The sequence below is a fragment of the Clarias gariepinus genome, chromosome 14, assembly GCF_024256425.1.
Source record: "Clarias gariepinus isolate MV-2021 ecotype Netherlands chromosome 14, CGAR_prim_01v2, whole genome shotgun sequence".
NCBI lineage: Eukaryota > Metazoa > Chordata > Actinopteri > Siluriformes > Clariidae > Clarias > Clarias gariepinus.
This window is the reverse complement of record NC_071113.1, coordinates 15,823,782-15,949,678: the sequence shown is the minus strand read 5'-3', so window position 1 is coordinate 15,949,678 and position 125,897 is coordinate 15,823,782. Positions and strand designations below refer to the sequence as shown.

Sequence of the window (125,897 nt, the reverse complement as noted above, 5' to 3'; positions counted from 1 at the left end):
TTTACAGGCCTGGAAGCTATCCCAGGGGACAAGGTGGGGTACACACTGGACACAATTCATCGCAGAGTACAAGCACACATACTCACACATTTATTCACATACTATGGGCAATTTGGCCAATTAGCATAATCTGCATGACTTTGAACTATAAAAAGAAACCGGAGTACCCCCACCAAGCACAAGAAGAAACCCACCAAGCACAGGAAGGGACATTTAACCTCCACACAAACAGACCTAGAGATCTTTGCTCAATGGTCCAATGTCCACTTTTCTGGTAAAAGTAATTTTTTGTATTTCATTTAGAAATCAAAGTCCCCGAGCCTGGAGGAAGAGCAGAGAGGAACAGAATCCAAGTTGCTTAAATTCTAGTGTGAAGTTTCCACAGTCTGTGATTATTCGGGTGCCATGTCAATCACTAAATGTACTGGCCTCCGTTTTAAGAATATAAACTCAGTGCTGAGCAAATGATAAATTAAGTATGCCTGGCTCTGTTACTCACTAAAATAATTTTTATTTATGATTATATATTTGATTATGAATTTTGTTCTTTTTTCATTTGCATTAGTTTAAAAATAATACTTTTTATACTCTCAAAACCTGTTCACATTTCATACATACATTTATGTGTTTTATGTGTGATCTTTGCAATAAAGTCCATGTTATTTCAATTCAATATGAAATAAAAGAACTCAGTTTACACTTTGTTATAAAATGAGCAAAAAAAAGCATAAGGTATATAAAGAGCTGAAACTATTGAAATTGCTCAGTGTGCGTTCATGCTTCGAGAGTTTTATGTAGGCCGCCTCATTAGACCTTTGTGTTAATAAGCTGGGACAGAGAGTTACCCAGTGATGCAAGGTGAGTAACACTGCCTTTGTAATCCTGGATTTAAGATCCATTCAACCTCATTTCAACTAAATCAGAGTAAGCCTAAATTCATCCATGGAGATAAACAGTGTCTCACAAAGTGCTATTTTAAAAACATAACATTAAGAAATTTTTTTATAGCCCAAAGAGGTGAAGTTTGAATTCTTTCTGTCTTTGTAACAATAAAAAATCTAAAGTAAATTGACAGCACAGCCAGTACAAGCACAAGCCAAAAAGACACATGGGGCTGAATAGAATGTACAGTACACATCACTGGCTATCATGCCCTTGAAGCCTCGCTATTGTCATTAATGACTAAATATTTAGTTTTTTTTGGGATAGAGTCTTTCCCAGGAAACACTGGGAAAGAGATGGAAAAACCCACGCACACACACACACACACACACACACATACATACACATTCACATAGTCATTAAAATCTAGGGATGATTTACCTACAGGTAGACACAAAAGCATGGACATGCATGAAATAGTCAGACAGTAACCCAAGCTCAAACCAATGACTATACAGATGTGAGGTGGCATCTTCAATATCTTCTATAAGCTAGTCTAGAATTCAATAACTTCCATAATTGGCTAGTTATTTTTAGTTGAATACCAAAAAAAACTAGCAAGATACAGTATGCTCTTGTTATTTGCTGCTAACTCAGATAAAGATGCCAAGGTACTCTTCAGAAGGACAGACTGTCTTATCACACCTGCATAATGTAGATACATGACAGAATCATCAGTCATATATTATGGGTTAACATTACCAAAAAGTAGTAAGCTATGTCTTATATTTTTCTCAGAACAGAGCTAAGGAATTCTTAAAAAAAAAAAAAAAAAAGTTGTCATGACTGCTGATCAAACGAAGCTGAGATCTAAGATGGAATTTATTTTATTACGTTTTTGTCCATTGAGCATTGGCTGAGAATGGTTTCTTCAGTGATGCAACATGTGGCAACTGTCTTTCTCAACAATGCCAGTCATTTAAGGTTTTATTCAAAAGGAACCAGGAAACATGCTAAGCACTGCTATCTGGAAGTAGAAAACATGCAAAATAAGTGACATTCCCGTAAAAAGATTAGGCTTAAGATTAGAATGTTTTTTGATAAACTCAACAAATTCACATAAATATACTACACTTAAGTACAGCAGAGGGCAGCACTGGCACAGCATCCAAAAATCTTTGATGACCTCAAATTAATTCTGAAAGTGTTAAATCAGCATTGAGAATTTTACTCTTTACATACATTTTATAGCGTCATATAGATGTTTTTTTATTTTTATGGATCAGTCAGTATTGTAAGGACATTGCTGTGTTTGTGCAAGCAGGGTTTAGCTCTGCATGCTTTGAGAATAGACAATATTCATGTTCTCTTTTAGGTCTATGAGACGAAATGGCTTATTATATGTTGTGAGTAGGTAGATAGGGATGTTAAACATTTGTTAAAGTGTTCATAAACTTTATGAAATATGTAATGCTCCCTTTAAGTTTCTGGGCAGCTTGAAGTCACTTCTTCAATCAGTGCTGGATTTAAAATTCCGAAATCAAAAGTGCCAAGATTTTCTAGGAATTCCATATGTTTATTAATGTTACATGAATTTGCGATCTGAAATGCACTGGAAGGTGAAAATTAATAAACAATACCTCCTGATATTAAAACTATTGTTTGCTTTTTTTTTTTTAATAAAGGGGTAGAAAGCAAAAAAAGAAAACATGAAATAAGGCACTGTTCTGGGCTTATCATCTCATCAGATTATACTTGAGTTTTGTTTGTTGTTTTTATATTGTCTATGAATAATCCCTATTTTTCGAATGATTCCTTAAATAGCTTGTGTTTATGTCAGAAAATCTTGTTTAGGCTTTGACTTAATTAATTCAGCCAAATGCTGTGGGATCAGGACAGCCTTATTCTATCATGTCTATAGTTTAGATAAGAAAGGATTATTTAATTTCATTCGAAGAGGTAACTTTAAAATCCTTTTATCAAACATATTACAACAGTGTAGTGAATTCCTCTGCAGTTATCACATTATTATTTGAGGATCCGGTTATATTATTAAACATTAACATGAATGAACTGAAAAATTTATGATAATGCATAATGGCATAACCATCCCATGGAAATTCATGTTAGCATTTAAATTTAGTTTTCAGATAGACTAATATAAAAAAATATATATATAAGATGTGAGCATCTGAGAGGCAGGTCAACATTTCAGCAAGTTCCTAGAAGTGCCACTGCATCTGCAATTCGGTAATGTGTTTGTTGTATTTGAAAGTCAGTATGAACAGCAGATCAAAGGGATAAAAGGCAACAAACAGCAATACGATCAAAGCCCAAACCTCAAAGTGTTCTTCCCCACTAAATTAGTCTGGGTAAAGAAGATAGTGCAGTAATAGCATGGTTCGTTTCAGCATGCTCAATCATTTATAGTAACTGCCAATAATACTTTAGGATATTTGACTTATATGCCACCTCTTGTGATCAGAAAATATTCAGAAGCTCAGATTAGGGATCTAAACTAATACACAAGTTCTCAGTTTTAATTTTTGTATAATATGTTTTTCATTGGTTAAAAAAGTGGAAATTGTAGAACTCTAAATGTTTAATTGATTATTAAAGCCATTTCTGGGCCATTTCCATGTTCTGTCTAAAAGGGATTTTGTAAGCATATTATTATTATTATTATTGTTATTAGTATTATAATTATTATTATTATTAGTGGTGCGTGAAAAGCATTACTGTTATTATCTCACAAGCTAATTATCCTTTTTTTCTTCCCCCGTACAAAAGTTTGGCACAACTAGTCACGTACCGTTTGTCATAGACCTATGAATGAGGTGTAAAATCGTGTGGCTTATTCGAAAATAGTGTGCTGCGACTTTTCTAAGGTCAAATAGTCCCACAGAATTTGACGATTTGTAGCACAGAGCAAGAATTTCATAGAAATCTTAAATTTACCATATTTGTAAAGGCTTGCAAGTTGTGTCAGAACATACCCCAAAACAGCAAATAAGTTGTACCCCTGGGGTGCAAGAGGTGCCCAATATTTGCCCTATTGACATACAATAGGGAAATTATCCCATAGACTGAACATTGAAACCAACTTTGAAGAATTCTAACGCAGAGCAATAATTTTGTAGAAAGATAAAATTTACCACATTTGAAGAGGCTTGCAAGCTGCGTCAGAACATACCCTGCAAAAGCCCCGGGGCACAAGAGGTGTCCAAATTTGTCCCATTGATATATAATGTGGACTTTGGCACATAACTAGTACTGTATCGTTCGTTGTACACCGATGAAAGAGGTGTCAAATCATGCAACTTATTCAAGATTGGGGTGCTTGAACATCCCCTAGACGTAAAATTGAGACCAACTTTGATGGATTCTAACGTAGAGCAAGAATTTCATAGAAATTAGGCTTGTCAGGTTATATCTTACAAGAGAATATAAGTTGTACCTTAGGGGCACAAGAGATGCCCAAATTTGCCCCACTGACATATAATAGTACAGTAATTTCCATAGGAACTTTAAAACTGAACCTAACTGTGGATCCCATTATCTTAGAGACATGGGGGGGGTTCATTTAACTCAGGCAACAAGAGATGCCTAGCATCATGATAACTATATTAGCATATAGCTAGCAACATCCTTAGCATGTTGTAAGCTTAACTCACTCACTCATCTTCTATACCGCTTTATCCTGTATTCAGGGTCCCGGGGACCCGGAGCCTATCCCAGGAGGCTTAGGGCACGAGGCGGGGTACACCCTGTACAGGGTGCCAATTCTTTCAGAAGAACCTGGACAAAACTGCACAGAACTGAACCAGAGACCCTGGAGTCTCTGGAATTTGGGAGTAAGCCACCAACTCTACCCACTACACCCCACTACTGCTGATACTCAGTTGAAAATGCGATTCTGAAATATATAATTCATAATTCACATCACATATGACTGTTTCCTAAAAAAAAAGGCCTTTAAATGCCACTAGCATGTGAGTTTGTTCTGACATTATCTAACTAATACACTAGGTCCGTGCTGATGCATACTGGTGGTTTATGATTAAGCTCATTTGCATAATCTTCTTCAGAAGCATAAGGGAGTTTTTGGAATCCACATGAAAGATAGGAAATTAGCTCTCAGCATGTCTCAACAGTTCAGGTAAAGAGAACTGATCCAATTTCTCACATAAAATAAACAATTAAAAGCGAACTTTATACTTGTCTGGCCCAATATCCATATCCGCAACAGCCTCAGGAACACTGCCTCTTTATTCACATTGAGTATAAGACTTTTTTTTTAAATGTTAAAATATAAGACTTTTTATTTATTTATTTTCATTTAATTTTAATATTTATTTAATCTCAATTGAATCTCCAGAGGCACTAAAGCACACCATGTTTCTGCTCAGCACAAGAGCTTATCCTCCTCCTATATATATATATATATATATATATATATATATATATATGTACTTCACTTATGGTGCAGGTTAACTTTAGGCAGATATGTAAGTACTGCAAAAGCTTCAATAAATTCTGTCCAGCGGTCAGCAGACCTGACTCTTTAAGAACTCTGCTAGACCTCTAAAGGTGTGCTGTGGTATCTGGCACCATGCCATTAGTTGCAAATATTTTAAGTCCCTTAAGTTATGAATTGGGCCTCTATGGGTCATATTTGTTTTTCCAGTACATCCCACAGATACACAATTGAGACCATTAGAATTTGAAGGCCAAGTCATCAATAAATGTATTGTATGTATTTTGTATTTTTAATGTATTTTTATTGTATTTCTCAAATATATTCTCATCTCTTCCCAGGGCTACTGACAAACGTGCATATGGCAATCCACATGATGTAAAAACAAGTGATTGATCAGACCAGGCCACTTTCTTGCATGCTCTGGAAGTGTGAGGCAACAGTCCTAACTATTATGCCACCATGATGCCTTCAAGCTTGCTCAATCAGGACAAATCAACCAAGCTGTAAATCTATTAATTATTAAATATTTCTAACTTGTATCTGGACTTTTTATACTTCTGCATGCTGCTTTGCAGCAATGTCCATTGTTAAAATGCTGTACAAATTAAATGATCTAATTGATACTCACCTTTCTAAGCAGATCCACTAGGATCACTTAACAAAATATTTCTAGACAGATTTTATAGAGCAATTTGTGACTTACTACAGGTAAATGTCAACTCAATGACAACTCAAGTGAGAACACATACATTTCACTCATTATCTTTCATTTACAGTTTCATAGGACAACACATCTGCAACAACACTATGCAAGACTGGCAAGTAAACAACACAAAGGAATATGCAACAGTAGACATTAACACAATATGCACACAATATGTAGAACAAGGTACATCCTCTATATGCATGGCTTAGGTATGCCTAAGCAGATATGCATTAAGCTGTAGGTCATTTCGCTAGGGAAGGGATGCTCTATAGAGGACACACTCTACTCTCTGAAAGAGGAAGTTGCATGGAGCCTCCACTTTCATTCAGATTCTTTTCTTCATCATTCTCCTCAACAGTCTTCTCCAGGTTGCACATGGTCATGGGTACACGGGCAGCAATGGATGACATCTCCCTATTGTGACTTTCTGTTTGTGTGGTGGGCCCTTTGTCTGAGGCTGCATTCAAATTGGAAGAGTCCATGCTGATTCCATTGCCTTTACACATCTGAATCAGGCACTTCCTGAACTAAGAAAAGAGTAAAGGCATGAGGAATAAATTAACGTTGAGTACTCACATTAGCGAGTCTTGTTTGGTAGGACACAACCTGAAAAATACCTAAATATGAACGCAACAACGAAAAGGTCACTAGGCAGGCCATGGCCAGTGGAAGGACAAGAGAACTCTTTTGTTAATTAAAGAAGAAAAGGTCATGGATGAAAAGGTTTCTGTTTCACTACTTTTCCGCATAACCCCGGGGTTCCTGGTGAATCAGGTATAAATGATAAATCATGGCCTGTTACAGTGGTATCTCCTTTTTCAGTTATTCCTGATGATAGTATGTCTGTCTCCTTAGCCACCCAGCTTATCATAATTATCTACAAACTAAAGAAGGAAATTATTTCTAGTTATTTTTCTTTCACGCATAAAACATCCATCAAGTCATAAAGGGTGTCATAAAAGCCTCAATACACAGGGGAAATTAAAACATTTTAGCAACTTGCAATTTCTTTGTAAACACATATCATCGCCTCTGCCACTCAAGATGAAATAAACTCATATTGATGCATCTGCTGTCATGCATGTAGTTGCACTTATGTATGTTTGGAAGTATGTTTGTAAAACATTTTGCTATGGTTACAATGGTTATAGATACATGTTAGTCCAACGAGCTGTTTAGCAAATATAAACAGTCCATATAATGTAATTGTGTCCAATATTCAGGAAAAAAGGGTAGGGAATGCAGTATGACTAAACTACAGATGCCTCTAAATGTCTTTTTTGTTTGTTTGTTTGTTTGTTTGTTTGTTTGTTTGTTTGTTTGTTTGTTTTTTACACTCTAGACATTTGAGCTCGAGGTCAAAAGAGGTTTAAATAGGGGACAATACAGCAGACATTCAGCTTTATTGATCTGATATTTACTGCTAGATGTGTCCAGAAATGTATTTATAGAAAATACTGCCACTTTGTCATTTTTTTAAATTGAAAGTTGTCCATGAAACAAGACAGTATAGACAGCCAGTTAAAGTTTGAACCAAGTGTCAGAATGGTGAAGAAAGGTGATTTAAGTGACTTTGAAAATGGCCTCGTTGTTCGACAGAATGGCCTGAAAATGGCCTCGACAGACTGGTCTGAAACTTCTGAAACTGCTGATCTACCTGGATTTTAATGCTTGAGTATTTACAGAGGATGGTCTAAAAAAGCGAAAATATCCAGTGAACAGCAATCCTCTGGGCAAAAAAAGCATTGTTGATGCCAGAGGTCAGACGACGATGGCCAGACAGGTTTCAGCTGATAGAAAGACAACACTAACTCAAACAATATCTCATTACAAATGAGTAAGCTAAAAACATGAAACTGAGGATACCATTTATAAGAGCTCACTAAGATTGGACAATAGAAGACAGGAAAAATGTTGCCTGGTCTGATGAGTCTTAATTTTTGCTGTGACATTCGGATGGTAGGGTCAAAATTTGGTGTAAAAAACCTGCATCCATCCTGCCTTGTATCCATGATTCAGGATGGTGGGGGTGGAGTAATGTTGTGGGGAATATTTTCTTGGCACACTTTGTTCCCCTTAGTACCAATTGAACATTGTTTAAATGCCAGAGCCTACTTGAGTATTTTTGTTGACCACAGTATAAAGTGCCATGTCTCCTAACCTAAATCATCCTTATCCTTACACAGGATTACTAGGTTACTAACTAAGTACCATCAAACCCTGTTGATTTCATTTATTATTTATTCTTTATGGGAGAAATTATCCCAAATATTGAATAAACCAATTAGTCATTGTCTTTAGTCATAATTTAAAGATCTTAGTCTTAGCTGTACGGACATCTACAGGAATTTTATTCCACCACCTCGGTGCCAGAACAGAAAACAGTCTGGATGTATGTCTTCCTTGGTGTCCGAAAAAACGGTGGGACCACCATGTGGGAATGTGGTGATTAGACCTGAGACGTACAGTAAGTGGGTATTGAGCTGTTTTTTCAACTTTATAGGCAAACATCGGTGTTTTAAAGTTGATAAGGTTGAAAACAACGTAGCTGCATTCTGGATCAACTGCAGAGGACGAACGGTGGACAAAGGCAGACCTGCCAGTTCGGTTTTACTAAGAGTTTCAGATACCTAGACATCTCATCTACCAGACATCTCATCCTGATTCATTTCAGCCAGATGCTGAGATCTGGGTGAAAACCTGGGTGTCTGAAGGAGGAAAGAAAAGAATGACTTTCCCACAACTACTCTACCTTGGTCTTACCAACTATACATCACCAATTTAAAAACTATGAATATAACCCTGCCACTGAGTTTAGCCCCTAATAATTCTTGGCAGACTCAAGTTATGAGTCAGGTATGAGTCAGCCACAGTTACAGTTAAATGGTAAGGGGTAAAATGTCTGTCCTTTACTAAACAATTCTGGTATTTTGACATTTTTCGGTATTTTGACACATGGCTGTGATGTGGTCGCAGGCAAGAGGGCAGAATGCCAAAGATATTACCACCATGAAAGAAGGTCAGTAAAAAAGGAAAAAGGACAGTCCTGTAAATCTCATAAGTTTCTCTTTATATTTCCACTTATTCTGCTTTAGAATAAACTTTCAGGATTCAGGGTTCAATACCAAATAGCATAAATGGAAATTTAGTGACCTAATGTAAAAAAGAAAATCACTTTTTCCACACACAAAGTAGTACAATTGATCAGAGAGAGGGGTTTGGGATTCAGCCTTGCGCTAAAAGCTAGTTAGCTTTGTAGATCGCATTAGCCATGAATGTAACAACACCGATGGTTCAAGGCAACTTGGTACGACTCAGACATCAAGTTTTGACAGAAGTGTTTTCTTGCTGATAGTGCTTCCATGACTGGTTTTAAAGGTCAGACAGCTGCTCTCCGCTCTTTCCAGTACTACAGACTGTACCGGCCTACTTTCAGCTATTTAGGCGAGAGACAATTAGTGTAATAGACTATTGTTAGAACTTGTAACATGACGTGATACATGGTGTTAAATGTCAAAGTGATGTTATGCTCTATTATCACCACTTATGTAATGCCTCTTGTCCAATCTGTAATTAACTGTTGTATAATATTACATACATAAATTTTTCACATACATACATACAGTACATACTGCACATACACACACACACACAACAACCGATTACATTAAAACCTGGATCCTACACAAATAACTAGAGTTAAATACATTCATATCACACAAAATATGTCAGAGTATAATTTAAAAGGTAATTAAGGAAGAACAAAATGTAAAATTACATTTTACTGACAGATGACTTAAGGGGTCTTATACAGTACAGGATGCATCGGAGCTATTTTCCGGAAATATAACATCACCTTTCATTTTTATGCAGATGACTGTCAGGTTTACCTCCCATTAAAGCACAGTTCTTCTGGACTGCCTTGTTGATGTTAAAAGATAGTTGGCTTTTAATTTCTTGAATGTCAATGAGGAAAAAAAACGAAGTTATGTTGTTTAGACCAAATGGCTCCCGCAAATCTGCTCACTTTGACCTCTCCTCTTTGGCCCCATCTGGGAAAGCCTTGATTACAAATTTGGGTATTAAAATGAATCCTACTCTAAAAATGGATAGTCAAGTAAATCCTGGTAAATCCTGTTTTTTTTTTTCAATTTGAGGCGAGTAGCAAAGATTAAGCCTATATTGTCAAGGCGGGACCTGGAATCGGTTGTCCATGCTTTAAAACCTCTCGTCTTGACTATTGTAATGCTATGTTCTTTGGAATCAGCCACACCACTATGGCTCGCTTACAGTTGGTGCAAAATGCCACAGCTCGTTTTTTAACTGGTATAGGTAGACGAGAGCATATTACCCCGATCTTGGCTTCCCTTCACTGGCTTCCAGTGTACTTTCCGATCCGTTTTAAAATTCTTTTATTTGTATTTAAGTGTTTAAATGGTCTTGCTCCAGCCTATCTGGTGGAATTGTTGCACCCATATGTTCCATTAGGCTCTCTCAGGTCTACTGAGAGGTCTACTGCTCCTTCAAATTTCAAAAACCCGTTGCAAACTTCGAGGTGATCGTGCCTTTTCAGTAGCTGCTCCTCAACTATGAAATGAGTTACCCTTCCTCATTCGACAAGCTCCATCAGTGGCTGTTTTTAAATCACGGTTAAAAAATGTTTTTTACTCTCTGGCCTTCAACCCAGTGTGAAGCATTTTATTGAGATGTTTTGTGTTTTATATCTTGTTTTTCTTTTGATTATCATTTTTTTATTATGACTATTATTAGTAGCAGTATGTTATTGTGTCGCTATGTTCTTAGTTGTTTCTTTTTCTTGTTACCATCATTTTAATTTTTATTTTTTATTTTTAATTTATCAATTTAACGTTTTATTATAAAACACCCTGCTATTTATGGCCTGATTGTTGACTTTTGTACAGCACTTTGGTCAGCTTTGTTATTGTTTTAAAGTGCTTTAGAAATAAAGTGGTATGGTATGGTATGGTATCAGGCCTGCCTCACAAAGATCAACTACAAGTTTTTAAAATATATTGTTTTAATGTCTTGTTAAACTGCAAAAAAAGCCTTCAAATTATTTAAAAACATTACATCAGTTATCAATTTTGGGATTCATTTAGAGTGGTGCTTGAGAGTCTACAAGGACCATACTTATTGTAAAGTACATACAGTGGAACCTCGGATTGCGAGTCATCCGGTTTGCAAGCGTTTTTCATGACGAGTAAAAAATTTTAATACATTTTTAATAAAGAGCAAGTCTTGATTTACGAGTACCGAGTATCATGTAGATACTCATATCATGTAGTTTATATGTGTGTACAGCATTATATGTGTGTGTCTGTGTGTGTCTGTGTAATTCGTCCCGCACGGTGGTCTTCCCCCCTCCTAAATAAGAGATGAGGAAGGGTTACTGTGTAAGACGAGAGGAGGGAGGGGGGAGTGTGTCATTCCTCGTCTCCTCTTACTTTAGAATCACACACGCACACACATACACAGCGCATGCGTGCACAAACACACACACACATACACAGCGCGTGCGCACACAAACACAAATACTAAGAAAAACGTCTCGGGTTACTTTGCTGTAACCCTGTTCCCTGAAAAGGCGGGAACGAGATGCTGCGTGAAAACGCTATGGGAACAACTTGTCATGTTGCCGGTTGTGAAGCATGTGTGTACCAAACACGCCAAATTTTTGGCTTTTATAACCTCGGTCAGGTGACGTCATCTGATAGGACGCACCTGCAGGTTATAAATAGGAGTGAACCGGAAACATTCCTCAGATTAATTTGTCTGAACGGACGTCCGGTCACATAGGCAGTGCGGCATTGGGACGCAGCATCTCGTTCCCGCCTTTTCAGGGAACAGGGTTACAGCAAAGTAACCCGAGACGTTCCCTTTTAAAGGCTACACTCGATGCTGCGTGAAAACGCTATGGGAACGAAAGTACCAACGCCGCCGCACTGCAAGTGTCTGGACTCCAAGGTTGTGTAGCGTGTGCGCACAAGGCCGAGAAGGTCTCAGAACTATGTCTGGGTAGCTGACTCGAGGACCCGTGGGCCCAGAGTAGCATGAACATCCAAACTATAAATGTAATAAATGTGTGCGGAGAGGACAACCCTCCGTGTCACACACTTGCTGCAGGGAAATACCTCTTGCTAGTGCAATGGATGAGGCGATCCCCCTGGTTGAATGAGCCCTGATTCCTAGAGGCGAAGTGAGCCCACGCGCCTCATAGGAGAGGGCAATAGCCCAGTGTAGTGGGGGCCACCCCCCGTTGCAGCCCCAGACCATGTAAAAGCTGCTCTGACTTACACCACTAGCTAATGCGGTGGGCGTAAATCTGAAGAGCACGTACTGGACAAAGTAAGTGAAGTCTTTCCTGCTCCGAAGCTGTAAAGGCGGAGGACAAAAGGCTTCAAAACTATAGGATGCATATTGGAAAATGTGTGCGGAGAGGACCAACCCTCCGCGTCACAGACTTGCTGCAAGGGAATACCTCTTGCTAGTGCAATTGATGAGGCGATTCCCCTGGTTGAATGAACCCTGATTCCTAGAGGCGAAGTGAACCCACGCGCCTCATAGGAGAGGGCAATAGCATCTCTCACGCAGCTTGGTGCTTTAAAACATGTAAAAGCTGCTCTGACTTACGCCACTAGCTAATGCGCAGGACGTAAATCTGAAGAGCACGTACTGGACACAGTAAGTGAAGTCTCTTCTGCTCCGAAGCTGTAAAGGCGGAGGACAGAAGGCTTCAAAACCATAGGATGCATGTTGGCAGATGTGTGCGGAGAGGACCAACCCTCCGCATCACATACTTGCTGCAAAGGAATACCTCTTGCTAGTGCAATAGATGAGGCGATTCCCCTGGTTGAATGAGCCCTGATTCCTAGAGGCAAAGTGAGCCCACGCGCCTCATAGGAGAGGGCAATAGCATCTCTCACACAGCTTGTGGCCCCGAAACGTGTAAAAGCTGCTCTGACTTACGCCACTGGCTGATGCGGTGGACGTAAATCTGAAGAGCACGTACTGGACACAGTGAGTGAAGTCTCTCCTGCTCCGAAGCTGTAAAGGCGGAGGACAGAAGGCTTCAAAAACAATAGGGATCTCCAATCCTCTTAGAAAGGTAACATCATTTAGAAAAAACATCTTAAGGGTCAGAAACCTGAGGCGCTGACTCTAGTGGTTCAACAAGGGGCACAAGCCAGAGGACAAATTTTTCCTGCAGAAACTCCAGCACTGAAACAATTCGGCAGTGGACTGGGTCTACCTGCTTCGTCATGCACCAACTTTCAAATACATTCTATTTGAGGGGAGGCAGCCCTAGCACTTAGAATAGTCTTAATTACGCTGGCTGGAAGACCAGCTTGACTTAGTTGGTCCTGATCATGAACCGCAAAGGCGTCCAGACGCAGGGGCTGGAAGTCAGAGAGTAGTAAAGGGGACATTTGCTGATCTTGCGAGGCAAAGAGGTCCACCTCTGCTACATGAAATTTTCCCAGAATGTAAATCGCTCTGAGGGAGAGGAACCTGGTGCGCTAGCTATTTAGCGGCGCGAGCACAGTCCGCCCTGGCGATTAATATATGAGACTGCCATAGTGTTGTCCACCCGCACTAGGACATGGTAGTCTCAACTGCTGGAGGAAGTGCTTTAGGGCCTGAAATAGAGCCATGATTTTGAGGCAATTGATGTGCCGCGCAAAAAGATGGCCTCTCCAGCTCCCTTGGGCTGGACGGTCATCTAAGACCGCACCCCAGCCCATGAGGGAAACGTCTGTCGTTAGCATCTGCGACGACAAGACGAACTTAGAGTGGGACCCAGAGTCAGAAACCGGGGTCTGAACCACATAGAAAGGGTACGAAGCACCTGGCGCGTAGCCCTTATTGGGGATTGGCCCTAGAGTAAAATCCCCTGGATTAGCGGTAAAGCCCGCAAAATCTAAAAAATTGGACGCAGCCCCCCGTTCCTCTTGCGCACTATCCGGTTTCATGGAAGTGGAGACCACGCCATTGAAACGCGGAGGGTGATGTGAGAACTGAATCCTGTAGTTTCTCTGTACAGTGCTTAGTACCCAAGGAGATATACTTGGCAGTAGCTTCCACGCTGCCAGTTTCTCTGAAAGGGGCAAAGCTCAGCGGTTTGGTTAAACGGGGGGGATGTTAGATGTTCGGCATCCTGAAACACGGCAGGAAAAACCCGAAGAACTAACACTTTATTGGAGACTGGAGTTGCCCGAAACACCAGTGGTGGCGGAGCAAGAACACCAACCTCCTGGGGGTGCCAGGGAGGACACTTCATTCTTTAAAAGGAATTCTGCGTGCCTCTCCCCATTGGGGGGCCACCCCCCACGGTCCTGGGCACATGAACCTCAGGGTTTCTTTGTGAAGACAATATGCCAGTCTGACCTCTTTTGAGGCGGATTGCGTGACGCACCCCAATCTTGTCGAGGGGGTGCCCAGCTCAAAAACACTCTCCTTGTGTGTTTCACGCCTCGCAACAGTCAGACCCGGTCAAGACTGGGTGGCCGACAGTCCCGACTCTTGAGCAAGGCGGGGAAGGAATTTCCCGAAGGCTTGTTATATAACTTCGCCTCATGAACCTAGTGGCGACCGAGTTAACGACATCACCAAGTAGGCCGGGAGGCGAGATGGGGCATCGAGGAGAAATACACGATCCTTCTCCTTGATGCCCCTGAGATTCAACCACAAGTGCCTCTCCGCGGAGACCATAGCAGCCATAAAACGGCCGATAGCACGAGCCGTCTGCTTTGTTGCACGAAGAGACAAGTCTGTGGCCCGGCGTAAGCCCAATACTCCTTACCTTGCAGAGCCCCGCCAGTACTCAAGTCTCCCAGCAGGTCAGCCTGGTAGGCGTGCAAAACCGCCATGGTGTGCAATGCGCCAACCTGACCTGCTGCCTGAAAAGCTTTTCCCTCCAGGGAAGATAAAAAGTCTACACAGCTTGAAAGGAAGTAATAGCTTTTCAGGAAGGATGATGTCCCAGAAGAGAGATAGCCTGGAAGCGTCTCCTCTATCTGGGTGTCATCATATAACTCCGCGTTTCCACCTCAATTATATTTAAATAAATAAATAAGTTGATGGCAGGAAAACACGGGATGAATACAGCTTACTCCATGAAAGGGTTAACTCGTATGGAGATTGCTAAGAAAAGGGGAGAGAGCGTCGTTGAGGCTCCGCCCCCGGCCACCCGACAGAACCTGCCGTCTATGTTTTTTGTTTTTTTTTATTATTATTTTTAAGTGCTTAGAGGCTATTACCATCTCCGCGGAAGCAAGAGAGGATGTTTATCCTTGCCCATTCACACGAAACGCGGCGCGCACTTGCGAGCGGACAGAGGGATTTCCCGATCCGATGAGAACGCGAAAGAAAGGAGTTTTAAATCCGTCTCTCACTGCTCTGCCGGATGCACGAGTTTAAGCCCCAGGAATGCGCGGCAGCTCGGAATGCGAGGCGCACGCGTAGCACTTAATCGAAGCAGTAAAGTGTAGAGATCGCCCTCTGATATGGATTATACACACGGAGGGACATCTCGTTTAAACTCTGCCATTATCGGTGAGTTAAACACTTATTTTTGCTGGTTAGACACACGCTCACAACTAGGTGAAGACAAAAATCTGAGGAATGTTTCCGGTTCACTCCTATTTATAACCTGCAGGTGCGTCCTATCAGATGACGTCACCTGACCGAGGTTATAAAAGCCAAAAATTTGGCGTGTTTGGTACACACATGCTTCACAACCGGCAACATGACAAGATGTTCCCATAGCGTTTTCACGCAGCATCGAGTGTAGCCTTTGAAAGGGAACACTTTCTTTATATTTTATATTAATTATTTTTATGTATTTATTTTTTGGGTTGTGGAATGAATAAAATGAGTTTTCATTATTTCTAATAGTGACATTGATTTACAAGTGTTTTGCTATACAAGCATGCTTCCGGAACAAGTTATGCTCGCAATCCATGGTTCCACTGTAATTACCTTCTTTGTCACCTGCTTTATCCTTCCCCTCCTTTAATGCTAGACTTTTTAATCACAAATATAATTTGCACATAAGCACAGAGAGAGGGCAAACAAAAGTATATGACACCAAAATCAACAGTGAAGACATACCTGCTTGTTCATAAATACATAAATGACCGGATTGTATACAGCTGCAGTCTTAGCGAAGAAGGCTGGTGCTGCGGCAACGCGAGGGTCAATATAGATGGTTGGATAGGCTGTGACGATGATGGAGAACGCTGCATAAGGTGTCCAGCCCACCATATAGGCAATTATCATTACAATGACCATCCTTGCCACAGCCCGGTCTGGTTTCCGTGTATTACCCAGTTTCCCATGAGCATTGGATACCTGGAAGAGCACATTCCATAATTATTTTTACAGGCATGTATTCTTGTAGTGTGTTAAAACTTAAAAAAGGGTTTAGTATCATTGAAAAAACAAAATGACCCACTTTTCTGAGTTTCTGCATGAGTTTGCCATAGGAGACAATAATTACTCCAAGTGGAAGAATAAAGCAGGTGACAAAGAAGATGATTATGTAAGTATGGTCCTTGTAGTCTCTTGAGTACCTTAATAAAGAAAGAAAAAACCCAGATCTGATTTTCGCACCAAAAATTTTGAATGTCAACAGAGGAAAGGCTTAACATTTAAGCCATATCAATCTGAGAGTTCTAACTCAGAGGTAGGTACAGGTCTCATTTTTCCTTTTTTATCACAATTGTATTACTTCTGTTCTGTAAAAAAAACAATGATAAATGTCTGAAGAGAATATCCGGTGAACATTATTTCTTAACAATTCCACTTATGCAGATAAACAAGCCATAACCACATTGACTACTAAAGAACACCTTCCGATATTTTTGGGTAATTTAACCTGTCTAAGAATAGACAACACCTAGACTTTCTAGGTCTAAGAAAGTAACATTTTTCAGTCTGATACTGTATGTGTAAAAATTTCTTTATTGCTCTTAATAGAAGCCAAATGCTGGAGGCTTGTGATACGCAAAATACTTGTGTATTTTAAAGCTTTATGCAGAGTTTTTGTTAGTCTTTATCAGTTGATGTTATTCAACTGACAAAAACTCATAAAGCTTTAAGATACACAAGTCTTTAATGTGATTATGAAGAATTACAGTGACTTTCACTGAAAAGGTAAGAAAAATTAACTTTAGCTAACTTATGTTGAAGAATGTTATTTTGATTTGTCACTTCGTAGGTTTAAGCATGTAATATTTGTCAGTCTGATATGTGTAAAAAATACTTAATACAAATTTCATTAATACTCTTAGTAGAAGGGGGGGAAGAGTCACCAGTTGGGTTCACAAGTAGTGCCAATCTTGCTGACGGTGTAACTGTTCCAGCCAAGCACTGGAGGAATAGTACAGATAAAGGAGAAAGTCCAGACAAACAGAAGACCCAGTGCTGCATGTTTGACTCCCAAACGAACATTTTTCATTGGGCGACAGATCACAAAGAAACGCTCGAAAGCCAGAATTGCCAAAGACCAGAGAGCCACAATACCTAGGGGCAAAAAGTTTGTCACATGTTACAATGTATGCGGTACTGTTTATTACACTATACTGTATATATTCATACATACATACATACATACATGCATACATACATACACTGTAAGTCTTGAACTGAAAACAAAAAGTTGAACCTTTTTAGACCAAAATTCCAATGTTGGAAACCTTGTCATTTCTCCCCACTGTTTCTGCTTATTAGCCCCTGATAACTGAGGCTCTTATGCTATGCGTTTCTTTAACAGGAATAAGTTCAGCAAAAGAGTGATACCAAATGGTCCCCATATGATAATCTTAAAAGGATATACACACAATGTGGCTGTGATTAAATATGATGTCCTCATATGAGGTTAGTGAGAATTCATGAGACTACAGAAAGCATTATCAATCATACCATAACTTTTTTATTATTATAAAAACTAAATGCAATCAACTACCTCATCCTCATTTGTTTGAATAAAAAGACCAATCTTACTTTATGTAAGTTTGTTCAGGGGCTCCTCAAGGCTTTACTGGGTGGGCCTTGATAAAGTTCCGAGTTATACTTGGAAAATTTTAACTGCCACACTCTGTTGTAGGATTCGACACTTACTTTTCCTTGTCACTATGGTGCATTTTATAGTACTTTTAGTTTGGGAATTGAGTCTTTAATTTGGAAAATGCATGTATAATAGATTTAATTGACTAAATAGAGGTGTAAAAGATCTTCTGTCATTTTAAAAATGTACCTTTAGGTATAGAAGGCATACTATACACTACACACTGAAAGTTCAAAATGAGCACTAAGTTCCTTGAGAGTACTATAGCAAAAATTACAGTTTAGTACCACTTTCACATTGAGTTTCCCCAAAGCAACAAGTGGGGGGAAAAGTGTTAGTAAAAAAAAATTATATAATTCTGCTTTGACTAAATGTACTATTTTAACTCAATAGTAAGGTTCACCCTTAATTCACTCTTCACATCACAGATCTTTTCTCTTACAAAAAGCTCCTCCAAGTAATAAATAACTATGTCCTTTAAGCACATTGTATACACACACACACACACACAGACGTTACTTCAGCACCGTGAGAGCGCTGGAATTCAGACTCACCGAAAAACGTGACGGCGAATCCCTCGAGCACGCACGCCCACCTGCCCAGGAAGAAGTAACCCCGCGCGTTGGTCAGGAAACTCAGTGTACCTCCGACCAGCGACAAGCAGAAGTCAGCCACAGACAAGTTGACAATAATGTAATTCAGGGGCTGTCTCAGCTGTTTAAACTTGTAGGTTACGAACATGACTGTGGAGTTTTCAGCCAGCGAAAGGGAAGTCACTACAAACATCAAGCAGGCAAGAAACGTGTAGTTCCAGGACGCGACCGACTTGAGCGGACCGGCGAAGGGATCCTGATGCTGCGCCGCTTCTGGAGCTTCAGTGTAGGACACGCCGTTAACGGAAGACGGGTACGTGTCCATACCGGAGACAGAGTTGGACATCTCTGTAAAGTAGACGGAGAGACTTCAATGGGGGGGAAAAAGACAAACACGAATCTGAGAAATTAAACTCTGTTGGAAGTTTACATGTGATTAAGTTTTGAGGGTGGCTTAATTAACTAATTCACTTAAAGGAAACTCTTTAAAGAAAAGCAGCCTAACAAACTTTGAAAGTCTTCAGAGTACTACAATAAAGGCAAGAGGGGGCAGAGCTCACAGCATCATCTTCTGCTCACGCTCTCCTGCTCCTCTTTATATACTGTAGGAACTCTGAGTGTCCATGTCCACACTAAGATGTGTGATAAGGGGTCGAACTTTCAGCACCGTATAAAACTTCTTTAGCTGCGTTATGCTGTACTCACTTTATGTTGCTTTTGGGATTTTTTTTTTTTTTTTTTGCATTTGGTATGGGTGATGTAGTGAATGAAGGTGTGATTTGGTAGATATAAATTTGAAAGTTTAAAACACACTTTAACACATTTGCATACTTTTTGTATTTTAAACTTATAGACTGGAATTTTAACTTGTGGACTGGAATTTTAAACTTTTAAACACATGTTCTTGTTAATTACTTGTGTTTATTAGGCAGAATGACAAGTGTTATATATGGGTGCACCTTGTATACAGTAGATTTTGAAACATTGTCTGTTTTCTTTAGGTTCCGCTTCACTTTCCTCATATCAATAGTTGGCCAAAACACAGTCTTACATTTACATTAAATGGATTAAATGAGATGCTGGAGGATCGGAGGGAATGTGTTTCTTTTTATCTAATAAAAATATAAATTTTTATGTATATTGACAAAAACAAAGCATGGGTCAGGAGATAAGAGGCATTACGGATTATAAAAAAAATAGTGTTATATGATCCTATGTGAAAACTCAGACACTTTTTAGCACCAATACCATGTTTTGGTAGTGGAAGGACTGAGCCCTCAAAACAAAGTTTGTAGCACATAATTGTCTAAAATGTCTTTTTTTATGCTGTAGCATTAAACCATATTGATTCCTGAAAATAAGAGGCCCAAAATTGTTCCAAGGATAAGAGACTGTCCCTGTACACAAAGTGAGGATAATAAGGACAGAGTTTGCCCAAGGTTGGTGTGGAAGATCAGAGCCATGATTCTATTCCCGTTGAACATTGGAAAGCAGACTGTGCACCTTCTTGTTATGCATCAACGCCCAACCACTGTAACATTGAATTAATGTTTCACCCAGAGTTACACCATCAAAAAAGGTTAATGAGGTAACCTTTAAGGTAAGTTAAGCTTGTATGTTTGGAACATGAGCAGACCTTTTCTTTTTTTTTATCTTTTGGCTTTTCAATCACTTTGATAGAGGTTAATCTTGGTGTAAATCAATTCACATTCAGAATTCTTCTTCAAAGATTCTTAATTTTTACATCCCCTACAATCTTTCAGAAATCGAAAGCTAAAATTCTAACCTCTTATATAGCTTAGAACCCAGATGTTTTCAGGATTTCAAAAACAAAATAATTGGTCATCCTGTTCTAATACTTTGAGGAAAATACTGAATTTCAATCTATTTGGCTATTTATTAGTCTCCAAGTCTATCTGGGATATTTTTTCCAAATGTCTTATGTTTGTGCTACTTTCAGACATTCACTATGTATCTGTTTGTGGATTCAGCAAATGAGTCCATTATGCTTGTTAGCACCTTCTTAATAAAAAAATTATGGTAAAAATGAACCAAAACATTTGTACAATGTTTGCAGTTTTTTTTAAACGATCAGTAGCTGTAGTATTAAAAAAGGGCTGTGTCCTGCTGAACATGTAAATGTTCATTTACACCAGGCATTTACTGTCCAGACCTTTCCCAGCATCCTTTGGGCCACAGGTGGCATATTATCTGACTCAAAAGAATTTATTAATTTGGGTGAAGGAATTTATTAAACTTTTAACAACAGTCATAAATTGATAAAATAAGCATGAATGCAAAATCATAAAATAAAACAGGACAGATAGAACTAAGCCCAATTCAAGAAGTGCATAAATAAGCAATACACTTGGATTTCAAACACAAAAAGGCATAGCAAAGCACATCAAGAGAATTAACAGCATAGCTTTAATATACTGTTAAGTGGCACTGAGTCTGCTGTAGAGGAAATGTGCGTGTTTTAGGATCTAATCATTAATATTTTAAATGTATTTTGTTCACAAATTATTTTTAATAATTAGGAATGTTAATTCATATCAACATAACTATGACCACAAGCAAGGTACAATATATTGTTTGTCCTTAGAATATACAAAATATTGGTCAGTTTTTATCAGTATTTCATGTTCTTGTTTTGTTTTGTTTTTTTGCTTGCTTGCTGTCAAAAAATTGTTGTGGCCCTGTCTACCTTTTAAATTGACATGTCTATTTTACTAAATTAAAATAATAAGTTTCTATTTCATTGATTTAACCTAAAAAAAAAAATTTACATTACCATTTTGTTTCAACTTACATGTTTTATTTGAGAAGAACTTTTGCCCTTTATTTTTTTATGTCACAAAAGTGAGTACACCCTCACATTTCAGCAACCACTTTATTATATGTTCTCAAGGGACATTACCATAGAAATTAAAACTGGATATACTTTAGGTTAGTCAATGTGCAGCTTGTATAGCAGTACAGATTTACTGTCCTCTAAAAATAACTCAACATGCAGAATTTATTGTCTAAATAACTGTCAACAAAAATGAGTAAACCCCAAGTGCACATGGCAAAACTGTCAATATTTTGTGTGAGCAACAGTGTTATCTAGCACGGCCTTAATCCTCCTGGGTATGGAAATCACCAGACCTGCACATGTTTTTGCTGGGATCCTCTTCCCTACACCGAAATGATATCACAGAGCTGCTGGATGTTAGACACATGGCGCTTTGCCACCTTCCGCTTGAGGATGCCCTGCAAGTGCTCAGTAGGGTTCAGGTCTAGAGACATACTTGGCCACTGACAAACACATGAACATCATGAATAGAACTTTGCTTGGTTAAACAATGTACAGCTGTTATCACTTTCGGTGTACAATTTTTTTTCCTGCCAGCTAATTTGACAATAATGGCTGTTTGTTGAGTTATTTTCAGTGGACAGTAAAAATACTGTTATACAAGCTGCACATTGACTACTCCAAAACATATCCAAGTTTCATTTCTATAGTATCGTCTTTTGAGAAGATATAATAAAATGTTTGTTGAAATTAGATGGTCACTTTTGTGAGTGGATATACTTTTTTCTGATTAGGCATCAATTTCCTACATTGAATTAAAAATGCAGACTAATGACAGGTATAAGACAAGACCTAACTGGCATACTGGGAAATGAAGTCTGGAACAAAATGCCAACATAAGAGTCTTGCAGCACACAAAAGTCAAAAACAGGAAAAAAAAATATAAGAAGACCCCTGATAATAGAATAGAAATAGAATACTAAGGCTAAGTCTGTGTATCTACCAATCAGCCATAACATTAAAACCACTGGCAGGCAACATCAACAAAATTACCTCTTTAGATTTAAATCTGTTAAGAGGTGGGCTATATTAATATAAGAAAAATAGACAAGGACAAGTGATGAGTAGATAACTGGGGCAAAGCATCTTCAAAGCATTAGGGTCTTCTTACTAGGTCTCCAGACATAGAGTCATGAGCGCTCAGGCTAATTGATGACCATGGAATGTAAAGGGCAAGCTGTCATTGCTAATAATTTGAATGCTGGCATTGAAAGTTATTTGTCAGATTATACAGTATATCACAGATTGCTGTGTATGGGACTTTATAGCCACAAACCGATCAGAGTCCTGTTGCTGGCAAGAACTGCCGACACAATGTAAAGCAGGTGGTTTAGATGTTATGTTGATCAGTATATACAGTGATTATCAGGCAGCCCTTTTAACCACAGCATCTGACTGTACAATTTATAATGACTCCAGGTTTGAAAATTACAAATCTACAAAGGAGAGAAATGTCATTCATCCTTCCATTAATCAAATGATTGAAATTTTTAAGCATTTGAAGAAACCATGATGAGCTCAGATGTTTTGCTAGAAGCTCCTTGATCATATGACTAAGGCAGATCACGCTGGGTATTGGGCAGTCATCCTCACAAGAACAGCATCTGCCCTTTCCCATCTGCCCACTTATGCTTCCAGCCTTTATTCTTCAACACAGTCTCACTCCTAAAGGCCACAGCAGTGTTTGCTTACTCATGCTAAACAACTCATAGCCCAGTGACAGTGCTTTGAGCTCCACCATGTCTCACAGATATGCCATGGATTATTTGGGAACGTTCTGACAGACTGATTTTAAGACACATGAATAATAATAAATAATGGAAGCCATGAACAATTTCAGTAGAAGAAGTGACAGAATTGATTATGAATCAAATTTCAGTGCAGAGCAATTGAAGCATGAAATTAATGCTTTCACTAGTATTATTCATAATATATTGATATATGTTTACACACATCGCCCTGGATTTAGGAGGAAATGCTTTATGTTTTGGTTTTGGATTGTGCTTCACATTTATAACAGGTTTGCCACATGATCTAGGTATCAGTTCAAAATGCTTTCATTATCATTGACTATTAAATCCATGGAGAATACTTTGTGTTGACGTCAAATCATGTCTCTAAGTCCTAGATTTATTAAGACATACTTAAACCAATACAAATAAATCAATGTCTGTTTGAAGGAGTCAGGTAGTATATTTTCTAGTTTCCCTACTTATAAAAAGTGAGACAAAATTGGGTTTTTCCCACGGTATCAAACATAATCCAGGAGTACATGTAGGTCTACATAAGGAGTTGTAAAACAAGAATAAAACAGCACAGTACAACAATATAAAAGACATGGCCTAATAGATGACATTTGAGTCATTTGATAATTTCTGGTATATCACAGATCCATTGATGATAAGTATTTCACTCACTCACTCATCTATACTGCTTTATCCTGTATACAGAGTTGCAGGGTGCATGGGTATTGGTGGGTCAGTGATAGGTTTCTTGCCTGCCATGCGGAAGGCCCAGGTTTGATCCCCAGATAATGCTCAAACCCTGTCCTGGTCCCAAGCATGGACAAAATGGGATAGTTGCGTCAGAATAAACATTTGCCATGAAATCTGTGCCAAGTTGTTGTGCCGATCAGGGTTGCAGTGTGTCTGGAGCCTGTCCCCGGAGATTTATGGTATGAGACGGGGTACACCAAATACCCTTGAGTATATGAATTAAAGACAGGGTGCCAATATATTGCAGGGCACACACATACACACACACTACGATCAATCAACACCTAATCCGCATGTCTTTGAACTGTGGGAGGAAACCCACCAAGCACGGAGAAAATATCCAAAGCAATGCACGCACACACACACACACACATATATATATATATATATATATATATATATCTTTTGTTGCTGTTCTTTCGGCTGCTCCCGGCAAGGGTTCGCCACAGCGGAATACCCAGTCCGCACTACAACTTGGCACAGGTTTTACACCAGATGCCCTTCCTGACGCAACCCTCCCATATTATGCGGGCTTGGGACCGGCACTGCGTCCAGTGTCTGGGGTTTGGGTACTGGCTGGGAATCGAACCCGGGCCTTCCGCATGGCAGACGAGACACCTACCACTGTCTAATATATATATATATATATATAGGGAAAAGTAAGGTATAATCACTTACTCATCGTTTACACTGCTTTATCCTGGCAGGGGGGTCTTTAACCCATCCCAGGAGACTTAGGGCATGAGGCGGTACAAGGTACAATATCACAAAAATTATGTTCATCCTGTGCTTCAAGCCAAGTAAGGTATATGTGGTCAGCATGAAATTATTTTATTCTTCTTTGTAAAATATATTTTAAACACACTGTGGTAGGTGTTTTCTTAAAAATTTTTTATAAAAATGAGAATTCATCAACCAAGCAATTCCAACTTTTGAAGTTATGAGTCAAGACTAAGAAATTTTCAACTATGTTGCCGAGTATAATCAGTCAATTATACATCATTGCTATTATCAGTCTATATATTTCACAGCACATATTATTCATATGGGTGTACTTTCATTTTCTGCCTCATCAAAACGTTTTTTAAATAGATTTTTTTTTTAATTGAATAAAAAAGGAGATACAATGCTCGCTGGGAGGCTGATCATGTAAGGTTGGGATATATTTGGAAAAGCTAAAAGAAACAAAGCACGAAATGTGACCAAAATGTATACCACAGAACAAAATTACATAATTTGATGCTGATCACTTAGCATTGGGAAAATAATATTTTGATAAATTTTTGTTAGTAACATGGTTGACAAACTGAGTAGTCAAATCATCCTTTACCTTCAAAATTTGTTTTAATGTTTATTCTTTGCAAGTTGCAAGTATGTGACACTAAAGGAATTAACTAATTTGAAACATTGTTTATTTTATTGAGAAAATATTTTACATTTTTGTACTTTTTTACTTACTGTATATGATATGTACCCCAAATGATAAAATATATGTTTAAAAAAAACTACATTGCTGTGTTTTATTGTACAGGAAAAACACATTGGTCTATTGTTTAAATTACAGACATTTACAATTTTCATTTGTGCTCAACCCTAAAAAGTAGAGGTGTCAATGTTACTAACTTCTGTAGACACATACATAAAAAAAGGCAGTATAATGGCAATCTGATGTTTAGGCAATTTGCCTTTTGACTGATACTATTTTACCTTATTCAAGGCTGCACCTACAGTTAATATATGCAGAACTGTATGAATGAATTACATCAATCTTATAGTCTTATATCTGGCTACAGATAACCTTGAATTCTTCTAGTGCCAAATGTTGTTTTTATGTTTCTAGGGTCTTAAAAACTACAGTTTACAAAAAATATATTATATTATATTATATTATATTATATTATATTATATTATATTGTATTATTTGTATATAATAAATGTGATACATTATATTATTTTATTTTTTTAAATACGCAGGAGTCTAATTAGATTTTTCGTATATCTTATATTTTCTCCTATTGCAACTGGGTTGTGGTGCCCTGTAGTCTGTTTCTTATAAACAAACTGCCCATGAAATGAACATGACCATCACATCATGTACACCCTAATAAATCAGCTGTGTAAGACACTGGTGAGATACTGCCACCAAGTGGCCTAATGCTTCTCTGTACAACTGTTCAGATTTTTTTCCTGTCCTGCTATGGTTGCTATATTGTAGATTGGTCTTTTAACTAGTGACATACAATACTGACTGGAGACCATTAATACTGTCATATGGAAAGAATTACATATAACCAGACAGGGAATGGTGACAAATACTTTTAATCACTTTAATTCAGCAGTGACAATATAATTTGTGCACACCTACATTTTTGATAAAGAGCAAACAAACATTGATATGGAGGGCAAGTATACAGTAATCAATAGCCCAGTTACTTATGTATTTGTATATGTTTCCACAAACAGTGTTTGTAAATTGATGTATAAATGTACATTTAAAACATTCAGATGTGTTCATCGGTCAAATCCCAAAAAGTGTTGACATAATTTACACAGATTCTAGTACAGGTGGCATACATTTAATACAAATGAAATACACTTACTTTATTGTTGTACCAAAGAATGGCAACTGAACATACAATACAATTAATTAGACTAATTAATCAATTATGTAGATAAAATTGCAGAATTATTTTACATGGTACAGCACTTTAATCAATTACATTTACACGACTATTGAAATATTTATTTTCATTTGAACAATGCTAATCAACTGTCAAGCCTTAGTGATGGCAAGCAACTCATAATGCATTTGCTAATTTTACTACTGCATAAACCATCCATGTCCAAACCCTGATTTTATGCAGTGTTAGTCAAGCATGCATACTCTCTTCCCCTTTTTCAAATTAAGAACAGTTTCTCATACATACAGTATTCTTTTCATGCAAAGTCATCCAGAGTGTCATTTCTGATGAAATGTTTAGATTTTAAAATACTTGTTTATGTATTTAAGACTGATTTGTTTTTTTTACTGTTATTAAGACTATGTTGCCAAACTTTATCTGTACATATGCCTATGGTGTACACTTTGGGTGTTGAAAACAGGTTTCATGCTGCCAAACTTTAGCTATACATAGGTCCACTATGTGTTAAATGCTTGTGTCAAGTACACTGTAATATTTATATTCTGATTAAAAAAAAAATTCTTTAGTTAACCTATAGTGTATATGCCGACAGACCAATGTACTATAGAGGAGCGACAGGAGCAATATTTTATTTACGGTATTCATTCTAAGGTAGATATTTGAAAACAACTAGCTGTGGGTAATGATGGTCGAATACCTGCTTACCTAAGAGAGCTCAAGAGCTTGCAATTAATGTTTAATCTTATTTAAATACCTGCTGTGAGTTATCGGGGAAACAAATGACTATAATTTAAAGTTGGAATAAAATTAATATGAGGAGAAAAGTGTTATAATAAATGAATAATAAAGGCCATTTCTTCTATCGTGTCATGTCATCAGCAAACCTAGAACTGATCAGGTCTTCAATGCTTTCATCATCTGAAAGAGCGAGGCAGCATGGTCAAAAACAAATTGACACAACACAGAGAAAGAAGAAACAAAACATTTAGAAATAGTGTAACCTCTTATGCGTAGATATGAGAAAAGTTCTGTAAGTGCATGGAGATATGACTCATCTGTTATAGATCCTTAAAAAAAAAGAAGACAACACAGAGATATAATGGCAAATATTTTAAAATACACTTTTAAAAGAAAAATGTCTAATGGAAAGCTTCTAGGTTTCTTATTGCCTGTTTGGGGTCTGTGTAGAACCCTACAACTGAGTGGTTGTAGTGAAGGAAGGAAGGAAGGAAGGAAGGAAGGAAGAAGGATTGTAGAAAGATTGTGTCCTGAAAATTCTTACATGAAAATCCCCTTTCTAAGAATTTCTAAACATCTGTATAATTATTGGATCTGTAATCAAGCAAAATAGATTTCTAAAATGTGAATAATAAAGCATATTTCAACTTAAATTATTAAGGACAGTTTCTCACTATATAAAGGCTGATGTGTTGGCAGGATGGCGTCCTCTGTGCTGTCCCGCTTGCCCACACTGGTTCCATGCCGTACATTAAGAGTTCTGTGTGCATCTATATGCAGTGATTTAGACAATTCAAGTAAACCGAACTTTGCATTGATGCAGCACACACAATAGACACACTTTTTTTGGTTTTGTGCCCCCCTCTCCCCTTATATCCTATTACACATAGCCATTATGGTTACTGCACTGCTGCACTATGGTAGCATTTATTACATGCTGGGAAAGATAATAACCTAATGATACCTTGTTACTACTTTAACCAGTAGTTAAACCCACTGCACTGTACAAGCTGCATGTTTACTTACAAGGTCCAAGTAGATATCCAGCACTATTCAGTGTCCATCCTCTTTTCTCTAGACCCTGAAAATGAATATACATGTAAGTACAAAGATATTTAAACTTTCTGAGTTCTGAGTTTTTTTTTCTATTTGTTTCTTTGTTTTTATACTAAAGTTTCTTAATTAAAATGGTAAAATGTACCCTAAGGGTCATCCCATGGGTTCTTGACAATTGAGGGGACAGTACACACAATGAGGCACAAAACAGCATGTAGCTTATCTTCATCTACAGAAAGAAATACAGATGTAAATAAAACAAGTTTTATTCAAAATATAAAATAAAATTCAATGGTGTAATTTAAAATATGTTTTTAGCAATAGGCTAGAATTCCCATAATAAATTGATAAGATGTTTTCTCTACTCTATTTGGTTTGTTTTATCAGAATAAATACTGATATAATAACTGAATAATTACAGTTTAAGTGTTTACATTGTATGGTTTACAACATAAAATTTTATATGTATTTAGCTTAGGCTATATTAACGTGCACATCATTATTAATAATCATTAAGCAAATAAATCAAAAGTCAAAGGCAAAAGCAGTTTTATGCAGGCAGATTGCATAAAATTGGACAAAATATACAAATATCTGAAAAATATGTATTATTTGTAATAATTTCTTTTGTAAATAATTACACATTACAAATCATGCTTACCTCTACAAGCTCTACTTCCAGTCAATAAAATGTCACAATTAAAATCCTTAAAGCAAGCCAAGTGAGAGTGAATCTCACCTTTTATTATCTTTTAGATTATGTGTGTAATTTATATCAAGGCAGTAGGTCTTGGTAGTACATGAGTAAATGTCTGGTGTAGTAAATGTCTGTCTTTTATATACCCTGTGACTTGTACCACATTACCATAATGAAACTCTATTAGTATGGATTTCATTTATCTTAATTGCCGGTGTTATTACGGAGAATGGGACGTCAGGGTAGAGGGGGAGTGATGTGACAAAATTAATCTCACACAGAGAAAGGGAGCGGGAAATATAGTGGAAGAGTGAGAGAGAGCATGATAACTCAGGCAGAGGAACACAGTTTTCACTGTGAGAGAACTCTCACATTTATAATGTTGCAAATCTATAAAAAAAAGTATTAATAATAATAATAATAATAATAATAATAATTAATTGAAGATATAATTTAATTGTAAAGTTCATCATGTATTCTGCGATAATAAAAAAGGATGGATATGATATTAAAAAAGATGATTTGGATAGGTTGATGACTAGATAAAAAAACTGTTTGTTAACTACAAAAAAAATCACATCTTGTTCTGAAGTACAGCAACAACTTAATAAAGCAAGGGTTTATTATATTTTATAAACATGAGTGCTCATTGTAACAGTTAGAGACCACAGAGTCTGTTTCCTCCCACTGCCACCTGACACACTCATGCTGTCCTCATGCAGCACAACTGAACTCCATTTAATTCCATGATGTTGTCCTCTCTCTAATGGCTGTACCTCATCCCAGGTATAATTGCTGCACCTACTGCCCCCTATAATCCATTAGCAAAGGAGCCCTAGAACACTCTGCCTAATTACAGGTCAGTAATTATATGACACAGAGCTTCACCAATACTGTACAAGGGGTTTCAACACACTGTTCATACGACATTTTTCCATCATCTTTCTTCTCATGGGAGCTTAAATGTTAACCTTTTGTAAGCTCACATTGCATCATTTGTACATTCTCTGTGTATACGTGATTCACCTTGTGGATAATTAGCTTTCCACCTCCTTACAACATTGTCATCATGTGCCAGGAACAAACTGAAATCAAGAGCAGCTAAATGAAGAAAAAAAAAAATTTGGTATGTCACTTTTTAAATGTCAAGAGTGTTACATTTGCTACAGTATGCATGATATGGTGCTGTCCTGACCTGTTGTGTTCATGTGTAAAATGCTTGCATGAGTAGAAATTTAAAACATTAGAATTGAAACAATTCAAATAAATGATAAATGATGAGAGAAAATGTGCGTAGTGTAAAACAAGTGATATTTTCCCACGGTATCAAAAGCTGATGTTTGATCAAGCCTGATATTGATGTTTACTGACAAACAATAATTTTCCACATGATGTACCCCTGATGTTTGTTGACATGTGATACTGATGTTTGATGGTAGCTGGGTTTTTTCATTGCATACAATCTGATATTTGACATCATTCTCATGTTCCTGCAGTCCTGGGGTGGTTACCTGAGATAATGATAAATATGTAAAGCTTCAGATCATTAAGAGGAGTTCTGAAAGTTAGAGAACAAAGGCATAAATAAAAACTTGCACACTTCTTGTGAGTAATTGTAAAATAATAGAGGCAGTTTATGTTTAATATTAAAAACATTTACTAATAATAATTATAATGTGAGAGGTTCATTTATGTATTTACAGGTTTCTGCTAACTTCAAATCTACCCATTTTAGGACATGAATAAAAAAACCTTTGCTTTCTGCTTCCATTTAAATAAAAAATTTTAAAATTTAATTAAAATCATGTTCATTTTTTACTTAAATTGGATTTCGAAAAAACATTCTTTTTATACCTAGAAGTTTTTTAATAGTGTGGTTTTGTTGAACTTCTGTTTTTACTTTATGCTCCCTGCTTAGGTTTTTTTTAATTTTTTTTTATTTCAAAGGTATAACTGTCTGGTTCATTTTCATGGTGGATTTAGAGAGAAGACTTTAAATAAACCAGAATGCTTCAGAAAGAAAACCACTTGTGTCTGCCTGTAAAATATTATGTGAAAATTATTTATAATAGTACTTATAATAGCGTAATAGCTGTGTCACTTTTAAAGAAAAATGTCAGATGGTTATCAATATTTGCTTACACTGGATAGTTTACTACCGCTGCTTTGGTACATAAAGCCATCAAATTAGTCCTCAAGGCAAAAGCATTATCACTGAGGATAAATTAATGCATGGGCTTGTCATTATTGGTCATGGGTTCTGGTGGAAGACAGTTGATTGTATCATCCTCTATGCACTCCTTCAGCTCACTCAAAATAAAACTCTTTAATTCTTTTTACTCACTATTGAAACATTATACTGTTGCTAACACTTCGTTATTGCATTGTGTCAAAATTTGCTGTCAAGTCAATTACATGTCCTTATGAATGCATTTTAATAGTTAATGACTCGCTGTGGGGTCACTACCTTTAACCAAATTCGGCTAGGTGGAATTGGGGTATTCATGTTTGCAGGTCGGAAATGTTGTAAATCTTTTACCAATCTGTTGTCAGTGCAATATTCTTTGCTGCTATCTGCTGGGACAACAGCATCAGGGCCACTGAAACCAGAAAAATAAACAATTTAATTAAGAAGGCTAGCTCACTCCTAGCCAATTTGAAGTTGGTTGTCAAGAGAAAGATGATGCAGAAACTTATAAACATCACAGAGATCACCCCACATTCTCCACCATAGCAAAGATCATTACAGGAAGTATTTCCTGAGAAACTCAGAGTTTAACCCTGAACACTGTTTTATTTTACACTGACCTTTGAAACCCAGAGTTTTAAGTTTCAGAACAGGGGATTATAAATATTTCAGTCAACTGTGAGTAAAGTTAATCATGAGCAAATCGCCCGCACAAAGAGATAAAAAAAAAAAGCCTGCATCAATGGAATACAGATAACAAAAGTAACCATGGCAACATGAGTAATAGCCCCATACTGCTCCCTAGTGACATAAGTAATACTGATGTTAATAAATGCAATGCAGAATATGTGTGTGTATAAAAAAAACAACAACACTATTTGATACAAATGCCATCACTCACTCATGCTTTATCCTGTATACAGGGTTGCAGGGGCTCAAGGCCTATATCCCAGAGACTTAGGGCATGAGGCATGGAACACCTTGGATGGGGTGCCAATCGATCACAGGGAACACACATACACACACTCATTTACACACTACCAGCAAATTGGGAACACCAGTTCTACTAATCTGCATGTCTTTGGAATTTGGAATGAAATCATAGTACCTGGAAAAAACCCACCAAGCATGGGGAGAACATGCAAACTCCATGCACACAGACCCAAAATATGAATTAACCCTGCAGGAGCTAGACGACAGTACTAACCACTAAGCCACCTCCAGAGTAATAAAAATATATTAACATTAAATAAAATATAATATATTATGAAAATACATTATATTGGATTATATATATTATATTACTATATATAGTAATAATAGTCTCGTGGCCCTGTACAAGGTAAGCAGTATATAGGATGAATTAATAAACAAGCAAATAAATATTATTATATTATATTATATTATATTATATTGTGGCGTGGGTGGGGCGGCGGCTGACGACCAGCATGCCTTTCGGGCATGTCGGTGTGTGTTCACCATGTTGGGGAAAGGTGTTCTGGTTAGTGGCTTAGGCCCTGTTGTGTGTGAGGCGGTTGTGACGTGTGAAATGTGCTCCAGTTCAAGCTAGTGCTGAATTGGATGTAGGCTCCTGAGTGAAGGTGCTGCTCATACCTTATATGCTGTGTGCTTAATAAAGTACTCCCAGCCATTGCATTGGGCAGCAAATAAGCTCACTCGTCTCTCCAGCGTTCTTCCCGGCGTAAAAACGCTACAATATTATATTATATTATATTATATACTCGAGGCCTTGTTCACACGGGCGTTAAGTTTTTGGATAAACAAACGTGCTCTGAACGTCCTAGACGTTTATGTTGCATTTTGTGGTGGCGCTTGATTGACTTCTACCCCGGCGTTGGTTTGTCTCTGTCTAACGTCAGCCTGCAGTCCAAACTGTAGTTTGTGTGGTGTTAACCTGTGGGGGCAGTGTGTCCAGAACTGGACATGAAAGCCCACCTCTACCGGGTTCACTCTCTGACTGCACAACGTCGGATTAAAGGAAGTCTCTTTTTTTGTGGTTTATGAAGAAATGAAAAATTCCCCGTAAGTTTTTCAACAATTATTTTTTTTATTTTGCCCTTTTGCCTTTCCCTATGTATAGCATGTAGGATCATGGGGTATATCCGGTCCTCCGAGGCGTGAAATGAACGCGCAGAAAACGAACTAGAAGCGGTTTCCTTGAGTTCGTTGGGTTTTGAACGCCAAGAAAAAGCTGCATGCAACGTTTTTTTAATGCCGTATAAACGCGCGGCCGGACAAACGCACGGCCGGACAAACGCACGTCACCAAAGCCCGTGTGAACACTCTCATTGACTCCTATGTGTAGAAAACACTCTGCGCTTGATCCGCGCTCACCGGACGCTACAAACGCCAAAAAAAAAAAAAAAAAAAAACGCTCGATTTTAACGCCCGTGTGAACAAGGCCTTAAACATACCTGGCAGAAACAAAATATAAAGATGCAATATGCAAACAAAAATGTTTAGTCTATTAAACAGCATTCTGTGGCTCCAATCAACATGTGATAAGTTGTTAGAGTAATATTTTAAGGAAAAACGGCCACTGATGGTATTTAATATTGTTTATTAGGAAGCATCTAAATGCCTTTATACATGCAATCCTCCAAACTCATGGACATTGGATAAGTTCATAGTTGACCTCTATTGTTGTTAATAAACCAGCACCACTCTCAAAGGCTGAGGAGATCAGTCAAAATAGTGGGCATCCTGTTACTGAAGGCATCTCTGGATGTAGTTCATCTGACCCAACCACACCCTAGAGTCTACTCATCATGTGAGTTGTTCAAAATAACCGTGGCAGTGTAAGTTCAGTGAGTACAAGAGCACAAGTTGGCACACTGATTTTTTCCCTTGAACCACTACAATTCTTTGTAATTAACTTTTGTAATTAATCTAATTTTTGTGACTCGCATGTTTAAGATGGGAAAAACTATGATGTGGCCTAAACCCTGTTTATTCAAGTACATTTTAAAGACAGCTATGAGGTTGTAAGTACTTTTAATACTCCTCAATAGTGTTATATGCAATTGAGGGCTGAGAATATTAATATTTTTTTTATTCATTCATTTTTTCATCTTCTATACTGCTTATCCTGTACAGGGTCACAGGGTGACTATCAATCACAGGGCACACACACACTACAGGCAATTTGGGAAAGGCAATTAGCCTAATCTCAAATTCAAATCAAATTCAAATTTTATTTGTCACGTACACAGTCATACACAGTACGATATGCGGTGAAATGCTTTTTTCGACTACCAGTGACCTTAAAATAAAAGCTTAAACATAAGAAATAAATATGAATAAGTAATGTAAAAATATGCATAAAGTGACTTTTTAAAGTGTCTTATTATTAAAGTGATTTGTGCAGTGGTCCATAATGAAAAGATAAGTATATAGTGCAAAAAGTGTGCATGAATGTGTCCATAGTGGCCATGAATGCCCAGTCAGTGTTGGATGTAAAAGAGATGATATTAGTCCTGTATTGTGTTGTGGTTGAGAAACCTTTTGGCCTGCGGGAAGAAGCTACTCCTCAATCTCTCTGTATTGGTCTTTAGTACAGCAGGGGGCTCAGAACACAGCCCTGGGCGGCTCCAGTGCTGAGAGTTAGGGAGGCTGAGACATGACCGCCCATCCTTACTGCCTGTGGTCTGCCAGTTAGGAAGTTGGAGATCCACTGGCACATAGATGAGCTGAGTCCCAGGTGCTCCAGCTTGGTGGTGAGTGTGGAGGGAATTATGGTATTAAATGCAGAGCTGTAGTCGATGAAGAGCATTTTAACATAATTCCCTTTCCTAGTGTCCAGGTGAGTGAGTGATGTGTGGAGGAGGTGAGAGATGGCATCATCAGTAGAACGGTTTGGGCGGTATGCAAACTGTAGTGGGTCTCCGGTAGTGAAGAAATGATGAAGTCTCTGACCAGGCGTTCAAAGCACTTCATCACTACTGAGGTGAGGGCTACAGGGCGATAGTCATTAAGAGAAGCAGGTTGAGGTTTCTTTGGGACAGGAACAATGATGGACTCTTTGAAGCATGTGGGGATCACCGACTGAGATAAAGAGAGGTTGAATATCTCAGTGAACACAGGTGCTAGCTGGTCTGCGCAGGCTCTGAGGATACGGCCTGAGATGCCGTCTGGTCCTGCTGCTTTCCTGGTGTTCCTGGTGTTCACTCTGCATCTGCATGTCTTTGGACTGTGAAAGGAAACCGGAGTACCCAGTGAAAACCCATTAAGCACGGGCAGAACATGCAGACTCAACTCACTTAGACACAACCCACTCATGCCTCAGATTTTTCAGGTAAATTTGTTGTGCATAAAAACTGTAGCACTCAAACAGAAAATTATTAGGGAAGTATAACACACCCATGCAGGGTCTGCTTGCCCTCCTTTTTCTTTTAAAAAGAAAATACCAGGTAGCTTTACAGAGTATGTTGCCATAACAAATAATTTTGTTATTTTATATAATAAATTACAAAATGTTGCCATAATTTATTATTATTGTTATAATAAATAATTACTGAACAGGCTTTTAAAAACTTAAAACCTGAAGGTTCCTTAAATTCAGGCTCAACTAAACTTGACTCACTTTTTTTAAAAATAATTACCCAAACAGAATCTTATCACCTTAAAATGCCTGGAAAAATGCTGTTTATAACATACATTCGTGGTACATTTTTTTACCAGCAAAATACTGTAGTTGACGAAAGCATTAGAGGACCAGAAATCAGGAGAATCAGGTAACGCAGAGAGATAGATTATCTTATGACACAAATTCCTAAAGTCTAAAAATTTGTTGGAAAAGCTAGCTATACTCATGTGTACATGCAGAGGGTGCACTGACACATACACAAAATTGAAACAAGAAAAATAGTGGAAGAAAAAACATAATATGAGCATAAGTAAAGAAAGACACTTACAAACCTCACGCCAACATAAATTATACTTGATGATTACATCCTACCCTCTATTACTTATCGTAGAATTACCGTACATGAAAACAAGTAGAGTAATAAGGTCCATACAATGCTTCTTCTCAGGATCAGAGGATATCCTTTAAGAGATTTCCTTTTTATGGGAAAATAGACTTTATTCTTTTTATAATTACTTATAATGTATGTTGTGTGTGACAAAACTGATTTTGTATCCGAATCCGTATTTAGTGTCAATCCTAATAATAAATAATAGTAATGTCCTAATAGTCCTTATAAAACATTACAGACAAACATGCGTAGCGGTATTGAATATATTTTCTATGAGGAACCACTGTGAAAGCATACAGTAGTACACATAAACAACAACCTTCCAGCTTTCAATTCCTTCTTTGAAAATGGCAGAGGGTTATGTTTTATTGATGAAACAGTGTGTTCACACACCAGTCACAGCACAGATGCTTTGCATGCAGCACAGGACTCCAAAGTCACTCTGCAGTACAGCACTGTATGCAAAGTATCTTCTACATGGTCTCTTACAAGGTTGTCATCTTTCACCTCGTGTTATACTTTTGACTGGGAAAATAAATTTACATGAGGTAAGTTGTAGATATTTATCAACCACTTCAAACATTGTATGTAGTGATATCAATCAATGTCCCAAATCTGTATCAGTGTACGGATATGATACCACTAATAATATTATTGACTACTTTACTGAATCATTAAGATTATTTACAGAGTTTGGTTGGCACTGAGAGAGAGATCGAGAGAGTGAGAGAGAGAGAGTGAGTGAGTGAGAGAGGGGATTTAATGATATGTTAATATTTCAGTGAGGTTTTTTGTATAATACAGTGGGTTTGTAAGTTCGTTATATTGAAAATGTTGTTTATGCATCTGTGCAAGTGCATAAATAGTTTAAGCTTTGACTGTGGAAGATGATAGCCTCTGTTTCTTTCACCTAGTCAGAGTAATATGAGATAGCTCCAGGTCAGGTAATGCATTTTCTTTTGTTTGGCCCTTTTAGACCGAGCATGGGCGTGGCCTGCTTTACACTGCTCTAGCATGTAACTTATCAGCTATACACAGGAATATGTAAATTAATGATGAAATTCACCAGACCATATCATCAGCATGACCCTGAAACTGACATCTTGTTCCTTTAAGCCATTCGGTTTTAAAACAGGAATCATGTTCAGAAAACATTGACTAAATTAATTTGGGAGTTTATAGATATTAAATGAACAGCAGAACTTTTGTATCATTACTGACAAGTGACAATATTTCATTGCAGATATGGCATCTGAGTGCTGCCTCAGTGTCACCAAGTACTTCCTGTTTCTCTTCAACCTAATCTTTTTTGTAAGTTGTTCTATAATGAAACAGTTATGTAGCTGAAACAGACATCGTGTCTGACATGACAAAAACTTGAACTATGTTTTGCATGCTTATTGTTTGTATTTATTATCATTTTTGGTGATAAATAATTAAAAAAATGTAAAAGCCTTTCATCAAAAAAGTTTTGAGACTGAATATTATTTGCTAATTCAAATAATAATGGGTTTAAGATGTGTATTTATTCTTTATTGTTTGAAGGTAACTAACTGATTATAAGTTTTAATGCTATCACATGTAATTTTTCTTCTAGTTCTTGGGGTTGTCCCTTTTGGGGTTGGGAGTTTGGATAATATGTTCAGATACAAGTTCTATACGTAAGTATTAAAATTCTTACTTTCAACATCATAAGTAGTAATGGGATCATTAGCTGGTTAAAAACATTTCCCTTTCCCCCTATTTATGGTTTTGGATAAGAAAGCTTCAATCAAATACACATTATATATGGTTAATTATTCTGTTTAGCAATTATTATAATTAGCACTGATTGCCATTATTGAACTACATGATTGAACTACCTGTTGCTATAGTAAGATAAATTTTTAGCATAACCATACATCACATGTCATAATGTAATCTGCATTTTCACAGTACCAGATATTCCCTACCTACCTCTGTCTCTCTTCTCCTATCTGCTGATCATCAGTGGCTCAGTCACCATGCTTTTGGGCTTCTTTGGGAGCTTTGGTGCTCTGAAGGAGGTTAAATGCATGCTGGCAATTGTGAGTTTATTAATAATAATTGCTCATTTAAAAACGTCCAACTTGCTTGATGTTTAAACACAAATTACATATTAAGTATGCTTCCTAGAAAGTTAATATAGATGTAAATTTAAACCGGTACAATGTGTTAATCTGCTTTGTTCTGTTTAAATTAAGTACTAAATTAGCCTGTGTTTTTCTGCAGTATTTTATTCTGCTCACGGTGCTTCTTGCAGCTCACATAATTGGCACAGTTCTGCTTTTCACACAAAGAAGTACGGTAAGTCAAGCATGGAGAGAGCATACACCCAGTGACATCCTGTCACTTTTTTTTTTCTTTAGCCTGTTTAAGGAAATTGGGGTTAGGGTGAGTGCCTTTTGCAGTATCTAAAATGCCTTTTGCTGTGTTTGGTTGTTGTTGTTGTTGTTTTTTTTACCCCAGAATAATTCATTTCAAATAATATAAATGCAAGTTGTTCATGTTCAATAACCTACAGTTAACCAATTTTTTTCTGTCTCTCACTAGTTTGAGAATTCCCTGGACAATCGTGTTCAAAATATTATTGAATCATTTAATGTTTCAAGTCTACCACAATTTCTACAGCCTCTACAATTCCTTCAAAGTAAGGTACGGCCACAACAAAGTATCCAACAATGAGCAGTAAAATTGCATATCATTGCTGTCACAACTGTTAATCTCATTACTCTCAAGCAGTTTGATATATTAAAGTCCCTAATCTATATGCACAGTAAAAAAACCTGATGTCTTGTTTGTTAAGGCCCAGTGCTGTGGCTGGGGTGGACAAAAAGATTGGGAAACGTTCTTGTGCTCCGACCATGGGAAAAGCTGTTTTTATAAGAATGACACTGCAAAGGCCACTGTTAATGCCACTGGTAATGCCACTACTGAAAGCTCAAAAACATGCCGCTGTAACACACCCAATTGTGTGAAACATGAGAAGGTACAACATAATCTTACAAGGTGCATTTCTTTTTGTTGTTACATTGTTGTCACATTGATTTTATTTTCACTTTCTTAGGATTGCAAAGGAATTGTTAAAGAATGGCTTAATGACCATCTTAAGATCATTCTTGCTGTTGTACTTGCTGTAGCTGTTGTTGAGGTAAAAATTTCTTTTTGTTTTCTTATAGACCTTTTCTCTACCCAGATTCTTAACATGTTATTGAACATGTTATTGAGGTTACTACAGTATTACAGTTACATAAAACTGTTACTGCAAATCCGCATGGACAGTGCATGCTTCTTATTTTTCAATGATATGGAGGATTGCCAATTTTTTCATGCACTTTGTGTTGTAGTGTCTTCAATGGGTGTGTCTTGTCACATTCTGTTGTCTTAATTGCACCTATCGATGCTGCCGCCCAAGAAACTCATATGGCAGCCATGGTCAACTGTCCAGGTCTCAAAGTGGATGTAGTGTTGTCGAATGGAGTTGTGTTATTCAAACTAATGCAGTATCACAGTGGGTAATGCTTAATGGAGGCATAACATGCCAAAATATTAGAGCGTCTGAAGTTTTTATAATCAGTGCAGCTTCCCCCTATAAACAGTACTCTAAAATTAATATTTACAAATCAAACTCTTCATAGCGATTCCTATGTGTTGGTAAATAGCATGTTAATAATGATATTCTTGCACTGATAAGTCCCTGTGATACTACAATTTATTAAAGGTGTTTTAATAGTGATGTGTTCTATAATATAATTATATTTGTACATTTGGATGCTTTCATTGATTAACATTACTGTATCTCCCAAATCCTAACAGTGATTTCAATGTGGAATATTGGCAAGGTACACTGCATATGTTGGCTGCATTGGGCATTGTGCAATATTTTGTTGAATGTACTTGTGTGTGGTTTTGATTGGAAACTATTGACAGTACTGTCCTACTACTCAGAACTTATCACCTATTGACTCATGTTTCAACAGATATGTGGTATCATCCTTTCGATGTGTCTGTATAACCGGGTTTCCATGGATTACGCCATACATTTCTACTAGAAAACCAGGGTAAAACACAGGAGCAACATCAGCTACAAGCATCAGTGCATACCAGCAGCAGTACTTCTTTTGTATTTTGTAATCATTATTGATCCTTGTACAATACAATATTTTCTCATATGTACAATTTTTTATGCTAATAAATAATAACTTTAAATAACTATGTTTTTCTTGTTTGAAGTTTTTATTTAAAGTTCCAGTATTTGTCACAATCCTTATTTCCTCAGTCCCAAAAGTGTTATTATCGTATCTGTTGCATATAATTGTCTACCTTCCTGACTTCCAGTAAAGAGGAGACATGGACCCACCTGTGTTTATTTTACCAAAATAATGAGTCTCGATTTTCACACCTGCACAATGCATGACCTCGATTCTGTAGAGAGGTGGACAGGTCTATTGTGTTTAAGACCCATTCAAGATATTATTATTATTATTAATATTATATAAAAATTTTAGAACATTGTTTATAGCACAGTTTAGGCTCAGGGTAAAGTTAAGGTGTGTAAAATAAGCATCTGGAGTATCTCTGTGTAGAATATATATAAATTTAAATGAACCAAAACAATCCACACTAATTTAAAACATACTAAAACACAAGTTTTATTCGTTGAAGCAGAAATGCCTACATAATTTTTAATTGTGTTAATTTGAATCATGAACTGCAGGAAAGCCAGAAAGGATATGTAATACTCGTGGGTAGGCTGTTAACATAAAAGATGTTTGTAGTTCATCAGTTATCAGATGTCGTATATATACAGGCGTGGTCAATATAACATTTATGCTTTTGCTTTTCCTCGACAAATTGGACTGAATAGGTTAGACATTCTATTTTTTATATCTTAAACATGTTTACATTTATCACCGCACTTTTAAAATGTTGATTATTTACTCAATTAATATAATGATTTAGATCTTTTGCCAGCATTCATCATTTACTCGGTCAGTTATTCGGTCATAACTGAATAATGGGACCTCGAGGTTCAGTTCTGATTGTGTTTGTTGCTGTTCTCTCTGGTGAGTCTACAGTTTTTAATTAATCTCATGCCCAATGCTTTATTTTAGAGTGTGTCTCTTTTTCAACATAAAATAAATATACCAAATCTTTAAAATAATTAAAGGTAATTAAAATTTAAAAGACATATACCATGCCATGGTCATGTCAGTTGCACAGGGTCTGATGTGTAATTACTGCAAGAGCCTTGAGAGGAACCATCCTTCCTGTGAGCAAATGGAGGAGGTAGAATGTGCCATGGGTCTCACACAGTGCATCAGGTTCATAATGCACAAACCAGCATGTATGTTTAAACCATAATAACAAGTGATTTTACATTTTAAATATCCAAATACAGTCAGTAAAAAAACTTTAAATGTTAAGTGACATCGGATGAATGTTTAAAAATATATATATATTTTTCTTCTTACTAAACAGTTTTTACTTTTACACATTTTTATAATTTGCTTTAGATGGTGAAGTGCGTGGATGTGCCAGTACCAAAGAATGTGAGGATCCAGTGCCTGATTTGGTGAAGAGAGAATGCTGCAATAGTACAGACTTCTGCAACTAACCTTGTTATGGCCAATATGCTCAATTACAATGAATTAGCTAAATCATTGCAGTCATTATTTATAGCAGCATATTCCATGATTCTAAAATAGGAATGCAAACACTGAAAGAATATTTAGTCCATGGCAAATAATTGTAAATTATTTGAATCAAAACAAAATAAAAATTATGTGCATGTCTGCAGTATAAGAACAATCCTCTGTCTTGTGTGCAATCTTGTGTGCAACGTTCTAACAAGTTAACCAAGAAGTCAAAAAAAGAGAAGAAAAGAAAGAACAGCAAGAAAGCAATAAAAAAAGTGCTTGGGTCAGAAACACCACGGTTAACACAAAACTGATTACAGTGTAACAGCTTTTATTGTCAAAAATTTTACAATTCAGTAAAAGACAACAAAATTGAGCAATGCCATTGAAATATTTTACACAAAAGTAACACTGGATTGAACATTTTAACAACAACAAAAAGATGAAAGATCATAGTTTTTTGGAGTATCTAAATCCTACTTTGAAAATCATGAATTTCCACATTTTGAGGTCCCTTGGTAAAACTGTTACAAAGGTAGTGACCAATGAAGTAGACACAGAACACACAGCTGCTGATGATGACCAGGACAGAAATGGACACAAGAGCATAGATTGACATGCATTTCTCTGCCAAAGACCTTACTAAACACTCCTGCTTAGGACATCCATTGATATTACTTGTACATATGAACATGCTATCCTTTAGTTTAGGTAAATTCCAATAAAGTAGCACATACACAAACCAAAACTCCACCAAAATCCGCAGCATAACGCTGAACAGGTAGAATAATACAGCATTCCTGCTTCCGTGCATGTCTAACATCATTGTCCCTGTGTTATTAAGGTCAGGTACACTTTTCAGCTCACCCAGAGATTCAACTTCCACTTCTTTCTTCTCTCTGGAGTTCTTCTTCTTGAAAACTGAGTATACATGGGAAGTGAAAAGCTCCATGAGTAGGACAGACAGGATGAGAAGGACAAAAATATAGTTCCAAGCCATTATCACAGGCTTGTCAAAGTGCTGGTTGAAACAGTCTCTAGTACACACACTGTCCTTGGTTATGTTGCAGCTAAAATCTGAGTCCAATTTAAACCAAGGCATTTCAGCTACAAAAAGCGTCACAAGGCGAATACAAAGAAAGCCAAACCACACAGTGCGCCCTTTGTAGGTGGTGGTAGCGTCCACTGCAGTGCGAAGGATGGGGATCAGACCAGTAACAATTGCTGCCATTGCTCTTCAGGATCAAGTGCTTCTAACTAATAGAGAATAGGATGAGAATTGGGGGGAAAAATTCTAATTGACAGACTATTGCCGAAAGTACCATTAAATAAGTAATAAATATTAATTATACATATATTTGTTGTTAGTTCCACAGTGTGCGTCAGTCTTCTGTTTTAATTTTCTACATTATAACTATGTAGTCTAATGTTCAGGTCAATTGTACACAATGTGTAATCAATTATAAAATATAAATGTATATATTTTGAAAGTAATATAAAGACTTACCAAGTGAAATTAGTCTGTCTGAAAGAAGACTGAGACGTTTTTTGTTTCAGTGATGCTGACAATGCCACTGTTTATAGCCACACTGCGTATATAGAGTGTTAAACTGCTTACATCATCAAAATTTTTGATTCTCACACTGTTTTCCACACTCAATTTAGGTCATATCATTTTTAGGGCCATAAAGAAACTGACATAATAGTTTTGTGTGTATATATATAAAAGCAGAATGAAGTACAACATGACAATAATATAGCAGTGATTAAACCTTTTAATTGGCCAAAATTCTTAAACATGTCTCTTAAACATGTAATCTCTAAACATAATAGTATATCAATTACTGACATAAACTATGAGGTAAAAGAAATGGTCAGTAATAATTCTGGTCTTCCTAGTCTTGTTTGTTTTCTTTGCTGATGTACATTATATTATAGTAGTATTATCTTTCATACTCTCAGTAAATAATTAGGTATACCACCCCTAAAAAGATCTTTAGCTTTATAAAACATTCTGTGCCAAGCCCTGCAACATTGTAATTGTGCCAGTACAAGGATAGGGACAGGTAAAGAAATTGTGGCAGGATCAAGTTCTCCAAGTTCTGGAGTGGGGGGACGAGGGCTGATTGTGTTTGCAGACATAGGCAGTAAATATAGGGGTAGGGTCAGACTGGGGCATAGGCGGCATTTCATAAAATACATTGGGGAGGGGGTGAATAATTAGACTACGAACAAAATTTTATTTTTAAGGTGTCACTGACATTGAAAGAACTAAACCAATAAAAAATTTAATCAAATAGACATGTCACCAAACAATATTTTGACAAAAGGTTAAGCAAGGAAAGGCATCATGTATTGTGTATTTAGCTTTATTAATGACAAAAGAATTTAACAAATTTGACACTGAAGTTAAGACAAGTCAAGTGCCTTCTATTGTCATGTCAATTATATACAGTAAAGCCAATACAGTCCACAGTAAAACAAAACAAGTTTCCCTCAGAATCAGTGCGCTACATAAAAACAAAACACAAGATTACAAGAGACTTTATCTGACACTGTGCAATGCACTTTGCCAACCAGTGGTTATACAGCTAATAAGATGAGCTAAGGTGAAATTAAATGAGATGAGATGGGCTTCGACGACAACCCATGTTATCAAACAATATCAACAAGAATTAATATAAATAATAGATTTTTACAATTATTATTATTCACATTTTCACTCATTGTCTATACCGCTTTTAGGGCAAGAGGCAAGGTACACACTGAACAGTGTGCCAATCCATCGGAGGGCACACACACGCATAAACACACTATGGGCAATTTGGGAACGCAAATTAGCCTAATCTGCAGGTCTTTGGACTGTGGGAGGAAACATGGAAACTCCATGCACTCAAAGATGGAAATCGAACCTGGTCTCTGGAGGTGCAAGGCGACAGTGCTTAACATTACACCACTGTGCTGCCCATTATTAATATTAATAACTCATTTAACTCATTACCTTGTATATTATTCTTATATTAATATCTGCTTGCATTTTAATCACACTAAAAGTGCATTTCACTGTGTACTGTATCAGCTTTACATGACTGACTTGACAATAGAAGGCACTTGACAATTTATTATTGTTGGTGGTGGTGGTGGTGCTGATATTGGTGTTATAAATTTTAGTTTAATTATGTACAATATAAAAATCAAACCAAACTTTCAGATTGTCCACATGGACTAATAAGTATAAAAGGGTCCTGAAAGTACCAGTAATGTTTAAATATCCATGGACCAAGATTTCTTAAACTTATGCAAATATTAAAGCTAATTTCCAAACACTTGCCCGCAGCACAACATTGGTCATCAACCAATTTAAAAAAAAAATCTGCCAGTGTCGGTCGACAGGAAGGCTTCAGACATCGAACTGTGCATTTAAGTTTTCAGATATTTTAATTAGAAACAAAGTTATGAATACTTTTATAATGCATGCATTTTATCATCTATCAGAATATGAAAATAATGTCACAATTTTTTTATTTAATCTCTTAATGCTTGTATTATTTTTATATTTTATCTCCACCCTTTAGAAATCTCTACTCGTGATTTTTTTTTTAGACCACATATCTTCTGTAAAGTTGACAGTTGTTTTAGTGATTTAATACTGTGTTTTTCAGTTCATAACCCAATTTCAGTAACTTAAAATCTCCTTCATTGTTTTGATGTGATTTAATTAATGATTGATGACCAGATTTAGATATTGCACTGTCCTAACAAGTGCTGTTGTGGCTGATGTACAGTACAAAGAAGGTGGCATTGACATTGTAGTTAGAGTAAATGTCAACTCAGGCATGTTCCATATTTATAAGATATAATGTTATCATAATCATCATGACTCCGCTAAATTAACCAAATTATACGGGCTCAGATATTATTTCCAGTCCAAAGCATGTACATTATTTTTTAAAAACTAAATGAGGAAAAAATAAACTTGTACACTTTTTGTTTAACCTGGGCAACTTTGGGAAAATCATTTTATGAAAAAAATAATTACATTTAGGGTGTTTTTACTGCAGCTGCACAGTGGTATAGTGGTGCCCTGTGATGGACTGGCACTCTGTACATGGTGTGTCCCGCATTGTGTCCCAAGGCCTTTGGGATAGGCTCCAGGCCTCGTGCGACCTGGTAAAGGACAAGCTGTAAAGTGAGTGAGTGTTTTTACTTCTCTCAAATGTCAAAATTGACCCAAACTATATGTAAGTGTTATCTAAAAACTAGGGCACTGAGTCTGATAGACAAATGAAGGAAGTCTCTATGAACTTGATATACCAAAATATCATCTACAAACTAAAAAAAAAAAAACACAAAGCTATTAAAACAAATTTAATTTCTTGAAGAGATGGTTCCCAAATAGCACACTGCTGAAGGGCCAATGCTGGGCCAATGTTGGCATTAGTGGTTGGCCCAATCTCATTTTATTTATTGGCCCAACGATGGCTTATTGGTGGGACAAAAGATAGCTTGGCCCAACGTTGGTTCATTAGATAATTGCAAAGGTGGCCCAATGTTGGCAGAATGTTGGTCCAGTAGATAATAGCAAGGTTGAAAGTTGGAAATTAAATTAGATATTATATTGCAAATAATAGGAAAACACATATCTCCGGAAATTTAGTTTTTAATTTTATTTGTGATAGAATGATTACAAACAAAGAATATATATATATATATATAACCATTATGATGATAAACTACAAAATAAACACCTAGTATAAACACTTTTTCTCTCAGCAAGGTGGATGAAAATAAATGCATACAAACAAAGTACCCATTGCCTCAGACTGTCTTTTCTATCAGGTGGCTGCTTCTTCCTCATCATCATTCACCTCGGTACTTTCACCATCAACTTGATCAATGTAGCTCAGCAGTTCTTGTACGTTAAAATGTGCTTTAAAATATTCTTTTTTTACAACCAGAAAAATGATGAGAAAAACAAACATTTTCCACATTTGGCTCAACTCAGTGTAACAACAGTTCAGCTTTACAGCACACACATTTTGCTCCAGATGAAACAAAGTAAACCAAGCAATTCAAACCGTAAATAACCTAGCAAAATTGTCAAATTATATATTTCACATGCCAACTACCTTAGTACATATATTCGACAACCGCATAAACATGAAAATAATAATAATAGTAATAATCTCTAACCTCGCTATGGCTCCGTATGCTGTTGTATTCACTGGCAACAGGTCGATTAGCCTAGCATAATAGTCCACAGCTAAACATCTTTCTCACCACATTACAGCAAAACTACTAACTGCATGCTTTTCATGTTACCACCACATATTCTCAACACTCTTATATCTTACTCAAGTGTATTTACATCTCATTTGGATGAATATTAACCCACCTGTCGTTAAGAGCAAAGAGGCACAAAACTTCAGCTTGTGTTTCGCTTGGCTGACTTAATCAGCATCACCTGGCCTCCGTGGGGTTTAAGGTTCCTCTTTAGCATTCATCTAGTAACCTGTTTGACAGTGTTTACAGTTGAGCACAAAGTAATTTAGAAAACATACGAAAATAAATTGAAAAAAATTGGGGTGTTAGTTAGGGCCCACTAACTAACTAACAATCTAACTATTAATGAGTTAGAGATATAGTTCTTTCAATGTTATTAATGTACTAGATTGGTAACCAACTAATACGAGCTCCTGATGCGATGGCATCATTGAAAGAGCCTGCTGCACACAGCTAAAGCAATATAATTTAATTTCCAATTTTCAACCTTCACATTATCTACTGTACCAATGTTGGGGCAACCTAACTTCGGTCCCACCAATAGGCTAACAGTGGGCCCATGGACAAAATGACGTTGGGCCAACCACTGATGCCAGCGTATGCACTGCTATTTGCCCAACTTTGGCTTGATGTTGGAGCATTGACAAAAGGTTACCATAATTTTGCTGATGTTGGGCCAACAAAGCAGTGCTATCTGGGTTATATCCTTTGTAATCTATTGTGGTTACTTTAATCATGAGCAGTCCATGAAACAGAGGAAGAACAGAGAGGATATGTGATACTCGTGGGTAGGCCACTAACATCATGGAGGTTTTCATAGCTCATCAGGTATCAGATTTTGTATATACACAGGTGTGTTCAAAATAACTCTTATGTTTTTCTTGGCAAAAAAAGTGATAAGGTCAGAGACATTTTGTTCCATTCAATACAAAAGGTTTAACATGTTCATTCATAACATTCTGTTATATTTTTTTAAGCATGTTTATATTTATGACATCACATTCGAAACTGTGGTCATGACTAATTTACTTATTCATTTTGTTAGCTGAAGGATGGGACCTCAAATTTTGTTTAGTATTCAGTGCTTGTTTCTGTCTGTAGTTTTTAATCGTTTGTTTTTTCATTCTAATGCCTGTGTACAGTAGTTGTTTGTTCGTTTGTTTTTGCCAAATGTAAAAAATGCATGTCTTAAATACAAATGAAACACATGCACATGCATATAATATACTTTTTAATGAAAATTAATCATCCGAAATTGAAACAATTGTTTATTCAAATAAATATTGAGCGCTGTATTCATATCGGTTGCCCAGGTCCTAAAGGCAGAACCATCCTTACTGTGAGTAAATGGAAGAACTACAAATAATTATATGCCTCACGCATTGCATCAGGCTAACAATTAATCTTCAAAGTCACATGGTAAGAATAAGGGGTATTACATAGTCAGACTCAGTCAAAAATAACACATTTAAGAAAAACATTCCTTTTTTTTTTTTTTAACTTTACAGCCATGTCACTTTCCTTTAGATGGTGACGCAGATGAGGGCCCCTGTACCAAAGAATTTTAAGTGAAAGTGCCTCATCTAGTGGTGAGAGAATGCTGCAGACCTCTGCTGCTGACCTTGTTATAATCACAATTTAAATTTCAAAATACGTTTAATTAGCTAAATCACTAACACACATATTTAAAGCATCATAGCCCATGATCTTAAAATTACCATTGTGGAATAGATTACATATACTAAGTTACTGTCATACCCAAAAACAAACAAAATAAAAAAAATTAAAAGCACAATCACTTTGTTTTGTACTCTTACACCGTTTTTATGACACAATGTTCCATAATTTTAGCCCAAAGGAAATAAAGAAAAAAAAGAAAAAAACAAAGATAAAAAAGGACAGAAACACCATGCTCAACACACTTAAACTGATTAAATGTCAATCTTATCACACATTTCACAATTCATTAAAACTGTGTTATTAATTCAATGGTACTCAAACCATTTGATATAAAATAACAATAAACTATAAAAGAATAATAGACTAAAAGATATAGAAGAAAGACTGTAGTTGTTCAGAGAAACCAAAATACATTTTGCAAACAATTTAGTTACACACTGTGGCATTCTTTGGTTAAACCGTTACAGAGATAGTGAATAATTAAGTGGATACAGAACACAAAACTGCTGATGATGATCAGTAAAGAAACAGACACAAGGGCATAAATAGACATGCACTTCTCAGCAGTACCACTCACCAAACACTCCTGATCTGGACATCCAACAGCATTACTTTTGCATATGAAAACATTTTGATTTAGTTTAAACAAGTTCCAATAAAGCAGAACATACACAAACCAAAGTTCCACCAAAATCCGCAGCACCACATTAAACAGGTAAAACAGCACAGCGTTCCTGCTTCTGTGCATGTCTAAGATCATCACCCCAGCTGTGTTACTGCCAGAGTCACTTACGCTTTTCAGCTCGCCCAGAGATTCTTTCTTGTCTCCAGCACCCTTCTCAAAAACTGAGTGGATGTGGGTAGTGAAAAGCTCCATGAGCAGGACGGACAGGACAAGGAGGACAAAAATATAGTTCCAAACCATTACCACAGGCTTGTCAAAGTGCTGGTTGAAACAGGCTCTAGTACACACAGTGTCCTTGGTGATGTTGCAACTGAAATCCGAATTCAATTTAAACCAAGGCATTTCAGCTACAAAAAGTGTCACAAGGCGAATGCAGAGTAAGCCGAACCACACGGTGCGCCCTTTGTAAGTGGTGGTAGTGTCCACTGCCGTGCGAAGGATGGGGATCAGACCAGTAACAATTGCTGCCATTGCTCTTCAGGATCAAGTGCTTCTAACTAAGAGAGAACATAAAACTGGCATGTTAACGATTGCTGACTTTTATAAGTCGCGTATGTATATTCTCTTATTTCTCATATCATTGTTCTCATCAGATTTCTAGTTTTCTATCTAAAATAAACTTACCTAGAGAAAGTGTCTGGTAAGTACAAGGTGACAGTCTTTAGTTTCAGCGAAGCGGACAATGCCACTATTTTCAGCCACACGGTATATAGAGTGTTGAACTGCTAACATCATCAACATTTCTGTTGCTCACACTGTTTACCACACTCAATTTAGGTCACACCTTCTATTAGGTCCAACAAGAAATACTACTACTTATAGTACTATTTTTTTTACTTAATTTTTAATTAAACTTAATATTATTTAAGCAGTAAGTTTTACATCAATATTTCACTTTGTTAATGGCAGGAAAAAAAATCTGTAGAAATGATTTGAAATAACTTTATTGAATACAGAATAGTCTATACTATCATATGACCAGAGAGTAAACATGTACAGGTAGTGGTTATAATAAGTTCATGCATTTGTGTAAAGTTGAGTTGTATGTAAAATACTGACCCTTTCAATAATTCAGAAAACAAAATGAAACCTCAGAACAAAAACATATATCTTAATGGTTGATATAAAGTTTGATATAGCAGCAATGATAATTCACACAAATACACAGCATGATTTATTTAAACAATGAATGATTTGAAATAATGACTGACTCATAATAAAAATTATAATTGTAATTATTATTATTATTATTATTATTATTCAAAGAGGGCCAAAAAATGTATTCCACTTTAACAGTTAAAAATATATGCCCTTTAAAAAAAAATTCTAATTGAATTAAGGCAGCAATGTGTAGTATTACACTGTATGTTTCCTCTAAAGTCTGTATTTATACTGTCAGTGTAATCCCGTTAAAAGAGAAGCATTTATTTTTTTATGTTTAAGTGTGTATAAATTTTTTGGGCCCTTTTCTGTTCATTATCAATATCTTAATTTATCAAAAAAAAAAGTCTCTTGTTTCATTTATTATGAAGCCATGAACTCTTGACAATTCAAGTAAGGATAGTAGGTTTTACCAAAAGACTTGTATGTAAGTGTGTGTGACATGGCTACATTCTTCTCAAATAATCCACTCTATAAATTGTCTTAGTTTTAGTAACTGCTTTATCCTGATCAAGGTTACAGTGGGTGTGGGATGGGAATAATACACCCTGAACGGGGCACCAGTCCATCACAGAGCACCATGCATATACACATTCACATATCCATTCATAGCAAGGGGCAGTGTATCTTAGCTAATTTACCTTCTGGCATGACAGTTACCAGGACACTGGAGCTCTGGCAGCAACACTACCTGCCCTTTCATTTTATGGTATGCTCAGCTTTGATTATTCGTAGTTCCAGGTAGGAAGCAACCACTTTGTGCTGCTTTAATCAAACATCTACCGTATATTTACAATCATGTCCAATACATTGGTCAGACGTTCTCTTCTTTGTTTATATATACATGTCCCGGCACTGTCTGGAATGCTGTCGCTGGTACAATGACAGGCACAGTTAGAGAAATTGTAGCAGGCTCTGACTTTATTTCAGATGGCAGTGGCTGTGCTACGTCAGGTATGTCCGACTGTGGCAGGGGAGGCGAGGACTGATTGTCACGGTGTGTACGCAGATGTTTGCGAAGGTAAGCAGCAAAAAGGAAAGATTTACCGCAAACTGCACAACAGTGTGGGCGGCTGTTAGAGTGGATGCGCTGATGCTTGCGCAATCCAGCTTTATTCAGGAAACCTTTGCCACAGCTGTCACAAATATGTGGCCGTGGCTTGGGGTGTATTTTCTCATGGACCAGGAGTTCAGTAAACTGGGGGAACTCAAGCTGGCATATATCACAAATAAATGGGCCAGAATCTGTTGAAGGAGGGATTGCATGAAGGCTAGTGTGAGCCTGCACCTCCTCCCATGTCTCAAAAGCAATCGTGTCACGATGATCACAGGAGAATTGTGGTCTTATGGTTTGGGAAAATACTTGCTCGGATTCAGTAGCCTGTTCTTGTTGTGCAGGTCTCTCAGGTAAATGGGTCCTTTCATGCTTGCGCAGACTGGATGACATGACAAATGACTTGGAACACATGTGGCACTTAAATGGCCGTTCTCCAGAATGCACTCTCCTGTGCTTATTGAGACTGGAGCGCTCTGCAAAAGACTTGCCACAATCGGTGCAGGAAAATGGTCGAAGGCCGGTGTGCACCAGCATGTGTCGACGCAGATCCCAAGAGGCAACAAAGGCTTTGTCACAATTTTGGCATTTGTATGGCCTTTGACCTGAATGCACACGTTGATGCACGGCTAGATCAGCTGGCTGCCGAAATCTCTTGTTACACTTGTCGCAAGGGTAAGGCTTAAATCCCTGATGAGCCCTTTGGTGCCGGCGGAAGCTGGAAGGATCTGAGAACATCTTGCCACACTGTGGACAGAGAAAGGGCTTCTCACCAGAATGCGTGCGTAAGTGGGACTGGTAGGAAGAGAGCTGAGTGAAGCCTTTTCCACATTGCTCACACTGGTATGGCTTGCTTTGAGAGTGAATACGCAGGTGACAGGCCAAGGAGGACGAGCGTGAGAAGGCCTTGCCACAATCTGAGCAAAGATAGGGCTTTTCACCTGTATGAGAACGCTCATGGTTTTTCAGATCCTTGAGCTCTGTGTAAGTCTTTGCACACTGTTGGCAGGAATATGGCCGATGGCCTTGGTGATTGCGCCGGTGCTTGCGGTACACTGAGGGGTCGGCAAAACTCTTGCCACATTCTGCACAGAAATATGGTTTTTCTCCTGTGTGGGAGCGCTGGTGAACTTTAAGCTTGGACAGTGTAGGATAGCTCTTGGAGCAGTGCGGACAAGAATGAGGCCTTTCGCCACTGTGTTGCGTCATGTGAATGCGCAGGCAGATGGCCTGCATAAATGCCTTGCCACATTCAGTACAAACAAAGGGTTTTTCTCCAGTGTGGGAGCGGCTGTGATTGCGCAACTCGGTGTGGGTCTTGTACGCTTTATGGCACTGAGGGCACTGGAATGGACGCTCAGCTGAATGTGAGCGCTGATGTTTTGAGAGTTGAGCGCGGCTGGAGAAGGTCTTGCTGCATTGCCCACAGGTGTATGGTTGCTGCTTGTCTTGACCGTGAGCTGAGAGCTTATGGCTCCGTAGAGCCGAGGGGCTGGGAAATGCTTCCTGGCAGGCTGAACATTTAAATACGTTTTGAGATTTTAAAAGTCTCCCTTTGCTTCTTCCTTTCGCCAGTTTCTCAGCTATATTCTCACTCTCCTCATCGGGTTCAGTCTTTGGAGTTGGTGTATGGTGCTCAACTCCAGGTAAGCTGCCTGGCTCAGAGGAGGCCATCATTCTGTAAGTTAAACAAATTTTGTTATCAGTTGAATGTCAGACCATGGATAATCTTAGTGTTTGCACATGTCGGCTTACTGGTTAGTATAAAAGTGAACAGAAAATGTAGAAAGTACAGCAGATGACACAAAATGGCCGGCATTAGGACCTCAGGGACAATTAGGTAGCGAGACAAAACCCTCGCTGAGGGAGGTCGTCTAGCATCTACAGTGAAACACCTGACGAGGATGTATTCCGGGGCTGGGACAGATCCATGTCAATCATGCAGTGCAGTGATTATTTAAACCACTAAATTAACATTTATGCGCGCACATAAAAACCAATCTGACACAAAATGGCTGGCTTTAGGACCGCTGAACGAGCTATGTACTTTGAACGTTCTTTCACTGTATGTGCAATGATTCAATGTTCCAGCAAGAACTTGTGTGACGTACGGAATAAAATCTTACCAGTAATTTAACTGCAATATTTTTAGGCGTACAGGCTGTTTTCGAGAAGGCGAGCTGTATTGAGGTGAGCTGCTGTCTCACGGTGCTGCGGTATCCGAGAGGCTTTAGGACCGGGAGATCGAGTCTGCAAGAAGCTCGAGCATTTCCGCAAATCCACGGGAGTGTAAAAAGTGTCGATGAAAAGCCAGTAACGCTCATCTGTTGTTTGCTGGCGCCTGTTAGACCTGGCGTTATGGTAAGTATATCACAATCGGAGATAACTAGTTCACTGACTGACTAGAAAATGGGGATTGTGTTGTGGGAGGAGGGATGTAATAAGCTAACCGCTAGACCACGGGTACACGTCCCGTTTGCGGATGAAACAAAAATCTAAAATAAGCTCAACATATTGTTCGTCAACTCAGGGTAGGGCACCGGAAAGTTTCGTTTCGTGTCGCTAGCGAAAATGTTAGTTATATTAATTTACTGTAATTTATGAAATGTCGCTGTCGGACCTTGTTTCATTGATGCACATTTCCTGTTTCCCAGCGACAGCAGCCGGAAGTGGAAAAAGACAATTGGTGCGGACGGGGACGTGTACAGCCGCCCTGAGTCAAAAAGCAAATGGATATAACGCACCTGCAAATAACAAATCACTCGAAAGCGTCTGCGACGTCCTGTGTATGTGCTTTATACGACCGGGTAACCAATGCTTATCATTCGGTGTTATTTGGAACCTGTGTGCTAAGTATCTTAGTCAGAAATGCTAACTGGCTAGCGAGCTATCTAGATAAATTAGCCTAGCTAATGCGTGTCGAAGCTTGTTCAGTTCATTAACTCGTTCTGATCAGATGGTCAGTTCATACAGTAAAGTCTGCTACAGTTCGCACGGATTTTAGTAACACTTTGTTTAGGAGTTAAGACGGTAGCCAGCATACTGACAAGGTTATGTTTGTCTTGCTAGCTCCCTTGCAAGGGAATTGTTTACTGTGTAAATAGAAGTCCATTGTGTTAGCCAGCTGGCTTAGTCTCTACAACGTGAGTCCTAAAACTTGTGCACAAAATTAAAGTGTCATGGTCGCTTTGTAAAATAATGCATACAAAAAATGTGTGTATGTGTGTGTATATATATATATATATATATATATATATATATATATATATATTACTAAACCCTTGTGCCTGTTAAAATGAAACCTGTTCCACACCCCCCTCCCCAGTATAAAACTACATGTGATTGGCTCATCCTCTTAGTTGAACTTGGGAGTTACTTCAGTGCTATTCTGCTCTTCTTGTTATGTAGGTTGTTATATAGTTGATTGACACCAACTTGCTCTTAATGCAATAAGGGAATTCACACATTACCTCCATGTCTGTCTTATTTGCACTTGCACCAGATTCCACAGCTCTTTGTAGAGGCGTGGAATCTGGCACGAGGAGTGGTTTTGTACGCATTTACTGTTCCTGAAAATCGTTAATCTGTCTGGCATTCCTCATTTCAAATATTACTGTCTAAATATACGTCTCAAATTTTTAAAGTTAATAGGATTTAAGATTCAGTTATTTGTCACATCTACCTTATAGCACAGTGAAATATATTTTTTTGCATATCCCAGTTAGGAATTTGGGGTCAGAGCCCAGGTCGTCAGGATACAGGGCACCACAAGCAGACGGGGTTAAGAGCTTTGCGCAAGGGCTTAACAACGGTAGCTTGGCAGCGGTTGGGCTTGTACCCCCGCTCTTCTGATCATTAACGTAGACCCTTAACTGTCTGAGCCACCACTGCCTGTGTGTCTGTTTCTACGTAGCAAATGTAATATTTCTGGCTTAGCCTTAGCTATTACTTTTAAGTTAAAAGTTCTTCTAAAAGCTAGAAGTTTGTGTGCGTTTGCTTGAATTAAACTTTTAACAGATTTTAAACATAGTACAAAGTAGAGAAGTTTCCAAGGATCTGTCTAGTACCCGCTAAAATCAGTAAACCTGTTTATTATCTAAAAATACATAAAATATTTTTTAATACACTTGAGTAGTGATGTCTAAACCTTTAAACTTTTTTTTAAAATTCTTGTTTCTCTCCAGCCTCCATCTGCTGTGTGCATCGATATGAACCCAGTTAACAGAACTTCAGTGGCATGGAATTTCAGACTGCACTCACTTCTCTTTCCATAAAAATTACCTTTGCATATGGACTTTACATACACCATCACATTGATGAAAGTGGGCACAAGGACCTCACCTTTAAAAAAGGTGCCCCCATTTTTCAAACTCAAACTGGCTCTTGTTAGTAATATACATCACTCTATTATACCATTGTGGCTATGCAACAGCCAGGAAAGACCAAAGGCTTTTTATGCAAGCACTGTGGTATAGCATGTTCCAACATGCCCAGTCTTTTGGAGCACATGGAAACCTGTCGTCAGTCAGAGGATGATCGGAAGTTCAAGTGTGACGAATGTGGACGGGGATACAGGCACGCTGGTAGTTTGGCTAATCACAGGAAAACTCATGACATCGGCTCATTCCAGTGCCACATATGTGCTCGGAAGCTGTCCAATGCTTTGGCTCTCAAAAGTCATTTGCGTATTCACACGTCAAGAAAGAAGTATACTTGCATGGACTGTGGAAAAAGCTTTCGCCTGGCAACTCAACTGGCAACTCATGAAAAGGTGCACCGCAATAGAGTGTTTCAGGAAAGAACCAAGAACTTCGAACTGGAAGGTAATCAGGCTGGAGACGTTTGTGATGATGAGCAACAACAGCAAGTGGATGAGCAGGATTTCGATATGATCCCAGAACTGCCATCAGATTTAGAATTGGATGTTGCCCCTGATAATGGCTTTAGCAATGGCTTAATGTCAGAGCTGATTCCAAGCTCTGCTGCAGAGCATGACAACACTGGTGATGATGAGGATCGTCCATTTAAATGCGACATGTGCGAAAAAACATATAGGCATCATGGAAGCCTGATAAATCACAAGAAAACTCATCAGATGGGCATATTTGAGTGTTCGATCTGTTTCAAACAGTTCAACAATCTTGCTGCACTTACCAGTCACCAACGAATCCATAGTAAAACCAGAGGTCATCCTAGTGCAGTTAGCCCATTGACCCCCGAGGCTTACACAGACTCTAAGTCAGAACAAGTGTCAGATCTGTTGCAGAATGGGGCCAGAAATATCCATTTCTGCCATCTTTGTCAGTCAGCATTTCCCAGTGATGATGAGTTTCAAAATCACATCATGTTGCATAACTCTTCTTCAGTGTCCTTTGAGCTCCCTGCTAGCACACCAGATGATCATCCTTTTTCATATAGTATTAATCAGTCACCCGAGTCTAATCCATATCCATCCTCCAGTGACACTCCACCATTGCCACCATTACTCGATAAAGCTGTTGATTATGACCAAACCCAGGGACCAATGGAAAATGGTCATATATATGTACCTCACCCCATTGGTGATGAACCAGCTCTTATAGATACTCAGGGAGAGCATCTGGCCCTGCCTTTAGAAAACCTCAACCCTGAACCTTCAGAGCCACCTACTGATGATAAACAAGGTCATTCTGGAAGCTCAGACCGCCGTTTTAAATGTCATGTCTGTGGGAAGAGCTACCGACATGCAGGTAGTCTCATCAACCACAAGCGTTCCCACCAGACGGGTATTTTCCAGTGCTCTATTTGCCGTAAGAACTACCCTCATCTAGCTGCCCTGCGCAGCCACCTTCGCATTCACAAGGGGAGACCTTCTATGGTGATCCCTACTGCTGAAGGTGACTGGCTTTCCTCAGAGCCCCTGACACATGAAAATCAGCACGGAGGATTTCCTCACGAAGGTGATGTAAGCGGTATTCTGGGCTTTCCTCAGGATTTGGGAGACTCTGTACACATGGATTCTGATGAGGAGAACATCAATGATCTTGATGACTCAGAATTTCAAGAACAGTTTGACAGTTCGTTCTCTGAGGACAGACACATCAACCTACCTCAGGATGAATCCTTAATGGAGAGGCACATGTGTGCAGACTGTGGAAAGACATTTACTGATATTGCAGGGATCAAGTCACACATGTGCCCTCTCTTAAATCAGCAGTATCAGTCACACAGTATGAGTCCAGACTGTGAAGTGGATTTTAAGCCTGCTGATTATAAACATGCTATGGGAGATTCAGGGGAGCAAATGGCTTTTGAGGGACACAATGGCAGTGACATTGCTTACTTTCATGACACTATGCATGATCAGATGATAAGTGACAATGAAGGTAAACTTGACTGCAAAAGTAGTGACGAGGAGGATGAGGAGGACGATGGAGAGATGTATCAGTGTTCAGTGTGTGGGAACCACTACACCAGCATGCGGGCGCTCAGGACCCATCTCCGTGGACACACTCAAATCCATGGAACTCCATCAACATCAGGCCCCTCCTCTATGTCTTCTCTTGAGGCTGAGAAAGATGATGAACCGGGTCAGGCCCAGCAAGGTGACTGTGATCTAATTATCTGTAGCACTTGTGGGGAAAGTTTCACAAAAAAACAGGACCTACTAGCACATCAGCTTTTACACAGCAGTACAGTGGATGGACAACCAGAACAATATGTAACACCAGACCAGAATGAGCCCCAACCAAAAGAAGAAAGGGAGAGTATTATCTGTGGGACATGTGGTGTTATTTGTACCAGTGTTACTCAGCTTGAGAGCCACAATTGCCCAGGACGGTGTGATGAGAATCTCGAAGAGTATGATGAAAAAACAGATATTGTCAGTGCCCCTGGACTAACCCTAGGACAAGAGCCTGAATATTTCAAGGAGAGTACAGAAAGAGGGAAGAGACTGTACAAATGTGATCAGTGTGGACGTTCATACAGACATGCAGGTTCACTTCTAAATCACAAGAAGTCACACAAAACAGGGGTGTTTCGTTGCTTCGTTTGTCAGAAGCGCTTTTATAACTTGTTGGCCCTTAAAAACCACCAGAGAACACATTTTGATGTTAAGAAGTAAGTAAAAAATTAGATCCAAATGTTTATAATGCTCATGTGGCTTGTATAATTGCATTAATGTTACCGTATACTGTATTTAATAGTTAAACAGGTTTCACAACTCAATCCTTAATATTCTTTTTCCCCCCCTCTACTAGGCATAGTTGCACAGAATGTGGGAAAGCTTTCAAAATCCACAAACAACTGTTGAACCATCAGAGAGTTCATCGGGAAAATAAGGCCAAGATTGAGGAACTCAACAAACAGATTCAGGCCCTTATGGAGATGAGTGGGAGTGTCTCTGTGAGTGGGATGCAGGAGGTCAGTGCCAGCAGAAAAAGACGCGGCCGACGTCGCAAGCAAAAAGACATTCCTGGAAGTGAACAGTCTAGCCCAGATAAAGACAGCCACTCAGGGGATCCTAATGACCCGCGGCCTTTTGTCTGCGATCAGTGTGGGCGAAGTTATCGGCATGCTGGAAGTCTGGTCAACCACAAAAATTCACACAAGACAGGAGAATATTATTGTGCTGTGTGCAATAATACCTACAGCAACCAGTTAGCAATGAAGAACCATCTACGCATTCACTTCGCAGTTAAAAAGCACTGCTGCCAGGATTGTGGGAAAGCATTCCGGGGAAAGAAACAATTACTGAACCATACTTGTAAACACAATCGCAAGAATGCATCAATAAAAGGAAAGGGTAGAGGTCGGAGACGAGCAAAGGATTTAACGTGCAAGAATTGCAGCCTGGTATTTCCCACTGCTGAGCAACTTGCTGGCCATGGCTGTAGTAAGGGACACAGTCTTGAGTCTACCCCTGCTGGCAGTGATCATAACCGTAATGGAGATGCATCTGTGGTTAAAGAGGAAAGGCCTTTTAAGTGCAACATCTGTGGTCGGAGCTACCGTCATGCCGGCAGTCTGTTGAACCATAAGAACACACACAAGACTGGCCATTTTACCTGTTCATTTTGTGCCAAGCCTTTTTCCAATCCCATGGCATTACGTAATCACACCCGGATCCACACGCAGAAAAAAAAATATGTCTGCACAACCTGTGGCAAAGCTTTCCGTCTCTCTAGCATCCTGTACAACCACCAAAAGATCCATGCCAGAGGAGTTACCCATTATAACTGCCATACATGTGGAAAGAGGTTTCAGGGAAAATCTGGTCTTAAGAGACATCGCTGTTACAGAAGTGGCTCATTAGGCTCCCCAGTCAGTCAAGATGGAGGTGACAAGTGTTACACGTGAGTGAATCAATGATTTTGGCGGGTTTTAGTGGTTAAAAAAAAAAAAAAATTCTCTTTTGTAAAAATTCATAAGGAATTTTTAAAATAATTTTTGTATTTATACAGTGCTTGTTTACTTTATGAAATTTTATTTCATTTTATTTTTTGTTTACCTGAGAGTCCCCACCAGGGGGAGCTGTTAAAACCTAGCAAAGGCGTTCTGCTCATGATTGTCAGGAACAGATGTGTGTGACTGTAGTAATGATGTTAATCAACCATCCCTGTATTAAGTTCATAATCATACTTTAAATATATTGAGATTAACTAATTCCAGTGATCAGCAAGATTCCATTAACAACCACCTCAACATAATCCATGACTACTTCTTTATTGTGGTTGTACTGTCAATTCTATTGTCTTTATCTAAAATTGCATGAACTAATAAAATATTAGTTCAAAGTTTCTTGTGTTTTACTTTAAATAACAGTGTATAATATGATGAGCTTCTGTTTTACTTTAATGCTTGTAAGTAGTTCTCATTTTCTTCTCTTTTGTAGGTGTGATCAGTGTGGACGCTCCTACAGACACGCTGGATCTCTTCTTAACCACAAAAAGACTCATTCTGCTGACCTGCTCCACTGTAGTCTCTGCTTGAAAACCTTCACCGACCATCTGGAACTCCAGAGCCACTCCCAGATGGCCCGTCACTGCTGCCCTGACTGTGGAAAGACCTTTTGTGAGTTTGCACACCTGCAGAGCCACATGGAGATTCACAGCAAGGGACTTCCTTATTACTGTAGTGTTTGCCAGCAGAACTTCCCCAACATGGCCAGCTTTGAGCAGCACCAGGAGGTTCACCATAGCATGCGAGAACAGTCCCGTCATCAGCAAGACATTCAGATGACACAGAGTTTGGATTGGAACTCTGGTCTTAATCAACACATGGGGCTTGAAAATCTCTCCAAAATAGATCCAGAGTTTAGCGAAATTCCTGAAGACTTCTCTGATCAAGAAGATCAGCAAGAGAGTAGTGAGGTATTTGATAAAGATGAGAAGAGCCACGTATGTGAGCACTGTGGCCGTTCATATCGGCATGCCGGATCCCTGCTCAATCACAAGAACAGCCACAAAACTGGCTCCTTTTTCTGCTCAGTGTGTCAAAAGGAGTTTACCAACCTGATGGCACTGAAGAACCACCGACGAATACACACCGAGCCCAAGCGCTACCAGTGCCTGGAATGTGGCAAGGCGTTCCGCGTGTCCACCCAGCTCATCTGCCACAGACGCATTCACACTAAAGAGAAGCCTTTCTCCTGCATTCTCTGTGATAAACGCTTCTCCAGCAAGTCCAACCTGCGACACCACCAGAAGTTGCACCAGAATGCCCAGCAGACCTTTGAGTCCTCCTTCAACATGGATCCAAATGCCTTTATGGGACTGGGTGTGGAGCCTTTCCTTTGAGGCAGCGTCTGCAGGACCAACACTCTCATCTTGTCGTTCCAAAGGAAGACGACAAAATAACATTTCTGTTATGGAACTCTTCCCCCACCCAAGGCCCAATGCCAATAATCGTAACACATCAGGTTTTTCTGCTGTATTTGTCAAGATGGTGTCCAAACCAGATGCTGTTCTTGGCAGTAGTTGCCTCCTGTACTGTTGTATTTTGAAATACTTTTCTCTAAAGGACATTTAAGACTGGCATTGACGTGATACTACCTCTGGTAGGGACAGTGATACTGTAGAAACTTTAGAATAAGTGATGGTGCCTGTCAGAAACCAATTTAGATTTGAATGTTTCAATGTTTGTTTTTCCTCACAGAGTGCACACAAACTTAAGAATTATATGGTACTATTATAGGTCTCAAACTGAAGACTGGGGTAAGAGTGTGTGGTATATTTACCCTGGCACTGACCCTAGTAGTAGAGTCCGACCGATTATTTGGCAGCATTTTAAAAAAGGTATCAAAAAAGGAATAACTTGGGATGATTATTTTAGTGAATAAGAATCAAGTCCTATTATACATGTTTTCCCTGTTTTAAGGACACAGTATGTGGTTGTATCTTTATAAAATTTGTTCTATGATCATGTCTTAGTCAAGTACAAGCATCATCAGTACTTTCATCACAGATGACGCTGTTAACGCTGTTAAACAGCAACCATAAAATTTATTAGCGGTTCCCTTTGGCCTGCCCGATAGAAAATATCAGTGATATTTATTTATTTAAAATTTTATTTATAACCCATGTTAATATTTGAGCAACTGTAATTACCATTTTTATGTGGTAAATATCATGCAGGGTTTTATTTGTAACAGTAACATACTTGGGTATTTTCACTTATGTTAAAAATGTTTTTAATTCAAAAGCATTTCAAAGTGATGTATCTAAATGTTTAAACGTGGTAAAGTTGAGATTTATTTTCTCAATGTGTGAATTAATGTATTCTTTTGAATAGCATCTTATTTAACTTGCTGTACATCAGTTCTTTTGAAAATGATTGCTGAGCAAACAACTATGGTTTGACAATTGATGCGAACATGTTACCGTATGGATTGGTATGAAAGGGACCCAGACACCCATGATCGGTCGGGCTCTATGAGAGGGCAGCAGCTCCTAAATGGGGAAATTTTTAGTAGTTATGAAATTACTCAGGTTTCACACCTTAATCACTAAAAATAATATAAATAATTAAACCATATGATTTCAGCTGATGCACACAGCATCACGGGGAAGGTATATTTTTGTTTGTCAAGGATATAATTCCCGTTTGTATTTCTATGTGCCATTTCATATCATTGCCCTACTTAGAATAAAATGTATTAGTAGTTTCCACTTATGCCTATATTTCAGTACTTACTGATTATTTAAGAATAGGAGTTGTAGACCTTCGTGGTGGCATTGAATATGAAAATCCACTGACTTCTGAATCTTTGCGATTCACTGTAATCAGTTACATATATCTTAAATATAGAATATTTATTTTTGTTCTTACAATCAGTGTTTCTCTTTCTCAAGTAGAGGACTAAGCAGATACTGTTTATTTGTAGATGTTCTTGCCCTCACTTCTTGAAACTCAATAAACACAATGTAAATGTAGATGATTCTTCTGTGTATACTGTGTCCAAATAATAATCCAATTAATAGATGAGTCATGTGGTATTCACTCTTGATTTTTTTTAAACATGGATGTTGTACTTAATCTTTTATTACATATTAACTTAAAACATTAGTAAATGTCATACTTTTACATGTTATACACATTCACTGAATATGCAACAGTTTTCTCAGTTTATTTTAATGCCTAAGCTTTTTAAGGTAAAACATTAGGTAAAACTTTTCTAAAGGGACAAACTTTGAACTTAATATCAGCATGATCTAAAACCATAACACTGACCAGCTAACATATAAAGTTAATAGAGGTTTAATACTGCATCGTTGTTGCATCTTGAATTCACTACTAGCTTTGTTATTTCTCAGTGGTCCCTGTGAAGTATGAACCCTAGGAATATGATGGCTTTCTTAGTGTTTCAGCTTTGTCTATCTGAAGCATGTCATTCCCATTGCTAAGTGGTGGGTCAATATTCTGGCTTGTTTAGTAAGTGAACATTTATCAACATCTGCATGTTTAAGTCACTGGACCATGATGGCTATGACAACTGAAATATCAGCCATATATACAAGAATACATCACAATGAAAGTTTAGCATTCCATCAGCTTACTGGCTGTAGCCTAGTCAATCACATGCTATTAGCACATGTAGCTTTTCAGGATATAGACAGGTGACGAACTAAAAGAAAAACTAACAAAGTCTTGACCATCATGTTATCTGGCACTGGCATTGATTCTATAAGGTCTTAGCACTGTACTCTGTACTGGAGAGATAAGTGCCGTCAGTTCAAAATCCCCCAGAACAAGTTTAAAATAGGTGTTTAATTACTACATGTCCTACATGTTTAATTCCATAAAAGGCTACTTAAGGCAGTTTGTCTTGACATTCTGAGTACTACAAAAACTACATCCTAACAGTGCATAGGACACAAATATATATATATATACAAAGTTTATCTACAAAATATTGATTATAAATTACATTCAATAGGCCAGAATAAATCTAATGTGGAGGTAAATAGGTACTGTACAAAAGGTATTTCTTTGTGGCATACAGCCACCTCTACACTACAGTTCTGGAAGGATAAGGCAGTTTTTACTGGTCTGGAAAATAAAAAAATACATTAAAAAAAAATTCATAAACATTTTAAGTGCACAGGGCATGAACGCTCAAACCAAGATAAAAACAAACAAACAAATAAGGGTGTTCACAATAAACATTAAAAAGATAATGCCTTTCATAAAAATAGAGGTTAAAAACATTCCCTCAGTTTGTCTGCTGTAAGGCATCTGATGGCTGCTGATGTACAGGAGTCTATTCAAATAGCACCTTACGTCTGCTCACACAGTGAAAGACAAATCTCTGAGGTTTTTGAGATCACAGTGATTAAATCATCTGCATATTCTGGAGTGTAATAATCACCTCTATGTCTGACTTACCAATATAATAAATTAGAAGAGTCAAATGCTACTCATAGTACACTCTGTAGTCAAGGAATTAGCAACCAGATCGCCGTCTGAATCAAGAGCTTTCTTAATACCTTGAATTCTTCTCCTCCATTCAGTTTTACTAGAAAAGATAAAAAGCAAACAATATTTTACCAACAACCTTTACAGGTAAAAACTTGTACAGTCATACCAAATATCTTATTAGCATATGTCAGGTATAGTAAAATGTTAAAAATAACATTAGTACCTACTTAATAATCAGCCTATACTGGATAAAGTGGACCTGTGGTTTCCTCAATTGGCTCTAAAAAGTAGGCATGAAGGTTTTCATTAAAGTCTTGCAATAAAAAATATGTAGATGTCAAATTCAGTAATTGTCCAGCACAACTTGGATTTCTTTAAATATTGGTGCTTGCATTCTAAATCAATTTAATCATGGATAATTAACAAAAACACAAAATCTTTTTTTGTTTCAATCTATTCAGTTCTTACCACTTAAGGTTCTTCTGGACCTGCATTGATGTACTAGCACTCCTATGAGCAAGGCTCCAAAAACAACCACAGCTGCCAGCACTGAGAAACTGGTAATGGCTGCTACTCTCCAGGAATCATGAGGCTCAACTGGTGGACCTGTTAACCAGAGAACAATATTATTGAGGAAGTTTCAGTTTTAGTGTAATATTTATATTTCTCTAATCCATCACTACCCCATCCACTCCTACACTGAAATGCCTAATAATATTTATGCATGATGAACAGTCCTGCTCAGTATTCTCTATATTTTGCAATGTTACATATTAGAGCAAAAAAAATTATTTTATGATTTTGTATATGATTACGTATATGCTAAGTATATCAGGCTTGTACCAATACATCAATGTATTTTGTTAAAATTGTTGACTGAATCCACAACTCACATGTGTTGCATGATGGGGTTTTGGGGTATCTTTTGCATGTATCACAAGGAACACAATCACCAAGATCACTGTTAAAGAATTCTGATTTTGCACAGGAGGAACCTGTATGTGGGAAAAAAAGTACAATATTAAAAACAGGTTTACATGGTTGGCTGCACTAAATATTTGCAAAGAAATTAAATATAATGACATTTAAACTATAATCAGAGATGAGTTTTGTTTCTAATTCATATGAAATGAGCTGGGAAATTCCGTTGAAGTGATGTGGTGGAGCACTTGTGGGGAAACGCTATTACTCATTCTTCAAGCGTGCAAGCAGTGATTTGTCTGCATGAACATTTGGCTAGACTATGATGAGGCTCCTGAGTGCTTACACAGAAACATTACAAGCAGTGGGAGAAGTGACTTCATGAGAATCCAAACACCATCATCACCAAAACTGAATTTGAACTCTTGCACACGCTTGTGACGCAAAACTTCAAAAAGCCTGAAGTCTGTGGTTAGCTGTGTACCACAGACTTCACCATAATCGAATGAAAGGTCTTTATCACAGGTAACAATTTTTCTAAAGAGTGTTCTATGGTACAGTTTCAGGTTGACAGGAAAAAGGAAAAAAATTATAGAATCATATAGCTTTCTGTTTATACTGCACGAACAATGCTAAAATATTAGGTTATGATCATTATAAGGTACGTGGGGCACAGGATAAGTAAAAAAAAAATTCCTGTGAACTTGACTTGACATAAATCAGCAGTTAGTCAGGTTAGTATGAAACAGGTTAGTATACTAAGACACCCACACACTTACTGAACTTTGACTAGCCTTATGACGGTGTTCATACACCTGCACAATTCCAGTGATGTAATTATGGCTGAACATTTAAGGTTCTGCTGGAACTTTTTGGTCAGCTTTCATTTGTAAAATGACTTGTACAGCATTTTAAGCAACAGCATTTCAAATGGTCTGCAGATGATGCTAGAGCAATGCGTTTATACAAAAAATGTGGGTGTATTATTATATTATATCCCAAAACTCTCCACCATCCATAGGGAAACTTAACACTTCGTAGCAAAATGTATCTTTGTTTGAAAAACATCTCCATGATTGGAATTCTTTTGATTAACACACCGAGACTCATCTCACCCACTCATGATGAGCCCACATGTGCATGTAATTGCTTAATTATTTTTATGCCAATTTCCTTTATGTATGGAGAATTCTGGGACACGCTGAGCATATGATTAAAAGTTTTTGTTTCCAATATGTAGTCCATTTATCCTGCTGTAATGTCTAAGACATAAAGAAATGTCATTCTATCATTGTGTGTATTTAAAATATGTAAACATGCTTTCATGTCATGTTTATCATAGCATAAGTTATCATTTAGACCACACAAAGTGTATTTGGAGAGTAAACACTGTCCCAGGCAGCTTATTGTTTAAAGACATTCTCGTTACATTGGTTGCTCTGCTCCACCCAAGAAACTGTTCCAAAACTCCACACCACACAGGACCACTCTAATGGCGAAGGGGCTGAGGCTGTATCCCAAAGCATTCCACTCTCTCTACACAAGTGCACTTCGCCGAAGAATAAATCCCGGCTCCTGAACAGTGCGTAGTGCGCTGAGTGCGGGATGCGGAGGCACGTTGGGATGCGGCGTGAGCGCGCAGGGACACCAGCTCATGCTGCGTGACGGAATGAAATAAGGCCATTGGAATGCGGAACCGGTGGGAACTCCAGCTGCTAAAGGAAACGAGTGCACACGAAGAGGAACTTTACGAGCCATGTTCATCCACTGTGAACGTAAACCGGGACACCGTTTCTCAGCAACCGATATCTCATCTCTGGTGTGGTCAAAAAGGACCAAACATACAGTGATAAACGTCCACCATGTTACAGAGACTAAACTAGAAGTTAAAGTGTAATAATACATTCATTAAATCAGATGATATTCTTACTTTTTTCCGCGTTCGTTCCACTTAAATGGGTTCCAACCACGAGAACCAAGCAGACGGTACGGAAAACAGTGTCGATATCCATTGAGCTGCGTTCTGTGGAGTCTCAGAATGTGTGTGAGAGAGAAAGTAGAAAGCGACCGCTAATGCGGTGTGTTCGCAGAGTGCAGCGCGCGCATGTGAATCAGTCATGGCGAGAGAGGGCCTTGTTTTAAGCGCGCCCACACCCACGCGCTGGCCACAGCTCCTATGACTCATTTCCTCTTCCCTCACTGAGATTGGCTTTGTATACAGCGAAACAGCTTTTCTTGAGAACAGCTTGCAGTTATGTTAAACACATCCCGTCTAACAGTTTAAGACTTATAGGTAACTAATACCAGTTTACCACACGTTTACGCAAGTTTAATTTACCGTTTTATGATAACTGGGAAACACACGAGTTTGGGTTTTTTTCTCTTTAAATCATGTTGTGTGAGCGCGTTTTTTCATCCTAACTGAAAAGAACTTCAAGTTTAGAGGTAAAAAAGTACACCATTGTGAGCGTCATGTAGACGTTTTAAGTGGACAGACCGAACAGACCCCAGTCCTGAGAAGCCCAGTGGGCTCGTTAAAGTCACCACACCCAGTGACGCCACGCGCTGTAGCCCGGCCAAGCGCACAGTTCTGACAAACAGCCCTGTCTCACAGCCCTGGGGTGGGATTATTACCATCACTAGGAAAAACACACATGTTACTTAGTAACACAGACGTAACAAAATGAAGAAAAGGAAAAAACGTTTCTCCTCCGAACATAAATGCCAACAACTGAATAAACTGAACTACAAATGTACAGCATCTGTCTAGTTTAATTCTCTGAACCACTGTTGGTGAAATAATAATGATCCTCTTATTAAGGCTGTCATACTTAATAATCGACCCCATGACTAAAAAATGTAATATGTAATGCTTTTTTGAGACTGTATGGCCTGATGGTATCAGCATTTAACATTCAAATTAAGGACATTTTAAGAAGACAGTATTTGCATTTAGACGAAGTAAAGGCCATCATGCATAGAGCTCATGAGCAAATTTTGAGAAACATGCTTATGTGTCGGGCTGTAAACTCAAATCAGTTAAAAGATTTTTCTTACAAGATATATTTCTGAACTATTCTAAATCTTCTCATCTCTTTGTTCGCAAACACCAGAACAATGCTCAATACCTTGTGTTGTGCCCTGTGCTTATTTTGTGGTCCAAAATATCATTTCACATTGGCGTTTTAAGGGTCTAACCGTTCAGAGATTTATGGCCAAAGTATTCAGAACAGGCCCCAAAAAAAAACATATTATACATCTGTAATAACTCTGTAAGCATAGATGTCCATAATCATATTCTAAAGGTCAGATAATAACTTCTCAGTGAGGTATTTGTGTAAGCCCCTGCATTCAAACACATCTTATTCTTTTAAGACCCAGATGGGGACAGAAGGAAACTCCACCTCAGTTGCTGGCTCCTTGGGGGCCATGATGATAAAGACACATTGGTCAAGCATGTATAATTTTAAAAAGGTGTAGCCTAAGAAGGAACCTGTATAACCATAATTTTAGCTGATGCTTATTCCCTAACTTTTTCTGATAGGACTGGTATCTTATCTACATAACTGTTTTTACAGTGATTGTGTCCACCCCCATCCCCCTTTATATTTCTAAGCTGGCAAATAAAGGGCAAATAAAAATTCTCTTTTCCCAACTAATAATTTAATTTCTCTATTAGACAGGGCTACTTGTCATCGAAAGAGACATTTCTGTTGGCCCAGACTACACTGATTTAAGATGTTTAACGCACTCAGTCAAAAACTACAGAGCAGCACACTTTACAACAAAAAACTAAATCTTGGATTTACTGTCATTTGCAATTGGTTTGGACACTTGAGTTCCAGAAGGAAAGGACAACCAAGAAGGAACTGTTTGTTACAACATCTGGAACAGTGCAAAATATCACACAATACACACCTGGTACAACAAAATTGGAATTGAGACTGTAATGATATAGATGTACTGAACAATCACAAAGCAAATGCATGTAAAAAAAAATTAACTTAGAGAACACTTAAACAACTATTAAGCACATGTAAATACCTATACTCTTAATTACGGTAGCTATAAACAAGCACTTGTTTACTTGCTGTGTCTATTTGGTCACTAGCACCGACTACTCTTAGATCTAATGAAAGTAGCATTTTGAGCAGAATATTATGCCACATTTGTATTCTTTACTCTTAAATACACTTCCATATCGCTTTACTGTTCATTGAGTTGATTATCCCATCTTGGACTTAAGTGATGTAAATGCGATGGAAGTCATTGGCTCCAAAAGCAGCATTGCACTTGGGACATTTCCTCTGCCGAGTGTCATAGCGGGTCTTCAAGCACTCGTAACAAAAAACATGGAAACACTTTGTAAGCACAGTCTCCTTATCCCGGGTATTGCAACAGGGACAACGAAGCTTAGCCTGTGAACAAACAAGGTAGAGTCAGAAACTAAAGTACAGAAAATCGAAAAATTGGTAAACACTACTGAGCATCCTAGTTGTGTAGGCTGTCTTGCTTTTACCTTGTATTGATTAATTTCTTCTTGCAGGATCTCATCTGCATCAGTATACATTTCCACCTTCTTCTGTTTCTCCAATTTTCGGCGGAGTCTAGACAGGTCCTCCTAAAAGATACACACAGTAGCAGTTGAATAAAACGGATTTTTATACATTTCAGTTTTAGTATTCATGCGTATTTCTGTACTGTACCTGTGCACGTTTGAGGTTTCCACTCTCCCTTTCACGTGCAGTGCGGTTTTCCAGCACTGAGGCCTGGATCTCCCTCAGCTTGGCCTGAGTGTGTTCCAGCTGCACCTTTAAATCCTCAGCCAGCTGAGCTGCTTCCACTGCCTAAGCACGAGTGAAAGAGTTACAACACAGGTTCCACTGTAACTTGGACATTTCTACAGCACAATCCAATAGCAATAATTTTAAGAAAGGGAGGAGAAAAAAAACTAAATCAGGGATATAATGCACAGCTGTGATGTAATACTTACTTTACGCTTATTAAGTTCTAGAGCTTGTGTACGTAGTGCTAACTCTTTCTCCAGTGTAGCGAGTGAGCTTTGTAGGATACCTTCCTTTTCCTCCAGTTTTTGCACAACCAGCAACTGAGCATCAACCTTGGAGGAAAATGGCAGAGCTTTGCTTTACTTTGTATTATTTTTAAACTGCCGACACAGAAATATGAGACTTACACATTTGTAAAAGTAATACAATGCATAGTTTTCTGCATACCTGAGTTTTAAAGGTGAGCACCTGGTCAGCCAGTTCTTCTTTCTCCTCTCTCAGCAGTTTATAGATCTGGTTGGATTTGATCCTCTCACTCATCAGTTTAAAATTGGCGTCATCTTTCTCACGCAGTTGCTGCATTAAACGACTGTTCTGTTCCTGCATATCCTCAAAGGCTTGACCCGTCACATCCATCTCACTAAGCAAGGCTTCCTCTTCCTGACCACAGCAACATATACATGATAAAAGCTTTCAACATTACTTAAAAAAAAATGTCAAACAGATAGAAAGTATAGGATAACTAAACATACCTGCTTAGTGGCAGTAAGCTTCTTTTGCAGATGTTCGATAGTCTCCTCTGCCACACGAAGCTTCCTCAGAGCATCTTCATCAGCCAGCTTCTTACTCTCTTTCCTCTCCCTTTCCTCCAACTCTCGAACTCGCTGCCTCAACTCATCCACCTGCAAGAGAAATTGAACATTACTGAATGTCTATTGTGCAAGTATGGATATTTTTATTACACAAGTGGAAAAAGGGCGATGGTGGAATTTGATGGACACACAGACCTCTGCTTTTGATTTCCGCTCAGCTGCCATGAGCTGCACTTTGTCTCTCTGCTCTTTTGGAGCAGACTTGTACATGTCTAGTAGCAGCTTCATCTCCTTCTGTGACTCCTGTGCTTTCCTGACACACAAACACACACATAATGAATTTTACACAGATACCACTGAGATTCTTAAGGGACCATGCATATTTGAGGGAGGTTAGAATGAATATTTTCTTGACAGACCAGTCATTAGGCTGTCTGTAATTTCCAGTCTGTATTTTCCAACGTTTCAGTCAACTGAGATTTTATGTAACTTAGCATATCAATAATATTCTGATTAGATAGACAGGTAAAATACTTTATTTTTCCCAAAAGAAATTATAAAAATTAATGAAAATTATTATTTTTCATGAGGCTATGCAATTACCGTCTGACGACATAAAAAAAATGCAGAATATAAGGTTTGGTAAACATAAACTAAATGTTTTAAACAACAATTTCTATAAAACATCCAGAGCCAGAGGACTGATTACTTCGTTACTACCAAAATAACTACAAAAGAATGTAGAACTATGACATGGATACTCATATGAGAAACATTTGAGATGTTTGCCCTGAATATTCATTCATGAGAAAAAGCATGGCAGCCTGCCAAAGCACTGTAAGTTTATTGTGCCAAAAATCATTCTTGACCAAAACTGAGAATAAACCAATACCAACCATGACTACATAAAACACTTAAAATGCTGACACTAAAAAGAGAGTATTATTTTTTGGAGCACTGGCACCAACATAACTTTCCAAGGAAATTGATGCAAACATGCTTTGAACATAATCCATTAAAAATGGATCAGGCCCATGTTGAAAAGTGATAACCCTAAGTCTGCCTAATTAAACATCAGTAAGTCAACAACCCATTGACGATTCAAATAAGCACAGAATAGTATTTTATAAAGTGTAAGAATTATGAACATGCCCAACGTACATACAAATTCACATAAATGTTTACACACGTATATAACTGATATAAGTGCAAGAAGATTTATCAAAGCTCGTTCTATTGTGTAAACTCTAAGGCTTACTTGAGCTCTGTTCGAAGCATCTTCAGTGTGTCTGAGTCTTTTCTCTTCAGCTCTTCACTTCGCTGTCTTTCCCGTTCTCGCTCTCTCTCTCTCTCCCTCTCTGCCTCTCTCTCACGTTCCCGGGTTCGTTGCCTCTCCAGCTCTCTCCTCCTTTCCTCCTCCTCATCTTGGTCATCCTCTTCCTCTTTTTTCACATCCAGTCCTCCGTCATTCACACTCTCTTCCAAAGTTAGCATGCTTCCATTGTCTCCACTCTGGCACTTCATCTGATTAATAAAAATTCACTAATTATGATCATACACTATACTGTATATGGGCATCCGAACATCATATGTATTCTAAAAAATCTTAATTCCAAAACCAGACACTTCTATGCACTATGGTCTCTTTTCTGCTCCTAAAACAGTCTCTACTCTTCTAAAACATGGCCATGAGGCATTGTGACCATTCAACATTCCAACTCAACACAGTTGGGTTGAGGTCACTTCAACCTTGGCCAATTCTGACTTTATGGACCTCCCTTTAAGGAAGGCCCAGTAAAAGGAAGTTCCAGTGAAAGAAAATCAGTAATACAGCATACATATTCATATTCGATATTCTAAACAAATGTGTATTCATAACTTTTTTGCAGCAGTTTGGGTAACACCATATAGTGGTATGAATCAATAATTCATATAACTTTGGTCATATAGTGTATTTTACTTGCAAGGTATACAATATTCTAACAACATATATTCTTACATTCATGAAAAAGCTTCAGTGAATTTGGAAGTCAACAACACTACCTGGACAAAAAAAGATATTAATTTCAGGGAGGGTTAAATTATTGGGGGGAAAAAACATCAACGGAGCTGAAGTTGCATGGTTAATAAAAAAAAATAAATAAATCAACAGAAAAAAACATAGCTACGTTTAATAGTGAAAGTAGAAGCACTTCTGTTAATGGTATGATAACTCACAGGATTGGGAATAAACAGCTGAGTGGCCATAAGTAAACCACATGTTTGTCAGACTAATCAGAAGAAAAAAAAAATTATGAATTTGCTAGGCAGCTTGAAGATTGGCCTTTGGAGCAATGGAAAAAGGTAATGTTTACTGATGAGTTCAGATTGACCCTATTCCAGAGTGATGTGTGCTTCAGGATAAGAAGGTAAACGCATAAAGGGATGCACCCATCATGCATAGTGCCCACTGTACAAGCCCTGTGGAAGCAGTGTTATGATCTGGAGTTGATTCAGTTCGTCAGGTCTAAGCTCAGCAACATTATGTGGCAATAAAATAAATGAATAAAATGACTTGAATGTACTGAATGAACGTGGTTCCATTTCTATAGTTTTCATTCCCTTTCCACACCTGAACGGGCTGCCAAATTGTCTACTGTAATCAAAGCTAAAGGTGACTAACTGAAATCTTAGTGTGTGAGTCCTTTTTGGCCAGGCTGTGTAGTTTTAAGTCATAAGTATATTTATAAAAATTATAAATAAATAAATTTGCAGTTGTATATGATTTTGTACAGTCACAGATGACACTCTACATTTGTAGATTATCTCTTCCAGCATCAATTATTTTTTACAGTCACATATGATTTAGTATTTTAGGATAATTTTCTATCAGTTGATGATTTGTATTTGTATTTTTTTTATATCGATTAATAACCTAATACATCAGCATTAAAATTAATATCTCATGACAAAAAACACTGAGAAGTTACAAAGGATGTATGAAGCCAACCTTGTTGATCTCAGCTTGGGTTTCACGTAACTTCCTCTTGTATCTCTGCACATCCCCCTTGAGCTGGTGGTTATGGTTCTGAAGGCTGCTGATTAAGTGTCTCATTTCTCTGTTAATTGGGCCTACGGAGCAACAGCCAGAAAAAAATTAGAGACTGATAACACGGTAGTGGTTACAGTATCTGATGCGCGAGATGTACTGAAGTTTTGGCAGCAGGCCAAAACAATGAGCTCTCAGAGAACTGATGACAGGATATAGCACCTCTCACAGATTTCCCCTCTTCCTTCATAGTTACAGTAAAATATTTTGCCTGAGAAATTCACAGTTATTGTAGGTTTAAACCAACAAAACATCTGCAAACTGTATATAATTCTTAAGTTAAAAATAATAAAAATAAAATGCAACTACCTGCTTGCTCATTGGCAGCAAGGTTCTGTTCAAACTCAATCCGTAGCATTTCATATTCCTTGCGCACTTGAGCTAATGTATCCTCCAACTGAATAACCTCAGTTCGCAACTTCTTCTGAAGAGACAACTCGTCACTCTGTAACAGCAAAAATTGTGTGTGTAATTACAAATTAAGTTTATTTCAAAAACAAATTTGATGTATGAATTAGGGACATATATATTTGGTACTGAGTACTCATATTGAGTGGATAAAGCCTTAAATCACTGCATCAGCATGCACCATATAACATATTTTACCAAACAAACATCACCTTCCTTGTTTTACCAGGGGTTCTGTTTGTGTTCTTATAGTGCACTGTATTGCACATACATTTTGAAAAGAACAATATACATGAATTTCACTCATCCACAATGCTCACCTCCATGTGCTCTATCTGGCGCAGGTGAGCATTTTTGGCAGTAAGAAGCAGAGCCCGAGCTTCATCCAGCTGCGTTTTCACTCCCAGAGACTCATTATACAACAGAGAGAACTGAGACTGGAGACACTTGTACTCTGGTGTTTCTTTCACCACCTCTTCTGGAATGTTCCGAAGGTCCATCTTACAGAAAGACGAAACACCAGTTAGACTTTAGAATACATGCTGTACTCTAAAATATGGATATACTATATATACTATTTCAATGTTACTAAAATAGCACGTCAGACTCTCTATACAAGGGTTGATTAAGGCATTTAAGTGAAAATATATGTAAATTTTCAGTAGAGAATAGGGGGTAGGGGGCTATTTAGTTTTGAATTGTGGTTCTTTGGAGCTACACTGACTCCAATAGATTTTTTACAAATAATTCTTCACATTTATAATATAAACGTATGTCGCGATCAACCAGTGACCAGAATTTACAGTTTGATCAGACAATCAGCCTCTGATATAAACAAGCAAAAGCGTAATTTTTATGGCATTACATTATCAAAAGCTGTTTGCGTTAAAAGCCTCCAATAAAAAAAATAAATAAATAAAAAAAATTCTAACTTTGAGAGACAAATAGTTTCAAATCCTACCTCATTACACACTTATACCACTCTCGAAGCACTGCGAGTGCAAATTACTCTTGAAAATCACGGGCATTACAAACCGTGCGCGCCACCATGCTTGCAGTCACTCAACACGCTGATGCTTTAGAGGATTTGAGGCAGTTAAATTTCAGTGTAATCCCACAGGTGTGGAATTTTCATTCCATGTGGCAGAAATTAATTATTTGCTAGAATTGTTTAGAAATAACAATTATAGCAGATGACATAACAGAAATGTATGCTGTTTGTCAAGTGGGAAAACTAATGCTATAAGAAAAAGGCTACATTTAATTACTCTTTCAATTCTGAAGTTGTTATATTTATGTAATATTTCTAAATTGAGATACCCCAAAAAACATGATGGGTATCGAATCGCAATTTAAATCAAATTGGCACCTAGCTATCATGAGATCAATTGTATCGAGTGGTCACTGGTGATTTCCATCCCTAATTTTCAGAATATGGCAGTTGTGGATTAGATGTACAGTATGTTAGGTGTAGGTAATAATTAGAGCTACAATTCTTAAAATACTTCATCTTAACATACCATGTATGTATTACAAATACTTGAAAGAAGATATAAAAAGATTTAATAATTCTAAAAATGCAAGATTTGTTGACATTTACAACACACTCGCCTCCAGTACCTTGAGTTTTTCACTTTCCCTTACTGCCTCCTGTAACTCCTGCTGCAGTTTCTCAAGCTCTGCCATGCGGCTATTGGCCAGTTCCTGGTTCTGCTCCAGCTCTGCATTTAGTGACTCAAACTGAAAACATAATTGTAATACTTATTAATCTAAAACATATTTGTAGCAAATATATAATCATACAGAATAAATAGGTAATGACTATACACTCACTGAACACTTTATTATTAACCCCTGTACAGCAAATCATATATGCAATTATCTACTGGCAAAAGTATGTAGTCACGGGCCAGTAGCTTCAGGTCATGTTCGCATTCGGCAATAAAATGGGGAAAATGTGATATGAGTGATTTTGACTATGGCTGGAATGTTGGTGCCAGATGGGCTGGTTTGATTATTTCTATACAGTAACTGCTTTTTTTTTTCTTTTTTTTTTGTGTGTGTGTGTGTGTTGGTAGGGGGTGGGGAGGGTTTGATGGGAGAGGCAAGTTGACAAAGGTTACAATATTACAATAACTCAGACAACCACTGTACAAATATGATGAGCAGAAAAGCCTCTCAGAATCATTCAAGTTTCACATGGAAACTTGAGGCAGATGGGCTACAACAGCAGAAGACCACGTCAGGTTCTACTTCTGTCAGTCAAGAACATAAAGCTATGATTGAACTGCTCACAGGCTCACCAAATCTAGACAGTCCAAGGTTGGAAAAATGCGGACTGGTCTAATGACTCTGTATTACTGCTGAGGCTCACAGATGTTGGGGTGAGAATTTGGCATCATGAACATGATGTTCTTTAGTGGCTTTTCCAGTCTTTAGATCTGAATCGAATAGACACACCTTTGGGATGTGATTGAAAGAGATTTGTAGCATAGAAGTGTACCTGAAAAAATCTGGAAGAACTGCATCATGCAATCATATCCACATGGACTGGAATGTCAAATAAATAATTCTAACATCTTGTGGAATCCATGCCATGAAGAATTGATGTTTTAAAAGGCTACATAAGAATAAGGTGTAGGCATTCCTAATGAAGTGTTCTTTGAGTGTATTAAAATCATTAAAGAACCCAGATGTAAATTACCTTTTGTATGTTAAGAGTAATCTGACCACCAGGTAGGCCACCGGACCTGCCAGAGGCATGGTAGCCTGAATTCAGCTGAGAAGCAAAGACAACAATAAAGAGAAAGTAAAAACAAAACCCAAAGTTAATTTCTTAAACACTTTTGTTTTTAAACACTTTTATTTGACTTCTGTATTTTTGAACTTACAATTATTAATTTTTTTAACTGACCTGCTCTAGGGCCTCTGCTAGGTGTTTATTAAGCTTCTGCTCTCTTTTGCGAAGTTTTTCTATGTCCCACTGCAGGTCCTCCACAGCTGTCTCCATCTCAGACACTTTTGTCTCAGAGCTGGTTACTTTATCAACTAGTTCATTATACTGCAAAAAAAGCACAGGAGAAAATGTTCTTGAAAAAAGTCACCGTGTGTAAGGGTGCATTCTTGGAAAGCAATGAAACATCTGTTTCCTTGTTTAAAGATAATAGACATTACATTAAATACATTTGTCTAGTACAGTTATGGAATGTAGTCTTTATTAAAAAACATTTATTAAGAAACAAGGCATCAGAGATGAATAACAATTAAACTCCTACTCTTTGCATGAACAAGAACATTAGTAATAATATTACTCATATTTTGGGCTTATCTGAGAAAAAAAAAAAAAAAAAAAAAAAAAAACAAAGACTTACTTTACATACAGTTACATCAGAAAGTGTACAAGAAAAAAAGTGCACATTAAATGAATGACAAGTAGCTCTCAGCTACACTTGCTGGATAATTGTGCTGCCAGATTAGACACATTCCTGCTAATACATATTATCTGTCTATCTTTGACCCATAACAGATTTTAAAGATCTGCGTCATACACTTCATTTATCATTTTAAAGTAAAACTAAACTATAAATCCCCTTTAAATACTTTAAATTACAAAAACACACTGGCAATAGTATTTTTATTAGAAACAAAAACAACACAGCCAATATGCAAACCACAACTGGGCTGTCTGAAGAGTACCTCCAGTGACATTTTGTGGTGTCTTCCTTGCAGTGAGAAAGCAAGATCCTGTAGTTTATTATTCTCCTCTAGTAGACTGCGATTTGTGGCAGTAAGCTCTCGTTGACTGTCATCTTCACATACTAATAAATAAATATAGATACTAATGTTAAGTATTTATTAAAGTACTGCATAAAGAGATTTCATGCCTCAAAATGATTATGGTTATGTTTTTAGTATTCAGTAAGATCACAGCATTAATGATCTTTTGCATATGAACTACAAAAAGTATGTAAACAAGTGTTGTGCATATAATTACACACAGCTCTGACCATGTGTACACAAAGCACTGCTAAATTTAAAATAGAAATGCATGTGAACTGCAGCGATTTGTTCAATCACAAGTCTGTTTCTGCTAGTGAACTGAATCACCTACAAAAACCTTTATTATGCAGTTATAAACTCCATTTTACTGTGTATACAACTTTGATAATTAAAAACATAATTTTTCACTTATTTCCAGGAAACTACAATTTATAAAAACAAATAATTTTTTGAACAAGAGCTTTAGACAGGGAGGAGGAATTCTACGTGATTTAAAACCTGTTACCTGCTGCTTGAACACGGGTACACAGATCCTCAATGCTGTTGTGCAGGCGGTCAAAGATGCAGACTATGCAGGCCACTGCACCTTTGCTGAACTGCATCCGGTCCTGTAGCTGCAGGCTAAGCTCCTCTTCGCTGCTGTTATCCAGAGTGGAGAGCAAAGCCTTCGCACTTTCGCTCAAAGGGGGAGGTGGAGGTGGGGCTACTTACAGCAAATAAATAATGCGGGATGCAATTAATGGTAAAAAGAAAAACTGTGAAAACAGCATTAAAATTAAGGAAGTAAAAAACTGTGTTTACCAGCAATTCCGTCTACTACAGGCTCTTCTTGTGGTTTCTCGGGCGCGTCCGTTTGATCCTGCTGCTGTTCCTTATCCTGGTCCTGCAGCTGTTCAGACTGCTGTTGCTGCTGCTGTTCCTCCTCATCTGCTGGAGGTGGAGGCTGAGGAAGGCCATCTTCTCCTTCTAGTGGAGTTGGTAGGGGAGCAGTAATATCAGGGGCAGGCAAAGGGGCAGCTGCAGGATCAGGGGCTGAGGCAGATGCTGGAGGACTAACCGGGGTCTGTGCAGGCACTGGAGCAGCCTTAGGGTTAACTTGCTGCAGTAACTCTTGAACATTTTCTTCCAGCTGTGTAAACAGAAGACAAATGTAAAAAAAAAATTATTGTAATTTTTTTCACTGAAATTTTCACTCAATTTTCTTGTGGCTAAATGAACAAACCCCAACAGTCATGCTCCAAAATCTAGTATAAAGCCTTCCCAGGAGAATAAGGGTTATTTTGAGAGCAAAATAGGAAATTCAACAAGCACATATACAGTAGGTGTGATTTATTTACTATGTGGGTAAGACTTGACACATGGGGAAAAAAACAACACATGGGTCAGATGCCTACAAATTTTTTTTTAACAAGATAGTGTAAAGAAACAGGCAAATGCAATTAACTTGTGGAAATTTGTATTACGGATGTCTCTTCTCAGGGTCTCTCATTTATTTACTGGCTGGTATGGAAATTAGCCAGCTGTATGCATCCTATCAGTGCAGAGTGGGTAATATCGGGAATTATGGACACAACATTTAAAACACTTTCTGAAGTCTTAAATAAAATTTTAGAGATTGTTGTTTTGGGCTTTTTTTTTTGCTGGAGTGCTAGCAACATATACAGTAAATCTAAAACAACTGAATATCGTAGAAAACTACGAGGAACACTCCAAGCCTTTTGTTGTTTAAATTTTAATGATTAAAGGTTTCAGTTCATGAAAACCCTCTTACTCACTCACTCACTTATCGTCTATACTGCTTAATCCTAGGGTCGCAGGGGTACTGGTGTCTGTCCCAGGAAACTGGGCACAAACTGCGCACAAGGCAGGATATACCCTGAGCAGGGTGCCAATCTATTGCAGGGCACACACAGTCACACACTTATTCTACACACTACGGGCAATTTGAGAATGCCAAGTCTTTGGACTGCAGAAGGAAACCGGAGTAACAAAAGAAAACCACAGGGAGAAAATGCAAACTCCTTTCACATAGAGGCAGGAATCAAACCTGGACCATGGAGGTGCAAGACACAATAAGCTTTGAAGCACTGTGTCTTCTGACACCTTTCTATCACAGACAGTATTAATTCATTTCAGCAATCCGTAGCTCTTCTGTGGGATCAGACCAGACAAGCTAGCCTTCTTAGCCATGACCATGTCACTGGTCCACCAGCTGTCCATTCTTAAACCACTTTTGATGATTACTAACCACTACATAATGGTAAACTGCACAAGACCTGCCGCTTTGGAGATGCACTGACCCTGTGGTCTAGCCATCACAGTTTGGCCCTTGTCCACACTTCCCCATTTTACCAGGACACAACAATTCAAATTCAAAAACTGAGTGTTTACTTGCTGTTCAATACAGTGCATGGTTAACAAAATCATAACAGACTATACTGCATGGTTAACAAAATCATAACAGACTATACTCTATACTGACTTGTTTTATCTGGCAGCAATATTTTTAACCTTAAATGGTTTATTGGTTAACTTCCCATTTTTAAACAAGCATGTCGGAAGACGTATCACACAGCCATAAAAAAGATGTTACTGTGCTTCAGAAGGGTTAAATTACTGACCTGCTTCAAGCAAGGAAAACAACTAAGAAGACTATAGGAAATTACTAGAACTGGGTTAAGAAATGCTTGATGCTTCATTAAAACCTAGACGGATAGTGTTGAATTGTTAACTTCAAGAAAAAATGTGGTCGGACATTTTAAATAATCATTTAAAAAACATGACTGACTGTGATCAGAGATCACTTAAACACTTGAAGTTGCATCAAAACAATTTACAGTAGAAATTACAGATATGTTTAATTAACACACAATGCAAAAAAAACTCACAGGACTGGGATTAAACAGCTGTGTAGCCATAAGAAAACATCTGTTAGTGAGCGTAAAGATTGGAGCAATGGACAAAGGTCATGTGGTCTGATGAGATCAGACCCACCCTATTCCAGAGCATCATGCATAGTGCCCATTGTACAAGCCTCTGAAGGCAGTGTTATGATGTGGGGTGCGTCAGTAGGTCAGGCCTAGGCTCAACACTATGTGGCAATAAAATAAAGTCAGCAGAAGACTTGGTCACTGGAGTTTGTTTCCCCCTGATGGAACAGATATATTCCAGGACTCAAATGGAGTAAATATGAGTTTTGAAGTATGAGGAAGCATTTTCACACATGAATAGACCTCCCTGGAGTTCTGACCAAAAATAAATGCAACTTATGCAGTTTGCACAAGTTTGTTTAAATAATGCCAAAACAAAAGCGTGCTGTAAACAAAGCTAAAGCATATCCAACATAAATAACATATATAGGATAAATATAAGAATGTGCACTTTTTCTGTTGCCCAAGCATTGTATAACCTTGATTAATTATCTTGTTATGATGGCGCAGATGAAAGAATGAAATGAGGCTATCAGTGTTGTCAATGTTAGGCCCAATGAGTGTGTATATGCTCCAAATATAAATATATAATATAATATAATATATAATATATATAATTTTTAAAAGAAGCTATAGACAAGTTTAGTGCAAGATCAAGCATGTGTCTATACATACTTAACAAAGGTACATTTGGTATAGTAGGACAGCTCGATCATGGAAAATCATAATTACAGTTTTTATCATGAATTTTTGGTCATGATAAGATAAATCGATAAGTTTTAGAAACATCATGCATTTACTCCACTTTAAATTAAACATCCTGGTGTTCTTGACATTGGAAATAAATACCAGAACCTAGGTGAGACTGAGTTTAGTGAGGGACAAAAGTGCACTTCCATAAAGTAAAATATTTCTAAAAAATAAGAACACAAAACAAGAACTTTAGGGTGAAAAACTAACACACCACAATAATCATTTAATCTCAATTATTTTGTTTTTGCAATCGTAAGAAGCCAAGTTTGTAACTGAAATCCAATTAATGTAAGAAGCAGCTCATGGATGTCACACACATCTGAACATTGTGAGAAATAAAGTGGATAATCTTAAACTCGTTTATAAGTACACAAGCCTGTTTAGTACCTGAGTCCAGTATCGGTTGACGATAAGAAGCGTGGCATCATCAGTTGCCTGTCTTTTTTCCAGCTTCTCAATTTTCTCTCTCAGCTCATCTTCGATAGCCTGCCGCTGCTCGAGGCGCTCAGAGAGCTTCTTGTTTTTGAACTGAATGACCTTCATGTCCATTTCCTCCTGCAAAACATGGCATCATTTCATTTGCATGAGCCTGATGGTTAATGTCTTACATGGACAAGAACCTTGATAATGCTGCTTACCGTAGAAGAAACACCACCAATACGAATAGGCTCCATAAGGGTGGTTGTGGTTTTCTCCTCTTTTTTCATTTTTTTTTCAGGTGGCCCGGAAGGACTGTCCCCTCCAGAGGCTCGCTTACCCCCAGTGCCAGACATCTTCCCTGATCTGAAAGAAAAAACAGAGAGAAGTTGAAAACACATCAGTCAGATCATATTAAGGATGAAGTGACCAGAAATTCACTGAGAGCAGAACACACGTCTGCTCCTTAAGCTTTGCTTAGTTTATAATGTGAAACTGGAGGAACAGCCGTATAAACATACAGTAATGTATATGCGACAAATAAAGGCAGAACTTAGCTGAATTTACAGTCAGTTATTAGCATGGTGCTTTAACGACCACATATAGTACTTATTGTCATGTAACATATTCAAACTGTTAGCAGCAGCTGATCAGCAGACGAGTGTATGTATATGAATATGTGTGTTAACTAGCGAATATGATAATAATATCGTATCTCTCTGCGAGCTGTACGAGTTAGCCAGCTAGCTAGCTAGCGAGGTAGCCCGTGTATATACATACGGGTAATTTCATACAAATAAACACCTTATCTCGTTCCGAAGCTCCTCACTTTAGCTCCGTGTTCATGGTTTTTTTTAAGCGCACACACAGTCTTTACTGTACAGTGCACCGCAAAATATATAACACAGGCGGTTATACCCGCGACAAACCTTTGCTAGGCGCAAAGACAGGAAAACCGACCGGAAGTGGAAACCTGCTGTGGCGGAAATGTCTCTGTTTGCTTCAAAATAAAAGTCATTGTCTAAGCGAAGGACACATCAGCCAGAATAAATGATAAACGCATATTAAAATAAGAAGATGCGTAATTTCTTTCGTTGCAATTATTTTTTAAATCATTTTATTGTTTAATCAATAAATTTAGGACAGGAAAAAAATCCCATGGTACACTCCCCTTCAAAAAAATAAATAAATAAACTTTCCAACAGTGACTGAAGTTACTTATACGTAGTAACCAAGTAACCCAGCATAAGGATCTATCCAATGACAGATTTTGCAAACTACTTTCGCTCCAGATAAGACAGTCTGCCAATTGCCAAAATGAAGTAATAAAATCTGTTATATTTCTATAAAACACATCGATGCTTTATTCTCATTATGCCTCAGAAAGCTCATTCATTCATTCATCTTCTATACCGCTTATCCTGTACAGGGTCGTGGGGGCCTGGAGCCTATCCCAGGAGACAAGCGCAGGGGACACCCTGAGACAGGGGGCCAATCCATGGTAGGGTGCGCGCGCGCACGCACACACACACACACACACACACACGGGGCAAATTGGGAGCACCAATTAAACTAATCCAAACTTCATGTGCACAGGCATGAGGCTGAAATTGAACCCTTAACCCTGGTAGTGCAAGGTCACTAATGCTAACCACTAAAAAGTCTGCCTACTTCCTAACTAATCTACTGTATATATAAGATCAGGACTGTACTCTCTGGACTGTACCAGAGAGCCACATTCACCACTATGAAATATAGCATCCTGTATTTTAAAATAAATATAAGAAAGCGCCATGATTTCCTTTTTAAACCAGAACCAATTATTTCAGTACTGACTCACAGATTGTTAACTAAGTGACATTTGGCTTCGTGTAAAGTTTAGTAAATGTGCTCCTCTTCTCTTTTTTCTCCTCCTTCGTCTTCTTCTTCTTCAAACAAATAAATAAATGACAATAATATTAAATATATTATATAAATATTAATATTCTTTATGTTCCACATTTCTTTTTACCGGCGTTTGGATTCCATTATGTTGCATTACCGCCACCTTCTGGTCATGATCTCCCTCCCTTATGTATTTTGCGTATGAGGGAGGGACTAGTCACAATCGTTGCTAGGAGACGGTGCAACACACAATATGCTGAAGGGCTTATTTTATTGTCCAAAAAAAACTATTCTCACATTAAAGTCCTGTTTCTTTGACAGTTGACTCCAAACTAAGATGAATATTGTACTTCCGGTAAGCTAAAATAAGTATACATTGGATTAATAGCTTTATTACGTTTAAGATGTATTATATTATTTGTCGCTTTAGCTAATTGTAGCTGTATTTTTTTTAGGAGTCATCTCCTCCGAAGGCCAGAATTTTATTATGGTATGTTACAAGTATCTACAGTTAAATGTCACTTATTACACCTTATATCTAACAATAAAAGACTTTTATTAGTCTGATTGTGTTCATGTATAAACCTAATAGGGCAGACCTGAGTTACAGCGATGCAGAAGACATCACCAAGACAAAGTCTATACCAGAGATTTCAAGGTTATAAAATTATTGAATGTGTTTTTTGCTCTTATATAAACGTATGTGGATTTTCAAATGCAACAATTATTTCTCCTAAGTAAGAAAAAATAGGTGTTTACTGTCTGCGGTATTTAGAATTTTGTGCCAGGTTCTGCAAATTGAGGCCCCTGACCCTCAGCGGGGCATTCTGCTCGAGCTCTACACAAACATGGTGCTATTCTGCAAGCAGCAAAAATACAATAAAGAGCAAATATCTGTTCTTCTGTCCATCATAAAGAATGTGCATCAGCTAAACACAGGTGAAACTTTAAAACAATGTATGTACTGTATGAATGTTGCTTGATGAAGCAAGCAAAGGCAACAGATAGCGTATGTAATAGAGTTTTTGTAATAGAGTTCCAGATTTCATACTGAAAAAAGGTTAATTTGCCATATTGGTGTGAATTATAGAAAACTCCTAAATCTGCTCCAGCTAAACTTAGCACTGGCTGCAAAATGTTTAGGAACCAGTGCCGTGTCATAGATCTCAAGAAATTAGTAGATGTGCTGTTATATGACAGAATTATTAACTCCCAAAATATGAATACCATATGTTTAACTAATCATCTATTCCTTATGGTTTGCAAAATATTTGCTGAACATTGTGAAACCTATAATCAATAATCTTTTCAGAAACACCCCTTAACAACATGGACCAGTGTTTTACATACTTCAGTGAGCTGCTTCTTTGTCATTCTGTCAGGGTATGTACTTTAAACATTAACGTGCAAGAATAAAAAAAGCACTTTTTTGTTGTTTTTAGTTGAGAATGTTTTCGTTTGACGTTTTTCTGTCTTTAGAGACCCCCTTTCACTATCGATCTATTCAATTCTGAACAAGTGACTGAGATTATGAAATATTTCATGAACACATATATGAGACATTACATGCTTTATAAGTATGTATTTACACCTCAGGTAAGTTTGGATACCTGTACTATTTCCCTCCTGCATACATAAAAAAAAATGAAGCTGAAATCTCACATTAACAGATATTGCTTTATTCAAGACATATTTAGATTTATCTTTGTCTTACGTTGGGATGCCTGAGGAGCTCCCTCCTGAAGAGCTAGAAACCTTAGGTACAAAATCCTATTTTAAAATCCTAAAATTTTTTAATACATCACAGGACATTATTATAGGTCTACACCTCAATCATCACATTTCAGCTTTAATTTGGCTGTGTTGCAGAAGCAGAAAATGAAGCTGAAACTGAAGCAGGTGAAGCAAGTGAGCAAGAAACAGCTTCTACAAAAATCCTGCTCACAGAGACAGCGGCACCTAAACAAGGTATGCGCACTAGATTACATTAGTGTAAAAACACAGCCTGACAAACAGACACAAATCTGTTAAAACACAAACCAACTTTGAAACGTCAGTTGGTTTTATGTATTTCCCCCTCTTTAGATCTTTCCCAGAAGGGAGCGCTGAGGACCATTGTACAAAAGGAAGTAAAGGAGGAAGTGACGCGCTTAACTGCTCATTTAGAAAAATGCTTACAGGAAAGTACTGATCAGCTTAACACGGCACTCACAGCACTGGAGACTAGACTTCAACGTAAAAAGTGACCAGCTGTCTTTGTTCCTGTTGACTCATTTATAAACTTCATTCAAGTATACAAGCAAAACCATTTATTTATTAGCAGAACACAAATATTTGCAAAAGTATAGAATTAAAAAAAAAAATGTATAAGGCCTGTCAATTTATTGTCATGATTTTTTTGTCTTTTTGTTAAAAGAAGTTTAATTAAATATTTTTAAACAAATCACTTTTTCAGTTTTTTACCTAATAAGTGAAGATTTATTTAAATAATTCAGAATATTAAAACAGATAAATTATATATGAATATAGAACAGCAATCTTGACAAATTAAAGACTAATCTTACGTTAATACAGTACTCAGTGATGAAAACATGGTTTTTGATTATTAAATGAAAAAGACTCAAATATCATTAAAAAATCACAAAGTGAACAGGAATGCGTTATCGTGACTGATAATATTTGAGCATTTAGTTTCTCCAAATTTTTTAGCTCCACTTGATCAAACTATAAACTATTCTCCATAAATGATTCAATTATAAGCACAACTAAAAAAGACCTAATACACCTGAAGTAATTTATGTATGATGTATAAACATTTATAAAGTTTAAGATTAGATACTAGAAAAGACAATAGCTTAAAATCTGAAATTGAGCTTAATAACTTACATGTAACAATGAAAAAAGTACCGTCATTAATCAAGAATAAATAATTCTATTTTGGTTTGAGTGTATGCATGTGCGTGACTGGATTAATATATAAGTTCCCTGAATTGTATTAATAGAAATTTAAAAATATTATTATTCTAACTCCTAGTGAAAAGGTTAAAAATCAATAAAATACATTTAGCTTTCAAGCTCCTCAAGACCAAGTAAAACAATTTTAGTGGTGTTCTGAAAAAGAGCAGCTCGGTTCTGTTGTTCTCCTTTCTTGACCCAGTGTCCGTATATACGGAAAGCACAGCCGTCAATGAGTTTGCGCACAGCTCGTAAAGAGTAAGGATCCCTCATTAGGATTTCTCGTGTCAGAGGTCTGGCCCGGTTGTATCGACAGTACATACGAATACAGGACAAGACTGTCAAGATTAACACCTAGAGGGGTGAAGTAAAAGACAGCACATATAAGAAAAAGGGCTGCAAATTTTACACGTTTTTCTTTAGCAATAGTTATACATGTTAATAATTAGTTAATCACAAATAATTAGTGATTAATTTCTTATAATGACATTTTATTGTGGGGGGGGGGATTAGGCTGCAAAACATTATACACACATACGTGTGTGTGTGTGTGTGTGTGTGTGTGTGATTAACATCCCTATTAAGAATGGAACCATTCTTTTCATTATATTTAAAAGTGAATATCTATTTTAAAAAGTGTATTCTAAACCTACCCTAAAGGTCTTTCTGGGACTGAAGTGTCGTACGTCATCCTTTTGGTACTGAAGGAAGAAAGGATGAGTTAATGCTTGTTCAGCCGTCAGACGAACTATGGGATCAACCACTAAAAGTCTTGAGATCTAAAAAAAAACAAAAAAAAAAAAAAAAAAAAAAAAACATAGGGTGAGAGAGTGGTATACAACTTTAAATGAGATTAAATGTTAAAGAAACTATAATCTCCATGAAATATTTAATACAGCATAAGAACTGAATGCACTCATCTTCCACGTTTTTAAGAACAGGTGTAAACCTGCTTCAGGTGTAAAACCTGCTTATTCACATAGTTATCCAATCAGTTAACAAGTTCAATAGTATAATTATAAAAAGTTAATTAGGATGTTAACATCAGATAACACCAGCCTTCTTTCAGAAAGAAGATAATGTTCATCTTAGCTTGTGATATAGCTGCTCATATGTTAACTAGTTAGTTAAGACTAGGTCTTGTGATGATAGCTTAACATTTGTCTGGGACCATGATACAACCATGACAATTGGTTATAAAATTAAATATTTAAACAAGACCAAAAGCCTTATTGCAACTCTCATAACTCATCAGTCAAAGTCATTGCTCCAGTGTCAGATGATGTGACATCACAGAGTTGTTGTTTTTTTGACTAGCATGGCATGCCAATCATAAAGTAATAAAAGTTTGACTTTAATTTAACTTGCTTTAACTATAGCAATTATGGTCTACTTGTAATGCAGCCTCAAAAGCAAAAATAAAACTTTTGCCAAACCAAACAGGGCAAAAGAGCAGATACTCAGGGCAACTTTTATCCATGCCCTTGAATGTCCACAGGAGTGGAGCCCAAAATGGTATTCTGCTATTATAAATAATCCACCTTAAGTTTCAATGTGTTGTGCATTCTGAGATGCTTTTTCTGCTTACCAGCACTGTAAAGAGTGGTTAAACTGAGTTACCATTAACTTCCTGTCAGCTTGACGCGGTTTGATCAGTGTCTTTGGACAGTGTCCTCTTTTATCATTAAGCATTTCTATTTACATAACTGTAGTTCACTTGATACTATTAACACAGTTCTGTGAAAACTGTTGAGTGTTGTGTGAGAAAATCCCAAGAGATCAGCAGTTTCTGACATACTCAAGCCAGTTCATCTGGTACCAACCACCATGCCAAGTCACTCACATTTTTGTTAACAAATCTTGACCTATATTTGTATGATTTTTTAATCTCTTTATAATGTGGATAGCGAGTGCATATATATTATTAGCAATTATGTTTTAACAAAAAATGTTGCTCATTTTATATAAAAATTCCTACCAGGTCCTTGACAGTATCAGACCTGTCATCCCACTCCGGAGAGCTAAAATGATACCGACCCTCCATGATCATTCGTAGCATCAGCATCTGTTTCCGGTGCCAGAAGGGAGGAGATCCAGCAAGTAACGTAAACAAAATCACACCGCAAGCCCACCTGAGAGAAGACTGGCATTAGCAATCAGAGTCTTCCACTACTACTTGGGGAAAAAAAGGACAGTTCCAACAGAAGAGGAAGTTCTTCTAAAAGGTTGTGTTAAAATCTTGCCACACATAAAACTGAATTCTATCTATTTTTAGATGTATGACAGTCAAGTGGCGAAACATTTAAAAATTCTAAATATAGACTTACAAGTCAACCTCTTTCCCATATCCGTCTTGTGTTTCGTCCATTGAACATTTCAGAATCTCAGGTGCAAGATATCCGGGAGTGCCACACAGCTCTAACTCAAAACAAAACAGAATGATCTGTGTATAGTTTTGCTTATGGGGGAATAAAGGACCATACTATGGATACGGTATGGCTTACATATCTATTATCCCACCTCTTAGCTTTTCTCCAGGTTCCAACTGTACTGAAAAGCCAAAGTCCGATAGTTTAATGTGACCCTGGTCATCGAGGAGGATGTTTTCAGGCTTGAGGTCTCGATGTACGATATGAAGGGAATGTAGATACTGGACTGCCTCCAGTAGAGCACGCATCATGCTCCTAAATGTGAACCATATACATTGCAGCAAATTCACTATAATAAGATACCATATAGTACTGTCAATACTGGCTGTAACTACACACCTGGTCTCTTTTTCGCTGAGAGTAACCTTTTCTGTCAAGTAGTCAAACAGCTCTCCTCTTCTCATGCTGTGTTGATGGAGTAGGAACAAAAAGTGAATATGTGGTAATTACATGACTTCCCTTTTACTTGATCGGTACTGGAATGTGCCAATTACTACAAACTAATTACATGCTTCTATTACTACTTGATATTTTCTTGCATTCATATTTTACATGTGTGGTGTTCTGGGAAAACCTCACACAATACTGCTTTTTAAATAAGGGCTGCTGCAAAATTGGTTTAAAAAAAGGCAGGAATGAAGAACACATTTCACAATTCCTGACATATTTAAATTTTGTTTATTACATATAAAATAAAAATAAATAAACAGTGTGTGAAAGCGGTGTCGTTGATTGGAGTTTTAAATTCGATAACTTTACCTGTGGTTGAGATGCAACATGCAACAGAGGAACATTTTAGTTCAATAATCCTGTAATATCAGAAAGATATATTGTACAAAAAAATACATGTGAAGGGGTTTCCCAGGCCACCACAACTACTAAATCTGTTGCTCCATGACTTAGGAAATTAACAGACAAAGTTGTTATATAATGTACTACTTACAGGTCAAATACCAAAAAGATGAAGGTCGCAGACTCGTAGGAATCAATAAGTGTGACTAAGAACAGAAAAACAAATCGTTTTGTCTTATCTTTTTAAACAGTATATCGTCAGCTATAACACAAATGTAACAAAAGCTAGAAATCTAAAACTTACTGATGGATGGGTGTCCTTTCAGCACATTTAGAACGTGAATCTCTTTCAGTGTTGAACTCTTTACCTCCTCCAACTGCTGAGGAGTCATCTTCTCAGCTGTGATCTCAATAATCTTTACTGCAAATTCTTGTCCTGTGTGTTTGTTTACACACCTTCGCACCACGCTGCTTACACCCCTACATGCAGATACATGATATGAGATTTAAGCAAGACCAACAAGAACAAAGAGCAAAAACTTAAAAAAAAATTTTTTTTAAACATACACAACAATGGAAACATGATAATCCTTTAATTGAAACAGAAACAGCATATTCATTGCATTCCGACTACACTCTGGAAGTGTACCTTTATTACTGAAGTACCAACTTCCTTATACTTTTATTTTAATTTTGATGATTACACCCTACAGCTCATGAAAATAAAAAATCCAGTATCTCTAAATATTAATAAATACTGTACCATGTATCTTTCTGTCTAGTTTAGTACATGCAACCACAGTCAAACAGTAGGGAAGACCACTGACTTGACAGTTATTCAGAAGACTAACACTGACACAGTAAGGATAAGCCATAGAACCTCAAGGACTTGCTGTATCAAAGCATATTCATGGAAAATTTACTGCAATGTACAAATGTGGTAGGAAAAGGTGTACAGGCAGCGAGATAACCGCAGGCCTAACAATATTGTCAAGCAAAGCTGACTGAAGAGCTTGGCAGGGCTTCACAAGGACTAGTGTGAGGCTGGAGTCAATGTATCAAGAGGCACCACGTCTTCAGGAAATGGCCTACAACTGTTGCATTCATAGTATTAAGCCACTCTTGAACAAGAGACATTATCAGAAGTATCTCACCTGGGCTAAGGAAAAAAAATTGGACCATTTTCAGTGGTCCAAAGTCCACTTTTCAGATTAAACTAAATTTTGCCTTTTGTGTGGAAATCAAGGTCCCAGTGTCTGGAGAAAGAGAAGAGGCACGAAATCCAAGTTGCTTTAAGTTCTGTTTAAATTTCCCACAGTCTGTGATGATTTGGGGTGCCCATAGTCAATGTAACTGTCTACCGGGAAACACAGCACTTTGTGTTTCCGTCTGCTGACATGCACATTTTTATAACAAACTTCCGCGATAATCATTTTTTTTTTTCAGATGCACTGTGTGTGTGTGTGTGTGTGTGTGTGTGTGCATATATATATATATATATATATATATATATATATATACATATATACATACATACATATACACACACACACACAAAATACAACAATACATAAATTATTATAAAAAAAAGTTTTGATGGATTTATGGATGCAGTGAGAGAAGACATGATTTATAAGATGAGATGATTCGCTGTGGCGACCCCTGAAAGGGAACAGCCGAAAGACAAAGAAGAAGAAAAAGATTATAAAAAAATAGTTAAGGTTATTTTATATATTTAATTAATTTACTTGAAGTCAATGTACAATTTTATACATGTATAATTTTGTATAATTCATAATTTTATACAATGACTTTGTATGTCCACATACTTTTGGATAGAAAGGGTATGGCTAAAACATTGCTAGCAACATGAGACTTACTTATACTGGTGTTGATAACATATTTGCAAAGTTGTTGTAAAAAAGAAGTGTGTTATCAGATACATTCTTTCAAAATGTCCTACAATGCAATACTTGCAATTTGTAAATTTTTGGAGTAATGAGATTTAACATTCTATGCTCTTACTACTGTTTTTGACCTGTGAATAAAATCAACATATGTCAGTTTATTAAAACCTTTAGTTTTTAGACACCCACCTGCCGATGACCTCCTTGGGCTCGTACTTCTGATGGAACTCTTTGGCTCCCACCCATTGGGGCAGTTCCTCTACTGGCATCAGATCACGAGTCATTGTTGCAACCTGAGGTAGCAACTGAAATTCAGCAAAGTTACTTATCTCCTTTAACTATTCTAGCTTGAACCTTTTTTTTTTTTTATTAAGAACCATCCTTAACATATTAGGTGCTTCATGTACAGTACTGTGTCAGTACAGTACAGTACTTTTACAAAGTTTGTTATACATGTTTACCATGTCTGCATTATGAGGTAAAAATAAATAAATATCTCCAAGCTTAAAAAAATTTAACATTACAGGAGAAAAGTTTCGTGCCTGTTAAGAAATCAATATGACAAAAAGTACTTGACAAGGTTTCAGATTGAACCAAAGAAACTAACACAGGCTTCTGGGGTTGCACAAAAATAGAAAGGAGCAAGTGTGACCAATAAGAACTCAAGCATTTTCTCCAGCGTGCTAAATAAAACCTCCAGTTGTTTTACTTATAAAACTACACAAATACGTATTTACTGTTTATTTTCAAGCAAAGAGTTTTCACAACAAAGGCTGACAGTGTTTACTTTATTACTCTTTATAGAAGTTTTTTTATGTAGAAATGTTTTCAAAAGCATCTTTGCTTATGGCAGCTTATTTATTCTTATTTACTTTTGCACATTATTGTAAGTAAAACAGGTTTTAATGAGAGTTCTGGAGAATATAAGTTCTTCTGGCAACGTTGGCACACTTGCTCCTTTCTATTTTCATGTATAACCCAGAAGCTTACATTATGTTCTTGTTTCAATCTGAAAATTGATCTGGCATGTAACATGTTGCTTTCTTTTACATGCATGCAAACATTCTTTCGTAACATTATTTATTTAGTAATTATTTTGTTTATTACAAGTTATTTTGTACATAATAATGAAGACATGATAAACATATACTACATAACAACATTTGTACTAAAGATAAACTGGTGCCGACTTTTACACAGCACTGTATGGTTCTTCTATAATTGTACTTTTATGTGGAAAAAAAAACAGATCTGTAATTAATGTCACTTGGACGGTCAGTGGAATGTACAGGAATCAAGACTCTCATAAAAAGCCAGAAATAATTCTGTGCACATAAAAAAAAATATATATTTTTAAAGTTGCCCTAATTTTTTACAAAACATTATTTATGAGATTAAATAGAATACAGTTAAATAGGTATGTGCAAAAAGTTTCGCAGTCACTGGGGGGAAAAAAACTAATTCATTAAACAATAACAAAACAATACTCCTAAGTATAAATAAGTAACGCTATAATAACAAAGCATTTACCACAACAGCAAGGAGATTTATCTAGACGTATAGCCTATCAGCTAGCATGTTTAGTGTAGCAAGCTACAAAAACTGCTCGCAAAGAACAAGAAAACACTACTCACGTGTAGTTCCCTATCTAATAAAAGTCATTAGCTGAACCTCTATGTTTAGATATCAATTAAAAGTAGACTATGTAGGAGTTTAAAACACTGCGGGTCGACTAGGATTGCCCTTAAGCTGTCATTAGCCAGCTAACGGAATAAACAATTAGCACGGAACTACATGAGTTTCTTCTGTTATTCACCATAGAGACGCTGCAGCTCATTACTGCCACCATGCCACCGGAGCAGGAAAAAGTAACGCATGTTTATTCTGTGACAAAATAATAACAACAAAATGGACGATTTTTGGGGGGTTAAAAGTTTACATAAGTCTTCCTTGGTATGGTGGTCATATAAGTGCAGAATAATACGCTATTTTGTGAGTGAAAGAGGGAGTGCAGGACGCCTGCGCTGAGGCTGAGGCAGCCTGCCTACCATGTTGTTATTGTAACTGATCCCTATTGTAACCCTGAAAAAAAGCAGCATTCAGCACATCTGAACATTTACCCTTAATCACAGCTAAGAATTGAACTCAAATCTCTTTAATATTTATACGCGCCACGGAGGCATCTTTTTTTCGGGGCGAGGCAGCTGCAAGTAAGTGTTTTCTATGTGTTGTTTGGTTTTTTTTTTCCGCCTCCTCCTTCTGATGTGGTTGTTAATAGCGCTAAGCGTCCGGCTGAACGCGACGTGCTGCATCTCTCCTGCAGCCAGGCAGGGACTGTAATCTGCACGGCGTAATTATCAGCAGCAGGAGGAAAACACACAATGGATTCAGACCGAGATTTCTGAAACGTTATAGTCTGTTAGAAAATCAACATGGCGGGGGATGCTTTAAATTCCAGAGAGGAAAAGTAACCGCGTCGCCTGCAGCCGTTTTATTCTCTCGTCCATTTTATTTCTAACGCGACCGTGCAATGATCATCACAGCCATACAGTTCACTATTTTTTTTTTCTTTCTCTTATTCATCTCAAACACATCGCTTCTTAAATGTCTTAAAACCTAATTTTGGCGATGCTCCAGATGTGCATGATAAATAAATGTTAACACCAGAACTTTCAATATTTTTGTCCAGCCTCATCTCCCAGTATTTCCTTATTGTTAAATCCGTAAGTGGAGCCGAAATTCTAGCATTGATTTGTGACTGAATCATGCACGCAATTGCATCACTAGAAGCAAAGCTGGAGCCTAATCAAAATTTGAATTGGAACCATCACCACCTGATTGACAAATTTTTCTCATCAGCTCCCTCATCAGGTGGGGTTAAAGTGGTTCAAAAATAAACAGCTGCATCTTTAGTGCAGATCTCCACAAGATAAATATTACAGTTGTGCATGATCTTTTTAAGATTTCAAAGAGAAAAGTGTTCACACATACTGTAATTCTGAATAAGTATTTAGTCAATAACAGATAATAATATTTTTGCTGGGTTTTGTGTAGACGCTAGTAACAAACTGTTAAAATAAAAGATTTCATTACACAATAATACATTTTGCTGCATGTCTGCTTTTTCTTATTGCTGTTGTGTGCACTCATGCATGTGTGCACTGGCATCTCAATTACAGTCTATTCCCAGGTGTTACAGTGTGTTCCCAGGTTAGGCTAAGAGTGCCCCTGAACTGGATGAAGCAGGAGAATAAATGCATAAATAATACTGATTAAACAACAACAGTGTTTGTCTACAATACATTTGCGTGGCAGATTTTTGCACCTCCTCTAATTGGGAAAAAAAAATTAAACGAGCCTCTATTTTACAATTTATTCCAAAATATGGGAGTCCACAAAAAGTTGTAAATGAAATCTGGATGTATCCTGAAACAAGAATTGTTTGTAGAAGTGTAAGTAAAAGTTAACACAAAATTGCATGTAAAATATATTGAGATAAGATAAAGAGATTTCTTCATTTTAGCAGCTTTTACATAGTTGCACTTGTGCCTTTGCACCAAAGCTGAGAATGCTTCCTGCGTGCCATCATGCAACTCTATAAACCTAGGTAAAATGACAGAGAAAGGTGACAAATTAAAAGGGAAAAAAAGGCTCTGTTGTGCTGTAAGGAACATGTTGCTTGTGTATTTTTTACTTTTTTGTATCTGCAAATCAGTGCAGTTCTTTTGAGCTATCACTTCTATAACATGATGAAAGTTGTAAATATAATGTATAGTTACATTTAAAATTGAGGAACCCATACAGGACTACCATATGAGTCAATGTGAATGAGTTTTTACTGAGTTTAATCAGCTAATGTTACTGTGAGACACAGTGTTAGAACAAGATCATAAATGAATTTCTAAATAGATTATGGTTAGCACTGTTTTCAGAGCTACCGTTATAGGAAATTAATCAATATCTCCTGCCCAGAATTATAATGCTTATATGCTATAATTATAAGCATTTATAATAAAAAGTTTGTCTGTTTCTGCGATGTTGTCTATCATGGTCGTGCAATTACAACAATAACTAACAGGAAAAAAGGTGTGTAAAAAACAATAATGTAATAATAAGACCAAAAAAATATCAGATCAGAAACGCTGCCCCAGAGGAATTCCTTTAATTGTCCAAATAAATGGCAATGGCTTGGTGTGAGGTCAGGACCTCTTCCACGAGTTAGCGACGAGTTATCTGTCAATTTTCAAGGATCAGGCGTTGCACTTGCTGAATGATCACAGGTATGACTTCAGCGGGCTCTGAGCAACTTCGGCTGGCCTTCTTAAAATTATTTGCACCATTCAAATGTTTTACTGTGGCTGTTTTAGTCACCTGTAATGTTGATCAGTTTTCATTCACCAGAATCAGCATTCCTTTACAAGAAAAATCCTAATAAAAAAAGTACTAGTTTGGCTTTAACGCTTCTCATATTTTTGTGCATTACTATGGCTTTGACTTCCTTGCCTTGTTGCTGTTTGTCAACACAGCTCTGGATCTTGCTATAAAGCATTTCACTTCAATGGATATACAGTGTAAAGCTGAATTTACAGTATATAAACGTAAAAATCGACTTCTGCCTTGAACATCAGCCAATGTTACATTAGTACTGCAGTAATTGACTTGGCCATGATTAAGATAATTATTTTCAGGCACTGAAAGGCTTCACCACTGCACAGATTAATCTCAACACATCTCGTTCAATTAAAGGACCTAGTAATGATCCAATTAGCTGAATACGACAAGAGTATCTGCACCAACCAGGACATATTGTGCACACCTGTTTCATTTCTATTCCTCTGTATTTCCAGGTGTTAAGATTTGCTGAGAACATGAGCCAAACGCCAGAGACGCCAGTCGATGCTCCTGCTACAGCGACAGAAGGTTTTGCATTTAATTTTACTTTGTACTGAAACAAGTTGCATTTTATATTTATTTAAAATCTCAGTCTAAACTGTGGCAGGAGACATTCTCATTCTGTCCTTCTTCTGCTGACAGCACCACCTGTTCAAACTGAAAGCAAGCAGCCAACCGGTGGAAAGAAACTAAATAAAAAGAAAGTGGAAGAAGTGGTAGAGGAAGAGGAAGAGGAGTATGTTGTGGAGAAAGTCCTGGATCGCCGTATCGTAAAGGGAAAAATAGAGTATCTCCTCAAGTGGAAAGGCTTTTCAGAGTGGGTATACATACAGTAATGCAGGGCGGAGTGATTTTTAGTAAGCAATGTAATTTTTCCCATTTGCTTGGAAGGGCATTCAATTTGATACAGTTGTAGTAGTTTGAAAGGCTAATTTAATGTAAACTGTCTACTTTTTTAGTGAAGACAACACATGGGAGCCTGAAGAAAATTTAGATTGCCCAGATCTCATCGCAGAATATCTGCAGTCCCAGAGAGGTGCTAATGAATCAGGTGGCAAGCGGCGCGCTGATGCAGATGGTGATGGAAAGGAGAGTCAGCCTAAAAAACGCAAGGATGAGGTAAGGATTTTGTAGAAAAAAGAAAGTTACTTAACTTGGGTAAGAAGCATATTTTGAAATTTTGTATACTCAGAGCCTAACTCAACTTCATCGGAAAAACCATGTCTTAATTACCATTCCTTTAATTTAGCCAGAGAAACTCAGAGGCTTTGCTCGTGGGTTGGATCCTGAGAGGATCATTGGTGCTACAGATTCAAGCGGAGAACTTATGTTCCTCATGAAATGGTGTGTATGGAGCTGGATGCCTGGTTTAAAACTCCCTCAACTCAGGTCCTGGATTAGTTACATCATCCAGTTCCTGTTCAGTATCACTTCGAAATCTAGTCATCTCAAGGGAAGTGACTGGTAAAACGTGTTTTATTTTCCTTCACAGGAAGAACTCTGACGAGGCAGATCTTGTTCCAGCCAAGGAGGCTAATGTGAAGTGTCCACAAGTCGTCATTTCTTTCTATGAGGAGCGCCTTACCTGGCATTCTTACCCCACTGATGAAGAGGAGAAGAAGGATGAGAAAAACTAAGCAAACTATTGGGAGCTACCAGGAATATTTAAAGTTTTCATCATCTGAAGTAAAAGGCAGCAAACGGTTTATATGATTTTGCGAAACACCACTGAAACTCGCAGCACCTCAGGCAATTAAACAAGGGCATGTATTTTACATAGGCTCTGGGACATTTCAGTCATAGCACTGCTACTGTAGCTAAATGTATTCAGTAGACTACTACTTTTTTGTTTAATTTTTTTTGATCATGAATATAGATAGCAGCTGGGCAGCTTCTTTTCCAACCTTTTGTTCCAGAGCCTGTGTTGATTACAGTGCTGGCCATTTCTTACCAGTTTCCAAAAGGCTTTCATTAATATATGTATTTTCCTGTATTTCCTGGTTATTGGACTGACTTAAACATATTGCTGCCTTAAATGAGATTATAAAGATAGATTACATTTTATGCATTCTCCAAAAAGCAAGCCAAGTTAATAATTCTTCAAAATGCCCTCGGAGAAGTACATGTACAGTGGTTTGAGAATTGACCAAGAGTCCCATATAATAGTACTGAAAAGTTTTTATTGAAATTCACTCTTACCAGCAAACACAAATCACTGTTCTGGCTATTACTGTAGGTGCTACTATTGAACATGTCAACAACACTGCACAAATACACTCCTTATGAATTGTTTGGGGACATCTCGGCTTTTTAAACAACCCTCAACATAGCACAAAGCTGTGCAGAAGATATTTGGAGAGAAAGTAGAATGTTTAAAAAAAATTCTCTCACCAGTCACCTGGCGTTCAGAGACTTGATCTGAGCTCGAGAAGCATGAATGAAAAGTTTAAGCGAGGTGTCCATACAGGTTCACACACCTCTGGGAAGTCCTGCAAGAAGCAAAGCAGAGCATCGCCAACTTCTTATGAAGAAAGTATGTGCAGCTTACAGCTGCTAAGAAATAGTTTTTAAAAAAAGCATCATGGCTTAACTGATTTTAATATATGCACAGAAAGAGTTAAATGTGAAAATGTCCTTAAAATTCAGTCTTTATTTTCACCCTGCTACATTCATGTTCAATTGAAAAATAAATAATTTTTTTTTAACAAATTGAAAAGCTAGATGCCCCCAAACTGCTGACAGTGACTTTCATGACCTTTCATACACATGGTTGGTTACCATATTGTAAATCTAGTGTAGTGTCCATGTTCATGAGTTCCGTTTACATGACCTTATGTTCTCAGAATCATGTGTTTTTTACTTTTACACTAAATCATTCTTTTCAGTTCAATAAAAGTAGGATTGATGTAGTTGTTAATGTTTTATTTGTCTGTCTGTAGAATTGGTTCACATGTATGATTAAGTATTATACAATCTTCAATCTGTAGTACAGGTCAAGGTGGCTGCTTATTTTTTCAACTTCCTAACCTTATTTCTGTAGGACGGAGCCCTAACTTTCTTAATTAAATAATTTGTTTAAGCTTAAGTATTTGCTTAAGAGGGAATTGATTGTGTAAAATCCTCTATGGCTTTCACATCACAGCAATTCCTACACCTGTGCTTATTTTTCCTCTCGTAAATGAATACATGCTGTGTTCAAAACTCAATTATAAGGCAAAATATAACTTTGAAAATTAAAAAAACAAAAAGTTTATTAACCAAAAGGACAATTCCCAGATTGCCAGCAAATCTTTCAAAATATACTAACAGGAAGAAAATCAAAATTAAATCAGGAGTCAGAAGGCCTGGTAAAACACAGACGGCCAAAATATTTTTAAATCAAAAACAACATAAACATATTTACAACACAAACAAGACAACAACAAAAAATCAGTGCATGATGAGAAGTAGTGACAGCATAAGACCAGGAACTTTATCTATTTTAAGCACAATTTCCATGCCCAATCTTTTTTATTGTAGTTTAAATAACTAGCTGGATCTACTCCATTACTACCTATTAAATATTGTAGAATGGTCTCGTCAAACACAATGGTGACGTTTTATTTCCTTGCATATTGCAACAACCAGGCCGAGCACAACAGGTACACGGGTGTACTTTCTGCTAACTCTTTATTTTAAGAATTGCAACTTTAGCCAACTTAAAGACTTAATGGATTCTTCATGTGGCCATTTCAAATACTTATTTGAACATTCACACACTACTTAATAGGTTTACAGAATACTGCTTTACGTGCATAGTTCTGACAGTTTGTCTTTTTAATCTTTAGAGAATGTGATCTGAAGGCCAGCAGGCCACAATATTATCTACAAAGAGCTGTTGTGGCAATAACATTTATAAACACTTAATTCAACTGATCTTGAATTTCAAATGACTACCAAATGTGGCTTGTATTAGGCTGTAATGAGCCATGCTGACTCATGCATGAACTCCCCTGTCCTGGCTGAAGAACTTCATAACTTTTGTTTTGAAGTTTGAATGTCTCTCTCTCTGTCTGAGGTCAGCCCCCACAGCTCCCTGTCTAGATTATTCTCCTCAAACTAATATAGTATAAGATTGAATTGGCATCATACATACTTATGCGGTTTGCCCTTTTGGTTAACAACTCAACATAAACTTAGACTGGAAACCACCAGAACAAGATATGTAAAGATGTAAATTAGGACATGAGGGCAAAGTTAACATCGCAGTTGCATATGAACAATTCTGTGAATTTTCATAAAAGGATAATATGATTGCGATCTTCACTTATAACAAGAAAATAATTCCACACATTTGGCTTGGTACGTGTGCAGTAAAGATGAGCAATGGAAACCAATAAAAGTGAATAAATTATGACCATATATACGTGAAGATTAAAGCTTTCTTATTAATGCTAAAGGTCCATTTTATCTTTTACTTGTAAATGATTTTCCTGAATAGTCTGAAAGCAACTCTTATGCTGCACTTACGCATGATCAGATTCCAGTGTGGTATATGCTAATCAGGTTTTCAGATCTCAAGTTGATTTTATTGACTAAACAGAAAAATGGTAGTGTTCTGAAGTTTTGTCTGTTTAACAGGGGAAGTTCCATAGGAAATAGAGAAAAAGAAAAAAAAAATACAATAATGAAAAAATGTGATGTGCCTCAACATTTTACACATTGCTTTATCCAAAAAAAACTGCTACTGAACTAGCAGGATCTGTAATGATGCAAACATTAAGCCAACAGTCTCAACTAAAAGAAAAAATGTCTTTAGAACAGTAAGAACTGTATTTTGAGCTGGTTGATTAAAGAACATAGCATTCTGGTAACAAGCCAGAAATTAACTCTGAAAAGCAGATGAGCTGAAATTCGGCACAACAACTCTGTACAGTTTTTTTTTTTCCTTTTTAGAATGTCCAGTTTTAAGCAGTGAAGCACTCTTGACAGAATTTAAGAGGGAAAAAAATTAGGCCTGTAGCTCATGTAGTTTATGCACATGGGAGGAAAACTAAGGAAAGTTTCAAGAAGATTCTCACCTTTTAGCCTGCAGAAGAAAAATGTTGCTTACAACTGAGAGCTTACAGCCAAGCAACAGGGATGATTTACAGCATTGAGCAGAGCACAGAAGCTGTTTTATTAGTAATGCAGTGTGCACCTTTACTCAGTATTTAATTTTCATCTCATTCATTTAATCCTTAAACATTACTTTAAACTCATTCCTAACCATTCCACTTTGGCCATCTTTTCCTAATTCCATGGCAAGTGGCATTTAATACCCAAAGAAACCTCTGTAAGGTTTCATATGGAACTGTCCAAAGGAAATGTAATTTCCTTGATGTTAATGTCACTGAAATCACACTGATGTTGGTATATAAGTGACCACTGTGATGGAACTGGAAACAAAAAGAAATGCACAACCATTGGTTACCAAAGGTATGCTTTCTTTTGTTTTCTTGACGCAAAAGTTCATCTTCAAACTTCCAATTGCTTCTTCACCATTTTCAGAAGAAGAGCCTCCTTCTTTAGCCCGTAAAGGACTGACTACCAAGCAGGGCTTTCACCCATTTAAGAGGCCAATACTAAAGAGTCTAATGACCTTTCCAAGCTGATAAGGCCTGCTGCCTTACATTCATTTTGTTTTTGGGATCGTGATGGAAATTAAGGTCAATTACTCAATTTATTCTTAGACTAGTCAGTGTCTCTACAGCTGCGGTTTGCCTCTTTTACTCTTCTTCGATTCAGTCAAGTCAATTCACCATTCTGCTCATATTCCAAGTAAAACAACAGAAAATTGATACTTTGAATAGCAATTCTGCTTCATATTTTCTGAAGAAAATATTTGAACCAAAGAAAGGAGAAAGGAGAAAACCTAATGCAGGGACAACACTGACAGTGCAATTTTCTTTTCCTTGCTAGAATCTTCTCAAAGGAAAAAAAACAGCATTTACTTCCACCTTATAGCTTTTTTTGTGGCGGAGCCTCGCAGCAAAAAAAAAAAGGAGCAGTTCCTCACTTCTTTTTGTCCTTCGGTTTCTTGTCAGGCTTCCGGCTTTGCTCAACAGTCATGCTTCGGGGTGTAATGAGTACACTACCATCAGCACTGTACTGCAGGCAATACTCACTAGGAGGGTAAGGCCTGCCTTCTTCATCACGCAACTGGCTGAACACTTCCTGATAAAGGTTCTGCACCTTCTGCTTCATCTGCCTGATACAGCGCAGACACTCCATCTTCTCCTTCAGCAGCCGGGCTTTATCACGCCGTAGATCCTGCACACCTTGCTCAAGGTTGATAATGGTGTCCAGTTTGCGTTTACGGCAGTTTTGCGCAGCCATTTTGTTTTTGCCACGTCTGCGGATATCACGAATGAGGGAAAGCTGGGCCTCACTGAGATGGTGTTTGGACAGAAGCTCATTGAACTCCTCAACAGGAAGGTTGACAATTTTGTCATTGGAAAATGGGATCTTCATTGCTCTAGCCCGACGTTCATCACGGCTCGACTGTTTGTCGATGAACTCTCGTGGTGGATGCATCTTGGTTTGTTGTAGGTGTTTGTCTCTGCACTTTTTACTGCAGGATCCGAGCAGCTGGGGCTGCTCAGGGTATGAGGAGGCCAGTGGCAGATTGTAGGTATGGTTATGATTAATGCTGTCCAGCTGTGGTAGGTTATGAAAATGAGAGGGATCTTGATAGCTCATGCGACACAGCTTGCTATATTCGGGCTGGTAGCCAACAGCTCCCTCCTGAGCTTCAGCTGTGGCCACTTCAGAATCTGTGCTGTAGCCCACAGCACCTTCCTCAGAGAAAGTAGCTGACGTGGAGGAGGAGGATGCAGCTGAGGAACACGATGTCTCAGAGTTGCTCGGAGAGACAGGGCTGTGTCCAGAATCCAAAGACAATCCTGAGTCAGAGTCAAGCTCATCTTCTAGTTGAGAAGCTTGAGCCTGACTGAACCCTTCCTCCATTGCAAGGTCTAGCAGGCTGATTTCGTCCAGCATGGACTCCTCCAGTAAGCTAACAAAGGGATCAGGCAGCACTGGTGAAGAAGTTAGGTTGTTGGTGCTGTTGAGTGGTGGAAGGAAGAGTCCGGTGAGATTTGTGACTCCAAAAGTTGAGTTGATATTGGATGAATTGTTGGAGGAGAGCCTAAATAGAGTAGGCCTCTCTTCGACAGGGGGCTCTAATTCAGAGTTGAAAAGGTTGGGGAGATCCTGGCTGCAGCTTGGGAGGGACGCCTGATGAAGGCTCACATCCTGGTTGATCAAACTGGATTGCTGAACATCAAAACTCGCCATTGTGCCTGATTCACTTGTGTTACCACCAGTGTTATTCAGGTTGTTGACATTGGTGCTTTCTACTGTGTTATTCACATCCATTTCCTAGAGGTAGGGTGACAGATGTGCACTGAGTGATTTTTTTTAAATTTTTTTATTTAAACCTACTATTATGCCACAAGTCTATAAAGAATGTGCAGAAAACACAAACCTGTAGTTCCATAATTGCCATTATGTCCTGCCATTGCTGTTCCAGGTCTAAAGGTGCATCAGACTGAGGCAAAGGGGCAGGCAGTGAAAGCCCCTGAGATGTTGACGGTACATTTTCTGCTGGGCCTCTCAGTTGAGGGGCAGCTTCTGTAGTCTGGAACTTCAAAGTTACAAGGAGAAAACAATAAACCAAAATTTAAGTAATCCCTTTTTTTATGTTAAAAGTAGGCAGTCATTCCTGATATTAACTTTGATAACTAGCAAGAAGCTGATACCTCAGATTCTTCACCAAAAGGGAATGTGGCCTCCAGAAGCCTCAGACATTCCTGTAGGGACATTGAGGTCTGTGTGCCAAGGCTGGAGAGCTAGAGAAAAAGATAAGAGGTTAATGCCTCTGCAAGGTCAAATTGCTCAAGCTGTGCATGATCTTCTACCAAGCCCTTCTGGATAATTCTGAGAAGAATTACATGGACATACAAAGTAAAAAGTACAAAAGCTATTACTATAATAATAAAAAAAGATTTTGTAATTTTTACTTTGTATTTTTATTATTATAAACAATAATACTACTTTATTCGCTCATAGATGTAAGAATCTGACAGATTAGTCAGTGTAACAAGCTTCTGAAGCAATGCTGTCTAATACTTTTCTAATAACTGTTTTTGACATAGGTTTTCAGTCAAAACTTTACTAAAATATTTGGTCTTAAAAACCCATAAATTTATCACACCGTGCAATAAAAATGACAATAATAATAATAATAATCGGCACTGCTACCTCCTCAGGTATGCTCTCGCCAGTCTCTCCATCCACAATAGTTATGCCCTGACCCTCCCGCAGATTGATTCCATTCCTCCAGTCCTCCTCTCGTACACCTGCCTCCTCATTTGCCTCGTTCGGTTTATCTGCCTCCCCATCCTTCTGCCTGCTGCTATAGTTAAAAACTTCCCGTCCAGCCCCGAGGTCAATATCCTGTCTCCAGAGAATATCTATAAGGTCTATGTCCTAGAGAGAAAAATGGAGGGCCATGTTAAGATCAGGACAATGATTAAAAAAAAAAGAAAGAAAAAAAAAAGGGCTTGGTCAAGGGACATGTTAAAAATGTGCAATTTGAATCACATTAGAAAGAAAAATTATATATATTGTCAATGTTAAATTGTAGTTCGGGTGACTTAACATCATACAATCATAAAATGGGCATTTCTTTCTACAGTCTAAATGGAAAGTACTATCAGGTCATCTTCAGTGGCAAAATTATAATACCAATATAATAAGGTGAGATAAGCAAAGGGTAAGTGACCTTTCTCTTAAGGAAAAGCTAATTGAAAACTAAGAATGCACAATGCCATACTGTTACCTTACTATTTGCTATGTGGAATTTTAAAAATGGTTGCCTAACTTAAGCCATGTCTGCATCTGATACTTAATCCTCTATTGCATCATACTGACCCAGATTCTAGGAATGGATTATTCCTGAAGCCATTGAGGAATTTTGCAGCTGCATTTGCTAAAAATAAACACCAACACCTTGAAAATTTGTGATGATTAGGAGGGGGGGAAAAAACAGACAAATACAAAAGGTGCTTCTGCTCTCCTGCCTTTCTTGTAATCTCAGGGTTTCTTTTTAGCACTAATATGATATCAGTGGTAAATCATGCATACACGTTTGCTTACGATTAAAAGCTCACAAACAATACTTTAAAAAAAATAGATAATATGGCATATGTAGTCTTAGGTCAGAAGGTACAATGAGAAACTACACACACATACATACATCGTCCACAATGGGAGACAACAGCCACACCCATTTTTGGGCCACTCTTAAAATGCAGCTAGATTTAAAAGTAGTAAAGTGACTCATCTGAAGCATTAACAGTTTATGATCATAGAAAACAATCATCAATGCCACAACAGATTAAGAGATTATTATAAATCACTGCACCTCTTTAGAAAGCTCATCAACGCTGTCTCTGTTGCCTTGCTCCTGGTTGGCCTCAGGGGCCACAGCACCCAAACTGTCCACTCCACTAAGGTTGTAGGTTGACTCAGAAGTGCTACCGGCCCCTCTCATGGCCGAGGGTTCAGAGTTGTTCACGTCCTCAAGGCTGCCGCCATTGTCCAGGGCAATGCTAGGACTGGACTGGCTGGCTGCAGACACCACAGTCTCAGGATCCCGGTGCACTAGCCAAGCGTTCAGCTCAGTGCTGGGCACACGCAGGTGATCCAGCGAACGCACCTGATTTAGCAGCCGGCGAATGGCAAAGAAGTGATCAAGGTCCACACTTTTCGGGTGGATGCCATAGCCATCCAGGGTGTTACGCAGGTTGTGAAACTGTGTCTGTGTGTAGGCTGAGCTTGGGCCCAAGATGATTTCACGGAGCGGGGGCAGCTGACTATTTAAATACGTGTCCACGTCCACCCGCACCCCAATGAGACTTAGGAGGATAGTGAACTGAATCAGACCCTCTGTGAAGTACTTTTTCAAGTAAAGCATTTCTTGGCAAAGGAAACAAAATGAAAGTTAAAAACAAAACAAAAAAATATAACAGGATGAGGGTTGAACTGGAACACTTACTGTCAGTGTTTTACATTACACAGTTAAGTATAAAATGTAGAGAAACCATTACAAAGATGGAGCTTGAGTGAAAAAAAAAACAAGAAAACAGGGGGAAATTATGGTTCCGTTGTCCTTAGTGGAAAAAGTCTATTCTGTCAGGTGCTTGTAGCCCACCATTGAATTTTCAATTACTGTTTGTAAGCTCATCCAATCTGCATAAGAAAAAAAAAGAATTAGAATAACATTCCAATACCAATGATATCATTTTTTTTAAAAATCAGTGTCTCTCATAAAGTCTGATTTGCCTTGGAACTTTGTTAGCTTGCAGCTCTAGCATAAACGTACGTTAATGCCTCCCTCCTCTTCATGCCATCACGAGCCCATCTGCCGACTAACCTCCCACTCGGCAAAACAAACAACAGGACGTGTACAGTTTTCCTCACGCGCACGAAGAATACAATAAAAGTTAGAGATCAATTTCTGAACAGAACCAGCGACCTAGAAGTCTTTTAACTGTTTACCGAAGACGAACAGAACCATATTTATTTGCTTAACATCCAGGAAGTGTTCTTTCCTACTTCCGCTGTCGGCAGTCACCAGCAACGTTAGCAACAAATAACGCAACAATGACTGATTGGCTGAGGAGGTTCTCACAACCCAATAAGAGGCCTCACGCGCTAGTGTTTCTCACAACTCTACCAATGAGAAAATTAAAGGGGCGGGCATTGAGAGGAATCTACTGGGGAAGCCGAACACATCAAAACAATCTTAGGCGTTTATGTATTTATGATATGGAAATAAAGAAACGCGTAAATGATATTTACTGAGTTAACAAAGTAGTGAGATTATGTACAGTAGCACGTATACATTATTCGCTAGCAATGAACAAGAACTAGCTGGCTAGTTCCCCAGCCTCAATCAGGCTAACCGGCTAACCTAGCAAGCTAGCTAGTTTTTACACTCTTTTCATACTTACGCAAAAAGAGTTTACAGATTAAAAAAAAAACCGAAATGGTAAAACTGTTCTTGTTAGCAGCACATGCCAGTCACGTTCTTGAAAATGTCACTTTTATCCATAGATTTACTTAATGTTGTCGTAGTCCACTTGTCTTGAATGGCCCACCATGACTTGCAAAATTTCTCCCTTGCCGATAAGTTTCCTGACAGAGGAACACGTTTTAACAACGCGCATGCGTAGAATATTCCAGGCTCCGGTCTGAATGAGATCATTAACCAGGAAAAAAACAGCAGGGATAACCGCCCCTTTTAAAGTAAAGTAAGTTAAACCCAGTGTAACTTTGTTTCTATACTGCATCAGAAAAAAATAATTTTAATCTATTACATTTATACGACAGTATAACAAACTCCAGAGCACTGTAAACAAAAGCTGAAAAGCCCTTTGTCTCCTGTGTAAACGAATATTGTAGTAGCAATATAGAAAATGTCAATAACAGTTCTGAAAATATTGTCTCATATTAAATTCTGACTTAAGCTCAAAATGTTGATACATGATGATAGGTCTATGCAAATAATGAAAATATTATTATCTTGGTTTATATAAAGTAAAATAACTTTGGCTAATGCATACTGTACATCTGTACTGTACTGTAGAAGTTGTTAGGTTAGCTAGCTACCTTTAAAGGCAACTATAGCTGGCTAATGTAAGAGCTAACATATATAGTAGTTTGTTCAAATTATTTATTAAATAGATAATTTTATACAGTACACAACACATTCAACTCCCATCAAACGTATTAAGCACACACACCATCCAGCAAACAAATCCTCATTTGCACTTAGTACACTTTGATCATGTGGGTGGCTAGCTTCTATTAACAAATCACAAATGATTCTTTTGTAATTGATTTGACAGAGAAAACTGTTTTAACATAAACATTTAACATAACTGGTTTGAGATAAAAAGTAAATAAAAAAATCTTAACTTAATATATTCTTGTGCTAATAGTCGCAAGACATATAAAAGTCCATTTGGAGAGAAAATGTTAATCAAAATTTATAAAATTAATAATCTGTGATATTAATAAGTGAGTTGTTTTGAAACCATCCAGCATTTCAACAAAATAAGTAAGGATTTTTAGATATTAAATATGAATATAATATGTAAAACTATGAGTCATAAATTTGCAAATAATAGAACTGCATGTTCTCCACAGTCTAAAGACATGCACTGTAAATTGATTGGTGTCTCTAAATTGCCAATAGTGTATGATTAGGTGTATGAGTGTGGCACCCCACCAAATGTGTCTGTACCATGACACTACTGACATAATAAGTAATAAAATAAATTGAATTACATTTATTATTACTATTTATTATTATTATTATTATTATTATTATTATTATTATCATCAATAAATTATTCGATAAGTTATTCCTGAGTTAGTAGAATCTAAGTAGAATAAGATTTTGTACTTTTTAATCTCGGATGACTTTACAATGCTGAAAAAATCAGTTTTTAGATTCAGAAAAGCTTGTAGTTTTTAAGACTTAATGTAGTATACGTCTAGAATATATTTGAACACCTTATAAACACAAGTGGAATGAAAAGAAATAGATTTTGTAGGAGAGTAGCTATGGCAATGTATGAATGGTTAACTAACTGATTGTTTGGAAAATTGACTTATTGACTGAAACACAGGCAATGTTACTGGAGAAAGAGTTGTTTAGGTATAAAGGAGCCATCATTATGATATTTATCAACCAATTGTTTAAAAGAGTTTTTATTCTTATCACTGCAGAGAAACCCATATGGACGAAATGCTGAATGTTTCATTGCTGTGGTGTGTAGAATAAATCACTGTCAATCTAACACCCAACAAGCCACTAGGGGATGTCTTTGAAATCTCAACTCAACAGTAAAAAAAAATAAATAAATTTTTGCAAAATTTAAATGCAATTTCAGGACCTTCCATAGCTTTAGTGGCTTAGTTATAGTCTTCTTGGCTGCCATCCTAAAGGCCTGGGCTCAATTCCTACCCAATCCCCAAATTTACAGGATACATGGCATTCCAAAGCTGGATAGAATGGGAGGGTTGTATCAAGAAAGGCATCTAGACCTGTGCCAACTGGGCAATTAGTAATTTACTTTGTCCATCAATCTCGGAGCCTCTGTAGTCCAACTAGGGACAGTGGATTTTATTCCCATTTTGTATGACTGTGGTAGTCAACACTCAAACACACATGCATATTCATACACTATGGGCATTTTGAGAATGGCAATTAGCCTGTCTGCAATCTGCATTTCTTTGGACTGTGGAAGGAAACTGGAGAATCTGAAGGAAACGCATCAAGCACAGGGGGAACATGCCAGCTCCATACACACCGACCCAATGCAGGAATCGAACCCAGGACCAGAAGGCAACGGTGCTAACCACTAAGCCATCGTGCTGCCAATATACTTTATGATACTTTATGAAAATAATATATGAAGCATGCAAATGCCTAATATTCTAGTATATTATTCTATAATAATAGTTTCTTAATGTCCCAATATAATTTTTATATTGTATTAAGATAAGTTAAGGCTTTATACATCACATATAAATTACTGCGCAGTGAAACTCTTTTTTTTCACATATCCTAGCTTTGTTAAGGAGCTGGGGTCAGAGCATATGGTCAGCCATTCTATGGCCCCTCTGAAAAATACAGGGTTAAGGGCCTTGCTCAAGGGCCTATTGGTGGCAACCTGGTGGAGCAGGTTGGATCAGTAACTCAGAGTCTTATCATACTGGACTACCATTACCCCAAGCATCTTAAAATTGGCACAGTGGTGTAGTGGTTAGCACTGTGGCTTCACGCTTCCAGAGTTGAGAATTTAAGTCCTGGCTCAGGTCTGTGTACATGGAGTTTGCATGTTGCATGTTTGATTGGTGAGTTTTCTCCAGGTACTCTGGTTTTCCCCACAGTCCAAAGACAGGCAGATTAGGCTAATTTCCAGAATTTTCAGTAGTGTGTGCTAGTGCAAAGGACTGGTACCAGTAAGAGTGTATTAATATAAATTATCTATTGAGTGTTTCTAAGATATTTACCACCAGGTGGCATAGACCACTGTTATGCAAAATAGGATGCAAAACAGGAACAATATCAGTACATACAACATACAAAAAATTAAACAGTGATTGGAAGAATGTTACAACAAATAGTAATTGCCATCTTCTTAATTTTCATTTTAAGGTGCTAGTTAATAATAAGTTTAGTTTGACAAAAATATGGGCCATAAGACTGTGAAAATCTGCTGCACCAGAAATAATAGACTTGCCCTATAGGTTATCAAACTTTGTTTTCCTGTCCAGGAGCTTGAAGAAACATTAAGAAATAAATATTTCAAATTCTTGCACACTCAAAACAGATTAGTGCCCATTTTGGCATCTTGTATAACAAAATGATATATAGGCCAAAATCATGACAGGAATGTTATGTTAAACAATAACATGGTGATTTGTTATATAAAATATGACCCAGAGAATATATTAAGTATAATATACTTAATTGTCAAGGTACCACCATTCATTCATTTGTATCTACAACTTATTCATCAACATCAAGGTTTTTTTTTTTTTTTACAATATCAAGCCCATGCAGAAAATAGTGGGCACAAAGGAATTAATAATATTGTGAGACCAATCATCATCCTGAGACCATTCATGTGTTGTGTTGCTTCCCAGACTGTAATCCTATTGAACTTGTGGTCAATCCTCAAGAGGCAGGTGAACAAACAAAAATCCAGAAATTCTGAATGTTCCTCAGAAGTTGATTGAGATCCTGCCAGGGCAAATTGCAGAGGTCTTGAAAAAGCAGGGTCTACACTGTAAATGTTGACTCTGAGCATAAACGTGATGTAATTGTCAATAAATGTCTTTGACATTTATGAATTATATTTCAGTATACCATAGTAACATCTGACAAAAATATCTAAGAACACAGAAGCTCAGACTTTGCGTGAATTGAACAATTTGTGTCAATATTTGTGCCTTGGCTGCAGTATTCCTATGGTAGATAGCAAATAAACTGTCGACCCGACTGGGATGGTAATGTTACTGAGTGTGAGTACATGGGTGACTAAACCTTTTGGCTGTGGCTCAAATTCCCGATGCTTGTTTTGTTTTGGAATACGTACTGTCCTGTACATTTTAGTGTAAAGGGGCTCTTAATTACCTAATTTAGGTAAATTAGAGATAAAAGGAAGGCAGAGAAAAAAAAAGTGTCGAACAAGGGACAATCTGTCTGGCTGGGAACCTGTGGGATACAGATTCCCAACCTGTATCCTGGACGCCCACTTCTCCGCTGAATTGAATGTTTTCCACTAAACACCGGATCCAACTCACAGAAGCCTTGATAATTAACTCTTGAGGTGCAGCAGGTGCTTTGGGAATAGGGAAACCTGAATATTGCCAGCAGGCCTTCATGAACGCGGCTATGAACCAACTTCTTTAAGTTAAAATCAGTGAATATATACATTTTTAATCACCGTGATTTTGTATTTTTATTTGCTGAATCCAGATCAGAGCAAAAATAATGTGTAATGCACTGCATGGGATCAGTTCGGTTGGTACATCTCGCACTGATCACTTTGTAGACGATCAAAGAGTCTCTGATCACGAGAACACTAATAAATGATTTTTCCCCCTGAACAACTGATGTAAAAAAAAGTGTATTCAACCAAGGGAAAAAACTAAATAGGGTTAGCAAAACAACCCAGTTCAATTTCAATTCCTGAGTAAATTGAGCACAGTGCAGAGAGTAAAGATCATTTGCACACCCTGTTGATTAGCGCAAGAGACACGGAGGCGAGCTCGTGCCACGTTCTGCTCGAAAACGAGTGTCTGATTTCTCAGTTGAGATTCATGTCTCAACCAAGTGTAAGAACCAAAGTGGCATAATCGCATATTTATTTATTTTTTTCCTTTACACGCTCGGTATCTGCTGTCCATATCGGCGTCAGGGCTGGCTGTCGCCTTTGTGCAGGCAGCGTCCTGCATTCTGCGGAGGGGGGCACAGTTTCAGTGAGCGCAAATAATCAAATAATGGCAGAGAAATGAGAAGGAAAACAAAAGCCAAGCGTGTTCTGGACTACGAAAATGAGGAACAGGACGAGAAAGAGGAACAAAAACTGGACGAAATCTACGTAAGATATCTAATGGAAACCTTTTGAGTGTTTTTCGTGCCCCTGTTTTGTTTGTTTGTGGCTGTGACTTGGAATATTGTCTCAAATGAAAGAGTAATTAGAATGACACGAGCCGCCTGTCCGACAGCACGGGCTGCAGAAACGGAGGAAACAAATGGATGCTGCCAAACAGCGACCTGAGGAGAATTCAGGAGCAGCAGCACCAGCAGCCGCGGGGCTCCAGAAGTTGGACACGAGGGTTTGGGCTTTTTCTTACTAATAATTATAGTATTTATCTTGAATTGCGAGACAATTACGCGGCGGAGACGGAAGACCGAATTTTCCACTTTTGCAGCTTGAGTGGTCTGATAAGACAGTAGTGTTTTAAAGATAATCTTTTTTCACTCCTGTACTTTTTTGTTGTTGCTTTTTCGCGTTGAAACGCAGAAAGAGCAGCAGCGATAGTAGTGTGAGGTAGGGCAGGCAGCCATGCCGGTTACCTAATGGAGAACAATAGGTCTAAAAGCATGGCACAGGGGGCATCACTTAGGCTACACACTGCACATCTTGTGGAAAGAGCTTTCTTTGCACACTTTACACTCGGTTTGGTGCTCTTCTACGGTTTGAAAAAGATCAACAATTAAAGTGACATGCATCATTAAAAAAAAACAAAAAACACAACCTACTTTAAAACTGATGTTTTTCACCCCAAAGAATCACATTAATACAGTATTACTACTCTCACTTTCAGTGTCTGTCTTGTCCTAACAGGGTTATGCGTTCGACTGCTCTCCTACAGGCAGTTTTGATGAGGGACATCCCACCACAGAGGTGAGGTCTGAGGCACAGGTGTGTTCTCAGCATTCTACAGCTCCTGAAAGTTAACATGCTGGATAGTTTTCAGATCTGTTTCTTTTCTTCTAGCAGGAGGCTGAGTATTTGCAGTCTTACTCGAAGATGGAACTAATAGCCATGGTTCTATGCATGCAGCGTGAAATGGAGAGCTTAAAGGAACAACTACGGTGCCTTACAGGCTAGTCTTTTAATTTTCCTTTTTATGTTAAATAAAAGTTAGTTAGGAGTTCGACTTCATGTTTAATATCATTTTTATTTTAAGATATTGTATCATAGCCTCTAAATTAAAAACAAATTCTAACATAATTTTATTTTCTTGTTCCCAAAAAAGCATGTGGAAAGTTGGCTAAAAACCTAGAGGCTCTGATCGAGAGGACGCAGACGTGGCCGAATGGAGATAAGAAGACATCGCTCCCTCCTTCCTCCAGCCCCATGTCCGGGCCTGTGGAAATGGATGCTTTAATGCCCGCTATGCCATATGCCTCAGGTGTTATGAATGGGCAATGGGTCAAACAGGAAACTGTTAACCAGAAACCTAATGAGACTTCCCACAAGAATGGTCTCTTTACAGAGGTATTACTCTTTTCCATTGGTTTAATATCATATTCAAAATTGTGCACAAAGCTCAAGTTATGCATCGTTAACTAGCTGTCTATATCTTCGACAGTACATTGCTTTAAAGGAAAGGTGGTTTTGTGATTGGTTTTATTGTTGTAGTTTATAACACCTGAGCTTTTGGAGAGGTGCAACACTGGTACCACTGCTCAGAAGTTGACCAATGATCTGTTGCGTGGACTTTATGAAAGAGACTGTCTGGCCTCTCACTCAATCTCTGGTGTGGTGTATAATAAGAGGGGTCAACCCAAACCTGCCCTGCCAACTGAAGAGGTGCAGGCCATCCTGAGTAAGTCTTAACACACTGAGTTTACAGCTTATACACTGCGCATGTTAGAGTTGTAGAACTTTTATTTGGGGTTGTAAATTAAACATTCAGACAAAGGGCATGCTTTGCCTATATTCAACAGCAGGATGTACCAGAAGATTAAGAATTACAAACTATTAATTCTACAGTTTAAAATATTTCCTGTGTAGTATTGTATTAGAAGAAAATTTTAAGCTACCTTGCATGCACTTGAGAGAGCATATTCTGTATAGCACTATAGATAGTTAGATGGGTACCAAATTATGCACAGTTTCTTAATCCTTTCTTACAGGAACTGTCCAGTATTTTTTTCCTGGAAAAACGGATGCAGAGATTAAGGGCTACATTCGTCAAAAGCTGCAAAACGAAGCAAAAAGATTGAGGAAAAAACCTCCACTCTCTGGTCCTGAACCTAGAGCTCTGAGTCTATCCAGCCCAAGATCAAGTCAGTTGGATTTAATTGTACAAAAATCAAATGTTTGATTAGAATGAGTTTAAGGGCTTCTAATTAGTACAAATTAAATGTTAATTATTTTGTTTGGACTGTGCTGAAAAATGTTATGATCACTTGCAATAGCTACTCATTGTTGTGGCAGCATCAATGCCAAATGTGAATAAAAGCACTTGAATTTAGTTCAGATGGTCTCCAACTATTAAGAACACACTCAGTAATAAGATTAGATATGAATGTAAGTCAAACTGTAAACATTTTTCATGTTTTGTATTTAACTGCTGTGTAGTAGCTACACTGCACAATAAAGTGTGAACATTATTTTCATTGTATCATAAATGTATTTCTTACTAAATTATGGTCCTTATTAATCAACTGTAGCTTTATGTATAACTTTTTTTTATTAAAATAATGAAAAGCAAGCAATTAGATAAGTATCTGCTATTGTTTGTCATGCATGTTGTCTTGAGCATGGATGTATGGATTTGTTCGAAAAAGAAACACACAATACTGGCTATATTAGTGTGACTAAACCCCTGTGAATATTGGCGATGGAGAACAATGTGTGCTGCATGCAGAGAGCTGCTGAGATGAAGGTAATCAATGACTGAGCGACACGAGCAGAGTGACAACAGCAGGGGTACTGGGCCAGTTGTCTTGGCAACCCCAGTCTTCTGGGCCACAGTAGCGTGGCTTTTACTCTGGCCAGTGCCTCTGAGCATCTGCCCACTGCAGGGACGATGGGAATTGCAGCAAACAAATAAAGAAAAAAAGGCAGAAGGGAAGACTGTGGGGGACCCAAAGAAATTTGGTCTTGCATCCAATGAAGAGAAGGCAGTCCTTTTAAATAATAAACATGAGGATAATTTTGTGGTAGGCTTTTTGATAATTATCTGGTTCATTGTCAGGCTCTGCTTTTGTCCATCAGGAAAAACAAAATGTTTACTATGGCTGCTGTGGATTTGTGTGTGTGCGCGTGCATGTAGGTCTGGCTTGATGAATAGTATAGACAATGATGGGGCAGACTGAAGCCCCTCTGCTTATCATAAGCCTCATCTGTGTGTGTGTGAGTGAAAGATGGGGTAGTGACAAAGGGACAGATGCATGCGTGTGCCAGTCAGAAGTAAAAGGAAATGACACCACACTATGTGTTGAGGATAAAGATTTTCTATATTTTGCCCAGACATCATGGTGGAGTCACATAATCAAATAAAATAATTTAGCAATGAAAATAGGGAAATAAAAAAAAGCCTTAATTTGAATCTTTGCACACATATTTCCTGGCTGGTATGCAGGGGATGTGCCACACTTGCAAGATAATAACCATTACGTCCTCAATCTTGTGAGCCTAATGTGTTTCAGGCATGTGATTACACTGGCAGCCCTGGGGCAAAGAAGGAGATGACACAGTGATGGAGCACCCAGGGCTGCTGGGCGATTTTACACAGCTCTGTGGGAGGAGTGCCGAGGAAATGGAGGTGTTTTGTTGCACTGAAAACATGCATGAGGTCTGATGCCTTTGATAATACTCCTGTCTGAATACTGTATAACACCACTGTTAATCATTATCAGTACTTTTTAGAAGCAACTTTGCTGTATGAATAACAGCCTTAAAGGTGTTTCTTTGGTATAAAACATGTTTATTCATCTTTACATACTCTATTTAAAAAGTTCATACTTTTAGCTAGTGCACTTTAAGCAAATGCAAAATGACTGCTTAAAAATATTTAGTTGATGTGCACCATAATGAGATGAAAGCTTACAGAATTAACAAGTTAGTGATGATAGAAGAAAATAAGACAGAACGGGTATGATTATTAATTCAGAATTTCTCAAATGTAAATTGATGGTGTTTGTCTATAGACTTTGTTTTGTGTCTTTGAAGCTTGCAAAATAGATTAAGAAATCATATTGAAGATATGTAGTCAGAATGCATATTGACTGTTACATCCAACCTAAAGTGCTACTTTGATCTGACAAATCCAGAGACAAACTTGTGTAATGTTACAATAGGGTTCAGCTGTGTGTCTAACATGGGTTACAGTAACATGATTTGGTCATTAAAAGCCATGGAAACTATTTTAATGAAATAAAATATTTATTTATGAAATGGTACTGTGGACTATGCAGTTTACACATGAACTCCCATAAGGTTCACTGGTCGATTGTTATACCGTTTTGAGATGTCAGCTTCGATCTGCAAAAAAATAACAACAGAGTTTACTTAGATAGAAAAAAAGTTGAGCACAACCCAAAGTTAATTTCTTTAAATTAACAGATAAAAAAAAAAAACAATACACCTCTACTGGCATCCCTTATATACTCTTATATGTTAATAGAATATAGTACCAGTTTCTGTAGTTCCTTGGTTTGGACAGTCAGCAGGTCGATGCGAGGCTCCAGCTTGGCCTGTTCCTCAAGAGCTTCTTGCCTTCGTTCAGCCAGAGTGGTGCGTTTTAGCACCAAGATATCAGCCAGCTTTAGTTTCTGCCTCAGCATATCAGACACACGCTCCACATAGCTGAAACAAAACCGTCGTAATGAAATCTGAGCAAGAGTTTTTGTAAACTCTTACTTTATACTTACATTTCAGTCTTAGAAATTATTAACCATGTATCATAATGTCTCTGCTCTGGCAGTACCAATCCTAAATACGCAGAACTGACATTCCATTCGTGTTATAGAACAGTAAGTGTGTAGGAGCACTTACCGGGGCGATGCCTGGATCATGAACAGATGCTTCATGCGCAGTGACGTCAGTCCTCCCAGAAGGTGGCGCACATCTGCCAGCATGGCCTGCACATGCTCACGGGACTGCCCCTGAATGATTGAAGGAGCCAGCTGAAACTGGCTCATGGACACCATATCGCCCTCCTCACTCATCTCACTCAGTCTCTGACACAGGAACACTTCCAACTAGGCAGTTGGAGGAGAGCAGAGAGGAGCACATTACAACCTAGCAAACATTCTCACCTGCAATAAGCCACTATAACAGCTGGAAAGCTTTTAATGACAAAAGAGTTGCATAGTATTATTTATGTAATGGGTTTAAACCAATAATAAAAGCACATTTATAGTCCAGTGTCATAAAATAATGTTTTAGTGTTGAGTTGAAGTACCTCCATCAATTCATCAATAAATTGATTTCGTGTCTGTGGGTTCTCAAGCAGGGAGAGTGCATCCTCACCTCGCGCTACACCTTCTGGACCTGTAAATCCAGCATGGTTTATTAATCTTATGAAGACAACAGGCCCGGTTCAAACGTGCAATTTTTTACAGAAAGTAAATATGTATTTACAGTCAGTGCCTGCAGCGACAACTTCTATTTCCACTGCAGCAGTTGTAGAATCACCCCAGTCAATGCCACCATCATCTGTTTCCTTATTTTATATATATTTTTTTATTATATTGATGCATTAATATTATTGTCACCATGGAAATCCATGTTCTACAATAAAAATATTTATGTTTATACATTCACATGCATGTATCAGCTGCTTGTGCATTACCTCTTTTCCAGACTCAAGTGTGACGCCCCAGTCCACTCCCTCCTCGCCTGTGGTCTCAAAACTCACCTCTTCGACACCGCTACACAAGTCACCCCAGTCAATCTGTATAAAAGGGAGCATGAGTAAATACAGACCCACACGTGTACACACTTACACTATGAAGAGCAAAAAGTAACACAAAATGTGTTAATTTTTTAAATTATACACAAGCAGACAACTTATTCATATTGCTTCTTACTGCTCTATTTATTTACTCACCGTTTCGTCTGTGACAGTGTCAGGTGGTGCCTCCTCGACTACAGGCCTTTCAATTACCGTAGGTACATTTCCTGTCTTCCATTCATATACTGTTGTGTTTCCTTTTTTTTGAATGAAAGACAGCATAAGAAGAACAGGCTCTGACCTACAGAGATATAAAGGATCACAATTTATTAACATAATATGTGATTTTGGGCTTCTTTTTCTTTGAAGACGCTTGAAAATATTACCGGTTGCAGGTTCACATTATTTTGAGCTTGTTTTTAAAAATATGGTTGCTTGATAGAAACATCCGACAAGCCATTTTTTTTTTTTTTTTACATTATACAGCTGTTCTGCAACTGTTCTGGTGCGCATATATATATGCACCAGAAAAGTTGCAGAACAGCTATATATATATATATATATATATATATATATGTGTATATGTATATATATATATATATATATGTACACACACACTATCATACTATTGGGCTTGTTTTAGGCTTGTTTATGAAGGTGTGGTTGCTTATTTGTCTCGCAAGAGTTGGGAACCATGCTTTGAAGCTAAGCAAATAATCTAAAACTAATTAAATCTATAAAAATTGGAAAAGATGGTATGTATAACAACAATTATCTTTGAATTGTTAAAGCTTTATTTCTAAACAGTCATAGTAATGATACTCACCAGTCACAGACAAACTTAGTGAAAGCTGTGTAAAGCTTCACCACTTCCTCTAGGCTGGCAGCTTGTCTCCCCGTTTCCTCCAATACAGTCGGTAAATCCTTAACAAGGGCCTGCAACTCTCTCGCTACATTCTCCCCCTAAACAAGTCACACCAGTGTGCAATTTTCATTTATAACTTCATGAAAATATCACACACACACACACACACACAAACTACAGGCAAGTTGGGAACGGCAATTAATCTAACCTGCATGTCTTTGGTTTGTGGGTGGAAACTAGACAGCCTGGACATGAAAGTCGTGCACAAAGTCATCCCAGACCAGGGGTCGGCAACCTTAAACACTCAAAGAGCCACTTAGACCAGTTTCTCACAGAAAAAACAAAAAACACTGGGAGCCACAAAAACACTAAATATATCGTTCTTTACGTTTATGCTATGTATAAAAAAAACTATAAAATGTGTGTTGCATTTATAAAATCAATGAATGGCTACAAAGAAAAAATTTATTTCTGCATGCAACAAAAACATTTTGAACTCAGAAAAAAAAGACAGTGGGTTGAAGGCTACTTTTAAATAAAATACTTAATGTCTATTTGAGTCCTCATATTCTTAAATAAAAAGCCGAACTTAAATTTTCCACTTCTAGCAAACCAAAAATGTCGTCTGCTTCTGTGTGCCGTTGTCCTGGCTGTCAACCTGAATAAAAACCTGGGGGTGCATGCCGGCAGATGTTGCACATCAGCGGTTGTGACGCATATTTTGAGCTACAAAAAATTAAACATGTTTTATTTTAATGTTACAAGATCACCATATCCTTCAATTTCATAATTACATAAAAAAAACTAATGAACTTAAATAAACTTTAATAAAATCCTCATTATCTATTTTCCAAAGCCCTTTTTTTTTTCACCGCAGCAAAGGGATGAGAGAGCCACGGGTTGCCGACTCCTGTCCTAGACAGTTGTGTACTCTCAATTTTGTGGCAAAAAGTTGGGGAGGTTTACAATATTCCTTTGATCAATTATCTGGCAAGTTCTCTTATTAACTGTGGCATTTTAACTGAGCATAAATTCATCGCTATGAAAGTTCAGACTGCTTCTGAACTACTACTGAACTGAAGTTCATATTTAGTTCAGACTCGCAGTTAACAATTTCAGCAATACAATCCTTAGGAATAAACAGATAAGAACAAAATAAAAAATATTACCCAAATGAAAATACAACAAATTCATTTGATTGAGTGTGTGTATGCGATACTGCATGGTGCCCTGTGATGGGGTTAATTCTTGCACTATGCACTTCCCCAGATTCACCCCCGACCAAGATATGCAATTAATAAAGTAATAGACATTGATTATAATTACACAACAGACAGGCTATTATGAAATTATCGTAATTAGGGATTACCTCAATGTTATAATGTTACTCATGTAATTAGTTTTAAACTTGAGTGAAAAGGTTAATATTCTGTAATTCTAACTTTACTTTTTAAACAGACATTTACGTTTTCAAGTTTCTCTTAACAACAGACCTCACTTGTTGTGTGAAAATGTTTGCATAAACCAAACCGAATAAAGTCTCTTGTCACATTACTTCATTAAGCAAAAATAATCACAGAGCACTTCATGAGGAGTACTAAACTAATCCTGGGTAAGGCCTCACTTTGCTCTCAAACTATCACTTAATGGCATGGATTTCATATGTAGTTGAAAACATTCCTTTTTGTAATTTGTGATTGCTTTATGACTGAAAAGGCCACCGAGGAACACTAAGCTCATTGTCACGCTTATGAAACCAGTCTGAGATGACTTTTGCTTGTGACATGGTACATTATTATGCTGAAAGTAGCCTTTAGAAGACGGACAACATGGGGTCATGAAGGGATGTACGCTGCTCCTCACAGTTATACAGTAGTTAATTCAAACCACTTAATTTGGCACAGGCCTTTCTCATCAGGGCATTTCCATCTGCAGAACAACTGCCTTACTAATTTTTTTTTTTTACTACTTTGAGTAAACTTGAAAGACTGTTGTGTGTGAATAAATAATAGAAATACTTAAACTAGAACTTAGAACTTGAGTTCACATTTTTATAGTTAATATCAAACAATAATATACTCCTAATATACTAGATAATTATCTCAATTTGTCTCCTCAGTGAACCAGCTTGAGAATGTCTTCTAGATAGAGACCCGAAGCAATTCTGTAAGTCACTCTGAATAAAGATGTCTGCTAAATGCTATAACTGTAATAAGAAAAAAGGAATTTTAACTCGACAGGATAATCTAAGCATAAAAACGTGACCATCCATACAAATGTCATGATTTGACTTTGATAAAGTTTAGGCAAATTGAACCCGATACAAAAGGTTTTAACAAATAAGACTCTTTGTATCCAACTTGATATATGAGGCTTAATGTAACAAAAACACAAAAGATATGCTTTTTTTTAGCTCACTGATTTTGTCCTAAGAGTATGCAAACATCTGAAATGATTTTATACAGGAATTCTCATTAAATTCTAAACTTTTTTTTTTTTAACTGTCAGTCGATGTGTAAATTCAGTAACTAACTTTTACATGTCTGCCTTCGTGCTGACTCACTATAGTTCTCCAAGTTCGCAAACAAAGCATTATCTCTAAAGTATACACTCACCTTAATGCCATACTGCTTGCAGGCTGCGTTGTAGCGCTCCCTCATGTCTGCAGCTCCACTCTGGCACTCCAGCTCTCGTCTGCTTAGCTCCTGCTGTAACTGCTGTGCTTTAGCCACCTGTTTCCTCAAAGCAGGGCCCTCGTAACTTACACTGCGGCTCAGCAGACTGGCCAGCTCCGCTAGACGCACACAGACGTATATATCATGTCCAACGCAAACGTGATGTTTTACACCAGTGTTTAAATACATTATACCAAGAAAACACAGAAATGTGTGTATAAATCCACTTTGATCTGAACTTACCTAGATATGCATTATCTTTTTCATACAAGGACACTATTTCTTGCCAGTCCTATTGGTTAAAGAAAATGAGTTAAATGCATGTTATATGTTTATGATACAGAGACTAGTCAAATGTCTGCAATCACCTTCATCCTTTGTGATGAATACCTGCCGAATATATTTTTGGATGAGGCTTCTGTTCCCTTTAGTATTTCCACTATCCGAAGGCAATGAAAATAGTGAATATCTGCAATAAAACAAGAAAATACACAATGATGAATTAATAGTAATCAATAAAAATAGATAGTGTTGTGTATGCTGTGAAATATCACAAAAAAAGAATATATGCATTTATATTTAAATATATGAATGATTGTGTGTGTTATGCCAAGATGGACTGGCATGGCATTCAGGACGTTCATTGTGTTCCTGGGATGGGCTCCGGATTCATAACAACCCTGACCAGAATAAAGTGCTTACAAATAATGACTAAATAAATAAAGCTACATCAAAATAAGAATATATTAAATTCCTATGTATATCATACTTCTCATAATCTGTTGTGGTTTTTTTGCCTCTTTAACATACCAACTCATTCAGTTCGGTACCTGATCATACACTCTACACACAAGAAAAAATAGCGCAAATAGCCGCACATGGTACCCAGATTTGAGTAGATTAAACCTAAAAGTGACTGACATGTGCCCATGAGCAGCTGTTTGATCTCCTCATTCTCCGGCATGTCCTGGAGAGCGGCATTGATCTTCTCTCTGATGGTCATCACCGCATTCTGCCATTTCAGAGTACAGTGTCTCCTGTCCACCAGCCAGTCTGAAAACATGTGTACATACACTGTACATGATCTGTATATGGATGTACACTACACTACACAGATTTTTAGTTGTTTCACATAAATAAGATTTCAATCTTACCGAGAAGTTTGCTGGTTTGAATGTCAATAGGGAGATTTTGAACATTCTAAAACAGCAACAACACAAAATGTGTTAGTGAGACCTGTAACAGTATGGTGTTAAGAACATGATGGTGTTAAGCAATGCCTCAAATTTCAAGTAAGTAAGAATTTTTTTTAATTGTCCAGAAAAGTAACTACTAACTCAAACATAGATATATGCCAGCTGAGTTACATACACAAATCTTAAAAGCTACTGACAGCACAAGCATCCAGAGATAACATCAGTGCCAGAATTAGCAACTAGAGCTAGTGTAGCTATTAAATATTAAATGCACCGACTTAACATAAAGTCTAAGCAAACTCTGAGTTTACCTCCATATTATCCTCAATTTCCTGGTATTTATATATAGATAGAAGTACTATAAAACACACTACATATCCACAATCGTCTTTTAAATGAGATTTATCGTGGAGTTTTCGTTTCCACGGCCAGGACACGTACTTCCAGAGGTAACCAATCAAAACACAGAATGGCCAGACGTGCCTGTCTAAAGCGACCAATTAAAAACAACAATAGTGGCAAAGTCTCCACAATCAGAGAACCGACAAGACACTTACCAAAATAAAAGATCTTTCAAATCTCTTACAGTAGTATCATTTTGTACTAGTATATCGTAAATTCATATTCACTGTCCACTTTAATAGGAACACCGGTACATTTTGTTTTGTGTAAAAATCCCACGAGGCAAACAACTTCTGAAACTTTACCTAATTTTTTCTCAACTTAAATTTTTAAAAGAATGAACATGCAGGTGTATAGGTATTCCTAATAAAGTGGACGGCGAGTGTAGAAACAATACTCTATTATAAAGCTGTATTTAAGAGTATGACACATGTTAGATACTCTTAAATCGTGTCCACATTAAATAAATGCTGCTTACTCATAGTTACTTTTTGCATATTTCCGTTATTAAAAAAAAAAAAAAAAAAATCAGATCGTGAGGATCCCTTCATTTAAATTAAACTTGTGATTAAATTACCCATGTGACCCAATATCAGATAAAGCCTTTACTAAAGATTAATAAAATGAAGGCATTAAGGGTGCTGGACTATGTACCCAGTATGTTCCTGTTTTAATCAGCGTGGCCTTTTAGTCCCACATGTTTTATATGTGGCCACAATAAAGCAAAAATCCTCCTTTATATTGTGTCCTGCAGGGACAAATTAAGCAAAAACAATCTTATTACAGTCTTTATAGCCTAAATGTTTTTGTATGTTTTATTATTTACAATCAGTATATAATAAAAAGGTTTTTGGAAGCTGAGCCGCAAACTCACTTTATTTTGCAGATGCACTGAAATTACTAACAGCAGATAACAGATAACTTGTCACCTAGGTTTCTTCAGTCAAACACTTGACTGGGTAAATCTAAACATATTATAGGAAAATTTGATTATTTTATATCTTAGACAACTCCAACAGTACAAGTCACGTTTGTTCAGTAACCCTGTCCAGGCCTCGCGCCCTAAGCCTCCTAAGATAGGCTGTGGCCCTGAATTTAGAATAAAGCGGGATAGAAGATGAAGGAGTGAGTGAGTTTGTTCAGTACTACACCTAGTGAGGTTAAACTGTCCACTAGGTGTCGTGGTGTTCTCGGTATATGAGCATATGACTGTCACGAGATACTGTATGCAAGGTTACTGTCTGTCCTCATGTTTATTAGAAGTAGTATTCCAACCTGTGCCTTGGATACATTTGTAACTGAATTAGAGCATTCATTGTTTCATTCACTTTCCTTTTAATTTACAATTAAATAAACTTTTTTGAAAACCTTAACACAGCTATTTTTTCCCCTCTAGTAAGATTTATTAAGTGCTTTTAGGATAATTTGTTTGACTTCTTCTTCTTTTTCTTCTTCTTATTATTATGAGCACTGTCATCTCGCACCTCCATGGCTGGGGCGCAAAACCCGCACCTCAGGTCTGTGGCCCTGCATTTCCTATCTTCGCCCTGTGCTTGGTTGGTTTCCTACTTGAGTTTCTCCCCCACAGTCCAAAGATATGTGTGTAGTGTGTAGTTTGACTGGTATTTCTAAATGGCCT

General features: G+C 37.6%; 14 protein-coding genes across 25 annotated transcripts; 5 read left to right on the top strand and 9 right to left on the bottom strand.

Annotated features, from left to right (window-relative positions):
- Positions 1–6,272: 6,272 nt before the first annotated feature.
- On the bottom strand, positions 6,273–23,390 carry valopb (vertebrate ancient long opsin b). The gene is made up of 6 exons (XM_053511818.1): positions 23,381–23,390; positions 18,711–19,097; positions 17,402–17,612; positions 16,543–16,660; positions 16,200–16,439; positions 6,273–6,595 (listed from the first exon to the last, which is right to left on the bottom strand). Exons 2-6 carry the CDS (start codon positions 19,093–19,095, stop codon positions 6,335–6,337), a joined length of 1,215 nt encoding a protein of 404 aa, XP_053367793.1. The 5' UTR covers positions 19,096–19,097; positions 23,381–23,390; the 3' UTR covers positions 6,273–6,334.
- A 4,201-nt stretch (positions 23,391–27,591) lies between these two features.
- gall (galanin-like) lies at positions 27,592–29,325 on the bottom strand. The gene is made up of 6 exons (XM_053510755.1): positions 29,199–29,325; positions 28,683–28,766; positions 28,508–28,562; positions 28,156–28,251; positions 27,745–27,810; positions 27,592–27,661 (listed from the first exon to the last, which is right to left on the bottom strand). Exons 2-6 carry the CDS (start codon positions 28,764–28,766, stop codon positions 27,603–27,605), a joined length of 360 nt encoding a protein of 119 aa, XP_053366730.1. The 5' UTR covers positions 29,199–29,325; the 3' UTR covers positions 27,592–27,602.
- A 4,045-nt stretch (positions 29,326–33,370) lies between these two features.
- On the top strand, positions 33,371–40,654 carry cd37 (CD37 molecule). 2 transcript variants are annotated; one of them, XM_053510771.1, is made up of 9 exons: positions 33,371–33,465; positions 37,663–37,730; positions 38,017–38,080; positions 38,355–38,485; positions 38,670–38,744; positions 38,991–39,092; positions 39,244–39,426; positions 39,505–39,588; positions 40,418–40,654. In XM_053510771.1, exons 2-9 carry the CDS (start codon positions 37,665–37,667, stop codon positions 40,487–40,489), a joined length of 777 nt encoding a protein of 258 aa, XP_053366746.1. In that variant the 5' UTR covers positions 33,371–33,465; positions 37,663–37,664; the 3' UTR covers positions 40,490–40,654. The 2 variants fall into 2 exon arrangements, with proteins under 2 accessions (XP_053366746.1, XP_053366745.1); XM_053510770.1 differs by lacking the exon at positions 33,371–33,465 and adding an exon at positions 36,746–36,967.
- A 1,747-nt stretch (positions 40,655–42,401) lies between these two features.
- On the bottom strand, positions 42,402–44,111 carry LOC128541527 (gap junction beta-3 protein-like). Its single transcript, XM_053511993.1, has 2 exons — positions 43,584–44,111; positions 42,402–43,333 (listed from the first exon to the last, which is right to left on the bottom strand). Exon 2 carries the CDS (start codon positions 43,305–43,307, stop codon positions 42,546–42,548), a length of 762 nt encoding a protein of 253 aa, XP_053367968.1. The 5' UTR covers positions 43,308–43,333; positions 43,584–44,111; the 3' UTR covers positions 42,402–42,545.
- Positions 44,112–48,614: 4,503 nt separating this feature from the next.
- gjz1 (gap junction protein zeta 1) lies at positions 48,615–50,424 on the bottom strand. Its single transcript, XM_053512157.1, has 2 exons — positions 50,349–50,424; positions 48,615–50,221 (listed from the first exon to the last, which is right to left on the bottom strand). The coding sequence occupies exon 2, from the start codon at positions 50,193–50,195 to the stop codon at positions 49,470–49,472; it is 726 nt and encodes a 241-aa protein (XP_053368132.1). The 5' UTR covers positions 50,196–50,221; positions 50,349–50,424; the 3' UTR covers positions 48,615–49,469.
- A 224-nt stretch (positions 50,425–50,648) lies between these two features.
- znf668 (zinc finger protein 668) lies at positions 50,649–54,189 on the bottom strand. Its single transcript, XM_053511243.1, has 2 exons — positions 54,066–54,189; positions 50,649–53,617 (listed from the first exon to the last, which is right to left on the bottom strand). The coding sequence occupies exon 2, from the start codon at positions 53,614–53,616 to the stop codon at positions 51,700–51,702; it is 1,917 nt and encodes a 638-aa protein (XP_053367218.1). The 5' UTR covers position 53,617; positions 54,066–54,189; the 3' UTR covers positions 50,649–51,699.
- znf646 (zinc finger protein 646) lies at positions 54,178–62,679 on the top strand. 3 transcript variants are annotated; one of them, XM_053511241.1, is made up of 5 exons: positions 54,185–54,300; positions 54,594–54,725; positions 56,124–59,040; positions 59,181–60,275; positions 60,815–62,679. In XM_053511241.1, the coding sequence occupies exons 3-5, from the start codon at positions 56,363–56,365 to the stop codon at positions 61,716–61,718; spliced, it is 4,677 nt and encodes a 1,558-aa protein (XP_053367216.1). In that variant the 5' UTR covers positions 54,185–54,300; positions 54,594–54,725; positions 56,124–56,362; the 3' UTR covers positions 61,719–62,679. The 3 variants fall into 3 exon arrangements, with proteins under 3 accessions (XP_053367217.1, XP_053367216.1, XP_053367215.1); XM_053511240.1 differs by having other exon boundaries at positions 54,594–54,746; XM_053511242.1 differs by lacking the exon at positions 54,594–54,725 and having other exon boundaries at positions 54,178–54,300.
- A 6,866-nt stretch (positions 62,680–69,545) lies between these two features.
- rnf40 (ring finger protein 40) lies at positions 69,546–83,714 on the bottom strand. 3 transcript variants are annotated; one of them, XM_053511384.1, is made up of 20 exons: positions 83,665–83,714; positions 82,957–83,101; positions 82,706–82,873; positions 79,437–79,764; positions 79,141–79,341; positions 78,552–78,673; positions 77,770–77,916; positions 77,560–77,634; positions 76,476–76,595; positions 75,176–75,355; positions 74,757–74,892; positions 74,349–74,470; positions 72,618–72,883; positions 71,555–71,672; positions 71,300–71,449; positions 70,995–71,207; positions 70,754–70,879; positions 70,467–70,607; positions 70,280–70,381; positions 69,546–70,178 (listed from the first exon to the last, which is right to left on the bottom strand). In XM_053511384.1, exons 2-20 carry the CDS (start codon positions 83,089–83,091, stop codon positions 70,002–70,004), a joined length of 3,027 nt encoding a protein of 1,008 aa, XP_053367359.1. In that variant the 5' UTR covers positions 83,092–83,101; positions 83,665–83,714; the 3' UTR covers positions 69,546–70,001. The 3 variants fall into 3 exon arrangements, with proteins under 3 accessions (XP_053367359.1, XP_053367358.1, XP_053367360.1); XM_053511383.1 differs by having other exon boundaries at positions 83,540–83,705; XM_053511385.1 differs by having other exon boundaries at positions 79,141–79,338; positions 83,540–83,705.
- Positions 83,715–85,194: 1,480 nt separating this feature from the next.
- On the top strand, positions 85,195–86,901 carry cfap119 (cilia and flagella associated protein 119). Its single transcript, XM_053511658.1, has 7 exons — positions 85,195–85,277; positions 85,395–85,558; positions 85,932–86,002; positions 86,099–86,215; positions 86,307–86,379; positions 86,489–86,587; positions 86,705–86,901. Exons 1-7 carry the CDS (start codon positions 85,195–85,197, stop codon positions 86,863–86,865), a joined length of 768 nt encoding a protein of 255 aa, XP_053367633.1. The 3' UTR covers positions 86,866–86,901.
- A 76-nt stretch (positions 86,902–86,977) lies between these two features.
- phkg2 (phosphorylase kinase, gamma 2 (testis)) lies at positions 86,978–94,486 on the bottom strand. Of its 2 annotated transcripts, none has more exons than XM_053512041.1 (10): positions 94,337–94,467; positions 92,892–92,995; positions 91,100–91,275; positions 90,947–91,001; positions 90,343–90,408; positions 90,095–90,258; positions 89,902–89,992; positions 89,553–89,706; positions 88,228–88,353; positions 86,978–87,928 (listed from the first exon to the last, which is right to left on the bottom strand). In XM_053512041.1, the coding sequence occupies exons 2-10, from the start codon at positions 92,984–92,986 to the stop codon at positions 87,683–87,685; spliced, it is 1,173 nt and encodes a 390-aa protein (XP_053368016.1). In that variant the 5' UTR covers positions 92,987–92,995; positions 94,337–94,467; the 3' UTR covers positions 86,978–87,682. The 2 variants fall into 2 exon arrangements, with proteins under 2 accessions (XP_053368016.1, XP_053368015.1); XM_053512040.1 differs by having other exon boundaries at positions 86,979–87,928; positions 92,892–93,007; positions 94,337–94,486.
- A 74-nt stretch (positions 94,487–94,560) lies between these two features.
- On the top strand, positions 94,561–100,003 carry cbx1b (chromobox homolog 1b (HP1 beta homolog Drosophila)). Its single transcript, XM_053512045.1, has 6 exons — positions 94,561–94,912; positions 97,550–97,622; positions 97,737–97,911; positions 98,054–98,213; positions 98,344–98,438; positions 98,587–100,003. The coding sequence occupies exons 2-6, from the start codon at positions 97,571–97,573 to the stop codon at positions 98,729–98,731; spliced, it is 627 nt and encodes a 208-aa protein (XP_053368020.1). The 5' UTR covers positions 94,561–94,912; positions 97,550–97,570; the 3' UTR covers positions 98,732–100,003.
- Positions 100,004–100,327: 324 nt separating this feature from the next.
- nfe2l1b (nfe2 like bZIP transcription factor 1b) lies at positions 100,328–108,382 on the bottom strand. 3 transcript variants are annotated; one of them, XM_053512037.1, is made up of 6 exons: positions 108,134–108,382; positions 106,543–107,369; positions 105,378–105,605; positions 104,876–104,965; positions 104,602–104,760; positions 100,328–104,495 (listed from the first exon to the last, which is right to left on the bottom strand). In XM_053512037.1, exons 2-6 carry the CDS (start codon positions 107,092–107,094, stop codon positions 103,128–103,130), a joined length of 2,397 nt encoding a protein of 798 aa, XP_053368012.1. In that variant the 5' UTR covers positions 107,095–107,369; positions 108,134–108,382; the 3' UTR covers positions 100,328–103,127. The 3 variants fall into 3 exon arrangements, with proteins under 3 accessions (XP_053368012.1, XP_053368014.1, XP_053368013.1); XM_053512039.1 differs by having other exon boundaries at positions 108,243–108,382; XM_053512038.1 differs by lacking the exon at positions 108,134–108,382 and adding an exon at positions 107,503–108,124.
- Positions 108,383–112,786: 4,404 nt separating this feature from the next.
- Positions 112,787–115,830, top strand: si:ch211-194k22.8 (uncharacterized). 3 transcript variants are annotated; one of them, XM_053512042.1, is made up of 7 exons: positions 112,787–113,302; positions 113,430–113,540; positions 114,053–114,112; positions 114,206–114,314; positions 114,468–114,709; positions 114,854–115,040; positions 115,351–115,830. In XM_053512042.1, exons 1-7 carry the CDS (start codon positions 113,213–113,215, stop codon positions 115,539–115,541), a joined length of 990 nt encoding a protein of 329 aa, XP_053368017.1. In that variant the 5' UTR covers positions 112,787–113,212; the 3' UTR covers positions 115,542–115,830. The 3 variants fall into 3 exon arrangements, with proteins under 3 accessions (XP_053368017.1, XP_053368018.1, XP_053368019.1); XM_053512043.1 differs by having other exon boundaries at positions 112,788–113,302; positions 114,209–114,314; XM_053512044.1 differs by having other exon boundaries at positions 112,791–113,302; positions 113,395–113,540.
- A 1,758-nt stretch (positions 115,831–117,588) lies between these two features.
- Positions 117,589–124,313, bottom strand: cdk5rap3 (CDK5 regulatory subunit associated protein 3). Of its 2 annotated transcripts, XM_053512277.1 has the most exons (14): positions 124,168–124,313; positions 123,815–123,860; positions 123,582–123,713; positions 123,029–123,129; positions 122,904–122,952; positions 122,601–122,779; positions 119,947–120,083; positions 119,277–119,421; positions 119,019–119,120; positions 118,808–118,889; positions 118,629–118,717; positions 118,220–118,425; positions 117,859–118,030; positions 117,589–117,706 (listed from the first exon to the last, which is right to left on the bottom strand). In XM_053512277.1, exons 1-14 carry the CDS (start codon positions 124,171–124,173, stop codon positions 117,641–117,643), a joined length of 1,512 nt encoding a protein of 503 aa, XP_053368252.1. In that variant the 5' UTR covers positions 124,174–124,313; the 3' UTR covers positions 117,589–117,640. The 2 variants fall into 2 exon arrangements, with proteins under 2 accessions (XP_053368252.1, XP_053368254.1); XM_053512279.1 differs by lacking the exons at positions 122,601–122,779; positions 122,904–122,952; positions 123,029–123,129; ... (1 more) ...; positions 123,815–123,860; positions 124,168–124,313 and adding an exon at positions 120,194–122,544.
- Positions 124,314–125,897: the final 1,584 nt, after the last annotated feature.

Excerpts from the sequence above, each read along its gene's own strand:
- valopb (XM_053511818.1), bottom strand. The coding sequence starts at position 19,095 with ATGTCCAACTCTGTCTCCGGTATGGACACGTACCCGTCTTCCGTTAAC. Across the intron at positions 16,661-17,401 it reads ACTACTTGTGAACCCAACTG|GTACTCAAGAGACTACAAGG; the intron begins GTGACTCTTCCC and ends TTCTTTATTAAG. Across the intron at positions 16,440-16,542 it reads TCATGCAGAAACTCAGAAAA|GTATCCAATGCTCATGGGAA; the intron begins GTGGGTCATTTT and ends GTGCTCTTCCAG.
- gall (XM_053510755.1), bottom strand. The coding sequence starts at position 28,766 with ATGAAGATAAGCTACATGCTGTTTTGTGCCTCATTGTGTGTACTGTCC. Across the intron at positions 28,563-28,682 it reads CCCATGGGATGACCCTTAGG|GGTCTAGAGAAAAGAGGATG; the intron begins GTACATTTTACC and ends ATTCATTTTCAG. Across the intron at positions 27,662-27,744 it reads CTCATATCTACGCATAAGAG|ATGATGAAAGCATTGAAGAC; the intron begins GTTACACTATTT and ends TCGCTCTTTCAG.
- cd37 (XM_053510771.1), top strand. The coding sequence starts at position 37,665 with ATGGCATCTGAGTGCTGCCTCAGTGTCACCAAGTACTTCCTGTTTCTC. Across the intron at positions 39,093-39,243 it reads TACAATTCCTTCAAAGTAAG|GCCCAGTGCTGTGGCTGGGG; the intron begins GTACGGCCACAA and ends TTGTTTGTTAAG. Across the intron at positions 39,589-40,417 it reads TTGCTGTAGCTGTTGTTGAG|ATATGTGGTATCATCCTTTC; the intron begins GTAAAAATTTCT and ends ATGTTTCAACAG.
- LOC128541527 (XM_053511993.1), bottom strand. The coding sequence starts at position 43,307 with ATGGCAGCAATTGTTACTGGTCTGATCCCCATCCTTCGCACTGCAGTG.
- gjz1 (XM_053512157.1), bottom strand. The coding sequence starts at position 50,195 with ATGGCAGCAATTGTTACTGGTCTGATCCCCATCCTTCGCACGGCAGTG.
- znf668 (XM_053511243.1), bottom strand. The coding sequence starts at position 53,616 with ATGATGGCCTCCTCTGAGCCAGGCAGCTTACCTGGAGTTGAGCACCAT.
- znf646 (XM_053511242.1), top strand. The coding sequence starts at position 56,363 with ATGCAACAGCCAGGAAAGACCAAAGGCTTTTTATGCAAGCACTGTGGT. Across the intron at positions 59,041-59,180 it reads ACACATTTTGATGTTAAGAA|GCATAGTTGCACAGAATGTG; the intron begins GTAAGTAAAAAA and ends CCCCTCTACTAG. Across the intron at positions 60,276-60,814 it reads GGAGGTGACAAGTGTTACAC|GTGTGATCAGTGTGGACGCT; the intron begins GTGAGTGAATCA and ends TCTCTTTTGTAG.
- rnf40 (XM_053511384.1), bottom strand. The coding sequence starts at position 83,091 with ATGTCTGGCACTGGGGGTAAGCGAGCCTCTGGAGGGGACAGTCCTTCC. Across the intron at positions 78,674-79,140 it reads TACCCGTGTTCAAGCAGCAG|TATGTGAAGATGACAGTCAA; the intron begins GTAACAGGTTTT and ends TTTATTTATTAG. Across the intron at positions 76,596-77,559 it reads TTACTCTTAACATACAAAAG|TTTGAGTCACTAAATGCAGA; the intron begins GTAATTTACATC and ends TTATGTTTTCAG.
- cfap119 (XM_053511658.1), top strand. The coding sequence starts at position 85,195 with ATGTATAAACCTAATAGGGCAGACCTGAGTTACAGCGATGCAGAAGAC. Across the intron at positions 86,216-86,306 it reads AGTATGTATTTACACCTCAG|ACATATTTAGATTTATCTTT; the intron begins GTAAGTTTGGAT and ends GCTTTATTCAAG. Across the intron at positions 86,588-86,704 it reads GACAGCGGCACCTAAACAAG|ATCTTTCCCAGAAGGGAGCG; the intron begins GTATGCGCACTA and ends CCCCCTCTTTAG.
- phkg2 (XM_053512040.1), bottom strand. The coding sequence starts at position 92,986 with ATGACTCGTGATCTGATGCCAGTAGAGGAACTGCCCCAATGGGTGGGA. Across the intron at positions 91,276-92,891 it reads CCCAAGGAGGTCATCGGCAG|GGGTGTAAGCAGCGTGGTGC; the intron begins GTGGGTGTCTAA and ends ATCTGCATGTAG. Across the intron at positions 89,993-90,094 it reads ACCTGGAGAAAAGCTAAGAG|AGCTGTGTGGCACTCCCGGA; the intron begins GTGGGATAATAG and ends GTTTTGAGTTAG.
- cbx1b (XM_053512045.1), top strand. The coding sequence starts at position 97,571 with ATGAGCCAAACGCCAGAGACGCCAGTCGATGCTCCTGCTACAGCGACA. Across the intron at positions 97,623-97,736 it reads TCCTGCTACAGCGACAGAAG|CACCACCTGTTCAAACTGAA; the intron begins GTTTTGCATTTA and ends TTCTGCTGACAG. Across the intron at positions 98,214-98,343 it reads CTAAAAAACGCAAGGATGAG|CCAGAGAAACTCAGAGGCTT; the intron begins GTAAGGATTTTG and ends CCTTTAATTTAG.
- nfe2l1b (XM_053512037.1), bottom strand. The coding sequence starts at position 107,094 with ATGCTTTACTTGAAAAAGTACTTCACAGAGGGTCTGATTCAGTTCACT. Across the intron at positions 105,606-106,542 it reads TTGATGAGCTTTCTAAAGAG|GACATAGACCTTATAGATAT; the intron begins GTGCAGTGATTT and ends TTTTCTCTCTAG. Across the intron at positions 104,761-104,875 it reads CTTTTGGTGAAGAATCTGAG|TTCCAGACTACAGAAGCTGC; the intron begins GTATCAGCTTCT and ends GTAACTTTGAAG.
- si:ch211-194k22.8 (XM_053512042.1), top strand. The coding sequence starts at position 113,213 with ATGAGAAGGAAAACAAAAGCCAAGCGTGTTCTGGACTACGAAAATGAG. Across the intron at positions 113,541-114,052 it reads TCCAGAAGTTGGACACGAGG|GGTTATGCGTTCGACTGCTC; the intron begins GTTTGGGCTTTT and ends TTGTCCTAACAG. Across the intron at positions 114,113-114,205 it reads AGGGACATCCCACCACAGAG|CAGGAGGCTGAGTATTTGCA; the intron begins GTGAGGTCTGAG and ends CTTTTCTTCTAG.
- cdk5rap3 (XM_053512277.1), bottom strand. Across the intron at positions 119,422-119,946 it reads ACTAAGTTTGTCTGTGACTG|GTCAGAGCCTGTTCTTCTTA; the intron begins GTGAGTATCATT and ends ATATCTCTGTAG. Across the intron at positions 118,718-118,807 it reads TGTCGCTGCAGGCACTGACT|GTCCAGAAGGTGTAGCGCGA; the intron begins GTAAATACATAT and ends CTGGATTTACAG.